Source organism: Chelonia mydas, chromosome 1 (genome assembly GCF_015237465.2).
Source record: "Chelonia mydas isolate rCheMyd1 chromosome 1, rCheMyd1.pri.v2, whole genome shotgun sequence".
Taxonomy (NCBI): Eukaryota; Metazoa; Chordata; order Testudines; family Cheloniidae; genus Chelonia; species Chelonia mydas.
The window spans coordinates 68,907,409-69,051,587 of NC_057849.1; positions in this window are offsets into that span (position 1 = coordinate 68,907,409).

A 144,179-nucleotide genomic window follows, 5' to 3' on the forward strand; every position below is an offset into this window, starting at 1 on the left:
GCAGGAGCTCATCAACAAGCTACTTTTCAACATCCCAGAGAACTTCAGCTTTCACAGACTTTCAGAGTGAACATAGCGTTGCTTCTGCTGTCACTTTGCTTAATTTTGCACTGCAACCAAACTCCACAAGGAAACTGGAGACATCCTGGTATGCTCTTTAATTGATACTATGGGGAACCATGGACACCACATCTTTAAGCCTTTTACCTTTACTAGAGATAGTCACATAGATGATTATAAAAGGAATCTGGCTTTGTTTGAGGCATACTTTATACCTCAGATAAATGTGGTTTATGAAAGGGCATGTCTTCATGAGAGAATTCAGCAAACCAGGGCATTTCATGAATCTTTTATCAGAACTTTACATACATGGGTGGAACACTGATGTTGGGACTTTAAAATATGAAAATATCAGACAGGACCTGCAGACAAATATCTTTCACAGCATCTTCAATTAAAAACAGACAATCCTAGAGCCCTCACTACCAGATGGGGGAGCAGGCAGATACCAGACACAGTGTTTGGTATAGAATTCTCTAAATACTTTTATTGATTACAATAGAAACCACACTCACTCTACATTCACACCCCAAACATACTGCACCAGAGTCCGAAGATTAGATTGAAGTCCTGATGGCCAGTCGAGGTTGGCTCCAATCATAAGGTGTGGGGAGTCAGCACTGCACACCTCTTCAAAATCAGGGCTCTGGATCGATGTCTGATTCCAAATTTCAGCTATGTCAGGCAACTATTTATAGACCAGTCCATCACATCATCAGGTCTTTGTCTCTGTTTGCTAGGCCTTTCACCCATAACTTCAAGAAAACAGTTCTGGGCAGGCTGCCATAATCCCAGACATTCCATTTCTCCCAATTTTCGTCCACGGCTGTAATGGATATATTGACATGTTAACACCACCAATGTTATTCCCTTTTCTGCTGATTCTGTATGTTTCCCATGGACACAACAAAGTTGTTTTACACAAACAGTCCTTGACTGCTCACAACCTTATATCTTCGCTTCAGTTGCCAACACGCAACTCATGTACTCATGTCAAGAACACTGCATCCATGCTAGGCCTCAATGGCCTATAACATATTGCACCGTATACTACTATATATCCCAACACCAGTACTGTTCAACATATTCATAAATGATCTGGAAAAAGGGGTAAACAGTGAGGTGGCAAAATCTGCAGATGATACAAAATTACTCAAGATAGTTAAGTCCAAAGCAGACTGCAAAGAGTTACAAAGGGATCTTACAAAACTGGGTGACTGGGCAACAAAATGGCAGATGAATGTTGATAAATGCAAAGTAACGCACATCGGAAAACATAATCCCAACCATACATATAAAATGGTTGGTGTCTAAATTAGCTGTCACTACTCAAGACAGAGATTTTGGAGGCATTGTGGATAGTTCTCTGAAAACATCTACTCAATGTGTAGCGACAGTCAAAAAAGCGAACAGAATGTTGGAAATCATTAGGAAAGGGAAAGATAGTAAGGTATGCCAACATCTTGAATACTCATGCAGATCTGGTTGCTCCATTTCAAAAAAGATATATTAGAATTGGAAAAAAAATACAGAAAAGAACAACGCAAATTATTAGCGGTCTGGAACAGCTTCCTTATGAAGAGAGATTAAAAGACTGGGGTTTTTCAGTTTGGAAAAGGACGACTAATGGGGGGAATATGATAGAGGTCTATAAAATAATGACTGGTGTGAAGAAAATAAATAAGGAAGTGTTATTTACTCCTTCTCATTACACAAGAACTAGGGTCACCAAATGAAATTAATAGGCAACAGGTTTAAAACAAACAAAAGGAAGCATACAACACACAGTCAACCTGTGGAACTCTTTGATAGAGGATGTTGTGAAGGCCAAGACTATAACAGGGTTCAAAACATAACTAGGTAAGTTCCTGGAGGATAGGTCCATCAATGGTTATTAGCTGGAAGGGCAGGGATGGTGTCCCTAGCCTCTGTTTGCCAGAAGCTGGGAATGGGTGACACGGGATGGATCACTTGATGATTAGCTGTTCTGTTCATTTCCTCTGATGCATTTGGCATTGGCTATCATTGGAAGACAGGTTACTGGGTTAGATGGACCATTAGTCTGACCTAGTATGGCCGTTGTTATATTCTTTCATAGCTATTCAAATATCAAAGCAGTATGAGCTAGTGAAACAGCCAAAACAAAACAACTTACCAAACTTGAAAAACAAGAGACTAGCTTAGAAACTGTAAACAGATGTAACACGAGTGCTAAAAGTAGTTATCATGAGATCCCAGAGACTAAGAGGGACAAATTCCAGGCTGACAACAAAACATTTCTTACTATATGGACAAGATGTGGGAAAATTCATAGCCCAAGTGATGTTTGTCCAGACAAGCATGAAAGAGGTATCAAATGCACAAAATATGGACATTTTGCAGCTGTTTGTTATACCAGAGCAATGAGCATCTTACAGTCAGACAGACAATCTAGAGCCATTGTTTTTGGGATCTATTGTATATGATGACACAGAGCCTACCTGGATAGTGAAACTGAATATTAATGGAAAGACTATAGAATTTAAAATTGACACAGGAGCAGACATGACAATATCAGAAGGAACTTCAACCTCTCTGATACCTGATATTACCTGACACACACTTGACTAACTCTGGAGGTATTCTGAACAATATGGGCTAGTTCCTCACAGAAATAACTTACAAAGTCAAGAGCTTTGTATTAAACGTGCATGTGATCAAAGGTTTGAAGGCCAATAACCTTCTCAGCCACAGTGTGGCAGCCATGATGGGCCTAGAGAGAAAGGTGGAAGAGTTCGGAGTATTTGATGACATTGGACTTTTGAAACGAGAGACAGTACAAATAACCTTAAGCGACAATGCTGAATCATATAGAGCAACACCTCTACCAGGCAGACCTTGGAAGAGACTAGCTACACATTTATCAGAATTCAAAGAACATAATCACCTGGTCATAGTGGACTGTTTTTCTAGGCATATAGAAATAAGGTACTCAAAAGACATAACCTGTTGCAGTGTTACAGAGAAACTGAAGGACACTTTTGCTTTTTTCAGTATCCAGAACAACTAATGATGGACAATAGACCACAATTCAGAGTAGTAGAATTTAAGTATTTCTAAATGAAATATGATTTGGATCATGTTACCAGCAGTTTACATTACCCACAATGAAATGGAGGGGGTGAGAGAGCTGTACAGACAACCAAGAAAATCCTACAGAGGAAGATCTATTCCTTGCTTTTCTGAGTTACAGATCAACATTGATAATAGCTATTGGATATAGTCCAGCAGAACTCCTGATGGGAAGACAACTCAGAACTACTGTTCCAACTTTGGAAAAGAACCTATCACCAGAGTGAAAAGACATGAAGTGAGTAGCCAAGTTAGATGAAGAGGCCAAGAGAGCTTATGAACACTTTGACAACAGACGTCACTCAGAGAACTGCCAGGCCTAGAACATGATGACTGTGTTTGTGTCAAACTGGATGGAGAAAAAAAATAGAGAATTGCTGCTGTCAAAGAAAAACAATTCATTGCCAGGTCATATGTGATCAAGAGTGACAGAAACCATTGACATCTGCAGTCTGTTCCTCTTGAAGAATAATCAACAGAGCAAACTCTACAGACACCAGATGGAGAACAAGAAGAAGACTGAAAGATTCCAGATGACAGCCAGTTGTTGCAACTAATGGATAGCTAGACGACGTTGTTATGCATTTGGATAGTGTAATTAGAAAAACCAGTCCTACTCAGAGACACTTAACAGATTGATCCATACTGAATTGTAAAGATATTGTGATAATGAAATTGTGTAAATGATAGGAATGTAAAACTTAAAAGGGGGAGATGTAATGGAAGAGGTGGACAAACTACGGCCTGCAGGCCACATCTGGCCCATGGGACTGTCCTGCCCGGCTCTTGAGCTCTCAGCTGGGGAGGTTAGCCCCCGGCACCGCTCCTGCTGTCCCCCCTCTTCTAAAGCCTCAGCTCGCCATGCCACCAGCGCTCTGGGCAGCAGGGCTGCGAGCTCCTGCCGGGCAGGGTGGCTCCGAGAGCCACCGGCCTGCCCCAGTGCTCTAGACTGCACGTCAGCGTGGCTGGCTCTGGCCGGGTGGCACGGCTGCCAGTCCTAGTTCTCTGAGCGGCATAGTAAGGGAGCGGGGAGCGGGGGGGTTGGACAGGGAGCAGGGGGCAGTTGGATAGGCGTGGAAGTCCCGGGGGGCCTGTCAGGGGGAGGGGGTTTAGATAGGGGTCAGAGCAGTCGGGGAAGTTGGATAGGGGGTGAGGTTCCGGGGGGGGGGGCAGTTGAGGCAGGGGATCCAATGAGGGGGTGGTCAGGAGCAGGGGGGGATTAGATGGGTCGGGGGTTCTGAGGGGGGCAGTCAGGGGGCAGGAATTGGGAGGGGCGGGGCCAGGCAGTTTGGGGAGGCACAGCCTTCCCTACCTGGCCCTCCATACAGTTTTGGAACCGCAGTGTGGCCCTCAGGCCAAAATGTTTGCCCACCACTGTGTAATGGAATGTAAAACTGTATTATAATGTGTAGCCATTAGGTAGCACCATGTGTAACAAATTATCTGAATTGGTAATAACATGAGCCAGCATTGGATTAGATATTTTAAGGAGAATACATCTCATGTATATCTCTGGGGTGGAAACTCTAACCAGTCCATATCTGGGACATGACAGAGCCTGCTCACTGAGGCTGTAATGGCAGATGAGAGATGGGAGGGGTTCACAACAGTCTGCACCTTGTTTTCTAATTGAGAATGGTGGATTTTGCCTCCCCATCTCATCCATGCACCATCCTCACAGACAGCAATAAAGCTCAGGCTTTATTATTCCTGGATCAGACTATATGCATGAAAATGATCACTATGGCCTCAGTATTTAAATGTTTGTAGATAATAAATTATCTTGCTCTGTGCTCTATATAAGAAGTCTTTGCTAATGGGAACAGAGACAATAAGCAGTTTGCATGAGATATGTCAGTAAAAGCTTGACTCAGAAATATTGTATGTCCCACTTATGCATGGGTATGGGGCACTCTAGTCATAAGGAACAGATTTGCACCTGTTTAATTATTTTACTTACACACACACACAGACACACACACACAATCTGTCTTTAAAATCAATTTTGAAATATGTCTGGACAATTTTTAATAATTTAATACATGGAAGGCATAAAACTGTATAGAAGCTATTTAGTCCTCTTTCCCCCACCCCCAACCTTCCTGGTTTAATTATAAGGTATTTCTTTTTCATTTTCTGTTTGATCATATTATCTTTAATAGTAATAATATTCTACACCTACTTCTTTTATGTTGTATGTAACATCTTCTGACAATTTCTGTAGTATACAGGGTTTTTTTTAAATTATTTTGTACCTGCACCTGATTTAAGAAAAATGAATTTTTAAAAATACATATTTTACCGAATCTCAGTTGGAATCTCTGGTTACATATTCAAAAACCCTAAATGCCAAGCAACCAGACCTGAGGGAATAACTTTATGAATTTCGCCTCTTTTTCTGCTTGCAAAATGTCCATGAGAAGATCATTGCTTCCTAGGGTGACCAAATGTCCCAATTTTATAGGGACAGTCCTGATTTTGGGTCTTTTTTCTTATATAGGCTCCTATTACCCACCACCCCATCCCAATTTTTTCACTTCTGCTGTCTGGTCACCCTATTGCTTCCTCAGATTAATTCATTATTAATTCATTATTCAGATTACTCAAGCTTGATTGAGAGATAGATAGATAGATAGATATAAAACAAACACAGCTCAAATTTTGATATATATAAAGATCAGAAACAATACTTATGTAACCAACACAGCTCAAATGTTGACCATTGAGCATCATATATTTACAGTGAACTGCTCCCAATCACCCTAGTAATATATTACTAGGGTGATTGGGAGCAGTTCACTGTAAATATATGATGCTCAATGGTCAAAATTTGAGCTGTGTTATTACTCGGGTGATTGGGAGCAGTTCACTGTAAATATATGATGCTCAATGGTCAACATTTGAGCTGTGTTATTACTATGGTGATTGGGAGCAGTTCACTGTAAATATATGATGCTCAGTGGTCAAAATTGGATCTGTGCTGGTTACATAAGTATTGTGTCTGATCTTTGATGAGCTGCTCAGCTTTGCAGGGCCTGAAGATCAAATCCTTAAATATACTTAGGCACATATCTGCCTGTTAAGTCACTAAGTCTACCATTTAGGTTGCACTGCCTTTTTCAAAACCATTCCTCAGTTGTCACTAAACCCTGTAAATGCCTAACACCTTGTATACACTGGTGATGGTGTGTAGGATACATGTAGGTACACACCAGAATATAAAACAGGCTGTGTCCACACTGTGGTGTATATCTACATGTGGCAGTGAAAGGCTCTTGGCTGGGGAGAGGCAACATAGCGTTCCTTCACTGCCTCTTCCCTACTGGAATCTTTCACTGTGGCAAGGAAAGGCTCCAGCAGTTTCCTGTGGCGAGGAAAGACTTCGGTAGTGGGGATGCAGCAGGGCACTACACTGCTAAAAAAACAGTGTACTCATGGGAGGTACTGCTTGGGCATTCAGAGAGCCATGTAGGGTACATATCCTTAGGATCTGGCATGTCTGTACTCCCCTAAGCAGTGCCTCACCATCTATGTTGCTATTTATACCCATGGTAGGGGCATGCAGTACATATAGTCTATGTACTGCCATAAATGTAGACACCAGCCGGCATTCACAAAGCCCTTCAAAGTGCTGATGCTGCCCCACAACTAATGAGCAGCTCTGAGCCCCAGCTCAAGGCAATGCTGAGGAACATCATTTCACCAGTTGGGCCTAGTTCCATAGGCATGCTCTGAGCACACCAAAGGCTGATACTTGTCAGACCCCACAGCAGGAAGGCGAGATTCAGACCACCAATAGATGGAGAGGGCAGCACAGCACCCACATATAAGACAGCTGAAGGAACAAGGAAATGTAGGGTGTGCATAAGAAGTATCAAGCATGAGCAGGACACAAAGGGCTTGTCTATATGGTGCAGCAACAAGCATCAGTGGGGTGGAAATTCTAATGCACACCAATATGTTGCTCACTAACTGGCCTGCATAGACCCTGTTGGCATGCACTTGGAAGTTCCCTTGTGCATATTAAAGTAGGACACTAGGGAACTTTGGTGCATCACAGCAGTGTCTGCATGAGCCAGTTAGTAAACAATATGTTGGTGGGCTTTAGAATTCACACCCTACTGGTGCACACTGCCACACCATGTAGACAGGCCCAGAGAGAGAGAGGGTTTCAGCTGCTAGGGTATGGGCTACCTAAGGAGCTGACCTAGCTTAGATGCCTAACTCCAGGAGAGGGTTCATGGCTGAGGACTTTGAGTGCAAGGAGCACCAGTTCAGCTACTCACACCTTAGCCTTTCTCCTTTCTCCCAGCCCTCTCATCTGAATTTCACTGCTGGCTAGCTTAAGTGGCTCCTTGCTCAGCTTGCCGGCTTCTGAAAATTCCTTCCTTAGACACCTAACTCTCCCATGCATTGTGTGCAGAGCCTGGGTGAATAACTTGGGGCTGACGATTCCACTGGGCAGCAGGCCACCTAAGGGTTAGGCATTGCAGTGCTGAACAGAGTAACACCTAAATTCCTTTAAGGAGCTGGGCCTGTGCACCTATCGCCCATTGGGAGGTAGACTAGTGACATTTTCAAAAGCACCTGGACACCTAACTCCTATTGATTTCAATGGCAACTAGATGCCTCAGTGCATTTGAAAATCCTATTATAGGCACATAAATATCTACAAATCTGAGAGAGATGAAGTGGGCAATTGGGGGCCAGATTGTTACACATAAAGGTTTGAAGTGGACAAGCCCGCTTCATTTCAAGTGGCAGTCTCCAACATGTATTACCCCTTCTGCTTCACAATCTGTCCTAACTTGTATTTAGCTCAGAAGCTCTGCTTCCTTCCCCAGACCAGAGGAAGAACTCTGTATTGGCCAGAAGTTTGCCCTTTCCGCCAACAGAAGTTGGTCCAATAAAAGATATTACCCTCACCTACCTTGTCTCGCTTTTATCCTGAGACCAACACAGCTAAAACACATTATAAATCTAGACCTAAGGGCTAGATCCACAAAGGGAATTGGGCACCTAACTGCTACTTTAGGCATGCACATCCAACATTCAGGCGCCACTGAGATCCTCAAAACTCCTGATCAGCTGCCATCTAATGGTCCTTTAGTTTTAGCTGGCAAAGTACTGTAGGTATATACATTTCCTCTGACAAGAATGTGCACACTCACTTAAGTGTGGATGTTGCTGAGCTGCTTGGTACCCTCCCTGATGCATACACTCTGGCAGGATTCTCAAAGTAGGCATTCCCTTGCTGGACCCAATGCAACAGGCATACTCAGAGCACTCTAGGAGATGGTTCATGGCTGTGAATCCCAAGGAGAGGGAGTCTACTAACTCTCTCCATAGAATGCAGAGGGAATCTGGATGCCTAACTCAGGACTTTGGGTTAAAAGTTAGGCACTGCAATGCCTAAATTCCTTTGTGGATCTGGCCCTAAGATATTTACCCATGGTCACACAGGAAGATGGTTGCAGAGTGTGGTATACTCGCCTCTTGAACACCCCCTTGATATCCAGGCATGATGCTGCCATTTTCTTTGGATCCTAGCCCGCACTGCAGGTTGTTAGCTGGCCTCTGTGGCTTGGCCCTTCAGCCAGGTCACACACTTCAAAAATTGCTCTGGGGCATAACAAACACAAAATAAAAATAGCCCCTTGTCCTTCAGGGTTAAATGTAAATAAACTAGTTCCTAACCCTTTTAGGCTAAATTCCCTCCAGGGAATTGAATTGTCAGGGTTCCTTCTGAACTCCTGCCACTGCTCGTGGCCAGCAGTGGGCCCTAGCCCAGACTGGTTCCTTTCATTGTAGCCTAGGGAGCATCCCTCCTCATTCCTCTAACTCCAACCAGGAACTGCCTTTTTGACAGCAGGCAACCTCTTTTATTTGGGCCTGCTGTGCCTTGGTTGGCAGTTGCTGGTCCCTACCCCTTCTGGCTATTGGAGAACCAGATCTCACTAGTTATCAAGATACAAAACTCTTTACACATCACTAAAATGCAGCCCATCAGCTTGTGCCAGTTCCTGAATTTGTTGTTCTGTAACTTTACTGTCCTTATCTTTGTTTTGGATACTAGCATTCCAGGTACTGGTCCATGATGGTACCTCCCTAGTTTCTACTAAGACTTAGAATGTAGGCATCTTGATTTTCTTTTCTTCTCAGAGAGCTGATTCCTGGGGTGTGGTACAGCAGCGCATTGGGGTCTCCAGTAAGGGTCCACAAAGACCTGCTACGCCCCATCACACAAAATAGGGAATTAAACTTACGTTTTTTTTCTCTTCCAGACTAATGTCCTAACTGCTAGACCATTCTTCTTCTCATAATCAGAATGTGGGGTGAAGAAGCCATTGAGGCTTTAAATCTCTCAGGTAGAGACAGTATTTTACTGTGGTGTAACAGATTAAGATTAGGGAAATTTAAAAATGTTTAATTTTTTCCTTACAGGACAACATAGCCAAACAGAGGTATTTCTAGAAAAACTAGGTCACTGTACAATACATGATATATTGCTCTTATTAGATTTACACAAAGTAATTTTGGGGTGCTAACCACAAAGGTTATGGGGAAATTCATGTCTGGTTGTTTATCTCTATATAGCAAGGCTGTAGACATGGGTTATGGGAAACCTGACACCATGTGTCATGCCACGTGAGAGATACTGATCTGTAATTTTCTCTCATCATCACGGTTATTAATGCAAAGCCTAACAGTGAAGTGTGTGAACATAAACTTGCCTCACTCCTTTGAATTTTTCTGTGCTAGTGCTCTGAGAAGGGTCTGGGAACCTTGCTGCATCAAGCAGTAAGTAAACAAAATTTATGAGGAAACTGCAGTGTTAATAAATTGTCTAGTCAGTTGCTTGACCATATTTTGGTTCATTATAAAGTATATTCAAGAGACCAAATAATCAATATCAGTCAAGTTTATTGCTAAAAGTCAATAATAATATAGTACAATAACAATATAGTACAATAATAAGACACCAATTCTGGGGAATCTGTCTTGTGCAGCATTGTAAAATTCACCTGAGACAGAAGGTATGCTCCCAAAGTTACACATTTCAGCTAGATGTATTTATAAGATGATTTTACACGTTACAAAACTCTTTACAGATCACTAAAATGCAGCCCATCAGCTTGTGCCAGTTCCTTAATTTGTTGTTTTGTAGCTTTACTGTCCTTATCTTTGTTTTGGATATCAGCATTCCAGGTATTGGTCCATGATGGTACCTCCCTAAGTTTCTACTAAGACTTAGAATGTAGGCATCTTGATATTGACAAGTTTCCTACCTGCTTATGTCAAATGCTGAATTCTACTATTGCAGAATGTTGTGGATTATAGCTTAGCATGAGTGAACAAAACTCTAAGAAAAACATAGACCAGTTCAGCTCTTATAATTTTCAGGCATTCATATAATATGGTATATACAAACCTAATGTATAAGTGTTGCTAATATCAGTTTGCTAGAACCTGCCCAAATCAATAGAAAGTCTCATATTTCTTAATACTTACATACCTTTGATAAAAGAAAAGGAGTACTTGTGGCACCTTAGCGACTAACAAATTTATTTGAGCATAAGCTTTCGTGAGCTACAGCTCACTTCATCGGATGCATTCAGTGGAAAATACAGTGGGGAGATTTATATACACAGAGAACATGAAACAATGGGTGTTACCATACATACTGTAACAAGAATAATCAGGTAAGGTGAGCTATTACCAACAGGAGAGTGGGGGGAGGAAATCTTTTGTAGTGATGTCTGGAGTAATTTTGCAAATTAATTAAGACTGCTGAATTGGAATTAATTTGCAAACTGGATACAATTACCTTAGGCTTGAATAAAGACTGGGAGTGGATGTGTCATTACACAAAGTAAAACTATTTCCCCATGTTTATACCCCCCCCCCCCCATACACACACACACTGTTCCTCACATGTTCTTGTCAAATGCTGGAAATGGCCCACCTTGATTATCACTACAAAAGATTCCTCCCTCTCCCCCGGCTCTCCTGCTGGTAATAGCTCACCTTACCTGATCACTCTTATTACAGGGTGTATGGTAACACCCATTGTTTCATGTTCTCTGTGTATATAAATCTCCCCACTGTATTTTCCACCGCATGCATCCAATGAAGTGAGCTGTAGCTCACGAAAGCTTATGCTCAAATAAATTTGTTAGTCTCTAAGGTGCCACAAGTACTCCTTTTCTTTTTGCGGATACAGACTAACATGGCTTCTACTCTACTTTTGATAGCAAACCTTTAGAATAATTCATTGCAAAAATTGTTTTCAAAACAATCATTGACATATACAAGAATGAAAAGATGATAAACATTTGAATATCACATACAAAGAATGTAAAATCATTTGGAAGCATATGACCAAATTCTCGTTATGAGGATGAAAAATACTCAGATCAGACAGGTTTGAGATCTTATAGGACATGTGACAAATTGCATAAAATATATTATAACTTTTCAGATAAATGCTGGAAAATGTATCAATTCTATTACTTGTATCCACTTTTGGTGATTTTATCAAGTTATACTAATTTTCTAGTCTAATGAGATCACAGGTCTCCATCATCTGTGCAATCCAGTTGTTTTTCTTCTCTGACTGTATCCCAGTATTACTCTGATGAACATTTTAAAAAGTTCTCTGCAACCCCTGTCATCCATCTCAGCAATGCAAAGCAACTGGAAAGCTGCTGTACTGAAGTAACTTGGGATTTCTTGATGAAAGGTAATTCTTGGGTTGCATAAAACCAGTGTGGAGGACTCTGCACCATTCATTTCTGCCACAGGCCACGGAAAACAATCTGCTGCCCCATGCAAAATATCAACATCGTGCCCCCCTCCTCAAAGTCCTAGTCCAACAGAAGTGGCCCAGTTGCCCCCATCATGTTGCGGGTGTCATTTGACCTATAAAGTTACTTTTTTCAGTATTATTTAGTATTGACAGTTAATTATGTAAAGCTAATCAGCAAATTAAAAATCGCAAAGAAATGTTTATTATTTGTTCCTTCCTAGCGAATCAGATACTATGGAAATGGGAGCCACACAGACAATTTCCTTCTTGTAAAGTCCGAGAGGACATTTGAATCTTACGTCATAGGGATTTCCTGTGTCTACAATCAAGAAGAGCTACAACTCTCCAGCAAAGATGAGAAAATATTGGGTTTTGGAAAAAAAGATAATACATTTCAATCTGTTCACTCTTATCAAGATATCGTAGGACTTGTCTATACTGCATGCTAACTTGATTTTGTGCACACTGAAAAGTCCTGTGTATACATGACACAAACCCTTAAAGCATAGTAGCTCCACAATTAAAGTGTAATCTATACTGAGCTTTGAAGTGTAGCAAATTCACTGCATACTGAGTTAGTGGAGACTGACGTTTATGTGCACATCACTCATTTGTACTTTTTGGCAGTTTTCCAATTGCTATCCCACACTGCTTTGTATATCACCAATCCTGATTTGTCTGTTTACCTTTATTGCTCTGCGGTCAACTTCAAGTTGTTAGTTAACAATTTCTAATGCCTTGTTCTTGGTGAATCCTTATACCCCTGTACAGCAATTGTGGGATTCTCACCTTAAACTATTCAGGCCCTCAGGAATGCCATTATGAGCACATTAACTACCACAATTATCCCAAAGTCATTGTCTAAGCTTGGTTATAATCAGATTATTTTTTAATATATCTATAGACACTGGGATCATGAGCCTCTTTCAGATAACAGGGAGTTTTGGAAAACAGATTGGGATAAATGTCAGTTGATCTGTATTATCATTATCCTTGTGCACCGGATATAAAATTAATTTAAAAGATCAGGTGGTAACATGTTTCCTAATCATAATACATTGAATGGACTGAAGTCTTATCTGGAAACAACTAGTCTGGCAATTTACTAATGTAATCCTATCTTATTGTAAAAAAAAACATATTTTGATTTTTGTCTTACTAGTACCAGAGATGGCCGGAATTTCAATTTTCCCTTCAGTTCAGCTGGCTGTTGTTATACTTCCTGATCTGTGGGTTTGTTAATTATTTGGGGAACAATTATTTTTTTTAAAAGTACCTTCTTTTCCTCTACAAATATGCACAAGATTTGATCTATTCACAGGCCTTGAAACATGTCTATATTTAAAGTATATACTGGATGATAGCCCCCACCTATCTTATCTCTAGGCACACATAATAACATGGTCATTCTGAAAGTTCATCCATCCATGCAAGGTACAACCGCTGTCACAGCAGGGAAATATTTCTTTAGAACAAGTAGCATAACAGGATGTTTTGTGGCAGGCTATATTTCCTACTCAGCTCTTACAATGGATCGCAGCAGAAGCCCTGTCACTCCAGATTTCCAGATTGGAAACCTTAACACCTTGGAGAAATCTTCCACATATTTCTTCTGAACCAACCCTGAAACATAATGAGCAATCAGTGGCTGCAAAGATGTACTGCTGGATGGATCAGCTACTTGTAGCTATTTCAAGTAGCCCATGTGAATAGTGCGGGGGAGGGGAGGGAAATGTCAACTTGATATGCTTCTTCCTGTTTAGTCTCAAAGATCTACGTTGCCAAGCAACCAGTGTATCTTCTGAAAAAAGTTTAGCATGACAAGAAACACAATAGGTATAGGATCCAAACTGCTACCAGAAATTATTTGAAAGTTTAATCACCTAGATTTTATGTGATTATAGTTGAAAAGATGAAGATACTTCTTCTAATTAGAGGATTACTACAGAACTTCCTCATAGGTGCCCTTCATGCAGAACCATCATGACTGTTAGAACTTGTTTGTAAAAAGGAATTTACTTGAAAAGATGATTAAATCATCAAAAGTTAAGAAGATATCTATACAGTTCAGGTAATCACACATAAGTTAGCCTTTTATCCAGAGTTTTCTGAATATCTTTGGTCTGGAAATAGTGGAAGAAAAGACATGTTCATGGTATTTTAGTACGTTAAATCAGAGTGCGTATCTAGAGGCATATGAAAATGAAAAGAAATAAATAAGAGTGCTGGTATAGAGTTAGATGTGGATGAGTCGCTAAAATGGCCATAAACAGCAGATTAAAGGCCAAATTATGTTTGGCCCTTATGAGTGGAATGTTGGAGGGGTAGGTGCAAGAAACATTCCCTACTCTTACGTGATCTGTGAAAGGGCCAGGCTGAATTGCAGTCCCTACATTCCGGGGGACTCTCCATCTCTTCTTCCCTAGAGGCATCTAGTGCCCCAAGGGGGTCAGGGAGGAGGGAAGGCAATGGTTTTCTCCAGCCTGCAGTGGCCTGGAAAGTGGGACCTGTACACTGGGGAAGAGGAGACTAAACTAGGCTGACAAAGCCTAGAATTAAAGTTAATGTTTGCACAGCACTTTAAGGTCCTCAGTGCTAATTAATGATTAAAAATAATTATAATGAGATCAAGTGCTGTATTTCAATCTTTGGGATAAATCTTAAGTAGTGTTATGCTCAGGAGGAGGACGCAGTGTGCTGCCCTCTGCACGCCAGACCAAGCCCATTAGTCAATGCAGAGGGAAGAAGGACCATGTCTTCACATTCTCCTGGATCTTTCGTGACCAGTTTGAATGGCTCACAGCCCTCAGAGAAGACAATGGCTGCAGGATTGCCAACTCTTGTGATTTTATCATGAGTGTGCTGATATTTGGTGTTTTGCACAGAGAGTGATGTGATTACATGATACTCTCAGCTTTCATTTCATAAACTCAAAGAAGTAAGTTTATAGCCCTCGTGGTTGTGGAGGAAAACCCAAAAATATTAATTGAAGGGCAGCTACCAGAAGGTACATAAGAGTAGACAAAATGCATTTCTTTTGTATCAATCTCATTGATTTGATAAGGCTGGGTATGTCTACACTGCAGCTAGGAGCTCTCAGCCCAGGCAAACTGACTTCCTCTAGCATGCTAAAAGTAGCTGCAGGGATTTTGTAGCTCTGACAGAGACTCGGGCTAGCCATGGAAGCTCAGATCCAGGTGAGCCTGAGCTCCCATCCAGGCAGCAAGGTCCACACTGCTACTTTTAGTATGATACCTTGACCCCCACTAGTGTGAGTCTGTATACCCAGGAATGGAGGCTTGCTCCCCACTGCAGTGTAGACATACCAATTGTGGCTGGGAATTTGAAAGCAGCTTAAAAGAGTTAGGCCAAACTCCCATTGACTTTCAATGGCATTTGGGTACCTAAATCTCTTAGGCTTCTTTGAAAATCTCTGCCAAGGTGAGTAAATTCATTATACTGCTACTGCACTATGTTGTTTTTTAAACAGCTTTTTGAAGCTTCCCTCCCCCACAGTAGTATCTGGGTGGATCTATACTGCCCCCCAACCACACAGAGTTTGGCAGGGAAGTGTTCTCCAACAGTTAACTAGGTGTTTGGTTTTTCTCTCCTCCCTTACAAGAGAATAGAGCTCCTGTCTTTGGTCCTTTTCCCCTAATGCCTCAGTAGAAGAATACTTCACACTTGAAGGTCTCTTTGTCCTCCAAAGATTTCTCAGGAGCAGTTGCTGTTGGCCACTTGGGGAACCCTTATAGCAGCAGTGCAGCCTGGGCTCCCAAGGAGCGCTCCTACGCATCACACTTCATGTGGAATTGCCTGTCGCAGCTTGATGTTACAATAGGATAAAAAAAACCCACATTGCAGTGGTGACTCAGACCCACATTATTTTAAAATACAAAATGTAGCTGACATGGTCCTGCTAAATAGCAAAAATTAACTAGTCCATCACCTATGTTGCATTCTACAAATATTTACTATGAGGGGTCAGAATTTTTTTTAAAAAAGAAAAAAGATACATTTCTGTGAGGAAGTCCCATTTTCTAAAGTGGCTACTGTTCCTCTGTGAATGCTGATGGAGCCAACAAAAAATAAAAATAGGTTGTTTTTTATCATTTATGTCAACAAAACGAGCCCGGCCATTTTTCAACCACAGTTTCTATATGTAATGCTGTTTGGATAATTAGAACTATAATTTTAATGATTAGATGCTACTTGGTAAAATTATTAGAGGCAGTCAGAACATTGTTGTCATACTATGTTCTTTCATCTAAACTTTTTTGGATTGAGAAAGAAAGAGGCTGGGAGGCCTGGTGGTAGGAGCGGGACCCTAGCATTCAGGAGACCCCGAGTTAAGTCCCTGCTCTGCCTGAATCAGAGTGATCCAAAATAAGTAATAAATAATAAAAACCTCTGCTCTAAATCAGGCAGAGCAGGGATTTGACCCTGGGTCCCCAGCATTTCAAGTCACTGACAACATACATACACTCTCTTATTTTACAAAAGTTTTTGGTATTGTTCCAATGAAGAGCAAAAATAAATTTCAAAATCTCAAAAGTTACCCCCAAACAGAATTATTGTCCTCCATTAACTCTAAAACTTATCGCAGTTTCCTGATAAACACAATTTGAAATAATAACTGAAACTTTATATCTCAGGGACAAGTCAAGGAAGCAGGGAGAGGATCCAGTTTCTGATTAGGCTTGATTCCAAGAGCAGTCATTTACACCTGTGCTACTGTTCATACGTGGAGCATTTGCACCCAGCTTTTCTTAGGTGTAAATGACTATACAAGTTGCAAGGCAGAGGTCCATTGTGTCTTTCTTTGCTATAGCCAGAAAAGGAACCCTCCGCTTCCAAAAATAAATGGAGTGGTTCTAAAACTAACCCTAAGGTCTTCAAACATGTTAAAGCACCAGGAACATATTAAAGGCTGGTATGTTCATAGTATCTTCTCCTTCCTCCCCTCATGTTAGATCTGATATTGTGGCTACAGCTTGTTTGTTAAGACTTCTTGTGACGGGGCGCATTGGTGTCCTAGCAAAGGAAGCCACGCTCCTGAGGCTCTGCTGGGCATGCTCCACCTGGAAGTCAGGTATAAAAGCCTGCAGAGCTGCTCAGTTGGGGTGGACCTCTGGAGGGGAAGGAGGCTTGTTGCTCTCTCCAGCAGAAGAGAGCTCGCACCCTGAGATGCAGAGGCCAGACATGCCCAGACGCTGCAGAGGGGAAGCCGAGGACGCCGTGGACTTGGCTGAATCTGAGAATATGGTAGGAAGTGAACCAGGGAGATCTTAAAGGGAACGGTGCTGAGACCATTCAGGCTGGCGTGTTTCGGGAGGATCCCTGCCGGACCACTGATGAGGAGAACTCGCCACTAACGGGGCCCTTGGTCGGTGGAGTGAGTGGGCCCGGGTCCCCCTACCTGGGCCACTCTCCTTTGAGAGGAGCTGGCCTCACACAGTGAGTTATATGGACTCTGGTGATTGGGTCGCACTGCCCTAGGGACGCATTGTATGGACTCCAGCCGCTAGGCTGCATTACCCCACTGGGGGAGGGGAATAAGATGGACTCTGGCCATTGGGCTGCACCACACTAGGGGTGCGTTGTATGGACCCTGGCCACTAGGCTGCGCTACCCCAATCGGCAAGGGGAAGTAGTTGGACTTAGGCCATTGGGCCACCCTGTGCAAACTACAGAAGGATTTAACACGGACTTGGGCGTAGAGAGGCTATACTACCTCCCGCCCTCCTAAGGGGCCGATGAGGTACTAGCACCGTCACACCTCTGTTCCGGACCTTATTCCACTCTGTATGTAGTACTGTACTCAGCAAGGCCATGGGAGTAATAGAAGTATGCTTTTGGGAAATACAAACAAAACAAGCATGATTTTGATGGTAGGGTGGATTGTGGGTTTTGCTTTCTTTTTTTAGGTTGCGAAATAGAATTAAAAAATGTTGGGACTGAATCAAACCTATTAGCATGGGTCTTCATTTATCACATCATTCCTTTACGCCTGAATGAGGAAATAATTCTGAGACACGGTTAACTGACCCTGAGGATAGTTATGGAAATATTGTAAGGGAGGTACTGAGGGACAAACAAGGGGAAGGTATCCCTTCTTCACTGTGTTTTATTAATTTGTTTGGACTGATTCTCTTCTCAGTTACACCATTTTCATGTGGGTTTAAGTCCATGGGCTTCAGTGAAGTTTCACCTGATTTACACCAATGTCACTGAGAAATAGATAAAACTGTATAGCTCATATGGGACATCTAGGCATGAGGTGAAATAATAGAGCTGAATGCAGTGTTTATGTCTGTTACTGTATCATCAGTCAAGGGCTTTGAGTCAACTCAGCTACTACTATTGTGAGGGGGAAAAAAACAGCCTTGATAATGTAGGGATTTGGAAAGGAAACAAAACTGCTGCATAAATCTCTCATTGTCCTGCGAAAGCCAAGAACTAAATTGCAGGAGGAGTGCAGAGTTCATCGTTGTCAGAGTTCACGAGCAATTACTTTGGGTGATGATGTTTCCTTTCTCCAGGAGATGTCACTGTAGACACTGGTGAATGTGTATTTCATGAGTTTACAGCATAAATACAATCAGAATGAAATGACAAAGATTTATTCATCCCAAAAATACCTTGGCCTATTTCAACAGGATTCTTGCCAAATGTACATGTCAGGAGCAAGGACTGGAGTTTTCAACACTGCTCCTCTGTAAACTACACTTGTTTGCACCAGTCCATTAAGGAGTCATCATTTATTTACATTCACAAGAGAGTGGATGCTCCAGAGGGGTTCAAACTCAGCTGAAGAGAGAGACTTTGGGAAACAACAATTCATACATAAGTTATTATAGCCTCAGGGAAACAGATAGTGCCAGCAGGTAACTACATATGCGATGTATATACCTATTTATACTACAAGTACATCAAAATAGGTAGGCAACAAAATATCTAGGAGAGCTCCACTTTACTATTGTTTCAAATATCCTTCAAATATATACCTGAGATTTTTGTCCCCTCACTCATTACCAGTGAGAGTTAATGGGTGCTGCTGCATGCTCAGTACTTTTGAAATATCAGGCCAGGGAGGAAAAAAGGGGGCAGGGGAAAGACTGAGGTCGTGAGGAGACTGGGGCCACTGCTTTTCCAGAAGGGGGCTGCTTTCCAGAAGGGGAGAGAGCTGCCAGGAAGGGGGAGCATGGCTGACAGTGGTTGTGCCCCCCACTGTCAGCAGACATGGATAGTCTATGGGAAGCAGTGAGTAGGAAATAAAACAAAATGGTGGGGGGCAGTCACTAGCATTGGGGAAACACAGGTGCATGGGGTAAGCACGGCAAATAGGGAAGCAAATGTCAAGTGGAGCGGTGCCTGGGCAGTGCAGGGAATAAGCAGAAAAAGGGGACACTGGGTTGGGAAAGCGAGCACTGAACAATGTAGGAGGGGAAGGCTGGGGAGGGCAGGTACTAGACACCAAGAGGAGGGGCCCTGGTTGGAGCAGGGAACAAATAGTGAAGCAGGAAGGCCAGGTCTGGCCTGTGAAGGTGAGTATCAAACCACAGGGTGAGTACCTGGGCATGGCAGGATGGAGATATCAGATAACAAAGGGGGAGGTCTGCCTGGTGGGGCAGGTATCAAACAGCAAAGGGAGGGGGATGTATGGGCAAGACAGGTAACAAAATAGCAAAGGGGGCCCTAGGAAGGGCAGGGGACAGGAGGCAGGCAAACAAGCAGCAAAGGGGACACTGGGGCAAGGGAGGCAGGTAGCAAATGGGAGGAGGGGGGGAGTAGCAAACTGAAAAAAAGAGGGCAGCCATGCAAGACTGGGGTGAGTTGCAAACCATGAAGAGGAGAGGGACTGGTAGGCAAGCAGGGGAGAGGGTGGAGGAGGAGGCCCACCAGCCCAATGCAAACTCAGCAGGGAGGAGGGGGTCGTCCAAGGAGGAGACATATACCCATGTGTGCTTGGAACAAGAGTCTCTGCTGAAACAGTAGTACCAGGGAAGGTGAGTGCCATGTCCCCCTCTCCCCAGCAGCAGCAACAGCAAAGCAAGGGGGGAGCATCAGCAGAAAGCCCAACCCGCAAAGTCACAGGTGTGCAGGCAACAAGCCACAGGGGCTGTAGAAAGAAAAGGATGGTTCATGGTCATGGCAGTTGAACACTGGCCTGAAGAACTGGATATTACCCTGCCTCTGCCAGAGTTCCTATTCAATACAAGTTAAGTCACTGAAACCCGATATTTCACAGATGGTCACACACGTGTGTTCCTCATTTTCTCGGTGCCAGACTTAAGACCCTTGAGATCTGATTTGAGGAAGTGCTGAGCATTCATAGCTGCAATCAAAGTCAATGGGAGCTATACATTGAACATATAAATATATAATGCTAGGCACACTGAAAGATCAGGCTCTAGACATCTGAAATTGGGCATCTAGTTAATGGATATTTTTGTCCTTAATCCGTCCCTCAGTTCCCCACATATAAAATGGGGATAATACCACCTTCTCACTTGCCACAGGTGGTGTAAAAATAAATTCATTAATCTCTGTGAAGCAGTTAGATACTGCAGAGATGAGTGTCACAGAAAAGTTCATAGATACCAAGGCCTGAAAGGACCACTGTGATCATCTAATCTGACCTCCTGTATAACACGGGCTATAGAACTTCCCCACAATAAAAATTCCAAGAGCATTAATCTCATAATTCTGGTTTTAGAGCAGGGTTTGAATAGTGTGTGCTAACTAAGCCATGGAGTTTTATATTGAACAATGAGGGGAAAAGAAAATATTGAATGACTGCTTGTCATGGATCCACAGGTTTGGTGCTGTGCCCCAGCTTTTACACTGTCTCTTGGAGGAACCCCTTCAGTGTGCCAGACCCCCAGGGGATCTCACCTGCCTTCAGGGTAGGCCACCAAGTCCAAGACTGAGCCTCTGGGCTTCATCGCTCCTGCTTCACATGGTGAGCTCTGCCCAACGATCCAGACTGAGACAGACTCCTGGTTGAAGACTTGTATGCTCTTCAGGGATTAATGCACCCCAGCAAGTATTTACAGAGACCTGAAGCAGCGTTTTCAAAGCAGAGTTGGACTTATTAGTCAACTAGACCACAGCACTGGAAGCCCTTAGGTCAGCAAAAATAAAGGAAGGTGAAAAAGTAATCCATCTGGCCAAGCCAGAGCAATCCACCAGCCAAACTGGAGTTAATTCCATTTCAGCCTCTGTCTCTCTAATTCCTTCCTCAATCTAAGGTGAGAGCAGCTAGAATGCTCCAGAAGCCCACTCTTAATCCCCTGATGGTCACTTCCCAGTCCTTTGTCTTCATGCAGGGTCATGCTGAGCTCACAACTCCACCTGCCAGAGCTTCCTGCTGTTAAGTGCCAATTGTTCAGTTGTTGGGGCTTCTGATGTACCTCTGAACCCTGCATGCATTGGATGAAGTGAGCTGCAGCTCACGAAAGCTTATGCTCAAATAAATGTGTTAGTCTCTAAGGTGCCACAAGTCCTCCTTTTCTTTTTTTCTCTGAACCCTCTGCTGATCACTTTCAACTGGTTCTTTAATGACCTTATTCACTGAGGCCCAGACAGCAAGCTGACACCCACACCTCAGGAGCAATCTTAACCCTTTCTCCTCCACTGGGTAGCAGTGCGAAGTACAGAAGGAAACTGAGGCACACTTAGGATTAATAAAAATATTACTGAAATTTCCCACTTTGTCACATGGCTAATTAAGTGATCACCATCCATCCTGTTCACTGAATGAGCCAGGGACCCAGTAAAAAATCACATGTGATCATGTAATTAGAGACTGGTTCATAATGACCGACTGTGTGACCTGCGGAAAGTCACTTCACTTCTTGTACACCTCAGTTCCCCCATCTGTAAAAAGGAAATAATGGTCTAAGTACTTGTGTAAATGGATTATTGTGATTAGAATGTATTCTGATTATTCTTCCACTGAAAAAGAATTATGGCACATTTTGTTGGAAAAAACCACAAGGATGTAAAGTTCAGTTGTTGGCAATTTGATGTGCTCACGTAGGATTTTGGCAAGAAAATTCCTTCTTGTTTACATGGTATACATAACCATCCAGGGTAGAAATGATGATTGCTGATACCAGCTACACCTTGCATGTGAACTTTAAACATAACAAGGAATGGAAACACCGGGGAGAGATTTCAGGTATTTCAGATAAGGTTTAACTTTTGGAAATATTGCTCATTTTCCAGTGAATAGGCATCTTTTTTGTTTGTTTGACTAGAGATCACTGATCAATGCTCTATAAATGATTCTTTCCACTACAATTGAAACAGTAGATTCCTGGATTCCAAGGCCAGAAAGGACCATTGTGATGATCTAGTCTGACCGCCTGTATAACATAGGCCATAGAACTTCCCCAAAAATAATTCCTGGAGCACATATTTTAGAAAAAAACACATCCAACTTGAATATAAAAATTGCCAGTGATGGAGAATCCACTATGACCTTAGTAAAATGTTCCAATGGTTAATTACTTTTATCATGAAGAATGAACCATATTTCCAGTCTGAATTTGTCTCGCTTCAATTCCAAAATATATTTGCAAGTCCATTGCCTTAACCACTCAGCCACCTCACTGGAGGTGTTTGCTAGGGAAGCAATGTGCCCAATGTGGGGCACAGACCCCCAGGTCCAAGATTAAGAGTTTCACGTTCTACTGCCTGAGTTACTTACACTCACTCATACTTTCTCTCTTTCTCTCTACATGGTAAATGGGACAATCTTGATAAAATACAAAGAAGAAATGCATCATAGGGGAAAGGAGCACCAAAACCAATATGCACAAATCCCCTCTGCAGATGAGCAATCCTTTACATACAAATATACACTGTTCAGGACATTGTGATTATCATCCCTTTTTCTGTTAAAAAAGATCAATAAACTGCAGCAAACAGCTTTCCATTTCTTTCTAATGTAGCAACACTTCGTTCGTATGGACTATGAGCTTTGTAATTATCTGAGATTCTGCCATTATTGTTTTCTAGTTAACAAAAAATCAATGCCAGTGTCCACCTGATTTTCAAGCTGCATCCTACATCCTTAATATCTCCAGTGATTGGCAGGGTCAGAGACAATGGCTACAGTTTTATTCCAGAAAAAAAATGAAACCTATCTGGAGGATTAGTGCTACATGTAGTAGTACTAACTGCACATAAAATACCACACACATTGTGAACAATACAAATGGCCTTCAAGTGCAATAGGCTAGCTTCATTAGATTAATGAGCCAATGACTCCCAACTCTGATGCCTCTTCTAATTATGCATGATGCACCATTTCCTTCAAAAAAAGACATCTAATTAATTAGGTACAAAATGTCATCTATAGGTCATTGACAGCAAGGAAGATCACCACTGCTTCAGTCAAATCCTCAGGCAAATGTATTACTCCTGTGGGATACCCACCAAATGTCATTATTGAATCAAAAAGAGCGTCTGCAGCAGAAAGATTACAGAAAGGAGAAAAAAAATCACAAATCTCTCCCCACTGCCCCAGCTCATACAGAGTTATCTGTCTGACCTTAAGTAGGTAAACACAGCTCTCCTGAGATGTCACAGATTAAAGATTTCCTTTTAGTTACATAAAATAAAAAAGATGTTGCAAAGCCCCAAGCATTCTGTAAAGCACATACACGGTGATGTTAAACATTCCTGCACTGAACCATCCTAAAAGAAATATAGTGCTCCTTTAGTAGAAAGCTCTCTGGTCTAGTGTACTCCATCTTAAAACTCCATGACGTTACAGGGCTCAAGTTACAGCTTCCAACTCCCTGCTAGAAAGTTCCCCATTCCAGCAGAATTTTAGGGCTCCATTAAAAGCCTCTGAAACGTGAGAATGTAGTGGTATGAGTCCAGCTAAAGGCCTCATCCAGCTTCTATGAACTTGAACGCTTTAATTTGGTATTTAGGGAGCTTTTTATGAATCCATCACTATGTATTTATACAACGCAAGGCTTGCACAAAAGTTGCTTAAAGTGAGCATACATTTTTATGATGTGCAAACTAAAAAAAATTTATATCAACTTCTCAGTCTACAAAACTCAGAAGAGTTCAAGGGGAAAGTATTCCATGCTACCAATTGCTAGCTCTAATTTACAAGGAGCTAAGAAAAAATCCTCAGTGTTTAACCAAAATGTGGTTTAGTCTCTTTTTATATATTTACAGATATGAATTAGCTCATAGAACCAGCATACCATATACCACTGGGTAAAGCTACTAGGGCTGTAGTACTTTCCCCAAAGCTATTTTTTTAGAGCTGGCTTAAAACCAGCATTTACATCCCACTTGAAAATCTGAGATTACAATATTTGGTTTTGTCCCAAATTGAGACAGTCAAAAATTGCAGAATTTATCACAAAATCAAATATTCACAAATATTTTGCTTCAAACATATTGAAATGTTTTATGTCAGCTTTATTGTTTCAGCTATTTCTATTGTATTCAATTACATAAAAGCTGAAACAACAAACTTGGTATGAAGTTTTGATAATTTCGCATTTAAAGTGTTAATGAAATTGATACATTTATAGCTGTCCTCCCAAGTTCTACTGCAGTGGGGAACTTTCACTGACCATAGTTGAAATTCATCCACACTGTTTTCTGTACAGAATCTTTTATTCACTGAATCCCTAATGTACGCAAGGAGTTTGGCACATAAAAGCAATGCCCTCAAATCAAAACTTGTTGGGCAACACCTCTGGCTTGTAGGAGATGTTGGGGTAGTTTTCTGATTTCTTTCCAAACCTTGAGAGAAAGCCAGTTGCTCTTTTAAGCAGGTGACACTGAGAGGCATCATGCTTCCCCCTCATAGAATCATAGAATTATAGAATATCAGGGTTAGAAGGGACCTCAGGAGGTCATCTAGTCCAACCCCCTCCTCAAAGCAGGACCAATCCCCAACTAAATCATCCCAGCCAGGGCTTTGTCAAATCTGACCTTAAAAACTTCTAAGGAAGGAGATTCCACCACCTCCCTAGGTAACACATTCCAGTGTTTCACCACCTTCCTAGTGAAAAAGTTTTTCCTAATATCCAACCTAAACCTCCCCCACTGCAACTTGAGACCATTACTCCTTGTTCTGTCATCAGCTACCACTGAGAACAGTCTAGATCCATCCTCTTTGGAACCCCCTTTCAAGTAGTTGAAAGCAGCTATCAACCCCCTCAGCCTCTCCTCATAAGTCGTGTGTTCCAGTCCACAGAGCCAGTTATTTCGTCATAGAAGGCAATTAGGTTAGTCAGGCATGACTTGCCCTTGGTGAATCCATGCTGACTCTTCCTGATCACTTTTCTCTCCTCTAGGTGCTTCAGAATTGATTCCTTGAGGACCTGCTCCATGATATTTCCAGGGACTGAGGTGAAGCTGACTGGCCTGTAGTTCCCCGGATCCTCCTTCTTCCCTTTTTTAAAGATGGGCTCTACATTAGCCTTTTTCCAGTCGTCCAGGACTTCCCCCGATTGCCATGAGTTTTCAGAGATAATGGCCAATGGCTCTGCAATCACATCCACCAACTCCTTTAGCACTCTCAGATGCAGCGCCTCCGGCCCCATGGACTTGTGCTCATTCGGCTTTTCTAAATAGTCCCAAACTACTTCTTTCTCCACAGAGGGCTGGTCACCTCCTCCCTATGCTGTGCTGCCCAGTGCAGTAGTCTGAGAGCTGACCTTGTTCGTGAAGACAGAGGCAAAAAAAGCATTGAGTACATTAGCTTTTTCCACATCCTCTGTCACTAGGTTGCCTCCCCTATTGAGTAAGGGGCCCACACTGTCCTTGACTTTCTTCTTGTTGCTAACATACCTGAAGAAACCCTTCTTGTTACTCCTAACATCTCTTGCTAGCTGCAACTCCAGGCATAATTTGGCCTTCCTAATTTCACTCCTGCATGCCCGAGCAATATTTTTATACTCTTTCCTGGTGATTTGTCCAATCTTCCACTTCTTGTAAGCTTCTTTTTTGTGTTTAAGATCAGCAAGGATTTCACTGTTAAGCCAAGCTGATCACCTGCCATATTTACTATTCTTTCTACACATCGGGATGATTTGTCCCTGTATCCTCAATAAGGATTCTTTAAAATACAGCCAGCTCTCCTAGACTCCTTTCCCCCTCATGGGAATTTCAAAAGTGCTGGTCACCATACTGATCTGCCTCTTCAACGGTGCCTGTGTCAGACATTAGACATCGGATTTTTGCATTATTAGGAAAGTGATGGCACAAATAGAGTTTTGGTCATATGACTAATTTTTAATCAAAAAATTAAAAGTTAAAGCCTCGATTCTCAGCTGTATTTGGACAGCTTTGCACTGTATCCCCACTGCACAGTGGCCCTAAAGCCAACCACAGGAGGGTCACAACAACGTGTTAGGATCTATAGGTGGTGTAGAGATTCTGTAGAAGTTCTTATGCCAACCGCCTTTCTGCAGCTGGTGCATGGGAAGTGGCCAGGGTATCGTAGTTCCCCAGCCATCCCTAAGCACCATAACAGACCCTTCTGTTCATTGGCAACCAGCAAAAATGAGAGAAACCCGGAGGCTACTCTAACATGCACAAGGGGACCAAATCAATGCCTAGGTGGCCTGGGATAGAGGAAGTACAAAGGGCACCTTTACACTCCTCCTGTGCTACACTAAGAACTGGGCCCTATATGAGAATTCATCAAGACAAATGAGAGTTTTTCAAACCTTCAGCTGAATACCTTGAGCATGAAATCACCAGAGAAAGAGAAGATGGTTCTTCAAGTGCCACTGCCAGAGAATGTGTCACAGTTGTCAGAGTAACAACCGTGTTAGTCCGTATTCGCAAAAAGAAAAGGAGTACTTGTGGCACCTTAGAGACTAACAAATTTATTTGAGCGTAAGCTTTCATAAGCTACTGCTCACTTCATCGGATGCATTCAGTGGAAAATACAGTGGGGAGATTTATATACATAGAGAACATGAAACACTGGGTGTTACCATACACACTGTAACCAGAGTGATCACTTAAGGTGAGCTATTGCCAGCAGGAGAGCGGGGGCGGGGGGGGGGGGGGGGACCTTTTGTAGTGATAATCAAGGTGGGCCATTTCCAGCAGTTGACAAGAACCTCTGAGGAACAGTTGGGGGGGTGGGGGGGGCAGGGATATACATGGGGAAATAGTTTTACTTTGTGTAATGAAAATAACACAGTTGTGTTATTCTTAGGACTGTTTAACTACTATGGTAAACTTCTGCTTAATCTAGTGACAGTATTGTCACCTTTCTATGAACTGTTACAAATGAAGAAAAAATGGAAATGGCCTAAAGAATGTGAGAGAGCATTTAAGTTTGCAAAAAAACTTTTGACAGCAGCTGAAATTCTTATGTACGTTGATGCCTCACTATCATTGTGATTAGCTTGCAATTTTTCACAATGTGGAGTGGGTGCAATTGCCTTTGATGGACAAACATTCACCACTCATAAGAAGAACTATACACAAATAGAGCAAATTAAGCATTATCTTCAGAATTCGGAAGTTACCTATCTGTATGGTAAACATTTGACTTTGCTGAGTGAAATGGGTATCTGGAAAACTTGTCAGACACACAGGACTTGTTTCATTCATGGTAAACCTAGCTAATGGCATTTTATGGAAATGATATATGGACCAGTTGCAGCCGCGACAAGTACTGGAGTCCAGGCAGAGGTGCTGGAACTAGTTTTATACTAGGGGTGCTGAGAGCTATCTTACCAAACTGTAAACCCTGTATAGAATGGAAATCACTTCAAACCAGGGAGTGCTCCAGAACCCCCCAACCCCGCACCTGTAGTTCCAGTGCCTATGAGTCCAGGGATATTCTAGTACGACTTTCTGTTCCTCCGACTGAACCTCCTTCCATTACAACTTCTAATTTTGATGACTTGGTGGAAGAACCTTTGTATCAGAGCCAGTTGATTCATTACCACAGACTGCTACCATGTTCAGGACATGGCCCCATCACCATCACTTTGTTATCCCAAGAGAGTGTGAAAACTAGTGATGTGCCTGAATTTATTAATAATTTAGTTAGTGAGTTGCTATTCAGGGCAGTATAATGCCTTGCAATTTAAGAGTTTGTGGTAGTCCACCCACAACTTTTTAGGTCACACAGTGGTTTTTGTTATTGTTGTAAACAATAATATATATTTAGGAATTTTTTTTAAACCAGAGTGGAGGAATGTAATGTAGTATCTCTTCAAATGTTTGAGTGCTCTGCAGTCTCCTGTCCCCAGTGAAAAACCTCACTTTGTTTTTTGTTTCAGTTTTGCTGCCAGAACAATAAAGTCTCCACAGCAGATAGCTCTGTTTCTATCAGCAATCTCTGTGCCTGTCTAGCTCCATTTCCACTGGAAATACACATATAACAGAAATGTTACTTCCTGCCTCCCTCCTCCTATTGTCTTCTCTGTCCCAATTCTATATACTCTAACCAATCCAAGTACAGATCTTCAGCATTTTCCTTCAACCCTGACCCCTACCACCCTCATTTCAGGGGGGAATGGCACTTTAAAAGGCAAGGAAGTGGGATATAGAGTAGTAAAAACTAGGGGTGGAGGATAGAGGGTACCTTGACCTGCTATCCCATGTTAAAACTACAAACTACTCTTTTCTCCACAAGGATTTCAACTCGTGTTCTATTCTCTGTGTGTTCTTATACCACACTCATCACTCTAGCATCTGCGTGCCTGTTAGCTAACGAGGTATGAACACACTTTTTTTTTTGTCTTAGTGAAGGTAAGACCATAGTCTTTTGAGGAAGCCCTGAAGATGAGACCTGTGCGGGGGGAAGGGGAAGAGGCATGTAAGAAGGCTTTCCACCATGCATTTTAGAGTTTCTATGTAGACCTTACCAATATTTTTCAACAAAAACATTTTTGGTGAAAGATGTCAACCAAAATGTTATGTGCATTTGTGCTATTTGTGTTGAATTCACCAAATTGTTTTGTCTGAGGGGAAAAAAAACAAATTTGAAAATGTCAAAATTTGTTATTTGTTTAGGAATGTCCTTCAATTTTATTAAATAAATAAATAAAAACCTTTAAAAAGCTCAAAATTTAAACAAAACATTTTGTTTTAGGTTGAGCTAAGTGTGTTCTTTGACCTAATCTTTAAAAAAAATCAATTTTTTGTTAATTTTTTTGTAAATACCATCTGATAAACATGACATCAAAGGCTTCTATGATGTGGTCAAAGTTGCATACAGACCTCCCCAATCTGCCTTGACAGTGCTAACAAGTACTGATGGTGAATGTCTCATCGTAGATTGCACTGCCATTCGCCAATGGTGTCATGAACATTTTAGTGAACTACTGAATTATCTACTGTTTCTGATGAGTCGCTCAATAATGTCCATAAATTGGCCACATCTAATGCCCTTGCTGATCCCTCCCTCCCCCATGAGCCAAGGTTTTGAAGGCTATTCAAGTCATGAAAAATAACAAATTTCCTTGTCCCAATGCCATTCCAGCTGAAGTTTTCAAACATGGGAGGAAATCTCATTTACAGGCTTTTTGAATTTTTCTTACATGTCTGTCTTCAAGAAATCATACTGCAACAACTAAAAGTTGCCATTACTATCTATAAGCATAAAGGTTCAAAGAGAAACTTTTATCATTTGTGCTCTGTAACTGGCAAGATTCTTTCATGCATCCCCCTGAACTGAATCCTGATCCAAATCACTGGCAACATTCTATCTGAGTCACAATACGGCTTTCATGCTCAGCACTGTAGACACTGATTTTATTCATTTGACAATTACGGGGAAAATATCATCCTAGCTAGCTAGAAAATATCACCTAAATTTTTATATCCTGTTTCTCAATCTAACCACAGCATTCAACACGATCAAATGCACTGCCTTCTGGAAACTTCTTGGTAAATTTGGATGTCCATAAAAAATGTCTTAATATTGTTCTGCAATTCCAGGAAGACATGGCTGGAAGAGTTAGTGTTGATGGTGATCTAAGAGACCCATTTCCAATCACAAATGGGGTAAACCAAGGATGTGTCCTCACTCCCAGATTTTTGGGTCTATTCTTTGATGGAAAGATAGAGAAACCCTTCAGAGCTCTTCAAATGGTGTCTTTATACACTTTTGCACCGGTAAGCTCTTCAATTTTTCCCTTCAAAACCAAGGTGATAGAAGCATTGATGCAGGAACTGCACTATGCTGATGATTGTGCCCAGATGGCACACTCAGAAGCAGCACTACAAGATCTTGCAAAGAAGCTTTGCTGCAGATGCTTGTAACCTTGGCCTCACTCTCAGCCAAACAATAACTGAGGTTATATACCAAACAGCTCCTCAGCAAGCTTACTAAGACTCATCAATAAGCTTGGAAGGTACCATACTCCGAGCCATCAAACAAGTTACTTATCATAGCGGCATCTTGAGCAACCAAGTGACAATCATCCACACCACAAAATGGATGTGCAAATTAAGAATTAAGCCAACACCACATATCTGGGAGCTACATGGAGTCTAGCTACAGACAAAAATCAAAGTCCACAATGCTGTTGTCCTCACCACATCACTCTATGGGTGTGAAACATGGACCTGTTATTAACAGCACATTAAAAAGCTTGACAGTTTCCATTTGTGACATGGATGATGATTGCTGGGCATCAAATGGCAGGACAGCGTTTCCAACACAGAAGTCCTGGTGAACGCTGGTTCATTTGGCATGGAGACTTATTTGATCTGTGCCCAAATGAGATGGACTGGCTATGTAATTCATGGCCTCATATGCCTGAGGCCTGTTTATGAAAGCAAGTCTTATATTCTGAATTAAGCTCCAGCCATCATTAGGAGGGGAGCTGTAATGCTTCAAAGACACACTGAAACACAATCTGTGCAAAAGGAACATTTCTGACTCTAGCCTTGAGTGACTGGCAATTGATCACATTGGATGATGCCATGCCATAAGGGTGGGTTTTCACATCTTTGAGAAGAATTGCATTGATCAGCCGTGCACTGTGGAAGCACAGTGCCAGGCATGAAAACAATATGCACCTCAACCAACAACTGGGCAAATGGCTATGTGGCTAATGCAGTTAACATTATTCTTCCCAAATTAGTCTATGGAGTCATGTACAGACCCATTAATACAAACTGTGATGGTCAATGTCATCCCCAAAATCGATGCATCTAGCATCATATATGAATAATGATAGTGTTAGGCAATGCCACTTTGAGAGGAGATGTAAAACTGACATTTGGTCATTAAACATTTCACGGCACATTTTACAAGAACAGGAGTGTTAATCCCACACTCCTTGTTAAATTCCAGTTTGGTTGATGACATTCTGCCTGAATTCCTCACGTATTTCCAGCTGAAATATTCATCACTTCTTGTCAATAGCTCTGTAAGTATGGTGGGTTTTGCTGTGCACTGTTACAGCTATTGTATTCCATAACAGAAATGGCTGCATTTTAATGGTAAGTGAAATGATTCCTGTGTATGTAGTTAAAGCACTGAGGGTTTCTTCTTGATAACAGATGTTAGGCAAATGCTAAATATTGTAAGGAGAATCTCAATATAGGGACATATGAATGGCCTTACTGATTAGACCAGTTCTCCATCTAGTCTAGTATCCTGCCATTGACAATGGCCTGGCCAGTACCAAACGCTTCATGGGAAGGTAGAAGAAACTCTGCACTAGACAGTTATGGGATAATCTGTCCCATAACTGTAAGAGAAAATTTCCTCCTACAGCCCAATAGTTGTCTTAAGACCTAAATCATGAGAATCTCTTTCAAAATTCTTGGATTTTTTTATTATATTATATTTCTGGATATTCTTCTTATTCATATAAATGTCTAATTCCTTTATTGAAATTACAATATTTTGCACATCTGCAGCACCATTCACCCAAGCAACTCCCAGTCCCTACCAGAGCTCAGAATAGAACCCAAGGATCATTCTCTAACCACTAGGCCTCCCTGCCTTCCCAAATGAGTTTTCATGGTACCCTAACACTCTGCACTTCTTTCATCTACATTCAGCAGCATGCAGCCCTGCACCCTTAGTACCTTGTGTGAACGAGTAACTAAAATTTGTGCTTTGAGCTTCAAATGATTTAGGGGAACTTGAGTTTCTGCTTCCCTCTCCCCCCCCCCTTGGCTTGTTTCATGTTTTTGGTATTACAAGCTGATTTTCTGCTGTTTTTCTTCTCCCCTCCCCTGTTCTCATTATCTCTCTCAATCTCCCACTCACTAAATGTAATTCTTGAAGAAATCCATTTGTCTCAGAGTGCACATACATTAGCGTACATTCCAGCAGCTCCATTAGCTCCAGCATTTAGCAAAAGCTTGTTTCTGCCTCCAGCTGGGAGTAGGTGGGACTTGAGGTGGAAAATAGTCCAATATCCACCACTTTATATAGCCTTACACTTCATTGCTGAACTAATAGGCACATTCAGACTATCAGAAGACAGCCTACCAGGTAGAAAAGCAGATGGCTGAGGAGTTTCACGGGCCTTGTTTGTCATGGTCCACAACTCTGACATAAAATTCAGTGTGCCTCTCTTTATAAAAAGGCAGATAGAAGCTGATAGTTGGCGATGTATGGGTTATAGTAAGCCACATCCTTTCTTAGGACCAATGTTTGTGGAGAGGGGCCACACCACAGTAATTGTCCCCTGGAGCAATCTGACTGACTCGTCTGGAGCTCAAGTGTAGGAACACTTCCAAGATGTTGCATATGCTGTCCATGCTCTGCCTCAGCTCAGCAATATTTAAGAGCGTCATGTGTACAGCCTGTGACTCTATATAGAGCACTTATAAAGCACATTACATGTTCAAAGCAATGTACAAACATTAACTAATCATTACAACATTCCTATTTGATGAGGAGCAACACCCTTCATCACATCCCTATGAGGAAGGTACATAAGCATTATCCACAGATGGGGAAAGTGAGGCAGACAGTTGACATGATTTCTCCTAGGTTATACAGTGAGTCACAGCTGGGATGAGAACTCAAGACGTCTATCTGTATATATCCAGTTTTTACTGTGGCCAACTCCAACCCATAGCTGGAACAAGGGTAAGAATCTGTTCTCTCTACCCTCCACAGTGCTAACACAGCCTGGTCCTATATCTTTGTTTCTCTATAATCTAAAGTAAAGGTCCTGATTCTAGACATGATCTGAGGTGCAGCTGATCTCTTTGACATTCCCTTTGAATGGACTATTTTTATAAGAGGCATTGATTGAGTCCAAGTGAGATCAGTGAATCAGCTGTAAAAACTGCACTTCATATTTTGTAATCTTTAAAATGAATGCACTGACAAATTTTGGGTTTAAAAGAAAGGAGTCAAAAATGATCTTGCATTTGTTTAGAATTGCACACAATGTGTAAGATAAAGCAATCAATACCTAATTACTAGTCTATCTCCAAGACCACATCTTTCTCTATTTTAATGTCTAAGCTTTTCACTGAGATAAACCACCTACTGTGTGACCTGATGCATTTGTTTTGACAGCACTGGTTAAGGGGTCCTGCTTCAAACATGACAATAAATATATGGCTCCCCTCCCCTTCTCCAAATAACTGAGCACCAGAAAAAGTTAGGTTGCAACTTCATTATTAAATACTAGAAATAAGTAAGAAGAATCATTTTTATACTGGAATGTGGATGTACATTCAAAAACAAGAGGCGTTATGAACCAGATTTTGCTCTCAGCTACACCATCATACATCTGGAGCTCAACTGAAGGGAATGGAGTTAATCCATGTTCTTAACAGTGTAAATGAGAGTAGAATATGGCCCTCTGTATTAAATATACATAAGTTATATATGTGTATATTTTATATGCATTTGAAAACAAATACATCGTGAGTGGTTATTGGCAGACCCTTTTATAAAATCAAGTTCCTGACTGGTACCTTTTAAACTCAAATAGCACTAAATGTTTCACTCTGTTGAAAATTATATGCCTTCTTAATGGGCCTGATCTTTCAATGTACTGAGCAATTTCAATCCAAAGCTTGGGATAGAAGTTGCAATTTGCTGGGGGCCTAGGTATACAGGGAGAAGGAACTTAAATAGAATATTCAGGCAGGAACGTTGACATGATGAGTGGAATGACCAAATTCTATACATCCAAAATCTGTCTTAGGCTTTTATCCTGTGCAGGCTCCGATCACCACAGTATCTAGATTGCACTTATACCCGATATACCAGATATTCAGTCTAATTTTGTATTATTATTTAACATTCATATTGCAGTAGTGTCTAGGAGACTCAGTCATATGCCAGGTCCCCATTGTGCTAGGCACCGTACAAATACATAATAAAAACCAGTCCCTGAACGGCTTCAAGTTTCGGGGGGATTGGAGGGGTTGGGGGGAAGGAAAGGGGTAGTGATAGGCTCTGTTGCATGTCATAGTTCTTTTTTTGGGGGGGGGTACTTTCTCTTGTTTATAACCTACTTTACCTGTATATACTGTGTGAATTAAAAGATAGGGACATAGTTCAGGTAATGTATTAAAAGAATAACTACAATGAAAATGAGAGTGCATTTGACTGAGTTTTTTTTTAAGAAAGTCCACATTTTGTTCTGTTATGTGATGACTTTTGTATCACAAGGATATTGCCACACTATTCAGCTTCCCTGGTCTGGCCTAGACTACAAAGTTAGAAACATAAGCTGCCTTGCGCTGACCTAGTTGTTCATATGTCTTTACTTAAATTTGTCTCTCACCAATGTAACTGCCTTATTACACCAACATAATAACACCAGATGCCCGAGTGGCATTGAGCCATGATTGATGTACAGAGGTCGACACAGGGCAAGTGTAGACACTGCATTTCCTATGTCGATCCTAACAGTCCTCCAGCAGTTGTAGCATGATTGACTCAGACTGCTCTAGTAAGAATTGTGAACTCCACTGCTCATCAAGCATGTAGATTGAAAGCCCCCATCCCCATTTAAAGCAGCCACAAATTTTTGAAATACCTTTTCCTGGTTATCCAGCTTGATGAGCACACCTCTATCTGTTCTCCTTTGTTGTGCTCAATGCCCAGCTGATCATGCCAAATACATTCCTTCAGATGTACTCTGGCCTGGAGTACACAGGAGATATTGGATCTGCTGGGCCTGTGGGAAGAAGAGGCACAGCTCCAAACCTACAATAGAAATATCAACATCTATGTGCAGGCTGCTTGGAGGTGCAGAAGGAAGTATATGACAGGGAGCAGCCTCAATTCATTGTTACAAGGAGGAGGGAGAAGAATTGTTCTTCTTAACCTCTGAGGATAGGACAAGAAAACAATGGACTTAAATTGTAGCAAGGGAGGTTTAGGTTGGACATTAGGAAAAAATCCTAACTGTCAGGGTGGTTAAGCACTAGAATAAATTGTCTAGGGAAGTTGTAGAATCTCGATCATTGGAGATTTTTAAGAGGTTAGACAAACACCTGTCAGGAATGGTCTAGCTAATACTTAGTCCTGCCATGAGTGCAGGAGACTGGACTAGATGACCTCTCAAAGTCCCTTCTACTCCTATGATTCTCTGATTCTATGAAAGACAAGGAACTGTGGCAGGCATACCAGCAGGTCAGGGAAGCCAACACTCAATCTGGTTCCAAACTGCATACTGGCTGCTTTTTCAAAGAGGTGCATGTCATATGTGGTAGAGACTCCACCACCACCCTACTCACCACCATGGATAACTGCAAGGAGCCGGAGTCACAGGACCCTGCTGTGAACAGTAAGGAGGAGGAGGTGCATAAGGAAGAGAAGAAGCAGTATAGTGACAGGCAACCGGGAAAGGGTCCAGCTGAGCCACAAGCCAGGAACTGTTTTTATCTCCACCGCAGTCCAGCCAGTATTTGTTGCCAAGCCTGGGCGAGCCCAAAACAGGGGAAGAAACCTTGGGTAAGTGTGTAAATAAATTACAATGATGGCACCCCCAACTAAGCAGGACACAGTGATTGACTTTTCATTAATTTACTTGTACTACAAAAGGTAGTGGTACAACAAAGAAAGAGTTGCTATCTGCTTTTCATTCCTGTCTACAATTAGGCAGAGGGGGGCATGCAGAGCAATTTGTTTACGTACAGAGAGATGTCCCTTGAATCCTCCTGGGAGATTTCAATGAAACGTCTATGCAATCTTCTCCCAAATGTTTCCAGAGATGGCAGCCTTATTTCTTCCTCTGTGGTAGGACACTTTCCCACACCATTCGACAATACATTTGATAGGCACCATTGCCTTAAACAGGTTAGTGGCATACAGGCCTGGGCAGCTTCAGGACACCTGCAGCTGCTGTGTTCTCTCTGCTTTGTTACCCTTGGGAGAACTTTTGGAAGCTAAAGGCCGTATTTCTGGATCTGTTTGCCAAGCTTGCCACAGCCATCCAATGCAGGGACACCAAACTAAGAGGTGCAGTAGAGAAGCAAGTGGTAATCATGCTGTGGAAACGTGCACTACCAGATTGCTACCAGGCAGTGAGAAATCATTCTGGAGTAGGAAAATTCACTGTGGGGGCTGTTGTCATGCAAGTGCACAGGGTCATTAATCATCTCCTGTCATGCAGGACAGTGACTCTCAGCATTGTGCAGGACGTAGTGGATGGCTTTGCAGCTGTGGGGTTCCTGAACTGCAGTGGAGCAGTAGATGTCACACACATCACTATTTTGTCCTCGGAGTGCCTTGCCATAGAGTACATAAACAGAAAGGGCTAATTTGCCATGATTGTGCAAGCTCTGGTGGATCACCAGGGATGCTTTACTGACATCATCATTAGCTGGTTTGGGAAGGTGCATGATGCATCTTTAACAACACAAGACTGTTCAGAAAGCTACAAGAAGGGACCTTCTTTCCTGACCAGTGGATTACTATAGGTGATACTGAAATGCCTGAACCTGGGTAACCAGCCTAGCCCTTACTCCCCTGGCTCATGAAGCCGTACAGTGGCCACCTTGACTCAACTACAGACTCAGCAAGGGCAGACTGACAGTTGAATGTTCTTTTGGTAGATTGGCAGGGCACTGGCATTGTTTACTCACCAGATTGGATCTCAGCGGAAAAAATCTCAGTGGTTATAGGTTCCTGTTGGGTCCTGAATAATATTTGTGAAGCAAATGAGGAAAACTTGCTGCAGAGAAAGAGGCAGAGCAGCTGTCTACTGAGTTTGAACAGTCAGACAAACAGGAGCTATCAAACAAGCTGAATGAGGAGCTATGGGGCTTAGGGAGACTTTGAAAGAGCAATTTAACAGCAAGCCACAGTAATGTTTTGAGGTGTATTGTGCTCAGCCTGGCGCTGCAGTTTGGGGTCCTCTGAGGAATTGTGTGGTGCTAGCTGCACATCTGTGCAAGTATCACTGACAGTGAAGCCAATAGTGTTCAGGTGCTTGCTGTACGTTATTGATGACTACCCTGTTTGTCACTAATCCTATGGTTGTGAGTGTACAAGACCATACTTTTGTTGCCAGCAGGCATTATACACCATATGTTCTAAACTAATAAAGATGAATAATTTTCAAAACAAAAGAGTTTTATTCACTTACAAAAACAGTTCCAAACAAAAACTATGAAGAACTTTAAAGTAAATACATTTTAACTTAAAAAAAATAGGAACCTTAATAAATATGCAAGAGGAAGGAACATGGATGTCCTAGTGTAGCTATACATACATCAGCCATGGCTGTCACAGGTCAGTGTATCCATACTTTTTTCTGGTGTGAAGTGCTAGGGGTAGGCATGTGGGCCCTGAGGCCTTGTGGAATGCTAAAGGGGTGTGTAGGGAGGTGCTTTGCCGCAGTTCTCAACATACTGCAATGGCAGTCAAGCCTGGGATTGTTGAACCTGGACGTCCACAGGAGTCTGCAGCATCTGAGTTTGCTGAGGGAGAAGCTCCATTATATCCTGGTCCTTTTCTTGGGCCTCTCTCCTGTTTGCACTTACAAAAGGTCTGCAGTTACTGCTTGTTATCCCAAACCTTCATTACTATGCAATCCCACAAATCAGTTCTTGTTTGTCAGGCTCAAAAGTGGTGATCCACTGTCTGCAGCTTCTTCATGAATGCCAGCAACAATTGGTTTTCCCTATGTTCCAGAGCAAATTGGCCACCTTGAAATCATCATATTCCCCACAGGTTTTCTTGCAGGTCTGCAAATACCAGAGGATCATGCATCCTTTGCTTGCAACACTCAGGACAATAGTGCAGAGCTGTGTAGGCTTCATGCTCTGTCAGAGAGGTAGACAGCAACAAGTCCCAAATGGGTTCATGGGAAATTGAAAATATGTGCAAAAATTATGGGATAGAGATGATATTATGGGATGGAGAATACTGAGTTATGGGAAGTTGACCGCTTGCTCCCAGTCACCCCATGCAACTCAATTCTGCCCCACCATGCATTGCCAAAACTATCCAAAAGACAATGCCCTGAATGGTGGCAGGAGGTACACTGGGGTACCTACCCAAGGTGCACTGCACTGTGCATTGACACAAGCACCTCTGGTGAATATGAGCAGTGCTGACATAAGCAGCCAAATATGCACATGCACAAATGATATATTATCTGCAGCAGCTGTATGCTACTGTAACTTGAGTTGGCAAAACTTTGTAATGTAGCCATGGCCTCTGAAATGTAATATGTTTGTTAGTAAATATTTTAGCAACAAGCTCAAAGTGACTTCACAATTTTATTGTCTCTTTCAAGTCACCTACAAAATTTTCATAATGAACTTGAATTTGTTTGGGTTCTTTTTTACCTTCTAGAACCTCTTTTGAAACCACACCTTTGTCTCTTCTTCTCACAACAGTCTCCTCTACTGAGCAGTATCATATCCCCAGAGCATTTAATAAACTGAAATCCCAGTGTGACGCTGTAAAAAAAGAAAGATGACAGTGTTTACACTAATGTATCACCACTGTTTCACAGTTGAGACAGAGCTTATACAAAGTATGCCTTGTTAGATATCATTGAAAAAGTTATCTGCTAAGAATTATTATCCTGTTTAGATGTGTGTACCATCTTTGTGTATGGAGATATGAAACTTTGATGTATGCTTGTTACTAAACACTGTGTTTGTGGGTAACACCCACAAGATAGATTTACATCAAGACTAGCCAGCCATGTGTTGACAGGCCATTAAGGAGAATCAACGCTTCCAATGGGTCTCTCTGGAGGACGCCTCAGACACCATATGGACAATGGAGGCCCAGTGACACAGCAGCACGTAGATCCCTGACTTCAGGTTTGAGACAGTAATTTCCCATACATATGGACTGGGGGTATACACTGGAGACTGTAACACCACATCCTTGCCTCTTTCCTGCTCCACATCTCTAGACTGTGATTTCTAACAAAGGGAGCTTTGAACAATGGATTGAGGGCCCCATTATTTGGGATGAACCAGAGAGGCAGATTTAACATCACTGCTATTATCCTGATCTACAGACTCTGAAATCAACGGTAATGTATATGTTTCACTTTAACATGCATCCGATGAAGTGAGCTGTAGCTCACGAAAGCTTATGCTCAAATAAATGTGTTAGTCTCTAAGGTACCACAAGTACTTCTTTTATTTTTGCAGATACAGACGAACACGGCTGCTACTCTTTAACCTCTTAATAACTCTTCTTTTTTATATTAATAAAACTTTAGTTTACTGAAGGATTGGCATAATGTCTGGGTGAGAGCCTGAAGTGTATTTTGACCTGGGGTGAGCGTCTGGCTCTTTGAAACTGGAAGAACCCAATATATGTGATTTCTGGTTTTAATAATCATTTTACGCAAAAGTCTGGTTTGTCCAGATGGTGCATGAGGGGCTAGTGGGCCTGAAGGGGACTGTCTCTGATTTCATAATGTAACCCTTCTGCCAGGTGGAGCTGGTAGCAACAAGGGCTGGGTTCAGTATCTAGGGTTCCTTTTCAACAATACAACATGAAACTGGCTCGAGCCCCCACCCAGTGACCTGGGACAATTACACACAACCCCCTGGGTGCTACTAAGAGGCAATAGTTCCCCCCTCACAAGAACAGGGTCTGAGTGTAGCAAAACCTTTTAATAAAAGGAGGAAAGTAACTCAGGATTAATTTGGGAAAACACGGCATCTAGGGTTCATAAACATAAACCATGAGCAAAAGACCCATCCCCAAGTAAGGCAGTGTCCTTTCCCCCTCAGGTTCTTAAGTCCAGCAACACAAAAGTCCTTTTAATATGCCCGTACCCTTCTCTGTTCCACAGAGTAGCCCCAGAGTAGCCAGTGCAGCCCCAGAGTGCAGAGGTTCATCCACAGAGTTCACCTCCCACACTGGCTGGAGGGGGGGAGGTCAGGAGGTACCTTTCACTCTCCGCTGCTTGGGCACTCACTCGTTGCCCCAATGGCCGATTGCTGTGCCTCTCTGTGGGCCTCTGCTCTGGCTCACTCCACCAGTTGCCCAGCTGGCCACTTGCCAAAATGTCTTTAGGGTCCCCCGACTTAACACAGCTCTCAGTGATTTCAGCTGTTAGTGTGGGAGCCTCACTGTTGGTGCACTCTGGGCAGTCTCTTGCAATAAAGATACCGTCCCAAAGTAGGTCTAATACTTAGATCTAGATATTAGTGATTTCAGCTCTGCAGCATGTAACAAGACTCTCAATTGAGTCTAAATTAGCTCTTTTATTATACTGTGGAGAGAGGAAGGGTCAAATTGTGTCTGTGATCCTTAAACAAGGCCCACACCACCAGATACAAATACTTGTCCTCACCTTCTCTCAACTCATTGGGCTTTGGATCCCATGTCTCCTGCCTAGCAACTGCAATTGAGTTGAGGGTGAGTCCTTCCATCAAGGTATGCCAGGTACATTTCTCCTTCCCTCGGTTCACACAACAAGGTGACTGGGGATCCAACTCCAGCCACAAATGATCATTTGGCCAAGCAATCCCATCATGCTGATTACCTAGGCAGGGTGGGTTTGTCCATGCAAATGAGATCAGCTCCTGAAGTCCTTTTCCACAGCTCACCACTAGGTGTCAGGGGAGAGCTCATTCAGACTCTGCTTACAATAATAACTAGTATAGTATTTTGGAAACTCACTTCTGTTACTGGCTTGGTGAAGTCATATGATAGAGCACACTACTAGTCTGGGGTATATTCCCTGTATTCTGGCAGTCTGACCTGAGATCAACGCTCTTACCTGTGTCCCAAACTAGGCAGTGTGACACCAGTGAAAGGGGAAAAAAATCAGCAAGATGAAGTCTCGGCATAATCTAAGGGGTTGTCCACACAAATAATTAGTTTTCAGCAGGCTGTGCTATGCTGCAGATCTATCCCACACGAAACTGCCTTACATCAACCGTCCATGTGAAACCTGCTGACATGTGTTAACAGTTTGTTAGTGCACTTTGATCTAATGTTCTTTGAAACAGGACTTGCTCAAAATGCTCTAATGAACTGTCAACACATGTCAGCATTGTCCACACAAACAATTAGTATGTGGCACACCAGGGAAGGGTAGATTTAAACCCCAGCTTGCCATGAACTAATTGTTCATGTAGACAAGCCCATTGTGTACATTTGTTTACCCAAACACCTGTCCTTGAATAGGGATGGGTAAACAACATGTAGGCCAATCCCTTCTTTCGGTATTCTCAGCACAACACCAACATTCCAAGGGAGCAACTCAGCCTCAAGAATTGAGTCTAATCACAGACCAACACAGAAAGCAAATTTTCCTGTAGTTCACCTGGCTCCCACTCCAGTCATCACTGCCTCCATGCAGAACCTTGCATAATTAAAAACTAACAACAACACAGCATGTTTTCTCAAGACTGAACATTTGTTCCTACACTAAGAACTTGGAAGAGTATGCTCACTCACAGCCCCAGTAACACCTGCCATATCAATACATTCTATATCATGAAATGGGAAGGAAACAGCCAGGTTGCATTTGGGGACAAATCTGCAAATTCAAGAGAGTCACTTGTGAATGTAAAACTGCACATGTAATTGCCTGCCTATCTCTGCATGATGGATTATGGGTGCAAGTCACTTATTGGCAGCCTAAGTAACCATCCTGGAATGTTCTAAGGTAGTTTCAAAATGTTGTCTTTCAAGTTCTCTACTTTTTTTTTTTTACTTACACCTATATGCAGTCTAAGTTTTGTGTACTGAAAGTCAATATTAAATATAATTTTTGGGTCATAACACTCAAACGAAAGTTATATTGGCATGTACTCTTGAAACTAATGCTATAACCATGCTTGGTCTAATGTCAGCAGCAAGGTATACAATATTTTATATTGGATGTTAATCTGTGTTTGACTCAGTATTTGTTTTAAGCTGGTATCTAGTTGAAAACCCTCCATTTCTGGAGGTAAGCCTTATTATAGCCCCACATGCTAGAGACCTCCTAGGGAGATACATATGTGAAGAATGTGGCAAAAGTAACATACCTTGTTTCTCTCCCTTCCTCTACTGCTTCCAAGTTTCAAAAGAAATCTGCTAAAAAGTAAATAAAGTCACATTATTTTTTCAGTCTCCCCAGCAGATCATAGAATCATAGAATCATAGAATATCAGGGTTGGAAGGGACCTCAGGAGGTCATCTAGTCCAACCCCCTGCTCAAAGCAGGACCAATCCCCAATTAAATCATCCCAGCCAGGGCTTTGTCAAGCCTGACCTTAAAAACTTCTAAGGAAGGAGATTCTACCACCTCCCTAGGTAACACATTCCAGTGTTTCACCACCCTCTTGGTGAAAAAGTTTTTCCTAATATCCAACCTAAACCTCCCCCACTGCAACTTGAGACCATTACTCCTTGTCCTGTCCTCTTCTACCACTGAGAATAGTCTAGAACCATCCTCTCTGGAACCACCTCTCAGGCAGTTGAAAGCAGCTATCAAATCCCCCCTCATTCTTCTCTTCTGCAGACTAAACAATCCCAGTTCCCTCAGCCTCTCCTCATAAGTCATGTGTTCCAGACCCCTAATCATTTTTGTTGCCCTTCGCTGGACTCTCTCCAATTTATCCACATCCTTCTTAGTGTAGTGTGGGGCCCAAAACTGGACACAGTACTCCAGATGAGGCCTCACCAGTGTCGAATAGAGGGGAACGATCACGTCCCTCGATCTGCTCGCTATGCCCCTACTTATACAGCCCAAAATGCCATTGGCCTTCTTGGCAACAAGGGCACACTGCTGACTCATATCCAGCTTCTCGTCCACTGTAACCCCTAGGTCCTTTTCCGCAGAACTGCTGCCTAGCCATTCGGTCCCTAGTCTGTAGCGGTGCATGGGATTCTTCCGTCCTAAGTGCAGGACCCTGCACTTATCCTTATTGAACCCCATCAGATTTCTTTTGGCCCAATCCTCCAATTTGTCTAGGTCCCTCTGTATCCTATCCCTGCCCTCCAGCGTATCTACCACTCCTCCTAGTTTAGTATCATCCACAAATTTGCTGAGGGTGCTATCCACATCATCCTCCAGATCATTTATGAAGATATTGAACAAAACCGGCCCCAGGACCGACCCCTGGAGCACTCCACTTGACACCGGCTGCCAACTAGACATGGAGCCATTGATCACTACCCATTGACCCCGACAATCTAGCCAACTTTCTACCCACCTTATAGTGCATTCATCCAGCCCATACTTCTTTAACTTGCTGACAAGAGTACTGTGGGAGACCGTGTCAAAAGCTTTGCTAAAGTCAAGAAACAATACATCCACTGCTTTCCCTTCATCCACAGAACCAGTAATCTCATCATAGAAGGCGATTAGATTAGTCAGGCATGACCTTCCCTTGGTGAATCCATGCTGACTGTTCCTGATCACTTTCCTCTCATGTAAGTGCTTCAGGATTGATTCCTTGAGGACCTGCTCCATGATTTTTCCATGGACTGAGGTGAGGCTGACTGGCCTGTAGTTCCCAGGATCCTCCTTCTTCCCTTTTTTAAAGATTGGAACTACATTAGCCTTTTTCCAGTCATCCGGGACTTCCCCCGTTCGCCACGAGTTTTCAAAGATAATGGCCAATGGCTCTGCAATCACAGCTGCCAATTCCTTTAGCACTCTCGGATGCAACTCGTCCGGCCCCATGGACTTGTGCACGTCCAGCTTTTCTAAATAGTCCCTAACCACCTCTTTCTCTACTGAGGGCTGGCCATCTACTCCCCATGCTGTGATGCCCACCGCAGTAGATCTCCCAGTTGTGTTCTTGTGCCAGCCCCCAGTCTAGGAAACCTTGCTGGTATGGCTCCACTCCTTGGAGTGCAGGGAATAGGGTCAAGATGCCATTGTGGAGGAATCCCCCTTTTGTTCTTCTAGGGGGAAACAACATATATTCATAGATGCCAAGGCCAGAAGGGACCATTGTGATCATCTTGTCTAACCTTCTGTATAACACACTCCATAGAACTTCCGCCAAGTAATTCCCAGAGCAGATCTTTCAGAAAACTATACATTTTTTTTATTTCACAACATCCCTGGCAATAAGTTCCATAGATTGACTGTGTGTTGTGTGAAAAAGTACTTCCTTTTGTTTATTTTAAACCTGCTGCCTATTAATTTCATTGGGTGACCACTGGTTCTTGTGTTATGTGAAGGAGTAAATAATACTTCCTTATTCACTTTCTTGGTCCATATTTGTAACCCAGCGTCATCCAAAATTGATCACATGGGCAACACAGCTCTGTCTTTTGGAACCTGACACAGAGTAGGTGTGTTAATGTAAATACAGTCTAGTCCTGAAGCCATTCACCCCCCCCAAACACACACGCACCTCATCACTAGCTGTCAAGGGAGAGCTCATTCAGACCTTGCTTACATATGTGTGTGAGAAATATGTTCTTTACTATAGTTTCAACAAATTTGTGTGGCACTAGCCTGTAATTGCCAGGATTGCCTCTGAATCCTTTCAAAAAAATTGTCATCACGTTAGCTATCCTCCAGTCATCTAGTACAGAAGCTGATTTACATGGTAGGTTGCATACTACAATTAGCAGTTCTGCAATTTCATGTTTGAGTTCCTTCAGAAGTCTTGGGTGAATACCATCTGGTCTTGGTGATTTAGTACTATTTAATTTATCAATATGTTCCAAAACCTCCTCTACAGACATCTCAATTTGGGACAGTTCCTCAGATTTGTCACCTAAAAAGAATGGCTGAGGTGTGGGAATCTCTCCCACATTCTCTGCCCTGGAGATCAATGCAAAGAACTAATTTAGCTTTTCCACAATGTCCTTCTCTTCCTTGTGTGCTGCTTTAGCATCTTGATCATCCAATAGCCCCACTGATTTTTTGGCAGACTTTCCGTCTCTTGACGTATTTAATTTTTTTTCTGTCACTGTATGGGTCTTTCACTAGTTGCTCTTCAATTTTTTTTTGGCGGGGGGGGACTGCTTAAATTATACCTTTATACTTGACTTGCCAGAGTTTATTCTCCTCATTAGGGTTTGACTTCCAATTGTTAAAGTATGGCTTTTTGTCTCTTTTGCTCTGTTGTTAAGCCATGTTGACTTTTTTTGTCCTCTTATTATTTTTTTCCAGATTGTATATTTAATTTGAGACTCTATTATGGTTTTCTTTTTAAAGTTTCCATACAGTTTGCAGGAATTTCACTCTCATGACTGTTCCTTTTAATTTTCATTAAACTAGCTTTCTCATGTTTGTGTAGATCCCCTTTCTAAATTTAAATGCTATTGTGGTGAGCTTCTTTAGTATTTTCACCCACAAGAATGTTAAATTTATTTATATTATGGTTGTTATTACTGAGCGGTTCAACTATATTCACCTCTTGGACCAGATCCTGTGTTCCACTTATGACTAAATCAAGAATTGCCTCACCCCTTGTGAACTGGCTGCTCCAGGAAGCAGTCATTAATGGTGTGTAGAAATTTTACCTCAGCATCCTGTCCTGAGGTGACATGTACCCAGTCAATCAGGGTTGACAATCAGTTGAAATCCCCCATTATTATTGAGTTTTCTATTATTATTGAGTTTTCTATTTTTATAGCCTCTAATAGGGATTGGCCACTAATAGTTGCGATCGGATGAACCTGCAGGCGCTGCAGATAAACAAACCGTCCTGGTCTGCCTGCAGCTTTCCCTGATGGGCCGTGTGCCAAAGGTTTCTGATCCCTGCTCTACAATTTCCATGAGCATTTCACAGTCACCATCACCATCCTGTTCAGGTGGTTGGTAGTATATTATTAAAGCATGATATATTCTATCTATTGAGATTCTATGGTACAGCTTGATTAATTTAATATTTTTATTATATTTGAGTATGCTTTCTTTCACTTATAGTGCCACTTCACCACCAGCATGACCTACTCTGTCATTCCTATATATTTTGTACCCTGGTTTTAGTGTGTCCCGTTGACTGTCATCATCCCACCAAGTTTCTGTGATGTCTGTTATATCAGTATTCTCATTTCATACCAGACACTCAAGTTCACCCATAGTTGGACTTCTAGCATTTGTATAGAAGCACTTATAAAATTTGTCACTTTTTAAGCAGTCTGTTTTCATTGAACGGGGCTCTTTTTCATTTGACTGTTTCTCTTCAGTCACTACCTGTACTTTGTCAACTTCTATTCTCTCCTCTTTAGTAGGATATAGAGAATACCTGTACGTAAATCCTCCCATATGGAACGTCTCTGTCCAACCTATGTGTCCCTCTGTACCCCCAGCCCTTAGTTTAAAAACTCTGTGACCTTTTTAATTTTACATGCCAGCAATCTGCTTCTGTTTTCGGCTTAGGAGAAGCCCATCCTTCCTGTATGGGCTCCTCCTTTCCCAAAAGGTTCCCTAGTTTCTAATAAGTCTAAAACCCTTCTCCATACATCATCATCTCATCCAACATTGAAGCCCTGCCATTCTGCGTGTTTAACTGGCCCTTCATGTGGAACTGCCCTGGATACCTACATGTACCCCAGCCATAAGAGACTCCCCAGCAGTGCCCATAAGTCTATGTAGAGGTCTCAAGAGCTCTGCAACCTTTGTATTTGGCTAGCAATTCACCATCTGATTCTCCTGATCATCATTTTGAAGCACTTGGAGGAGAGGAAGGTGATCAGAAACAGTCAACGTGGATTCACCAAGGTAAAGTCATGCCTGACCAACCTGATTGCCTTCTATGATGAGATAACTGGTTCTGTGGATATGGGGAAAGCAGTGGATGTGATATATCTTGACTTTAGCAAAGCTTTTGATACGGTCTCCCACAGTATTCTTGCCAGCTAGTTAAAGTATGGATTGGATGAATGGATTATAAGGGGGATAGAAAGCTGGCTAGATTGTCGGGCTCAACAGGTAGTGATCAATGGCTTAATATCTAGTTGGCAACTGGTATCAAGCAGAGTGCCCCGGGGTTGGTCCTGGGGCTCGTTTTGTACATCTGGATGATGGGATGGATTGCACCCTCAGCAAGTTCATAGATGACACTAAGCTGGGGGGAGAGGTAGATACACTGGAAGGTAGGGATAGGGTCCAGAGTGACCCAGACAAATTGGAGGATTGGGCCAAAAGAAATCTGATGAGGTTCAACAAGGACAAGTGCAGAGTCCTGCACTTAGGACTGAAGAATCCCATGCACCGCTACAGGCAAGGACCAACTGGGTAAGCAGCAGTTCTGCAGAAAAGGACCTGGGGATTACAATGGATGAGACGCTGAATATGAGTCAGCAGTGTACCCTTCTTGCCAGGAAGGCTAACGGCATATTGGACTGCATTAGTAGGAGCATTGCCAGCAGATCGATGGAAGTGATTATCCCCCTCTATTCGGCACTGGTGAGGCCACATCTGGAGTATTGCATCCAGTTTTGGGGCCTCCCCCCACTTCAGAAAGGATGTGGACAAATTGGAGAGAGTCCAGCGGAGGGCAACGAAAATGATCAGGGGCTGGGGCACATGAGTTAAGAGGAGAGACTGAGGAAACTGGGCTTGTTTAGTCTGCAGAAGAGAAGAGTGAGGGGGGATTTGATAGCAGCCTTCAACTACCTGAAGCAGGGTTCCAAAGAGGATGGAGCTTGGCTTTTCTCAGTGGTGACAGATGGCAGAACAAGAAGCAATGGTCTCAAGCTGCAGTGGGGGAGGTCTAGATTGTATATCAGGAAACACTATTTCACTAGGAGGGTGGTGAAGCACTGGAATGGGTTACCTAGGGAGGTGGTGGAATCTCCATCCTGAGAGATTTTTAAGGCCCAGCTTGACAAAGCCCTGGCTGGGATGATTTAGTTGGCATTGGTCCTGCCTTGAGCAGGGGGTTGGACTCGATGACCTCCTGAGGTCTCTTCCAACCCTAATCTTCTATGATTCTATGGTTCCTTAGAGCACTGTTTCCCAAACTTGGGACGCCGTTTATTCAGGGAAAGCTCCTGGCGGGCCCGGCTGGTTTGTTTACCTGCCGCTTCTGCAGGTTTGGCTGATCGCAGCTCCCATTGGCCACGGTTTGTTGTGTCTGGCCAATGGGAGCTGCGGGAAGCGGTGGCCAGTATGTCCCTCGGCCCGCACCACTTCCCGCAGCTCCCATTGGCCGGGCACAGTGAACCGCCGCCAGTGGGAGCCGCGATTGGCTGAACCTGTGGACGCGGCAGGTAAACAAACCGGCCGGACCTGCCAGGGGCTTTCCCTTCACAAGCGGCGTCCCAAGTTTGGGAAACACTGCCTTAGAGCCTCCAGTTCAGCCACTCTGGTCTCAAGAGCCTCTCTTCAGTCTTTAAGGGCCATGAGTTACTTGCACTGAATGTACACTTACACCACCTCTCCGTAAAGTAGATAATCATACATACTGCGTTCAGTGTAATAAACTGGATAGCCACCCATTCTACTGCTAGACTTCTGCCTGCAATCGTTTTACTCCTGCAGCTAGTTCGTTTATTTTTGGGGGGTGGGGATGAGAGGACATATATTGGCCTAAATTTACCGAATCTGAGGTATATCTGGCTCTCATGCTCCTTCTTTTTGAAAACTCTTTTTAGAAAACTGGCTTTCAGCACCCTCACTGTAAAAAGTGTTCCAGCGCCACTACAGCACCCCTCCCCCCCGCACTCCTAGTTACCATGCCTATGGTCACCTGTTCTCTTCATTATTTACCACTTCTACAATTTTTGTGTAATCTTTCAACCCCTCTCCAGCCTTCTCCCCCTTCTTCCTTGAATATATGATCTGCAGGAAGCTTTGTGGGGGAAATCTCAGCACTTTGTCCTCCTAGGACTCCTCCTTCCTATGGGAGAGGTTGATTACCTCCACTCCCTCTCCACATATATTTATTCGGTTAGGAACATCCGTCTACTTATTCCAATTTTCTGCCACAAAGAGACGTCACTTTGCTGCTCAACCAGCTTCTACCCTTCGCAAAGTAATTCAATAGATTATAAACAAGTCCTTTGCTCTTGTCGGGAATTGCAGCAGGTGCTTGCATGGATTAAGGGAGTGATCCATTTGTCAATACTCTTAGGCCTGGTCTACAGTATGCGGTTATTTCGGAATTTGCTGAGTTACTTCAAAATAAAACTGATTCCGTCCACACGACCAAACCAGTTTTTTCAATTTAAAAGTCTCTTTAATCTGATTTCTGTACTCCACCTCAGCAAGTGGAGTAGCGCTAAAATCGAGATTGCAGTTCCGGGTTACAGGTACTGTGGACGCAATTCGACGATATTGGCCTCCGGGAGCTATCCCAGAATGCTCCCTTGTAACCGCTCTGGACAACACTCTGAACTCCGATGCACTAGCCAGGTAGGCAGTAAAAGCCCCAGGAACTTTCGAATTTCCTGTTTGGTCACCATCAGCACAGGTGACCATCAGCACAGTCCACCATTACAGGCGACCATGCAGGGTCCAATGGGCGTTGGGGACTGCGGGAACTGTGAGATAGCTCCCCACAGTGCACCTCTCTAACATTTGATGCTAGCCTTGGTACTGTGGACGCACTCCGCCGAATTCACACGCTTTACTGGGGACACAGAAGACCGAATGTATAAAATAACTTCCAAAAATTCAAGTAGAATAATTTTGAAATAATTTCATACTGTAGACATACCCTTAGGCTTCATTCTATACTTTAATCTTTTCCCTTTTCCTGTAGCTGCTCTTGAGAACTGGGCTGCACCTAAAGCTATTTGAAAAGGGAAATATCCCCTTTAACACTCTCCATGTTCTTTTTTGGTCTTCTGTATGGGCTTGATCCTGTGAGGTATGGAGCACAGCACCCTAAACTCCCACTGAAGTCAGTCAGAGGTAAAGGCACTCAGCACCTTGTAAGAAATGTACAGCCTTTTGAACACACAAAATATCCAAGATTTAAGTGCTCTCTTACTCATCTTTAGAATATTTTTCTCAGCTGCACTTTCCCCTGACATTCAATGTATTTCATACTTTATTTACTTAATCATTTTTATCAGCAATTATTAAAACTCATTCTCTCTTGCATCTTATCAGATTTTTTTGGGGGGAGGGGTGTCTCCAGAGCTGAGTGTGTTAACAGATCAAACAGGAGGTTGCTCCTTTTATAAGATCGTACAATATCAGGGTTGGAAGGGAACTCAGGAGCTCATCTAGTCCAACCCCCTACTCAAAGCAGGACAAATCCCCAATTTTTACCCCAGATACCTAAATGGCCCCCCTCAAGGATTGAGCTGACAACGCTGGGTTTAACAGGCCAATGCTCAAACCACTGAGCTATCCCTTCCTCTTGATATGGATATCTACACAGTGTTTACCTCTTTATTCTAACACAATATTTTATCAGGTGGATTATGAAATCTTTTTATTTTTTGTTTGCTAGAAACAGTTTGCTTCAGAGAGCTTGTAAGGTAATTCAATAGTAATCTCCTGTCATCAACCTTAAAAAAAGGAAGCTGTTTCCATTGTTCATTTCCAAATGCTTATCTCTAAGTCTTTATATTATCAATTTTACAAAGATTTTGTCTGCAGAACATTGAGGTAAACATGCCAAGTTGTTTATGCCTGAAATAATTCTTTCTGATAACTAACTTGTAGAGATGGACAGTATCTAATCCTAAATCATTGGGGATTTTTCTGCAATCCTCATCTAGGATGAACAATTGAAGTCAATGGGAGTTTTAACTAAACTATGAACTGTAGGACAGGGTCCAATGTGCCTATATTGCAAAATGCAGGAACTGACATTAAACTTTGACACTATGATCAGGGAAAATATATGAACTGCAATGTATGTTACCTACTCTTGGAAGTCCCCTTAGTGCAGAATTTTAGCCACACTTACTGGTGATACATTATTTATTTGTATATTTATCTGGTATCTATTAAAATAGTAGCTGAACAACCATACATTTATTGAAGAGAGCACTATTTTATCCAGATATCTACTTTTTTTTTTTAAATGGAAATTTTGTCTGAGCCTTAACTGTGGCCAAACAGTGTACGGCACAATTGAGGAAGTAGACATAAAACCATCTTTACATGCCTCTGGTCCTGGGACCACTCTGTGCTTACCTGGTCTCCTGAAATAAGTAAATTAGAGAAGCCTGAGGGCTACTCCAGCTTGTACCTGCTGCCAGTGATTTCAAAGGACTGATATTTCAATGAGTTTTGCATCATCAGGGCTCGAGTAGGCTCTGTCCACCCATGCCCCATTTTCACAGGAACATTTTAGTTAAAAATACAGCATATGTCCTGTCAAGGTTCCTTCCCCATTCTGAAATCTAGGGTACAGATGTGGGGACCTGCATGAAAACCCCCTAAGCTTATTTTTACCAGCTTAGGTTAAAACTTCCCCAAGGTACAAACTATTTTCCTTTTTCCCTTGGACTTTATTGCTGCCACCACCAAGCGTCTAACAGATATATAACCGGGAAAGAGCCCGCTTGGAAATGTCTTTCCCCCAAAAATCCTCCCCAAACCCTACACCCCCTTTCCTGGGGAAAGCTTGATAAAAATCCTCACCAATTTGCATAGGTGGACACAGACACAAACCCTTGGATCTTAAGAACAATGAAAAAGCAATCAGGTTCTTAAAAGAAGAATTTTAATAGAAGAAAAAATAAAACAATCTCCTCTGTAAAATCAGGATGGTAAATACCTTACGGGGTAATCAGATTCAAAACATAGAGAATCCCTCTAGGCAAAACTTAAGTTACAAAAAGACACAAAAACAGGAATATCCATTTCATTCAGCACAGCTTATTTTCTCAGCCATTTAAACAAAACAGAATCTAACGCATTTTTAGCTAGACTACTTACTAAGTTCTAAGACTCCATTCCTTTTCTGTTCCCGGCAAAAGCATCACACAGACAGAGAGAACCTTTGTTTCTCCGCCCTCCCCCCTGTCCAGCTTTGAAAGTATCTTGTCTCCTCATTGGTCATTTTGGTCAGGTGCCAGCGAGGTTATCTTAACTTTTTAACCCTTTACAGGTGAAACAGTTTTTCCTCTGGCCAGGAGGGATTTTAAAGGTGTTTACCCTTCCCTTTATATTTATGACATGTCCTGAAGCCACTTTTTAAAATGAAGCAACTCTGTATTGTTTCAAAATCCCCAAGTGTGTATTATGAATTTAAAAGGCTGCCAATTCCAATTTAAAAATCAAAACTTTTCTCAAATGACTGAGGAGAGATTGGGGGAGGCGGGGGAGGAGGAGGAGACTGGAAGTCCTGACAGCTAGTTACTGTTTTTTAATACTCTTCTAATTATTATGCCCAATTAAATTATATAATTTGGAATTAGTGTTTTCTTTACCTTTTTTAAAAAAATTGTACTTGGATTTTTAAAAAATATAATTCTCCTGCTCATTTGCTGCTTATCACCCCAATTCAAGACAATATTCTTATACAAAGAAGCACTTAAGCACATAGTTAACTTGAAGCATATACCCAAGGGCTGTACTGAATTGTATATACTTCTGGTGTGATCCCAGACCGTGTATCACTTTCTGATATATTTGCTCATCTTTTGCAGGCTTTGCTAAAGGATTGTTTTGTCTATTCCTAACCAAGCTTCCTCTACTAATAATACTCCTGATGAATATTATTTCCCAATATTTTTCAGCTCCTTTCTCTTATCTTTTTAGATATGTTGTAGTTAAAAATGGTCAAGCTTTTTTCAACAAAATATTTTTATGTCAGAAAATGCTGATTCAAGGAAACCGAAACTTTTTTGTGGGAGAGTTGATTATGACACATTTTTCAACTTGAAAAAAAAATATTTGAAAAAGTTTAAAAATTGTCAAAACATTTTTTTGACATTTTCAAACAAAAAATAACTAACAATCTTTGTCCTCTTAATATTTTGTATTTAAGTTTTGTCTATTACTATTGGTCTGTCTCATCTATTTAGATCGTTAGACAAGGTAGGTGAGATAATATCTTTTATTGGACCGAGTTAAGATAAGATAATAACATATTGCCTCACCCACCTTGTCTCGCTAGTATCCTGGGACTGACACGGCTACAACTACACTCCATATTAAGATTGTTAGCTGTTTGGTGCAAGGGTAGTGTTCATCACCTAGCACAATGGAGCCCCAATTCTCATTAAGGCCTCTAGGTGCTGCGAGGATACAAAATGTAGTAACTGTTCTTTAGACCTGTAAAGGGGTTCACTCACTGCAGGATCACCTTCTTAAAGCCAAGCATGGCATGGCATCTGTCTTCCCATATGGGGCCCCTTGCTGACGGTCTCTCCATTGCTGTAGTGCTCTCTCTTCCCACAACTTGGCTCTTCAGCAAGGTCACACATTAGTCCACCCCTTTCAGGGTAACAGAGTCCAACTGAAGTAGAGTCCAATGACCTTACAGCAAGTCTTTTGTCTGTCTCTGGGTTCTGTGGTCCTTACACCCCTTACCTCAGGGAGTTTCACCCCACCTTCCTCAAGGGCGGGTAGGGGAACCCAAGATCTCCCTCTACTCTGGGTTCCAGCCAAGGGACCCTGTATCTAGCAGCCACAGTCTACTTCCTCAGACTTCCTGGACTGCTTTCTACCTTTTTCTGTCCCCCTGAAAGCATCTGCAGAATCTCTCCCCAGAGCACCTTTCCACTGTAAACTTTCTGCAGAATCTCTCCTTACAGCTTTTTTCTGCTATAAACTTTCCAGCTTTATCATCACCATGCAGCCCCTCCACAGCTGGGCTTCATTATCAATTGAGCCTGGATTTTAATCTCTCACAGGTGCTGCCAGATATGTTAATTGGCTTCCTCAACTCACATTAACCCCTTCAGAGGTGGAGTATACATCCCATGAGAGGACCCATAATGGTTGCATTCCTTTTAAGTATTCTCTGCACTGGTGATGTTTGTCGTTATCTAAACATGACTGTGTACCCTTTTTTCTCCCTTGTCTTACTTAGCTGCAGTTACAGAATCTCTGTTGTAGGTAGAAGCATCAGCAAACAGCTATACTGAAAAAAGAGAGTATAGTGCAAATCTGGTGATAAACTGATGGGGGCGTTGTAGGAGCAGTGGAGCCAGGTGCCCTAAGACTGAGCATGCCATTGCTGTGACTCTGTGCTAGCTGATTCATGGAGCAACATTAAAGGTTATGGCAGCCAGTAAATAACCTGTCAAACTCCTACTGCTTCTCCTACCTGATTCAAAGGATTCATCAATCTCTCCATTCACTTGTACTGCACATCTGGATTGCTTATTGATGATCTGGATCATGTTCATCAGTTTCTTGCTCATTTAATGCCTCTGTAATCACCTCAACCCTGTGTAAACCTTTTCAGAACCACTGAGTTGTAAAATATCTTCTTTTTGTTGTTCAGAGTTCTGCTCTGTGCTTTCTATCTGTTTGACAGTACTATATGCTATTACAATCCCTCCTCCTCTGCCCTTGCACCAGCACCTTTACTCTGAAGTAATAAATGTTTCCAACTAAAGAGACAAAACAATATAAACTCAAAATGAAGACATACAAACTTTTCCATCAACCTTTTTTTTTAATGTAAAGGAGACATTAGCAATAAGGTCTAGCTTTGTTGAACACTCCGGACTTTGTAACCTTTTTTATCTGGACCGTGTGAATAAATTGAACAACTGTCTTGTCAAACTTAAATGAAATAGAAGTATTGCAACTGTTAAGCCTCAGACTTCCATATACTTCAAAATGCAAGCCTTGCTAAAACAAAGCTTAAGCTTGTGGCTTGTGGTTAGGACGTGCTGCAACCAGATAACAATTTATGCTGACTCCTATGTACTTATCAACCCCAAATTAACCACATTCAAGATCTAATTGGCTACAGAAAATAAACAGGCCTAAATTATACTAACAACTAACAATTGGACATAAAAATTAAATATGCATCAATTATACAACTAGGGCAACCGCATGAACAATGTGGCCCACCATGATTGGTTGGTCTGTTCTAAAACGCAGCCGTCAGACCAGATAAAAAGAATGAAGGCACGGGACTGTGTGTGTGTGTTTTCGGTACCCACACACCCTGAACCGAAGGGACGTGTACTTCTCAACTGTCTGTATCTGGCCAGTGTGGAAAGCGGCCAACTGAAGGGTAATGTATTTTCGGACGAATGCAGGATAAATCTATGGAGTAAAGAAGTCTGGTCGCTCGAGCCGAATTGATCATAGTTGTATCGATACTGTAGCATAACATCAATAGTAGCTGGCTGATGAATAATAGCTTTGCATGTATTGTGCTTGTCTTTCAAGTAGCCCAAGCGGATGCATGTAGTGCTGTCATTCATTAGCTCCTTATACGTATAATTGTGTTGCCTTTGAAATAGTTTGTCACCAGAAATATAAAACTGGTGAATAAGAGCTTTACTTATGATTGTCTTCAGGGCTTTTATTATGACCTGCCAGGACCAGCATATGGAGAGTCACTGTTCAGAAACTCGCAAATGGTCCACAGTATTACATGTACTTGCGCTTGTCTTCAGTATAATCTGCCTTTTGTATTAATTCTTATTCAGCGCTGGTCTTTGGTTTTCCTTTTCCTGTTTTGTTTATGCTGTTATTATAGTTGAAAATCATTAAAAGCTTTCTTGAGGAATAATTAGTAGTTCTTACAGTAGTTCTTACTCTTTGTTTTGATACAGACACCACTTAACCGCATTACATCTGTGTTGGATGGTGGGAAGTAGCGAACACCCCGGGGTGAAATAAGGCCCCAAGGCGTGCCTCCTTCTACCTTTATCTCCGCAGATAGGGAAAGTGAGGCTGCTCATTTTTTCTTTCTGTCAACTTTTAACCAGAAAACTAGCAACATTTACTACATTCATCAATTTTGGGGGCTTGCTGACTCTGACACTAAAACTTCCCTCAAAGGCCCAACTTCTGGGGAAGTTTAGAGTATTCTCTCAGGCTTAATTTACTCCAACATTAAGCTTGTTAAAAAAAAAGTATATTTTTTTCTAGTTTTGATTGTGAAAGAGGAAGTCATAGCATGTGTGTAGTAGTGGAGAGCATACAATGGGGAATGTGGGAATTCTGTATGTTCATTATCACTGAATGGAGAGCTGAAGTAAATAAGCAAAGGTAAACAACAGCTAACACTGAAACTTACAGCAATTTAAGCCTTAACTAACGCCCATGAAGATCAACAGAAAGACAGATTGGCTTTGGGGAACATTGGGTCAGGCCTTTTATGAAGGTTATATATAGACTCGTGGCTAAAATCAGAGGGATACATTTTTTACATAATGTAAAGATGATTTAATCACACAGCTTCCAAAGCATTAATGAGAACTGAGGAGTTCAATCTTCATTTGTCACCTCTGAATATCTAGCCTCAGGCCACAAGATTACTCATGTCAGTAAAGTTATCTGTACTATATTTTTAAGTATTTTCAGAACTGGACTCTTACTTTATGAAAACTAAAACAAAGTCAGGCTTTTTAGAAGTCCAAACATAACTAAGGACCACAGAGGTTTTTATTTATTTTTTTTTACTTTTAAACATTTGTAAAAATTATATATATAATAATAAAAATAAAAAATATATATATATAAAGACATTGAGGATTTTGTTTTAGATTTACCTTTTTATATATGGTAAATATGGGGGAGACTAATGGATCAGCTACATCCCAGCTACATTCAAGACTACATCTCCATTACAAAACCATTATGGTTCTCTTGGACAATGCAGATCACAAATCCCTGAACTAATCATATGAAAGTTGGGGACAAAGCATTCTCAGTTGAGATCCTGCTGTGGAATGAAGGAGGAGATTAGATTAATCCAGAGTTGGATCACCTTTAGATGCCCTGCAAAACATTTCCATTCGAAAAAGCTTCCCCACCCTAAAAAGAATGGCATTCTCCTTTTTCTCCCCCACAGAAGATCCCACCTCAAGCAGAGCTTTTTATAAACCAGAAAGACAGACGAGCCAGAAATACCATCTTAAATACGGCAGTGATGGGTCCTGGTACAAACCCCTCAGATATATAGCTAGACTGGCTAAGCGGGGTGATCTTGATCCCTTATAATGCTTCTTTTCCTTTATGTATCCTGTGTGAGATTAGCTTTCTTAGGGCTGGTATACGCTACACCAGTGATTCCGAAACTTGTTCCTCCGCTTGTGCAGGGAAAGCCCCTGGCAGGCCTGGCCGGTTTGTTTACCTGCTGCGTCTGCAGGTTTGGCCGATTGCAGCTCCGAGTGGCCGTGGTTCACTGCTCCAGGCCAATGGGGGCTGCGGGAAGCTGTGCAGGCTGAGGGATGTGCTGGCGACCGCTTCCCACAGCCCCCATTGGCCTGGAGCAGCGAACCGCAGCCATTGGGAGCCGCAATCGGCCGAACCTGCGGACGCGGCAGGTAAACAAACCGGCCCAGCCCGCCAGGGGCTTTCCCTGCACAAGCGGCGGAACAAGTTTCGGAACCACTGACTTAGACAGTAGGGTAGACATGAGGCAGTTTATGTCGACCTAATTATGTCAGTGTCTACACTACAACATTCCTTCTGCCAATGTGAGTGCTTTACTACACCGACATAATAACTTCACCTCCACAAGAGGTGTAAGGCTTATGTCGGTGTAGTTAGGGTGATGCAGTGTCTGTGTAGGGTAGATGGACCCTGCTCCCAGGTGTGAGCTGGGGTGAGAAGCCCCGGGCGGCTTCCCCTGCTTCCAGCAGGGAACGAGGGGTGGGGGGGGCCCCAGGCAGATTCCCTCCACTCCTACGGGGGACCAGGGAGCAGAGGTGGGACAGCCCGCTGTGAGCCTGAGGGACAGCCAGGCTCCTAGTAGGGAGCTGCCAGCAGAGCTGAGAAACCATGCTCTCAGCTCCTCACATTGCCCCTCTTCGATCAGTGAAAACTCTCCTGGTCAGGACGCACACCACCAACCCAAGGAAGGTAGAGTGGATATGCACCACTGGAGAAATTACTGCTGTGGCTGTAAATTAACCTCATACAGATTGACTTAGGTTTGTAGTGCAGACATATTAGTAAAGTCGTTGGAGGAAGGGAAATTAAACAAATGGACTGTCTTCTTTTGTGGTTCTGGTCTTCCTGGTTAGCATTAAAGACGCAATTGTAGCTATTTTAACATGTGATTTTTTTTTTAATTTAAAGAAATCCCCCCCCACAGATCTCCATGTTCTAGACACAGATATTTACTATAAATTAATTTAAAAAATAAGGATGTAGCTGCTCAATAACCTACTGAACCTCACATGAATAGTGAATACTGAACCTCAGATGAATAGTGAATACTGCATCTATGTCTTTATTATTAAATTTCAACTCAGAATAAAAATCTATAAAAATTCAGTCTTTAGTATATGCTGATAAAAAATACAAGCCTTCAGCATATATTTATTGTGGCTATTCCTTTTTCATCCAAAATCTTACCAAAATATAAGGATCATCTTCATGTGGCTGGGAATTATACATATTTATTCACTAGAATTAAATCAAAATTGCATTTTTGGTTGTCTTTAATTTGAAGAATACATTTTCAGAAATGAATCTTGATATTACCATACAGATGGAACTGAAGAGTATGTCAATATTGATTGACGAAGCTGATATATTGCTTGTTGCTTTATTTTAGATTAGTTCTAAATTTTCTGGTGGAGAATATAAAAATGTAAAACAGTATTTCAATGTTCCATTCCATTTAAACTGTGAAGAAAGTAATAATTTAGAGAAAACTAATAAAAGACTCTGCTGTTAAAATGTGATTGACATATGGTTAAAATATGTTTTGCTTGTAAAGACAGTCAGGTACCAATAAAACAGTGTTGACCCAGTTGCTACCTTCAGGCTTCTTTGGCTCACATATAATTGATTTTAAAGCAACAGCTGAAAGAGAAAAAGAATACTGTGTTATGTCTATATGGATTTCCACTGATAAGTTGCCATTGTTTTCATTAGAAATACATGTGAAATTATGGGAAAATGTAACCTAGAGCAAGTCTAACTAATTGTTTTATTTGTTTAGCATTTTGTAAAATGAAAGGCAAACTTTGGAGCTCCATTGTAAAGATAAAATTCTCTCTTTATTTTTTGGTACATGGAAATATACATGCCTATATAACATAGAATGAGAGTTAAAATGAGTGATTCTGTACATGAATGTGAATCAACCTTAAAAAAGGTATGTGTTGTTAAAGGAAACAGAAATTTTAAATACTCTTTGTTTTAGGGTCTCAATGAGGCAAAATTTAATTTATATGAGTAGTCATAGAATCATAGAATAATAGAATATCAGGGTTGGAAGGGACCTCAGGAGGTCATCTAGTCCAACCCCCTGCTCAAAGCAGGACCAATCCCCAACTAAATCATCCCAGCCAGGGCTTTGTCAAGCCAGACCTTAAAAACTTCTAAGGACGGAGATTCCACCACGTCCCTAGGTAATGCATTTCAGTGTTTCACCACCTTCCTAGTGAAAAAGTTTTTCCTAATATCCAACCTAAACCTCCCCCACTGCAACCTGAGACCATTACTCCTCATTCTGTCATCTGCTACTACTGAGAACAGTCTAGATCCATCCTCTTTGGAACCCCCTTTCAGGTAGTTGAAAGCAGCTATCAAATCCCCCCTCATTCTTCTCTTCCGCAGACTAAACAATCCCAGTTCCCTCAGCCTCTCCTCATAAGTCATGGGTTCCAGTCCCCTAATCGTTTTTGTTGCCTTCTGCCGGACGCTTTCCAATTTTTCCACATCCTTCTTGTAGTGTGGGGCCCAAAACTGGACACAGTACTCCAGATGAGGCCTCACCAATGTCGAATAGAGGAGAGCGATCACGTCCCTCGACCTGCTGGCAATGCCCCTACTTATACAGTCCAAAATGCCATTGGCCTTCTTGGCAACAAGGGCACACTGGTGACTCATATCCAGCTTCTCATCCACTGTAACCCCTAGGTCCCTTCCTGCAGAATTGCTCCCTAGCCATTCGGTCCCTAGTCTGTAGTGGTGCATGGGATTGTTCCGTCCTCAGTGCAGGACTCTGCACTTGTCCTTGTTGAACCTCATCAGATTTCTTTTGGCCCAATCCTCCAATTTGTCTAGGGCCCTCTGTATCCTATCCCTACCCTCCAGCGTATCTACCTCTCCTCCCAGTTTAGTGTCATCTGCAGACTTGCTGAGGGTGCAGTCCACACCATCCTCCAGATCATTAATGAAGATATTGAACAAAACCAGCCCCAGGACCGACCCTTGATACCGGCTGCCAACTAGACATGGAGCCATTGATCACTACTCATGGAGCCCGACAATCTAGCCAGCTTTCTATCCACCTTATCGTCCATTCATCCAGCCCATAACTCTTTAACTTGCGGGCAAAAATACTGTGGGAGACCGTGTCAAAAGCTTTGCTAAAGTCAAGGAACAATACGTCCACTGCTTTCCCCTCATCCACAGAGCCAGTTGTCTCGTCATAGAAGGCAGTTAGATTAGTCAGGCATGACTTGCCTTTGGTGAATCCATGCTGACTGTTCCTGATCACTTTTCTCTCCTCTAAGTGCTTCAGAATTGATTCCTTGAGGACCTGCTCCATGATTTTTCCATGGACTGAGGTGAGGCTGACTGGCCTGTAGTTCCCCAGATCCTCCTTCTTCCCTTTTTTAAAGATGGGCACTACATTAGCCTTTTTCCAGTTGTTGGGGACCTCCCCCGATTGCCATGAGTTTTCAAAGATAATGGCCAATGGCTCTGCAATCGCACCTGCCAACTCCTTTAGCACTCTCGGATGCAGTGCATCCGGCCCCATGAACTTGTGCTTGTCCAGCTTTTCTAAATAGTCCTGAACCACTTCTTTCTTCACAGAGGGCTGGGCACCTCCTCCCTATGCTGTGCTGCCCAGTGCAGCAGTCTGGGAGCTGACCTTGTTCGTGAAGACAGAGGCAAAAAAAGCATTGAGTACATTAGCTTTTTCCACATCCTCTGTCACTAGGTTGCCTCCCTCATTGAGTAAGGGGCCCACACAGTCCTTGACTTTCTTCTTGTTGCTAACATACCTGAAGAAACCCTTCTTGTTACTCTTAACATCTCTTGCTAGCTGCAACTCCGGGGGTGATTTGGCCTTCCTGATTTCACTCCTGCATGCCCGAGCAATATTTTTATACTCTTTTCTGGTCATTTGTCCAATCCACTTCTTGTAAGCTTCTTTTTTGTGTTTAAGATCAGCAAGGATTTCACTGTTAAGCCAAGCTGGTCGCCTGCCATATTTACTATTCTTTCTACACATCGGTATGTTTTGTCCCTGTATCCTCAATAAGGATTCTTTAAAATACAGCCAGTTCTCCTGGACTCCTTTCCCCCTCATGTTATTCTCCCAGGGGATCCTGCCCATCAGATCCCTGAGGTTGTCAAAGTCTGTTTTTCTGAAGTCCAGGGTCCATATTCTGCTGTTCTCCTTTCTTACCTATGTCAGGATCCTGAACTCGACCATCTCATGGTCCTTATCAAATGAGTAGTCCCATTGATTTTAATGTGTTTAATTGTGTGTTTAAGAACTGTTCATGAGTTAGAGTAGGCAGGATCAAGCCCGAGAAGAGTAAATATTTATTTATTTTGATTTGTACTATAGCTACCACAATATAGCACAGGTCTCAGGCTATGGACATCCTTGATAATCAATTTTTAGAAATATAAACTTAAATAGAATGGCATATTTTGTTTCTCCTATGCTAGGAGAAATCCTGGCCCCCTGAAATCAATGGCCAAACTACCATTGGCTTCAATTTGGCCAGGATTTCACCCCTTATGTCTAGTGAATGTTCGATATTTATCTTCCTGCCTTGTTGCTCTGATAGCAACCTGCATTGAACTTCGCTCAGTTTTAACCCAACAATGGGCACTCTTTTCCCTGGTACTATTATAAAATTGCGTATTTTCCAATTTGTAATTTATCCACACCTCTAGTTCCTATACTCCCTTAGAGGGCATAAACTCACCTTCTCAGACAGGTACTAGGTAAGGACCTGCAGAGACTCAGTAGCTGCACCATGGCACTGAATACGGGCAGCCCTGCTAGAGAAGCATGGGCGAAGGTGTCCAAAGGTTGGCCAGCTCCTTGGTGTCCCTATTTCAGCTAGCTGGAAAGGGGACCCCAGACAGAATCCTCTGCACTGTACTCCCCATCATGTGTTCCTCTGTAATGAGTGCATAATACAAACAATGGCACATTCTTAGTTGTTCTTCTTATCTCCTTATTATGTCACCACAACCATTCCCAGTGGCTATTGTTAACTCCAGGGGAAAAGTTAAGGTGCAAGGGTGGCATTGATATTTACTTTATATTTCCAGGTATTCAGAAGTATAATTTTGTATTACCTTGGGTCTTGTATTACTTTGTATTTCTTGGGTTTCTGAGGTTTGAGTGTAGTTGAACTCAATGCTCTGGAAGGACATGAAGCACTGCCGGGCAACCTTAACTCTGTGCAAATGAAATTTTGGGGCAGTTAATTTACAAGTGGGCACATTCTTGATTTACTTTCTTATTTCTCATTATCTTAATAAGACCCTGTTACTCCTGTTCAATCCACACTTGGCAGGAGAGTTAATCTATGTAAAATATGCATAGAATGAAACAAACCAAACCTTTAACAAATGTAAGCTTTTTTGTTTGCTTGTTTGGGAATGGTTCAGAAATGATTCACAATTTCTGTTAACGTATTCTATGGGCCAGCACAAGACCTGGGAGAAGGGGTACAAAAGTAGCTTTAAGCCACCATTGCAATCTAGAACCAATCTGTAGCAGGCTAGTTCCCAGCACAAGTCAGAATGGGCCTTAGGGTGTAGAGGGAGAACAGCAAAGGCATAATTCTTTCAGAAAGTGGCATCTGTTTCCATCTGTGCATAGCCATGTCCTTTCCTGGCCACTCAACAGCTGTACTAGCACTGCATGGTCCTTGGGCTCAGGGGTTTACTATTAGGACTATATTATGCCTGGCCACTATGGATGACTTCTTGCATACTTCCTTGCCTTCTGTGCCCATGCTGGCCTGGGAACAACCTTGATTAAAACATAATCACGTAGTTTGACTTCTTCTCATTCTTCCCCACTTTGCTTTCCACAGTTGTTGTAATACTAGAAAGGTTTGCAGGATCACCATTTAAGGAATCACAAGCCTCTTGCTTCTTTTTTACTTCCTGTTGCCACTGGGGCTGCTGCACACTGGTAACTCCTAGAAATACAGAACATTACAGAGATGTGATTGATGACAAAAGCTACATTGGTTGATGGATTTTGATCCCCAGCAGAAATCTGGCATCAATCATATGCCTGAAATTTTCAGTGTTGCTAGATGATTTAGTATCTGATGTCCCATGTTCTACAACTTCCATTTGGAGTGGAACAATTTCACTCTCATTTTAGGAGAGTAGCAATAATTTCCACTCTGTGTCAGATACCATAAAGTCAGCAAGCCACCACAACTAGGATACACTACCATAAATGCCATTTTACAACAATTAAGAAGAGAAAGAAACACATTAATTGTCCTGCTGCCTGTCCAGTGGTAGTTTTTGCTATTCACTGCAAAGTTCTGTATGTTCTCATTGATGTATTTTTGTTTAATACTCTCTCTCTCTCTCTCTCTCTCTCTCTCTCAAGATAGAATATATTAAAGAGGAATATGTAACTGTCTTGTGGTTAGAGAGCATGGCTCCTTTAAAACCTTGGCAGAGGAATTGCTGATGGTTCCAGTGAGACGAAGTGCTGGTTGTTTGAGAGGGGGATGGAGAGAGGGAGACTGACAGGGTGAGTGTGTCATTAGCTCTAGACAAGAAGGCTACAGCAAGAAGACCTTCACATGGTGAAGCAGCCGAGAACTAGCACAAAGCCTGGGAGGGACAGAACGGCTGAACGGGGACACCCCAGGACAGTAGCCAGGAGGAGCACTGTGACAGGGAGGAATCACCTGAGAAGGACAAACCAGAGCTGGACCCAGTGTCACTGTTGATCAGAGCTGTATGGGGCCATGAAGAGTGGTATTTGTGATTTTGCATTGGGAATAGGTAGGGTGGCTGTAGCTAGCTAAGTGGGGAGATTGTTGCTCTGTGTGGGTTTGCAGAGAGCGGCAGAAGAGGTCATTGGAGAGGTTTGTTGGAGAAGGTTAACTGGCACCAAAGATGACCAGAAGCACCCAAGACTCACCACTGGACTGGAACCTAGCTCAGGATTCCTGAACTCTGGATCCAGGCACAGGGTCCTTGTGTTGGATGTAACTCTGTTTTACCATTCCCCTTATCTTTTCCCCTGTTGTTTTTCTCCATTCATCCCTCTGTAAATAAATGAGGAAGGCTGCTCCGGAGGGAGGGGAAAGATAGTCCTGTGGTTCATGTATTAGCCTGGACTATAAATGACCTTGGTTATAAATGACCTACATTCAATTCCTTCTCTACTATAGACATGCTAAATGGGGATAATAGCACTTCCTCACAGAGGTGTTTGGAAGGATATAAAAAACATAAAGATTGTGAGGCATTCAGATACTATAGTAGCGGAAACTCTATAAGTACATATGATAGGTAGTGATGAATGAATGATTTGTCAGTGCATTGGTGTCTAAAAACCAGAATGAAAGTTATTGCTGAGCTACTAAAATGACAGTGGAATTATCCACCTCCAAACAGAAGTTGTAAAAGATGGGGCACAGGACAGTAAATCAGCTGGCAATACTGACAATTTCAGCATATGATTGATGCTAGATATATCCAAATGTTTATATATGTTCTGTTTTACAATCAAACTAATACATTGTGCAATATACCGGTTGCCAAGTAGTGTAGGTATTGTAATGGTACCTTAAATTAGCCAATAACTACATTTTGTCATACTATACCTGTATTTCAAGATACATTACTGAAAGGAAGTGAAGAGGGGCTAAATAGAAAACAAAGAAAATAGAAAGCACATACAAGTCTATCTTCTCTTATAGCCCCCATCATCCATTTTATTGCCCCACATTATTGAGTTTACCCTCAGTACACCCCTGTGAGACAATGGTCTATTTTGGGGAGAAGAAAACTGAGACATAGAGGTGAAATGACTTGGAAGAAGAGGCAGGAACTGAATTGAGCACTCCTGAGTCTCAGTTCAGTGACTTAACCATACAGCCATCCTTCTTCTTGCACAATGATGAGTCCACACAAGTAAACTACCCACTGACAATATTCAAGTACATCCAAATAAATATGACATGGTGAAAATTACAAAATGATTAATATTTAGTTTCCATCAGTAAAAGTTAGTTATACTCTGGATCCTGCATTCAATGCAGAATATTGAAAAAGCTTATGTATTAAACTCCTGCATTACACATAATTAATAAATGGGTTCCAGACTAAATGAAAGTTTGTTTGTTTCTTTTTTCTGTATAGGTAGCCTTTTTCCCATCAGAAGAACAGTTTGCAAATACAACTAGTCAATTTTTTTCAGAATGGTGAGGAAAAGTTTTTGTAAACATTTTTAAAAAAGATTTTCACTTTATTTTATTTATTTATTTATTTATTTACTTATTGTGGTCTTCAACCAGTTTGTAGACAAGTCAACGTTATCTGAAAAAATTAAACAAAAAAATCAAAAAATGTTTCGCCTTCCTCTGTAGCATGGGGCACGGGTCACTTGCTGGAGGATTCTCTGCTCCTTGAAGTCTTTAAACCACGATTTGAGGACTTCAATACCTCAGGTGAGGTATAGGTGAGGTTTTTCTCAGGAGTGGGTGGGTGAGATTCTGTGGCCTGCGTTGTGCAGGAGGTCAGACTAGATGCTCATAATGGTCCCTTCTGACCTTAGTATCTATGAATCTATTTGCTTATTCTTTATTCAGTCAAAGAGTATTTTGGGGAGTCTTAACAGTCTAGTGGTCTTAAGCTACAATAGCAAAAGTCTTGGAAAGCATGGGGGAAAGGATATAGGTGGGATTTTCAATAAAGCTCAGCTTTGGCCCATAGTTAAGTCATTGGTAAAACTTCCATTGAATTCAGTGGCATAAGAGTGCTTTTGAAAATCCCAGTTGTAATATTGCTGGGCAAACCACAGAAGACTCTGAGGTTTGGAAAACATCAAACAATTTGAATCTGAATATGCTCACACCCAATCCACTATGGTCTGGGAACTGGATTGAAAAATTTATGAGAATGAGCTATCGCAAGATACACTTTCAGGTACCAGTTGGGTTGGAATAACTTCAAGATTAGCCTCTCTGACAGTGTTTCTGATTCCAGAAATCAACAGTGGGGAGAGCATAGAAGTGGAGAGGCATGAAAGTCAAAGGGAGAAGGATTGGACCCTCGGTGATTATTTGAATAGTGTACCAGATTAAAATGGTCAGCAAATTAAACATTCCTTTCTGCATGATCAGTGGGATTAGGACTGGATTCAGAAGGCTTATTTTATGGTCCAGGACATTTTTTAAACGAATTCGTGGTTGATTTGCAACAAGCACTTAATGGTAGTGCAGAGTGAGGAACACCTACAGGGCTGGTCCAATAAATTGTCCATTACCAATCTATGTGCTATGAAGAAGCAGCTTACAGCCCCATTGAGAAATTCTACTTGTTTTATTCCTGAATTTTTCAACAACTATAGCTAGATGATATTTCTAACTGGTTGGTGTTCATGGATTGTAATTTATTATCTTGGGGCTTTAGAGTTTGAAGGAACTTTTTTTTTGAGCTGGTGGAAACTGTCTTTTTCTCTTTCAAAGACATTCTATGTCTTGTACTCATACTGTGAAAAGAATCACTTACTCTTAATAGTCATTCTTTTGAGTGGTCTGCAATGGAAAGTTCTCACTGACTTCAATAGCAGCAAGTTTGGACACACTTTGGACATATCTACACTGCATCAGGGAGTAAGACCCCCCAGTCCAGGCCCGCAGACTCATGCTAGTGGGGCTCATGCTAGTACTCTAAATATAGCTGTGTAGACATTGTGGCTTGGGCTGGAGCTTGGGCTCTGAAGACTGAGGGTGGGGACAGGGGGTTTGAGAGCCTAGGCTCCAGCCCAACTGCAACTTCAAAGCAAGGTCTACACACCTATTTTTAGAGCACTTGCTGGGAGACTTAGTCCAGATTCAGTGTGCACATGCCCAATGACTGTTTCAGTGGTCTGTAAGGTAGATTGTCAGCAAGTGATCAATACAATTCACCAGCCTTCTTGTATCACCTCATAGCCTTTCTTTAAAAGTAGGAAGCTATTTGTCCTTCTAGGTTTTTTTGATAATTGCTCTCATCTCCTTAGTATCACTACATTTACCACATCTTCTGCATAGCTGTCAAATGCCCTCCAAATTATTTTTGTAGCATACGCATTTTTACTTTATGTATAGTGTAATGCAGAAAAAAAATCCACATAAAGAGCAGCGATGATATAAGGAAATGATTTTTCTTCAAGAGCTGTCCAGCAAAACTCTGCACGCCTATGCACAAACACACAGACTTCACACTACGCACATATGACATACTTCCCTCGGCTCAAACATACAGACACTTCACCCTTTTCCCATTCACATCTACATGCAAACAGAAAACAATGTGATTTTGAAGCCTATTGAGCATGGCATTTCCTCAGGGTAGCATCATTATAAGAAACACCTGTTCTAAATAATTTGATGCTGTTTATCCACTGGGGAATTTCTCAGGCTGTTCAATTGCCCTTAAAATGTGTTATTTCATAGCTGAGATGGCATGGTCTTACAACAGGCTTCAAATTATGTCGTGTAGGGACTTTGGCAATTCAAACCTCTTGAAAGAGGATTTTGTTTCTACCTTTTGCAGAGTATGGGTGTTTCTTTGCTTATTTTGTCCGGGGAAGCAGCTAGTTCTCTGGAATGGAATATGCAGGTTGAAGCTCTTGGATCAGCAACAGTGGTGCAGTTTTGCTATAGCACTTGTTGAGAGGGGTGGGTGGAGGTTGATAATAAATAAGGCTATGATTTAATCATATAGGTAGGCCCATATACGTAGGCCCAAGACTAGTTGCTTGTCTCTGTGTACCACCACAACCTATTATTTTATCATTTTCCCTTTGTTTATGTCTCAGTGTACACTCTTCCAAAATTGGAATTGTTCTTCCACTATAGGTTTTCACAGATAATTTTGACTTGCCAAATTTTATGTGCTTCTTACATCTCTCTATTTCAGTTTCTGTTATTACATTTACTTGTTCCCCAGTGTCTATCTTGTATGTCAGACACTTACCATTTGTGCTCATTTTACTTAGCTAATCTTTTGAGTCTTCAGCCTCCTCAGTTACTGTGCTTAAGAACAACTCTTCCTCTTCAGCTGAGGATTCCATTTTTGCACTTGATATGTGTATTTGCTTGAATTCTCTGCACATTTTTGCATAATGGTTGGGCTTATTATAGTTTCTACATATTTGACTGAATGCGGAGCCTTTCCTATACTCATGCTGGTTGCTATATCACTGGCATTGGTTCCTGATTTCCATTTTTCTGGTCCTGGCCAACTTAATTTCTATGAACTTTTTCTGTGGTGGTTTAGCTGTGGTATTCAGAGGCAACACTCTGTGCCTTTCTCTAGGACTTTAATTTGTATTTCTGTTTGTTCTGCTGATTGGCATATAAATATTACTCTTTCTAGCATCAAATCCATCTCACTTAGTAACCATTCACATAGTTATTTATTGTTACATTCTGGGACAATCTGGTCTTTAATGATAAAGTATTTTAATATTTTATAATTGCAGGACTGGCTTTTTAGTTTTAAGTCTGTGACTAACTCCTCTGTTGTTTCCTGTTCATGCTGTATTCTGTGTTCTCCCATGGCCACACTGGGTCCGACCAATGGTCCATCTCGTCCCCTATTATGTCTTCCAACAGTGGCCGGTGCCAGATGCTTCAGAGGGAATGAACAGAACAGGGCAATTATCAAGTAATCTCCCTTGTCATCCAATCCCAGCTTCTGGCAGTTAGAGATTTAGGGACATTTAAAGCACGGGGTTGCATCCCTGACTATCTTGGCTAATAGCCATTGATGGACCAAATTTCCATGAATTTACTAATTCTTTTTTGAACCCAGTTATATTTTTGGCCTTCACAACCTCCTTTGGCAATGATTTCCAGAGGTTGACAATCTGTTGTATAAAAAAGTACTTCCTTTTGTTTGTATTATGTGAAGGGGTCAATAACAATTCCTTATTCACTTTCTCCACACCATTCACGCATTTATAGATCTCTATCATATCCCCCCTTAGTCATCTGTCAATATGGAACAGTTTCTCAGATTAGTCATCTAAAAGGAATGGCTCAGGCATGGGAGCATCCCTCAATTCCTCTGCAGTGAAGACCAATTAAAAAAAAAATCATTTAGCTTCTCTGCAACTGCCTTGTTTTCCTTGAGAGTTCCTTTAGCACTTAAATCATCCAGTGGCCCTGCTGGTTGTTTGGCAGGCTTCCTGCTTCTGAGGTACTTTAAAAATTGCTGTTGTTCTTCAAAAAAAAAATTCCTAGTTGCCCTTCAAATTCTTTTATGCCCTGCCTAATTATACTTTTACATTTGAGTTGTTAGAGTTTATGTTCCTTTCTATTTTCCTCAGAGGGATTTAACTTCCAATTTTTAAAAGATGTCTTTTTGTCTCTAACCACCTCTTTTATTTAATTGTTAGACATGATGGCATTTATTTGGTTCTCTTACTGTTTCTTTTTGGGGATGGGGATGTTATACATACAATCTGAGCCTTTGTTATAGTGTTTTGAAAATGTTTCCATGCAGCTTACCGGCATTTCACTCTTCCGACTGTTCTTTTTGTGTCCATTTAACCAGCCTCTTCATTTTTGTGTAGTTCCCCTTTTTGAAGTTAAATGATACTGTGGTGGGTGTTTCCCCCTCGACAAGGATGTTACATTTAATTATATTATGGTTGCTATTACTGAACCTTTCAGCTGTATTCACCTTTTGGACCAGAGCCTGTGTTCCGCTTAGGACTAAATCAAAAATTGCGTCTCCCATTGTGGGTGCCAGAACTAGCTGTTCCAAGAAGCAGTCACTAATGATATCTAGAAATTTTATTTCTGGATCCCATTCTGAGGTGACATGTTCCTGGTCACTATTGGGATAACTGAAATACCCCATTGTTATTGGGTTTTATGTTTTTGTAGCCTCTCTAATCTCTGGAAGCGTGATGACAGTGATTCTAAAAAGGTGTTTGATAATATATACCTAGTGCTATACTCTTATTATTCAAGCATGGAATTTCTGTTCACAGGATTGGATTGAAAATGCATGGTACTGTTTGCTTCATTTCAGATTGTTACTATATTTGGCACTATGATTTCTTTCACATATAGTACCACTCCCCCACCAGCATAACCTCTATCAGTCCTATGTATTTTGTTCCATGGTATAACTATGTTGATTATCATCATTTCACCAAGTTTCAGTGATGCCTACTGTACCAATACGCTCATTTAATACCAGGCATTGAAATTCACCCATCTTAGTGTTTAGACTTCTAGTATTTCTATACAAGAACGTATAAAATTTGTCAATATTTAGTTAGCTCCTCCCAGCACTGTATATATGTCTATCTAGATGTCTCAAGAGATCTGTAATCTTTGCACTCGGCAAGCAATGTACCATGAGGTTCTCCAGCCATCACAAACCCAGGTATTTATATTTCTAATAACTGTGTACCTCTCTCAGAGTAGCAGCCGTGTTAGTCTGTATTCGCAAAAAGAAAAGGAGTACTTGTGGCACCTTAGAGACGAACAAATTTATTTGAGCATAAGCTTTCGTGAGCTACAGCTCACTTCATCAGATGCATTCAGTGGAAAATACAGTGAGGAGATTTATATACACAGAGAACATGAAAAAATGGGTGTTATCATACACATTGTAGGGATAGTGATCACTTAAGATGAGCTATTACCAGCAGGAGAGCGGGGGGAAGAAAACCTTTTGTAGTGATAATCAAGGTGGGCCATTGCCAGCAGTTAACAGGAATGTCTGAGGAGCAGTGGGGGGGTGTGGGGGGGAATAAACACGGGGAAATAGTTTTACTTTGTGTAATGACACATCCACTCCCAGTCTCTATTCAAGCCTAAATTAATTGTATCCAGTTTGCAAATTAATTCCAATTCATCAGTCTCTCGTTGGAGTCTGATTTTTGAAATGGACACAAATCAGATGTCAAGAATTATAACATTCATAAACCAGTCGGAAAAACTTCAATCTCTCTGGTCACTCGATTACAGACCTAAAGGTCGCAATATTACAACAAAAAGACTTCAAAAACAGACTCCAACGAGAGACTGCTGAATTGGTATTAATTTGCAAACTGGATACAATTAACTTAGGCTTGAATAGAGACTGGGAGTGGATGGGTCATTACGCAAAGTAAAACTATTTCCCCATGTTTATTTCCCCCCGCACCCTCCACTGCTCCTCAGACATTCCTGTTAACTGCTGGCAATGACCCACCTTGATTATCACTACAAAAGGTTTTCTTCCCCCCGTCCCCCACTCTCCTGCTGGTAATAGCTCATTTTAAGTGATCACTCTCCTTACAATGTGTATGATAACACCCATTTTTTCATGTTCTGTGTGTATATAAATCTCCTCACTGTATTTTCCACTGAATGCATCCGATGAAGTGAGCTGTAGCTCACGAAAGCTTATGCTCAAATAAATTGATTAGTCTCTAAGGTGCCACTAGTACTCCTTTTCTTTTTGTGTACCTCTCTGTCTCTCTGAGCATCTCCAGTTCAGCCACTCTGGTTTCAAAAGATTGTACTCTGGCTCTGAAGGCCATGAGCTGCTTCCCCTGAATGCACACATATGCTACCTCCCCATAAGGCAGATAATCAAACATGCTGCATTCAGTGTAATAAACTGGATAGCCCCCATTCTGCTTCTGGACTTCTGCCTACATTATTTTTACTCTTGCTGGGTTTTTTTTTCTGTTTGTTTTTTGTGGGTTTTTTTCTTGGGGGTGGCATGGTGGATGTTTATTGGCCTAAGTTTAGAGAATGTTTATTAGGTATGTTTGGCTCTGAAAACACCTGTTTGCTGCTCTTGTTTGCTAGCTCCTCAGGTCATTTGCGAGCTGGCATTTTAAACCCCTATTCTCCCTGAGTTAGCCCTGCCTCCTTTTCAAGGTATCCTAGAGGAGTGACAGATGAAAAGGTGGCAGGCTGGAGCTTCATTAGGAGCTAGCAGGACAATTGACTCAGCACACAGCCCCCGAAACAGACCACTCTATAAACCTCAATCAACAGGCACACAACAAACATAGAGACAACATACTCACCCCCAGGGTCATGTAGTCACTCCTCTGTTATCTGGAAAACTCCCTCTTAAAACTGCCATTTACTGATCCTGTTCACTCATCCTGAACATATACCAGAAAATGATCCTCAAACATTTTCATTATTTCTGCAAAGATTTCTTCTCTTTCCCCATCACCATCTGCATGGAATGCATCGTACACATCTAGGGCTTTTATGCCTGCCACTGTTAAGAGCAGAGCAATCTTTTGCTCATCCTCCAGTTTATTTGCCCCAACGGCTTTCATGTACAGCTTAAATTTCAGTCTGAACTTTTTCAAGCATATTCAGCATTTCTCCTGATTTTCAGTTTTGGTGGGTAAGTTACAGGCAGTTGCTCAGGTTCTGTAGCAGCTATTCCATTGTTACTTCTCTCACTGGGTCTTCCAGCACGCTGTGCCTGCCACTCCTGGTACCATGTAGTATCTTACTGATGATCAAACTGGTGTCGGGTAAACCCTCTATTATGAACTATGTATAGCACTGAGGTAACAAAACTAGCTACTGTTTTGTGTAGCTGTAGCCTGTGACTGCCCTGTCCTGAGCTTCTCTATTTTGGCCCCCAGCAAGAAGGGAAACCAAAGATTGCACAAAGAGTGTACAGGAAATGTAGCATCTCTACACTCCCTGGAGGACTTACTCTATAGCAAAGACCACTGCCAACCATACTGAACAATATTGTCTCATTGTTTTCTTCTATTTCCCTGTCTGTCTGAATCCATTTGTTTTCTCTTGTTTCATACTTAAATTGTAATTTCTTTGGGGGTAGGAACCATTTTGTTGTTGTTTGTATAGCTCCTACCACAATGAGGTCCTAGTCCATGACTAGGGCCCCTAGGTGCTACAGTAATACAAAATAACAATATTTATAATAGTAATTGTAGCAAGGAAGAGTGGAGTCCCTCAGATGTTGCCAGGTATGGACCACAACACACCCCCTGGTGTGCAGAACGAGGAAAACCATGCCCACCCTGCCGGAAGAGGAAGGGCAGGACAGGAAGAGGAAGTACAAAAGGCAAGACCTACAACTCACTTGGGCTGGAGTCACCAAGGGAGACAGACACATCCTACCAGCTGCTGGAACCTGCAGAGGAATCCCGCTGTGCTGAGGACTGGCCAGATCTCCCCAGGCCACCAGCTGATCGAGATGCCGAGGAAATGCTGGACCTGCCACCTGAGGACTGGCCAGAGGTGCAGCTAATTCCCCCCTTTGAGCTCACCTTTATAGGTATATGACAGCAAGGAGGCATGGCTTCCCTCAGAGATTGACAGGGAGGGATGGCTACACAGCCTACATAATGTTCTCATTTGGTCTATAGAAAGCATTCTTCTTGAAGTCTGTACAAGTTCTGTGAATAGGTCATGTCTAAAAATATGCCCCTAAAATGATCAGTAAATGTAAAAGTTAATGCAGAACACTGAAATTTAAGCAGCTACTAAAGAACATTAAAACAAGACCCATTATCTTGAGTGCTCTGTAGCTCTAAATAAAATACTCTATGACATCTAGCTTTAGTTAAAAAAAATAAAACTAGTGTAAACACTTATGTCAGTTTTTCAGAACTGATTGATTGAAAATACAGATAGTGATCTGTTTAATAGAAATTTGCAAGATAGTAAAGTTCTCAAAACAAAATTTTCTCTGAATCCAACAGTTGATGGTCTTATCCTGTGCCAACTACTCATTTCATGATTATTTTTTACTTGCCTCCTCTTTTCTTTTCTAGCTTATGTTTTTCAATATGTTTTCTGAAAGTCTCTTTTGAGCGGATAGTTCTCCTAACTGTGTTTATAAGTCCAAAGAATTTAAGAGTCATTCCCTCCCCTCCTCCACCCTGTCATGTTCTGTTTTGTTTTGGCTTGGCTTGTCAAATGAAAGGTTTTCTGCCAGTAACCTAATGTCACATAAATGTCCTCCTGTTAACAGAGTAGACACTTAAAGGGACTCTAGGTATGAGAGATGTTAGATGATGTCAAGAGTATACCTATACAAGGAGAACTCCAAGCAACAGGAATTGTGCTCTGGGTATTAGATCCTCCTTCTTTGGCTTGGGGTCCAAGGAACTAGTAGAGGAAAAAATTCCTTGCTAGATTCCATCTAGAGTCAATCTCACTGAATTTGTCATTCAGTCTGTATCAGAGTTGAGATCAACAGTGGAAGTATCATAGAGACATAGAGCAAATGTCTCCAGTCTGCTCTTATCTGGGAGGGTCTAAGGCTTTTATCATTTAACAAACTTTGTGCTGGTGCAATATTCTGCCCATGAGAAGCTCATTGCAGGTTGGGCTCTAAGACTGTATTGAAAAATGAGACAAGTTAATTATTCCCAGGCCTACACTCAGTGCCAGGATGGAAAGCAGCGGAAGTTAACATTCCCACCCTACCAACCACTCAGGTCACTCCCCACCCTGCGATCCTCCCATGCACCTAATTAGATACAAGGAGAGGAGCTGAGCAGTAGGAGCTGCTGCTATGGAGTTATTGAAGGGTTGGGCTCACAGAGAACAGATGGTCTATGGCACAGATTCTCAAACTGTGGTCTGTGGACCACCAGTGGTCTGCAAGCTCCATTCAGGAGGTCCACGGATAGTTCCCTCTAAGGTGCATGCCTGGGTATCTGCACACAAGAGAATGAAAGGCCACCCACCTAATTAGTGGAGCTGCATAGCTGGGACCCTGAAGAAGACACACATGTAAGGTGAGCTGGTGGTCTTGGAGGGAATAGCAGTAGGTGGGGGGGGAAGTGGGGTGAGAAGAAGGGGTGGAAGGAATTTGGGACATGCATAGCTGCGGTAGCCAGAGAAAGAGATGACTTTCCCCAGCTCCAGGGCTGCTAGGGAGAGACCCCCCTCCCTCCCAGCCTCAGCTCTGTGGCTGCTGTGGCGGGGGAGAGACCCCCTTCCTTTCAAGCCCCAGCCTGGGGGCTGCCACAGTGGGGGAGAGAGGGAGAGACCCCTGCTCCTTCTCAGCCCTAGCTCGGGGGCTGCCGTGGTGGGGTAGAGAGGGAGAGACCCCCCCCTCCTTCCCAGCCCCAGCTTGGGGGCTGCCATGGCAGGGGAGAGAGGGCACATCCATCGCATTAGAAAGGTTAAAATATGAGTTGTTTGCTTTTATTTGTAGAACAAAAAAACTTTAATTATTTTTTTAATATAGCGCTTTTATCCAAAGCACCTTACAATAGTTAGCTAATGGTACAAACAACCTTTGGAAAGATCATTAAGTGGTCTGCTGAGACCCTCTGCAATTTTCAAGTGGTCCGCAAAAAAAAAAGTTTGAGAACCACTGGTCTATGGGGTTAAGAGGGATGAAATGGACAAGTTGTACTGGGGACAAGGATAGATGCAGGTTGGGATTGGGGTTGGGAAGAAAGAATTAATATGGTGGGGGAAAGGTTAGATGTACTATACACTCATTGATGGTGTTTATACTTTTTATGCGTGTATTTGCCATAAGCTTTTTGCTAAGCCCATGTAGGCAATTCTGATGAAAACCAAATTCTCATCATGTGCTAAACTGGCCCTTTGATTCATGAGGTTTTCTGAACTTTGCCCATTGGAGGCTCAGGAACAGCAAGATTAACGCTCAGTAGGAAATAAATGGTGAATGAAAAGGCTCCAGAAAGATCTTTAAAATGTCTCTTCTTTAATGTGGTGATTGCCTTGCTTATGCTGATGAATTAACATGTTAACACTAAATCGTTTCCATCAATAGATCTGTGAAGCTGCTATTTTCATGAGAACTTTGAAATCTAATCTAGGAAGAAGTGTTGGTATTGCCAAGATGTGACTGTTGGTCGTTTGGGAGGGGCAACACTGAGATTGCAAAGAATGGGGCAGAAGAGCCTGAAAACTGGTGATTATTCTAATAATTAGATGCATCAAGCCAGCAACAAAGCAGCTTCTATAATATCTTACTGGTTATTTAGAACCCCAAAACACAGCCCCCTTAAAGCAATCCAGCCTTGGGCTCCCACCCAGACAGCCAAATTAAATATGATGAGGGTTACTGAAAATCTTGTTCATCATTTATAAAGTTCTACCAATCCCAAGGGAGTGGATACATTATCCCACAGGTCAATGAACATTTCAGATCTTATCCAAATACATGCTTACAGCCAATTCTTATTAACTAAACAAAGATTTATTAAAAAAAGAAAAGAAAGAGTATTGTGGTTAAAAGATCATTATACATACAGGTATGAATAAAGTTCTTAGGTTAGTTTCATAGTAGAGAGGGTGAGCTGCTCAGTTGTGAAAAGTTTTTTCCAGAATCAGTTAATGAGGTTACAGTCCAAATATAGAATTTGTTCAAATTCTTCCATGAGAATTATCAGGATAATCCAGACTGGATTTGGAGACTTCAGTCTTGCGACTCAAGCTTCCCCTGATCAAGCTTAAGCAGATCTGAGATGACAGGATCAGGTCCTAGAGTTCTTTTATAGATCTCTGGCAAGCTACTATAGCCTCTTGACAGCATGATAATACAACAGGAATTCCTTGAATGAAGAATAGGTAATTCAAATCAGTTGCTTTGAAGTAAAAATCCCCATTTCCTATGTATACACAGGTAAACTAGTAGTATTAAGTAACATAAGGCAATTATCCTTTCAAACTCTCAAGGCATTCCATTATGCCATGGACAATTTAAACTGACGACAATGTAAGTAATATTATTTCCTGCAATATCTTACATTTTTTATCTTAAGGTTAACTGAATCATCCCCAAGCATAATATAATGTAATTAACACCTGAAAGGGAATTACCATCCACAAACTAATCGGTTACATGGTTAACATCTAACAGGATACAAGTAAACACATACAAATACAATTAATATTTACCTCTAATTAGAGTTGCCAATTTTGGTTGGACGTATTCCTGGAGTTTTCATCACATGATAGATTAAAGATCATTAGAGATTATTCTTTAATTCCTGGAGACTCCAGGGGAATACTGGAGTGTTGGCATCCCTACCTCTAATTCTGTAACAAAACAGGTTTGCATTTCAAAGCTCTTGTCTATCTAACATGGCTTTGCTAGCTATTTATAAGGAATGGCCCTAATTACCATTTATATACTTTTCTAACATGTCTTTAAAGGTCAAATTTGTGTCATTTAGCTTGCTAGTTGCTTAACCCTTTCTGGCTCAGTGTCATGCAAGGAAACAGGTTTTCCCACAGCAAAAGGATTAAAAAAAAAAAGAAAACTTGGAAAATCTACTTTTCATTTTTGTGGGAAAATGAAGGCAAGAAAGGAAATGTATGTATATTGCTTTGTAAAACTATAGAATTATCATGATTTTTTGGCCTACATCATTTCCGCAATTTGCTTTTTCTTCCCCCACCCCAGCTCCCCAGTTCTGCTTTAAGGCCTCAATCCAGCAAAATATTGAAATGCGTGCTTAATTTTAAACAGTAGAGTCATAGTCCTTTTGACTTAATTGGGACTACAATTCATATGCTCAAAGCAACCAGATGATTTGCTGAATTAGAGAATTAACCAGTAGTAAATAAAACAAGGAGTACTTGTGGCACCTTAGAGACTAACAAATTTATTTGGGCATAAGCTTTCATGGGCTAAAACCCACTTCATCAGATGCATGCAGTGGAAAATACAGTAGGAAGATACATATGCACAGAGAACGTGAAAAAATGGGTGTTGCCATATACACTGTAACGAGACTAATCAATTAAGGTGGGCTATTATCAGCAGGAGAAAAAAACCTTTTGTAGTGATAATCAGGATGGCCCATTTCAAACAGTTGACAAGAAGGTGTGAGTAACAGTAGGGGGGAAAATTAGCATGGGGAAATAGTTTTTACTTTGGGTAATGACCCATCCACTCCCAGTCTTTATTCAAGCCTAATTTAATGGTGTCCAGTTTGCAAATCAATTCCAATTCTGCAGTTTCTCATTGGAGTCTGTTTTTGAAGTTTTTTTGTTGGAGAATTGCAACTTTTAGGTCTGAAATTGAGTGACCAGGAAGGTTGAAGTGTTCTCCGACCCAGAAGTCACCTACTTCGGGACAGGCCCAAAAAAGAAAGTAACATAACACCACTAGCCGTCACCTTCAGCCCCCAACTTAAACCTCTCCAGCACATCATCAAGGATCTACATCCTATCCTGAAGGATGATCCATCACTCTCACAGGTCTTGGAAGACAGGCCAGTCCTCGCTTACAGACAGCCCCCAACCTGAAGCAAATACTCTCCAACAACCACACACCATACAACAAAAACACTAACCCAGTAACCTATACTTGCAACAAAGCCCGTTGCCAACTCTGTCCACATATCTATTCAAGGGATACCATCATAGGACCTAATCACATCAGCCACAACATAAGAGGCTTGTTCACCTGCACATCTACCAATGTGATATTTGCCATCATGTGCCAACAATGCCCCTCTGCCATGTATGTTGGCCAAATCATCTACGCAAAAGAATAAATGGACACACATCAGATGTCAAGAATTATAACGTTCAAAAACCAGTTGGAGAACACTTCAATTTCTTTGGTCACTCGATTACAGACCTAAAAGTGGCAATTCTTCAACAAAAAAACTTCAAAAAAGACTCCAGTGGAAAACTGCAGAATTGGAATTAATTTGCAAACTGGACACCATTAAATTAGGCTTGAATAAAGACTGGGAGTGGATGGGTCATTACACAAAGTAAAAACTATTTCCCTATGCTATTTTCCCCCTACAGTTACTCACACCTTCTTGTCAACTGTTTGAAATGGGCCATCCTGATTATCACTACAAAAGGTTTTTCTTTTTCCTGCTGATAGTAGGCCACCTTAATTAATTGGTATTGTTACAGTTGGTATGGCAACACCCATTTTTTCATGTTCTCTGTGCATATATATCTTCCTACTGTATTTTCCACTGCATGCATCTGATAAAGTGGGTTTTAACCCACGAAAGCTTATGCCCAAATAAATTTGTTAGTCTCTGAGGTGCCACAAGTACTCCTCGTTTTTTTTTTTGCTGATACAGACTAACACTCTGAAACCAGTAGTAAATGAAATTCCTAAAGAAAAGTTATTTGTGATTCAGTTAGCTGCCAAGCTGGTTAGAAGCAGAAAGGAAGAAGATACTTTCCTCCATGTCATCTTCAAAGGCTTGTGAGTGTGCTTGTACTTAGGTTGTAAGGTTTTTGTGGCAGGGACTGCCTTTTTCTTCTGTGTTTGATTAGTACATAGCACATGAAGTCCTAGTCCATGACTAGGGTTCCTAGAAACTACACTAATAGAAATAAATCAATGAACAATAACAACAGCCACTAAGTGGTAATCAGGAGCCAGCCTATTTCTAGGAAAAAGATAAAATTAAACACTGACTGCAGATACAGCTATAACTTTCCAAGGCTACAACTAAAATTAAATACAATGGTGACCAGGATTTAATTTTCCAGCTGCCTTCTTTAGGTCCAATCCTGTAAGATCCCGAATACCTTTTGCAAGTTGTTAGGCATCTCCAATCCCATTGAAATTAGTGGCAGTGGAGGGCACTCTGCACGTCACAGTAGGGGCCTCAGGATTTTGCTGTATCCAACCTTAAATCAGGTTGTGATGGAGCTTAGTAACACAGGAACTGTCACATTATGTCAGACCATTGTTTCTCCTAGTTCAGCATTCCTGCCTACAACAGTGGTCTAAATATCCATGGAAATGACCAGTCCTTTTTTGAATCCTGCTACGTTCCTGGCCTCACTGATATCTTGAAGCCATGAGTTTCAGAGTCTAATTGTGTGTTGCATGAAAAATAATTCCTTTTACATGTTTTAACATTGCTGCCGTTCAGAAAGATTTAAAGACAGATGTGTAAAGTAAAAGAATGGAAGAAACTCCTTTTAATTTATTCAACATTTACCTAGATATTGGAATGTAACTTTTATCATTTTCATCATAGAATGCCAAAAAAACCCACAACCAGTTAGGTATATTGTAGACAGAGATGCACGTATCATTAAATTTAACACACACATGAATGGATTTTCTCATCTAGGCTGTAAGAATGATCAATTTATAGATTACAAGAAAGGGAACAATTTGCAAAATACAAACTGCAAAGCATTTTCAGCTCTCATTGATCATAGAATCATAGAACTGGAAGGGACTTCAAGAGGTCATCTAGTCCAGTCCCCTGCACTCATGACAGGACTAAGTATTATCTAGTCCAGTGGTTCCCAAACTTGTTCCGTTGCTTGTGCAAGGAAAGCCCGTGGCAGGCTGGGCCGGTTTGTTTACCTGCCACATCTGCAGGTTCGGCCAGTCGCGGCTCCCAGTGGCTGTGGTTCACTGCTTCAGGCCAATGGGAGCTGCTGGAAGCAGCGCGGATTGAGGGATGTACTGGCAGCAGTGAACCACGGCCACTGGGAGCCGCGGTTGGCCGAACCTGCGGACATGGCAGGTAAACAAACCGGCCCAGCCCGCCAGAGGCTTTCCCTGCACGAGTGGTGGAACAAGTTTGGGAACCACTGATCTAGGCCATCCCTGACAGGTGTTTGTCTAACCTGCTCTTAAAAATCGCCAATAATGGAGATTCCACAACCTCCCTAGGCAATTTATTCGAGTGCTTAACCACTCTGACAGTTAGGAAGTTTTTCCTAATGTCCAAACTAATCCTCCCTTGCTGCAAATTTAAGCCCATTGCTTCTTGTCCTATTTTCAGAGGTTAAGACGAATAATTCTTCTCCCTCCTCCTTGTAACAACCTTTTATGTATTTGAAAACTGTTATGTTGCATCTCAGACTTCTCTTCTCCAGACTAAACAAACCCATTTTTTTCAGTCTTCCCACATAGGTCATGTTTTCCAGACCTTTAATCATTTTTGTTGCTCTTCTCTGGACTTCCTCCAATTTGTCCACATCTTTTGTTAAATGTGGCGCCCAGAACTAGACACAATACTCCAGCTGAGTCCTAATCAGCATGGAGTAGAGCAGAATAATTACTTCTTGTGTCTTACAATACTCCTTCTAATACATCCCAGAATGATGTTTGGGTTTTTTTTGCAACAGTGTTACACTGTTGACTCATATTTAGCTTGTGATCCACTATGACCCACAGGTCCCTTTCCACAGTACTCTTTTCTAGGCAGTCATTTCACATTTTGTATGTGTGCAACTAATTGTTCTTTCTGTGACGGGGCAAGGCCAGATGGCTATAGAAGAGTAGTGGGAGATAGATATATCAGCTCCAGGCTAAACAAATCCCTGGTACCAGGATAAGTGAAATGGCAGCTGCTCCAGGTCAATTAAGACACCTGGGGCCAATTAAGAACTTTCCAGAAGGTAAGGAGAATGCTAGGTTGATTGAGACACCTGAAGCCAATCAGGGGCTGGCTGAAACTAGTTAAAAGCCTCCCAGCCAGTCAGGTGGGTGTGGATGTCAGGAGCTGTGGGGAAAAGTTGTGCTGTTGGAGAGACTGAGTAGTACACACCATATCAGGCACAAGGAAGGAGGCCCTGAGGTAAGGGTGAAGTGGAGATTGAGGAAATGAGGGCTGCTGTGGGGGAAGTTGCCCAGGGAATTGTACATGTCATGTTTCTAAGAGATCAGCTACCATAGCTAATACTATTAGGGTCCCTGGGCTGGAGCCTGGAATAGAGGGTGGGCCTGGGCTCTCCCCCACCCTTTGCCCCCTGATTAATCACTGAGACTGGGAGACAACAGAGACTGTGTAAGGAAGGATAACTTCTCCATACCTCCCTTGCTGGCTTATGATGAAAATGGCTCAGTAGACTGCGACCCTTGTCTCTAGAGAGAGAAGGGTTATGTGGAGGGTCACAGTGAGCCTCTGAGGCTAGTGAAATCCTCCAGGAAATGTGGGATCCATGGAGGCAAGGACAGAACTTTGTCACACTTCCTATGTGGAGTACTTTGCCTTTGTCCTTATTGAATTTAATCCTATTTACTTCAGACCATTTCTCCAATTTGTCCAGATCATTTTGAATTTTAATCCTATCTTCCAAAACTCTTGCAACCTCTCCCAACTTGGTATCATCCTCAAACTTTATAAGTGTACTCTCTATGCCATTATCTAAATCGTTGATGAAGATATTGAACAGAACTGATCCCTTCCAGCATGACTGTGAACCACTAATAATTACTCTCTGGAAACAATTTTTAACCAGTTATGCACCCACCTTATAGTAGCTCCATCTAGGTTGTATTTCCTTAGTTTGTTTATGAGAAGGTCATGCGAGACAGTATCAAATGCCTTACTAAAATCAAGATATAGCACATCGACCACTTCCCCCCTATCCAAAAGGCTTGTTACCTGAAGAAAGCTATAAGGTTTGACATGACTTGTTCTTGACAAATCTATGCTGACTGTTACTTATCACCTCATTATCTTCTAGGCATTTGCAAATTGATTTCTTAATTATTTGCTCCATTATCTTTCTGGGTACAGAAGTTAAGCTACTGGTCTGTAATTCTCCAGGTTGTCCTTACTTCCCTTTTTATAGATGGGCATTATATTTCCCCTTTTCCAGTCTTCTGGAATGCCTCTCAACTTCCATGACTTTTCAAAGATAATTGCTAATGGCTCAGATATCTCCTTAGTCAGGTCCTTGAGTATTATAGGATGCATTTCATCAGGCCCTGAAGACATTTAACTTGTCTAAGTAATTTTTGACTTGTTCTTTTCCTATTTTAGACTCTGATCCTACCTAATTTTCACTGGCATTCACCATGTTAGACGTCCAATCACCACCAATCTTCTTGGTGAAAAGCAAAACAAATAAGTCATTAAGCGTCTCTGCCATTTCCACATTTTCTGTTATTGTCTTTCCCCTCTCATTGAGTAATGGGCCTACTCTGTCCTGGATCTTCCTCTTGCTTCTAATGTATTTGTAGAATGTTTTCTTGTTACCCTTTATGTCTCTAGCTAGTTTGATCTCATTTTGTGCCTTGGCCTTTCTAATTTTGTCCCTACATGCTTGGGTAAATTTTTTATATTCATCCTTTGTAATTTGACTGAGTTTCCACTTTTTGTAGGACTCTTTTTTTGAGTTTTAGATCATTGAAGATCTCCTGGTTAAGCCAGCATGGTCTCTTGCCATACTTCTTATCTTTCTTATGCAGTGGGATAGTTTGCTCTTGTGCTCTTAATAATGTCTCTTTGAAAAATTGCTAACAGTCTTCAATTGTTTTTCCCCTTAGACTTGCTTCCCATGGGATTGTACCTACCATCTCCCTGAGTTTGCTAAAGTCCGCCTTCCCTGAAATCCATTGTCTTTATTGTGCTGTTCTCCCTCCTACCATTTCTTAGAATCATGAACTCTACCACTTCATGATCACCTTCACCCAAGTTGCCTTCCACTTTCAAATTCTCAAACAGTTCCTCCCTATCTGTCAAAATGAAATCTAGAACAGTCTTCCCCATAGTATTCTCCACCTTCTGAAATAAAAAAAAAATGTCTCCAATACATTCCGAGAACTTGTTGAAATGTGTAATTTAGGGTTCTCAGAACATGAAAGATGCATATGGATGAGACTTGGAAAAAAAACTTCCCTTGTTAACATATTAGAGTTCTTCAATGTGCATAATTTCCTAAGCACTAAATAAGTATTATCAAGCTCTTCTGATAACTTTCTAATTAGTGACTAGAAGGTGCTGGACTGTTTCTTTTTTATTTATTTGTATCTTTGTTCAGGATTTGTCTTTACATTTTTTCTGTGTTTCTTCTTTCATAAAACAGCACAATAATATTGATGGTCAGAGATTTTTCGGTGCTTTTCAAAAAGTTTTATGAGAGTGAGATTTGTTTCTCTCTTCATTTTACAAATGGAGAAGCTGAGACACTGCAGTGTTCAAATATCTGGCACAAGGCCATACAATGAGTTATTGAAACAGCCAGTATATAATCAGGAACACCATGGAATCTAAATCCCTATCCATTGATCTACTTGCCCTCCTGTAAAAATTTACAACTTTATACTGTCAAAAATTGTAATTGTAAATTTCCATGAAAGCATTTAAACTAGCAAATACCTAAATTTTCGTCAGACTTGTTTTGTTTTTTATGGTTAAATTGCTTTAAAAACATTTACCACATGCTTCATGAAATGTACTACTGTACATGGTTTATTTCCTGTAACCTGATTATAGGTAACCTTTCTAGAGAATGCATAAAAGATGAACAGGTGAAGGAGTACAGACGCACAGACAACTGAAAACTACTATTTAATTTGAATTATTGCTGTGAATGAAGCTTTGTTGTGACAGGTAACTATTATGTATGAAACAGTGATATATTACTTTAAGTTCTCCTGATAGTCTTTATGTATATTTCTTTTACCCAGGACAGTTGCAATTTAATAGTGCATTAAAAGACCATGTGCTGTGCCATTTGTCATGTATTATGTTTATATAATCTATGCTACAAATTCCTGTTGATCCCTAATTAATCTAGCAACCACCTCATTAACTTTTTAAAAACCTCCTTCTAATTTAAGGTTAATTACTTATCAGTTGTGCCATCACTGATACACTAACCCCATCTGTGTGCATCTTTCTCAATTTAAGAAAGACACACCTATAAGGGGAAAAAAAGCTAATTAATAACGATAGTTGCTCTGAGACGCAGGTGGGGATATTTGGCACTTGCTTCATCTATTTATAATAATCAAAAAATAAATTAAAATGTTGCAAGAGAATATAAATCTTATCTATACGTGATTATATCTAGAGCTGGTTGAACATTTCTCAAGGGAATTTTTTTTCTGTCAAAAAATGCAGTTTTGTTACCATCAAAGCTTCCTACAGGAACATAGAATCATAGAATTTAAGGGCAGAAGGGACCATTATGATCATCTAGTCCGACCTCCTGCACAATGCAGGACACAGAATCTCACCCACCCACTCCTGTAACAAACCCCTAACTTATGTCTGAGCTATTGAAGTCCTCAAATCATGGTTTAAAGACTTCAAGGTGCAGAGAATCCTCCAGCAAGTGACCCGTGCCCCATGCTACAGAGGAAGGCGAAAACCCCCAGGGCCTCTTAACCCTTCTCTGTACCTGTTCCAATTTGAATTCAGCCTTCTTAAACATGGGAGACCAGAACTGCACACAATATTTCAGATGAGGTCTCATCAGTGCCTTGTATAACAGTACTAACACCTCCTTATCTCTACTGGAAATACCTCGCCTGATGCATCCCAAGACCGCATTAGCTTTTTTCACAGCCATATCACATTAGCGGCTCATAGTCATGCTGTGATCATATCTGGTTTGGCAAAATTTCGTTTCAGGAAAAAATAAAGATCGACAATCCCCCAAACAATTTTGATAAGGTAAAAACATGCTGTTTTAACATTTGTTTCACAATGACATTTTTTTAAATAAACTTTTATTTTATATTATAAAAATAATCAACCTTTTAATTGACCTGCTTTTTTTCTTTTTTTGGGGGGGGGGCGGGGATTTCAAAATTATTTGTATTGCTTTGATGCAGAATGAAACAAGTTTCTAAATTGCAGAATTTCCATCTTTAATTATCTCCCTCATGTTTTGTATGTCACTTGTCTTCCTGGGCCTTGCTCCAGTGACTGGATCCATGTGGATGGAACCCTGTGCCCATGTGAATCCAGTCACAGGATGGGGGCCTCAGTCTGCAAATTCTACAATCCGAGACACAATGTTTCCTGCAGCCACTCACGGAGTGATGCATCTTAAAAAGCACCCCTTGCTCATAGCTGTGCCGAAAGAAACCATCTAGCCCTTTTTAAATAACTTTTAAATAAGAATATGAAATTAAATAAAATCCACCAACTCAAATCGCAATCAAAGAAAACCCAAAATGGTCACCAAATGCATAGGGTCAAATTCAACAGAACTGGTGCAAGAGTTGTAACTACACCTTTCTTTCAAATCCTTCCCATTTTTCTAGTTAGCTTATAACTGATTTTCTCAAAACGGCTCTGTGTTGCAGTGCTGTGATCCCACCCCATGCTCTGGTTCTATCGCTTCTTTTTCTGTGCCTAATCTGCACTTACAGGGGCAGAGTCAAGCTGGTGAAAAGTGTCATTGCTCCACTTCAGTCTCTGGATGGGGCTAGGACAAACTGCCCCAAACTGACTCCCAAGATACAGCACATCCAGCACTGCACAAATGCATAAAACAAAAGACTACCAAGATAAACAATATGAAAGATGAAGAGAAAAGTAAAATAACATTCCAGGAATCCAATTTAGAAACACATACAAAAAGTTCTTAGTTTTGCTATTAGAAAGTTTGGTTATGTAGGAGAAACATGTACAAGAGACTTCTAAAACTCAAATATGAACTGTGATCTCACTGCCAGCTTTCTCCTGGTGCCAGCTTGTCTGAGTTCCAGGTCACACAAATTCCACTTTTGTTTATTGATCATCTTGGGTTTCACATGAGGCAAATATTTATCCCATTTATCCCTTGATCTAGTGTCACCACTCAGGAATACTTCCTTGGTGATTACTACTTCTTTCAGAAAATAACCTTAGGAAATAGAGAGCATTCAGTTACATATGTTTTCCACCAATCCAAGATACTAGAATATAAAAAGGGCACATTGCACAACCTACAAATTCTATAGAATGAAAATAAGTACTTACTGATAGATAATGTGAAAAGGTCTCTCTTTCTAACCTTTATTCTACTATCATGGCCTGTTAAGAGTCATCACTCTTGCTAGCTTTCATTTTCTCAAATATTAAAGCTATTGTCCTTTCAAGTATAACCCCAGGTACTTTTCAAGGACAAGTTATTACCTATTTGGACCTGACCCTACGTAGAAATCCATTTTGTTTCATGATAGATAAAGGTGTTCTATTATAAGACAATACAGAAAGTTTAAGCATTATATAATTTTATCAAATTCTAGATATTAATATAAAGTAAATTGCATTGTATTACCACAGATTCTTATCTAGGAGAAAATGGAGTACACTGATCACTGGAGAATAGTGTAGAGCAGTAGTTCTTAAAGCCGGTCTGCCGCTTGTTCAGGGAAAGCCCCTGGCACGCCAGACCGGTTTGTTTACCTGCCGCGTCCGCAGGTTCGGCTGATTTTGGCTCCCACAGGCCGCGGTTCGCTGCTCCAGGCCAACAGGGGCTGCGGGAAGGGCGGCCAACATGTCCCTTAGTCTGCGCTGCTTCCTGCAGCCCCCATTGGCCTGGAGCGGCGAACCACTGCCAGTGGGAGCCGTGATTGGCCAAACCTGCGAATGTGCAGGTAAACAAACCAGTCTAGCATGCCAGGGGCTTTCCCTGAACAAGCGGCGGACTGCCTTTGAGAACCACTGGTGTACAGAAAAGACTAAACAAAAGGAGTTTAGTCAGTTTTCTCTATTGAGATGCCTTTTGGTAAATAAAGGAAATTTGGCTATGTTTATAAAATAGCTCCTAAAGATGCTTGCCACTTAGACTTTCTAAAAACATTAACTAAGGAAATTCTCTCTCTCTCTCACACACACACACACACACACACACACACACACACACACACACACACACACACACACACACAGAGAGGCTGGAATTAGGGTTGTAAATGTTAACTCCTTAAGGGAAAATCTTTGTGAAAAAATTTTAGGTTTACAAAAAGAATACAAGCACTAGCATGGAAATTCAAAGTTAATTTTATATTACTACTATTAATAATCAATAATCCAGATATGCACAATTCTATCATATCTTGTCTTATACTATGCTTATTAGCATAGTACCTGAGCATTTCTCTCATTTAAACAACCTTAACTCATTCCTATATCACCATATATATATAACAATCAAAAACTACGGGGGAAGCCTGGTCCCATTGACTTCAGTAGGGCTAGGGTTCTACCCCTAGATGAATATCCTATCCTCAAAAAATACACATCTTATTTCTCCCCAAACTGAATAATGATCTAAATGAAGTGTTTTATTTTTTGTTGCTAGACTCAGAAAATGTTATTATGGCATTGACTACAAAGTGAGCCTGTCTTTAAGTAGCTACAGCAATTATTCTGTCTTCTTTAAGACTTTTCTCAGTTGTGGGTGAAATATAAACTTTTACATCTTTCACCCCAAAATGAATACACTCTGAACTATCATAAAAGAAATTATCCAAATGTAGATGGCATTTGATATATAAAATGTTCACCACACCTAAAAATTTTGACTGATTATCAGATGTGAGGAACACCCAAAGTTCAATAAAGCCAGTGTTTTATTGAAGTAAATTATTTAAGGCAGGGTGAAAGATTGTTTAAGAGAAAAAACAGATTCTTGGACTTCTAGGTCATTGGTGATTGGGGGAGCGTAAAGTTTTAGTGATGTGATCAGTGCATTTCCATCATTTCTTTCTTTTTTGAGTAAACTTGTCTCTGAATTTGTTGGTGCTGTATCATGTGTGATTTTTGAGAACTACATTTTTTTTCTTTCTTACTCTTTAAATAATTGATATTCATTATCTTACCTTGAACTCAAGAAAAAGTTATTTTAAAAACAGAAGAACAGAAGAATGGCCATATTGGGTCACTCCAATAGTCCATCTCAGCCAGTATCCTATCTTCTAACAATGGCAAATACCAGATGCTTCAGAGGGAATGAACAGAAAAGGGCAATTAGTAAGTGATCCATCCCCTGTTTTCATCTTCAAGGATCTGCTAGTCAGAAGTTTAAGGACACCCAGAGAATGACAATCCAAGAAGTTTTGGAAAGTGTACGGGACAATTTCCTGGTGCAAGTGCTGGAGAAACCAACTAGGGGCAGAGCTCTTCTTGACCAGCTGCTCACAAACCAGGAAGAATTAGTAGGGAAAGCAAAAGTGGATGGGAACCTGGGAGGCAGTGACCATGAGATGGTCGAGTTCAGGATCCTGACACAGGGAAGAAAGGAGAGCAGCAGAATACGGACCCTAAACTTCAGAAAAGCAGACTTTGACTCCCTCAGGGAACTGATGGACAGGATCCCCTGGGAGAATAACATGAGGGGGAAAGGAGTCCAGGAGAGCTGGCTGTATTTTAAAGAATCCTTTTTGAGGTTACAGGGACAAACCATCCCGATGTGTAGAAAGAATAGTAAATATGGCAGGCGACCAGCTTGGCTTAACAGTGAAATCCTTGCCGATCTTAAACACAAAAAAGAATCTTACAAGTGGAAGATTGGACAAATGACCAGGGAGGAGTATAAAAATATTGCTCAGGCATGCAGGAGTGAAATGAGAAAGGCCAAATCCCACTTGCAGTTGCAGCCAGCAAGAGATGTTAAGAGTAACAAGAAGGGTTTCTTCAGGTATGTTAGCAACTAGAAGAAAGTCAAGGAAAGTGTGGGCCCCTTACTGAATGAGGGAGGCAACCTAGTGACAGACGATGTGGAAAAAGCTAATGTACTCAATGCTTTTTTTGCCTCTGTCTTCACGAAAAAGGTCAGCTCCCAGACTACTACACTGGGCAGCACAGCATGGGGAGGAGGTGTCCAGCCCTTTGTGAAGAAAGAAGTGGTTCGGGACTATTTAGAAAAGCTGGACGAGCACAAATCCATGAGCCCGGATGTGCTACATCTGAGAGTGCTAAAGAAGTTGGCGAATGTGCTTGCAGAGCCATTGGCCATTATCTTTCAAAACTCATGGCGATCGGAGGAAGGCCCAGACAACTGGAGAAAGGCTAATGTAGTGCTCATCTTTAAAAAAGGGAAGGAGGAGGATCCGGGGAACTACAGGCCAGTCAGCCTCACCTCAGTCCCTGGAAAAATCATAGAGCATGTCCTCAAGGAATCAATTCTGAAGCACTTAGAGGAGAGGAAAGTGATCAGGAACAGTCAGCATGGATTCACCAAGGGCAAGTCATGCCTGACTAATCTAATTGCCTTCTATGACGAGATAACTGGCTCTGTGGATGAGGGGGAAGCAGTGGATGTATTGTTCCTTGACTTTAGCAAAGCTTCTGATACAGTCTCCCAAAGTATTCTTGCCTGCAAGTTAAAGAGTTATGGGCTGGATGAATGGATGATAAGGTGGATAGAAAGCTGGCTAGATTGTCGGGCTCCATGAGTAGTGATCAATGGCTCCATGTCTAGTTGGCAGCCAGTATCAAGAGGAGTGCCCCAACTGTCAGTCCTGGGGCCGGTTTTGTTTAATATCTTCATTAATGATCTGGAGGATGGCATGGACTGCACCCTCAGCAAGTTTGCAGATGACACTAAACTGGGAGGAGTGGTAGATACGCTGGAGGGTAGGGATAGGATACAGAGGGCCCTAGACAAATTAGAGGATTGGGCCAATAGAAATCTGATGAGGTTCAACAAGGACAAGTGCAGAGTCCTGCACTGAGGACGGAACAATCCCATGCACCACTACAGACTAGGGACCGAATGGCTAGGGAGCAATTCTGCAGGAAGGGACCTAGGGGTTACAGTGGACGAGAAGCTGGATATGAGTCACCAGTGTGCCCTTGTTGCCAAGAAGACTAACGGCATTTTGGGATGTATAAGTAGGAGCATTGCCAGCAGATCGAGGGACGTGATCGTTCTCCTCTATTCGACGTTGGTGAGACCTCATCTGGAGTACTGTGTCCAGTTTTGGGCCCCACACTACAAGAAGGATGTAGAGAAATTGGAAAGCATCCAGCAGAAGGCAACAAAAGTGATTAGGGGACTGGAACACATGACTTACGAGGAGAGGCTGAGGGAACTGGGGTTGTTTAGTCTGCAGAAGAGAAGAATGAGGGGGGATTTGATAGCTGCTTTCAACTACCTGAAAGAGGTTCTGAAGAGGATGGATCTAGACTGTTCTCAGTGGTAGCAGATGACAGAACAAGGAGTAATGGTCTCAGGTTGCAGTGGGGGAGGTTTAGGTTGGATATTAGGAAAAACTTTTTCACTAGGAGGGTGGCGAAGCACTGGAATGCGTTACCTAAGGAGGTGGTGGAATCTTTCTTTTTGAGGTTTTTAAGGTCAGGCTCGACCTGGCTGGGATGATTTAGTTGGGGATTGGTCCTGCTTTGAGCAGGGGGTTGGACTAGATGACCTCCTGAGGTCCCTTCTAACCCTGATATTCTATGATTCTATGAGGTTGCATCCCTGATCACCTTGGTTAACTGCTATTGATGGACCTATCCTCCATGAAATTAGCTAATTATTTTTTAACCAAGTTATACTTTTGGCCTTCACAACATCCCCTGGCAATGTATTCCACAGACTGATTGTGTGTTGTGTGAAAAAGTACTTTGTTATGTTTGGTTTTAATCTACTGCCCATTAATTTCACTGGGTTCTTGTGTTACATGACACTTCCTTATTCACTTTCTCCACACCATTCATGATTTTATAAGCCTCTATCATATCCCCCCTTAGTCATCTCTATTCCAAACTGTAAAGTCCCAGTCTTTTTAATCTATCCTCACATGGAGCTTTTCCATACCCCTAATAATTTTTGTTACCCTGCTCTGTATCTTTTCTAATTGCCAGAGTTTATCCTCCTTTCTATTTTACTTAGTAGGATTTGACTTCCAATTTTAATTTTTTTTTTGTCTCTAACCTTTTACTCTACTGTTTAGGCAAGGTGGCTATTTTTGTTGTCCTTTTACTGTTTTTTTTTTTTTTAATTTGAGGTGTACATTAAATTTGAACTTCTGTTATGGTGCCACTCTTCTAACTGCTCCTTTGCATTTAACTAGCTTCCTTATTTTTTTGCAGTTCCCCTTTTTGAAGTTAAATGCAACTGTGAGTTTCTTTAGTACCCCCCCCCAAGGATGTTAAATTTAATTACAGTATTTTTGCTACTACCAAGCAGTTCAGCTATACTCACCTCATGGACTAGATCCTGTGCTCCACTTAGGACTAAATCAAGAATTGCCTCTCCCCTTGTGGGTTCCAGGACTAGCTGTTCCAAGATGCAGTTGTAACACCAACAGACCCCGGTCTTCAGCAGGTGGGATCAAACCAGGAAATTCTGGAGCTTAGTGCATGAGCCTCTACAGCATGAGCTAAAAGCCAACTGGCTGTTAGCTAAGGCTGTAGAGCAGACTCATTTTATCTCTCTCTGTAAGTGGTTTCAGTGCCACTAGATGGGACAGAACACCACACTCAGGAGGTGTGTGGGTTCCACAGTCATTAATGGTATCTAGAAATTTTATCTCTGCATTTTGTTATGAGGTGACATGTACCCAATTAATATGGGATAGTTGAAATCCTCCATTATTGTTGAGGTTTCTATTTCTGTAGCCTCTCTACTCTTCCTGAGCATTTCACAGTCATCATCCCCAGACTGCTCAGGTGGTCAGCAGTATACTCCTACTGATATACTCTCTATTATTTAAGCATGAAATTTCTATCCATAGAAATCTGAGGGTCCTGTTTGATTCATTTAAGATTGTTACTATATTTGACTCTTTGCTTTCTTTCACATATAGTGCAACTCCCCCACCAGCACGACCTACTCTGTCATTCCCATATATATTGTTTGATATTACCATGTCCCATTGCTGATAATAGTTCCACCAAGTTTCAGTGATGCCTATTATATCAACATCCTTATTTAATACCAGGCACTGTAGTTCACTCATCTTAGTATTTAGACCATTGCCTCTTTAAGGTACACTCTTAACTCGGGCATCCCTCAGGGCTCAGTCATGGCCCCGATACTTTTTAATCTATACACCGCAGATATACCAGTGACAGAGTCAAGTAAATTCATCTATGAGGATGACATTGCCCTAGCTGTTCAGCATGAAAGCAATCATACCATCAGCCGAGATGTTAACACAATGGCTGATTATTTCCAATGCTGGCAACTTAGGCCTAACTCAAAAAAACCCATGGTAATCACTTACCATCTGAACAATAAAATGGCTAATACCAAACTTGATGTGCCGTTCTGCAGTCAGAGCATCAGCCACAAGGCTAATCCACAGTATCTTGGCTTTACACTTGACCAGATTTTGACCTTTCAACAGCACCTTGAGAAAACCCGCAATAAGGATTAAGTCTGGTGCCATGCTTATGAGAAAATTGGCCGGAACATCATGAGGTTCTAGTCCATGGACCTTACGAACCAGAACAATTGCCTTGGTATATTCTGCAGCTGAATATTGTATGCCAGTGTGGTCTCACAGCAGTCACACTAAACTCCTTGACACAACTCAGTAATGCTGTGTGCATAGTGTCAGGGATGCTCAAATTGACTCCAGTAGACTGGTTCCCAGTCCTATCACACATCCAGCCTCCACAAATTAGAAGAGCTGCTCAGACATCTCGCTTTCTTAACCATGTCAATGAAAAGGCAAGGATCCCACTGCACGGTGACGTGCAGAACCCACCAAAGACAAGATTAAAATCCTACTCAAAACAAACAGCTCATCACTGACCCTGATGAGGAACCACTGGGTTTTGATTTATGTCAGAAAGACTGGTGCAGATTGAATCGCATCAGGACATCTCATGGGAGATATGGACAAGTCCTCTTTAAGTGGAAAATGAGACAAACAACTGTATGTGACTGTGGTCACCAGGTTAAAACAATGGAGCATATCATATTTGAGTGTCCCCTTCATTCTTTTGCCGGCAGCCTGAAGGACATTCACCAGCTCACTGCTGCAGCAGTGTTCTGGCTATCAAACTTAGATATAAATTTTTAGTCTTTGCTACCTACCCGAGCCATATGGAAGAAGAAGAAGTATTTAGACTTCTAACATTTGTATACAAGCACTTATAAAATTTGTCAATATATTTAGTTGTCTGCCTTCATATGATGAATTAAATGTGACTCTTTTTTATGTGACTGTTTCTCTTCATTTCCTGCCTGAACTTTTCTATCCTCCCATCTTTACTAGGATATAGAGAGTCCTGTTAATAGATCTTCCCTAAAGGATCAGAGGGTTAGCCGTATCCACAAAAGCAATGAGGAGTCCAGTGGCACCTTAAAGACTAACTGATTTATTTGGGCATAAGTTTTCGTGGCCCAAATAAATCTGTTAGTCTTTAGTGCCACTGGACTCCTCATTATTCTTCCCTAAAGGATGTCTCTGTCCAAACCATGTGTTCCTCTGCACCTGTCACCTTTCCCTCAATGCTTAGTTTAAAAACACTTCTATGACTTTTTAATTTTACATGCCAGCAATCTGCAGACTCTATACAGTGTGTGTGTGTGTGTATATACACACTCACACATTTCTTTATTATACACATTTCACATATTATAAAGCTATACCTTCAAAAGTTGAAGTTGATAAGAATTTGGCATCATGAATCCATTCTGCTATTTAGGTTCCACTGCACACTAATTAGGCATTCTACTATAATTTTATTAGAAGAAACAAGTATTTCATTTTCTTTTTCTGCATCTAGCAATTCAAAAAACAATTCTCAGTCAGTTTTGAACTATTTCCTCCTCTTATGGATCAAGAATGAGCCATCTATTAGGTTGTCTATGCAATCAGCAATTTAAGACAGACCATAAATCTATATCACAGGGTTTGGGCAGATGAGAAGGCCCATAGAAAAGTGGTGAGTCATGTAATTGAAAATACAACTTTTAACAGTAAAAGAGTATGCACATGCGCTGACATTCTGGAGATAATTCATTTCCTATATGAGCGACAAAGAACTGAAATGTCAATAGCCCAATAGAATAAATAGCTAATAGAATTACCTTCCAGTTGTACCCCATGATTTATTTTCATATGAAACACCATTTTAGAACAATGGCAGATGTGTGAAGAGAATCCCCAAACAGTAACATCTAGCTAGTATGTTCAGTGTAGAATACCCATACCCACTGCATTGCAAATAGGGAGAAAAAATTCATAAATTCAATTTGATATAATCAAGCTGGTACTATTCTATGTAAGGCCCATCTGTAGCAGCTGTCTGGTGGCATAGGCAAGAAAATGAAGAAGGCAGCAACCAGTGGAGGAAAATAGATCAGCCTAGCCTCAGTGCAACCAACTCAATATCTGTAAATTTGTACAATTTATTTTAGTGTTTCTATGATTAGCAATTTTGTCTTGTTTGCTGGTAAGCTAATAAAAAAGGAAAAGAATAGGGAGGGATCCAAACCCATACTCCAAACATCCCTACATTTTGAGGAAGTTGGAGTAAGAATTTAGATCAAAATGTTGCGGCTCAGACCTATTTTTAAAACAAATTGACTGTGAAACATTTTCAAGTATTATACAATTATGATCTTAATGTGATAAAATACCAGATGTGGCTTTCAGTTAGTTATAATAACGTAAATTCATGATGACTCTATTCATTTCAATCAGGCCAGATGATGATACTCCTATTCACATCTGAGCAATATTTTACTCTTTGAGTAGTCTCAATGATGTTAATGGGATTACTTGCGGAGCAGGGTACCACTTGTGAGCAAAACTATCACAATCTGGTCCCCAGAGATATCCCAGATTAACATCTCTGTAACTGAGAGGAGACTTTATTCCTAAATCTCTCAATTCTGTAATTACCCTTGATTTGCTGGAAAACATTTTATTTTCTACTGAATCGTATGATTTTATGTAGAACATTTGTATTTAGTTTTGGCACATGCATATGTAACGCCGACAGACCCTGGTCATCGCCAGGTAGGACTGAACCTAGGAACCTCTGATAGTATATGAGACTCTGCTGCATGAGCTAAAAGCCATATGGCCCTTAGATAAGACTGTAGCAGACTCATCAATCTCTAAGTGGTCTTGGTGCCACTAGACAGGACAGAACACCACCACCACCAGAAGGTGTGTGGGTTACATATGTACAGTATGTTCATCATTAAAATGGTTGCATTTTCTATGCTTACATGCACATATTTCAGATAGCATGAACTTCAATGGTTGAATGCACAGATGACCTGTTCTCGATCTGTTTCCCAACACACCCTATTATTAGGGTTGCCAACCCTCTCAGATTGGCCGGGAGTCTACCAGAAATGGCTGCGATCTCCCGGTGGCTATTGAAAGCAATCTGATAGATTTCAATAGGTTGCAAAATGTCTGGTTGGCAGTGAAATGGGGCTAAGGCAGGCCCCCTTACTACCCTGGCTCCACATGGCTCCTGGAAGCGACTGGCACATCCGGCTCCTAGGTGCAGGGAACTGCGGCCAATGGGAGTTGCGGGGGCAGTGCCTGCAGGCAGGGGCCGCACGCAAAGCTGCCTGGCAACTCCTGAGCCTAGGAGTCAGACATGATGGTTGATTCCAGGAGCTACCTGGGGTAAGCACAGCCTGGTGAGAGCCCACACTCCTCACCCCATCCTGCACCCGAGCCCCCTTCCCCAGCCTGGAGCACCCGCCTGTACCCAAACTTTCTCCTGAAGCCCACACCCTGAATTCCCTCCTGCATCCCAACCCCCGCCCCAGCCCTAAGCCACCTCCTGCTCTCCAAACCCCTCATCCCTGGCCTCCCCCCAGAGCCCGCACCCCTAGCCAGAGTCCTTACCCTCTCCTACATCCCAACCCTCTTCCCCAGCCCAGAGCCTCCTCCCACACCCTAAACCCCTCATTTATGGCCCCACCCCGGAGCCTGCACACCCAGCTCCAACTTCAACCTCTCCCACAACGCAACCGCCTACCCCAGCCCACTGAAATTGAGAGAGGGTAGGGGAGAGCGAGCTACGGAGGGAGGGTGGATGGAGTGAGTGGGGCGTGGCCTGGAGAAGGGGCAGGGCAGGGGTGTGGCCTCCATGGAAGAGGTGGGGCAGGAGGCAGGGCAAGGGTGTTTGGGTTTGTGCAATTAGAAAGTTGGCAACCCTACCTATTATAAGGCCCTATTTTCTGAACTTATAACTTTTGCCAAACTTCAACTGTTCAGGCTGAAATTTTCCTTGCCTGGTGTGTACCTCAGACTGAATTCTGTTGAAAAACTCTAGCAAGGTATAAGCCTCTGAAAAATCTCAGATTGTACAATAGCAATAGAAACCTTCTAGGCAGCTAAATTCTCCAGAGATTCCATCTTCACTGAACACGTTTCATTCCAGGACTGTGAGGTGAGCAGGACGTTTCCTGCCATTGTTACTCCTGGGTGCTGCAGACTGCTGTGGCATCAGACACAGGAACTGAGGGGAGGGAGACTGTCTCCTGTACTCTCAATAGTCCCCTGCTGGTGCCCAGGCCATGTGGAGGAAGACAGTCTGATTGGAATGCAGAGGGGACAAAAAGAAGACCTGAGGCAGGGGTTGGTGGTGGAGAGAGTAAATTGTGATAAGGAGCCTGCAGGGGCTATATTATGTACAAAGGGGCTGAATTAAGGTTGCAAAGGCAAGAATCCTTTATAATAGAAAGTGTTAGGCAACCTAATAAATGTAGGGATTACTAGCGTCTTCCTTATCATAATAGTATATAAAACAATTAAAAATGTTCCCTTTATAGCAATCTATTGTAACATTCGTCTCTAATTTATTTTCTATATGTCCCCAATTCAGCAGAGTTTCTAATGTCACTCCTTGTAAAAATGCAGTAAGGTAACTCAATACAACCACAGTAAAGTAAGCAATACAACCACAGTAAAGCAAACCACTGATCTAAACATTGGCTCACTGAGCAGTACAAAACTACTGTAATACATTCTCTCTAGATGTTTCCCCTCAGGATCAACTACTCTTCAAGAAAAAAGAAAAGGAGGACTTGTGGCACCTTAGAGACTAACAAATTTATTTGAGCATAAGCTTTCGTGAGCTACAGCTCACTTCATCAGAGTTACACTGTGTTTTCTGACACTGAGTTCTAGAAACTCCTTGCCAATTACTGTAAATGCTTTTGTTGACCTACTTGGCAAACCACTAGAGATCAAACCACAGTTATAGCAAACAGGCAATACAAAAAGGGTTATGCTTCTCTTAGCCTGTCTCTCAAGTTTCAAGTTCTCTGGTAGCTAAATTAATGTTTACTTGGTTGCTTCAGGTTTATCTGAAGCAAATCCCTTTGTTCCACTGTTTGACAGTCCTCAATCATACTTGGCTATTCTGTCTTTCTTTTGCTTCTCAAAAGTGACGATCAACAAACACTTTGCAAGGACATCACCTTTCAGATCAGATTAAAGGCAGACACTCTCAAGTGCCACAGAGGAGTTTGCAGTTCCACTTTGCTGGCTTGTTGCTTAGTTTGTGTTGTTAAATACAAAATAGAAAGGAGCTGTTAAAGTGATAGGGTTACAGCAGGTTCATAACATTTTATCCAACTGACCAAAAATTAACTCCTGACTCATCTGGAATACACACACATGCAGATTTCTATTTTGTATGTGTAACTGCTTGTTTGTTTCTGATCATGCAACTGAAAACCTTTACTTTGAAAAGCTGGCCCTAAAAGTATTCAGTAGTTTCTCGTGCTGCAAGAGTCAGAACATCCAGAAGATTTAGCTGCAGCGCCTCATAACTGGCTCATGAGTTATTACTGCTGGTGAACATACTCCTCAAATCTCCTCTGAACAAATTCTATTCTCATTTTTATTTGGGAATTGTCTATTGTGACTATACGACCCTCCATTAGGGTTCAGCAGATATTGCCCAGGACCTAGTCCCAGCAAAACTACTCATTTGGTTTTGTTACCCTGGATAAGTCACTACGTTTCTATATGCCTTTGTCTCCCAATAATGATGCTTCACTTTAAGGTCATAGAATCATAGAATATCAGGGTTGGAAGGGACCCCAGAAGGTCATCTAGTCCAACCCCCTGCTCGAAGCAGGACCAATTCCCAGTTAAATCATCCCAGCCAGGGCTTTGTCAAGCCTGACCTTAAAAACCTCTAAGGAAGGAGATTCTACCACCTCCCTAGGTAACGCATTCCAGTGTTCTTCTGAGGAAGTTTCAGAAAGCTAATGTTGTGCCAATTTTTTAAAAAGCTAAATGGGACAACCCACTATAAGCCTGTCAGTCTGACCCTGATCCCAGGTAAGATAATGGAGTGGCTGATATAGGACTCAATAAACAAAGAATTAAAGGAGAGTAATGTAAGTCATGCACATCAACCTGGATTTATGGAAAATAGATCCTATCAGATTAACTTGATACCTGTTATTGGTGAGTTTACAAGTTGGTTGATAAAGGTAATAGTGTTGACCTAATATACAAGACTTTTGTAAGGCCTTTGACTTGGTGGCACGTGATATTTTGATTACAAAACTAGAACAACAGAAAATTAACATGGCACACATTAAATGCATTAAAAAGTGGCTAACTAGTAGGTCTCAAAATGTAACTGTAAATGAGGAATCATCATCAAGTGGGTATGTTTCCAGTGGGGTTCTTGGCCCTACACTATTTAACATTTTTATCAATTATCTTTAAGAAAATATAAAATCATCACTGATAAAGTTTGAAGATGACACAGAATTATGTGAGTGGTAAATAATGAAGAGGACACATCACTGAGTCAGAGCGATCTGGATTGCTTGGTAAACTGGGAACAAGCTAACAATATGCACTTTAATATGGCTAAATGTAAATATTATGAACAAACATAGGTCATACTTACAGGATGGGAGACTGTATTCTGGGAAGTAGTGACTCCCCAAAAGATTTGAGGGTTGTGATGGATAATCACCTGAACATGAGCTCTCAGTATGATGCTATGGCCAAAAGAGCTAATGCAATCCTTGGCTGCATAAACAGGGGAATCTCGGGTAGGGGTTAAGAAGTTATTTTACCTTTGTATTTCCTGTGACAGTTGCTGGAATACTGTGTCCAGTTCAGGTGCACACAATTCAAGAAGGAGGTTGATAAATTAGAGAGGGTTTAGACAAGAGCCATGATAATGATTACATGATTAAAAAACGTGCCTTATAGTGATAGACTCAAGGACGTCTATCTATTTAGTTTAACAAAGAGAAGATTAAGATGTGACTTGATTACAATCTATATGTATCTACATGGGGAACAAATATTTAATAATGGGCTTTTCAATCTGTCAGTGAAAGGTATAACACAATCCAACGGCTGGAAGTTGAATCTAGACAAATTCAGAATGGAAATAAGGTACAAATTTATAATGGCCAGAGTAATTAACCATTGGAACAATTTAACAAGGATTGTGGTGCATCACTGACAATTTTTAAACCAAGATTGTTGCCTGATCTATGCACTGCGCATAATTATATTGATTACTTAAGAATTCCCAGTTAACACTCTGAAGTTTGATAAGTTCTTGTCCCAAGATCAGCACAATATTATTAGAATTACTGGGTAGTCAGGAACCCTGATCTGAATGGTTGCAACACTCACACTTAGGAGAAACCTTTAGTATTTGTAATAGTTTTATTAATACAGTTAGTAGTCATGAACACTCCCACCCCACAAGATAGATAGAGATAATAAAGGATGTGCAATTGAGCAGCCATATACTTACACCATCCCCTGAAGAACAACTTGAAATGTTTGTCATTACCTTCCTCACCATCATCTACTTACTCATCACCGGTGGTTGTCATTCTGTCATCGCCCAAGAGCTACTTCTCTCCCCATCCTAAACACACAGGCTGGCATACAACCTTAATAATATGTTACACTGCTGATGCTATGCCTAATGCATATTCAGGAGAGGTTTCTTCCCTTTTCCTTGTTCGTATTTCCTTACCCTAATAATGTTGGGGTGCCCTTCTCCCAGAAGTTACTCGCCCTTTTACCTCAGAAAACACATCAATTAGTTATCTTGGTACTCTTATGGTTATACATCTGTGAATGTTCCTAACTTCAAATATCTGAAGCTGGTATAAACTAGAATATTGTGGTTACCTGTTAGCAGTTTAGCCATTATAACATTCTTTTATGGACTTGGGTTACTCCTGGTTAACTGTGTACACTAAGGCCATGTCTACACTTACAAGCTTACAGCGGCCCAATGTGCCGCTGTAAGAGCACTCACGTAGCTGCATTATGCTGACAGCAGAAAGCTCTCCCATCGACATAATAAAATTAGCTCAATGAGTAGCAGTAGCCATGACAGCAGGAGAGCGTCTCCCACCGACATAACTTTGTGCACACAAGCTCTCATGTTGGCAAAACTTACGTTGCTCAGGGACATGTTTTTAGGGCTGCATAAATAGTTAGGAAATATATGGAAACACCCCTGAGCGACAAAAGTTTTGCTGACATAAGTGCTAGTGTAGACACGGCTTTTGGGCCTTATGCCTTGTTTAGCTAAGCTATTGTTCTGCAGGCATGAGTCCTGTAGGCTCATTTCTTTACTGCCTTAACTTATGCCTATGCCTTACCTAGCACATACCTATACTGATAGGCTACAAGATTGGATGTTTTTCTAAACGATATGCTTAGGAATTATTGTGGGGAAATTCTATGGCCTGTGTTATAAAGGAGGTCAGACTAGATGATCACAATGGTGCCTTCTGGCCTTGGAATCTATGAATCTTTAATCTATGAATAACTGAGGTTTGCCCGGACAAATATATAAATTATGTCTCCATTTTTAGTGTTTTAAAATTGCTGTATTATCAAAGGTTTTATTGTGGATTAAATATATAATTTGTTTTCTTTTAATATAGGTCTGCGGCTATGTGTGTGTATACAGTCAAAAAATATAGCATCTAGTACTTAGGATATAGAAACGTTCTGTATGTCCTTGAATCTTCAAGCCTTTTCCTTTGGGATCTCGCTGCTACATCAGTACGCTAACCACTAATGTTCTGGCAATTCTGTCTAGTAAATGTGGTGAGCCTAGTCTTGAATTTTTTTCTGACTCTAAGAAGTTATTTCCTTTTACTTGTCAGCGAGAGTTCTGTGTAACAAACTACAAAGCAAAGAGAAAATATCCTTTTAGTGTATTCTTTCCACAAAGTAAGCTATGGTTATTTTATCTTCTAAACTTTGGAGTAAATATTCAGTTGTAATTTTTCACAGGTAGGTAATTAATTACCACAGATTAAATACGGTAGTGGGAAATGAATGCAAAATTATAGATGTGCAACATTTGGAATGCAAAATTCTGCAGGGACTACTTTTGAATATTACATAGATGTTTTCAAATCAGGCACATCCAAATGATTCCAATTTATAAAATTCTCTTAAACTTAACAGCTGCATCATTTTTTAAATGAGTCTCCCTAGGCTCATCAGTCTGAAAAAAAAAATCAGATGACCATTCTTTATCTTGAACAGAAACCTGGCAGCTCCCATTTTAACTAGGCAAGTGACGTAGGGAGAGAGAAAATGGGTATGATTATGAATAGGCTACTAATCCAAAGTAACTTTGCATAATAGCAAAGCCTCTTTTTGTTTGTCTTGGCTTTAATTAAATTTCCATATATTTCTTGACTATTTATACAGTCCTGAATTTTCAAAATTTACAAGGGAATTGAGTCACAATTTTTGGCTGTCCAACCTGACAGACGTTAAAGGGGATTGGCACTGAGGATCCTGTTTCTGAAAATTAGGCCTCATTAAAATCTCTCAAATTTCCCACCCAAATATGACTCACTTAGGCACTTTTGAAAATTAAGACTGCAAAGTCTTGCTCTGCATCACGACTCTACAATGTAGGACTATAGACACCATATTATGTAGTACTATAATATCCACACAAACCACATTACTGATTTCACCTCAAGATGATTTCTCTTTCTTGTGTGGAGCAGGACCAAGCACCCAGGTTACAGAGATAATCTCATGCTCTGCATTGGAAGTTCTTCATCTGGCACCCAGCTGTAACTGTTGTCCCCTGACATAGAGACATTTGTGTGGTCACACGAGTAAGGAATGCTGCGGTGAGCTGTGGATAAGGAAGTCCAGTATGGGGATCAGTTGAAGAAGTTTGATTTCTCCAGTGCGACAGGTATGATTAGACAAGGTGAAACATTTCTCCGAAGTAGACCTATGTTGCAAAATTTGTTCTCTCTCCTAATGGTGTTGTTTGGAGTTCCATTTTAGGAACACAGGGCTTTGGCAGGCAGACAGCCTACATTTCAATTCATGTATATAGCTGGTCAATAAATAGATATAAATGATTGTGATTCCTTCCCTTCACCTTTAGAAAAAAAATTAAACTTACAAAATGTGTTCACCAGCTCCATTCATGTAGCTTAAGGCAAGAGCAAGGCTCATAAAAGGGAAAAAGTATGTCCTATCCCTGCAAATGTGCACAAGAAATGTCAGTGTAAGGGGCCTCCTCTTTGTTCCCCTCATGGAAGAGCCACAGACAATCACCGTCCTTGTGTTTACCAGCATTCATTTAAAGTTAAACCATATAATAAAAGCATCTCTTAGAACCTTATCAAAACCCTTTGAGGTTAATGGAAGTCTTTCCATTGACTTGAGTGGGTTTTGAGGCATCCCTTGTAGATTTCAAATAGAAATCTGAAAGAATCTCAGAAGCAGAAGGATGTGGAAAAAATATTCACTGCATAATAATTTATACAGGTCTATAGCACCTTATAGCCAAGGATCTCAAAGTGCTGTACAATATATGTAATTTTGCATTACACCACTACCGAGAGATAGAGTAGCTCCATTTTAACAAATGAAGAAACTGAGGTAGAAAAAGATTAAGTTCTATATTTTCAAAATTTACAAATTTTAGTGCTTCAGTTTCTGGATGCACACGAAGAAATTGTGGATGTTCTTCACCTCTGGAAATTAGGCTCTAGATGTCTCAAACTGATGATCAGTTTTGAAAATGTACTGATCATTGTTGAAATTAATAAAGGAAGCCTGGCAACAAAACTCAGTTCTCCTGACTCCCAACCCTTTACCTTAAGCAAAAGACTACCAATCCTACCCTATAGAATACAAATCAGAAACAGCCCATTTGTAGCAAGATGACACAAATGTTGTATTCCCTAACAATGCCATGTGCTTCTTGTGAAAGAAACAATTAATATTCTGGAAAAATGATTTAAAAGAATCAAACCTCAGTTTGCATTGCAAATACAGTAGCTGAGTAGCTGAAATCCAAAGGTCTTTCTTTGAATGTTCACATTATTGTTTGTCATCTTGTCTTTTGAAAGCATGATTAAGCTTTTATTTGTTTGTTAATATTGTAATCCCTCCTCCCCTCCCGAAAAAAATACTTGTAAATCTATTTTTCTTGAGCAACTACCTGATTAGATGGATAATGTCTTCTTCTTCTTTTCCTTTATGCTGCTTTTCCCGGTGAAGATCGCAGCGGCAGCATGGAGAGTAGGGAGGACTAAACCTCCTTTTCCTCCACAACAGGTTCCAGCTCCTCCTGGGGGATTCCCCAGTGTTCCCAGGCCAGCTGGGAACCTCCAGCATGTCCTGGGTCTGTTCAGGGACTCCGCCCAGTGGAACACGCCCATTATAGTTCCAATAGAAACCTCCCGGGGGCATCCTCATCAGTTTCCCAAACCACTTCAAATGGCTCCCCTCAATCCGAAGGAGTAACAGCTCTTCTCCAACGCCCTCCCCTCACAACCGAGCTCCTCATCCTATCTCAAAAAGTAAGCCCAGCCATTCTGTGGAGAAACCTCATATCCACCGTTTGTACCTGTAATCTCATCTTTTCAGTCATTACACAAAATTCATGACCATAGGTGAGGATGGGGACAATATTAGAGCAAATAAGTAACTTATTTATGTGTTTAAGGTTTATTTTGTATAATGCTGTTGATAAACCTTCACTTCTACTGAGGATGTCTCAGACACCTACAGAGAAACTCCAAAGCAAAGCATCATATATATAAAAAATTACAAACCAGCCTTACCTTACGGGTAAAGCTAAATGTGGTCTGCTACAAAGTATGTTCTACTAAAATGAAAAAGGAAAAAAATATCATTGAAACTTTTCAATCAATTCAATCTTTTCAATCTACAGGAAACTGAACAAGGTATTTGATGTTTTTTCTGCACTTTCCATCTAACTGGGATAGTTAATGGTACAGAGTGCTGATGCTGCAGCAGATTCGTAAGATTCTTCTTCAATTTCTGACAACGTTCAAACAGATTTCACTGATCAAATGCCAAGATAATATAAACAGTGTCATAAATATTGAAAATAACATTATAGTTAAAGTGTATGCAGTGCCCACTGTGACTAAATGCTTGTGTGACACTCTGTACCTCAAAGCAACACCAAAGAACCCCCATATTCATCACTGCCATATAATTATGATATGTTTGTACAAAGTATGCCTTGTGATGTAACATTTTAAAAGTCTTGACCTGTTGAACATTAATATCCTGTTGGATTGTACATGTTATCATTGTATGTGAAGTTATGAAGTTTTTCTATGTGTGTGTTACTGAAATATGTTGTGAGATGAGGAACACCCACAACCAGCCTTACATATACAACAATGGAGTAGCCAAATGTGCTGATGGCCCAATTAAGGAAATCCACTTTCCCAACAGCCATCCCAGAAGACTTCTCAGGGAGAGCACATAGACAATGGGGGTGCCCCCCCCCCACACACGTTACAAGCATAGATCTTTCCAGTGAGGGAGATTCCACAACCTCCCTAGGCAATTTAGTCCAGTGTTTAACCACCATGACAGTTAGGAAGTTTTTCCTAATGTCCAACCTAAACCGCTCTTGCTGCAATTTAAGCCCATTGCTTCTTGTCCTATCCTCAGAGGTTAAGAAGAACAATTCTTCTCCCTCTTCCTTGTAATAATCTTTTATGTACTTGAAAACTGTTATGATGTCCCCTCTCAGTCGTCTCTTTTCTGACTAAACAAACCCAATTCTTTCAATCTTCCCTCATAGGTCATGTTTTCTAGATCTTTTTTTGTTTTTGTTGCTCTTCTCTGGACAATAGTCTCCAAATTGTCCACAGCTTTCCTGAAAAGTGGCTCCCAGAACTGGATACCATACTCCAGGTGAGGCCTAATCATCCCGGAGTAGATCGGAAGAATTTCTTCTTGTGTCTTGCTTACAACACTCCTGCTTATACATCCCAGAATGATGTTTGCTTTATTTGCAACAGTGTTACACTGTTGACTCATATTTAGCTTGTGGTCCACTCTGACCTCCAGATCCCTTTCCACAGTATTGTCCGCAAACTTTATGAGTGTACTCTCTATGCCATTATCTAAATCATTGGTGTAGAGACATCATAACTCAGCATCACTCCCCCCACAACTCAACCCCTTGGCCTCACTCCCCTCTGGAAGGACAAAGACTTTGAATTGGGAAGGGGGTCCCAGACTGGAGAAAAGTTCCAGCCTGTGTATTGAAGATCTGTGACCTCTTTGTACTATCTATCAGGGTGAGACACCGCTTGATTCAAATCCCCTTTAGTTTTTAGAACTCAGATTGCATATTTACTTTTATTCACAGGTAGCAAACTTTAATCCCTATGTTTACTACTTATAATCACTTAAAATCTACCTTTTTGTACTTAATAAACTTGTTTTATTTTTTACCTAAAACAGTGCGTTTTGGTTGAAGTGCTTGGGAAATCTCAGCTCAGTTTACAAAGACTAGTGTACGTCCCTTTCCCACTGAGGGAGAGGGGGACCAGGTAATGAATAGGGTTCTACCAATTTTATGGCCCTGAAAAACTTGTCACAGATTGTGAAATAAGCCCTTCCCTGTGAAATCTGATCTCCCCCGTACTATTGGGAGTGCCCCAGCTAGGGGCTCCTAGCTGTGAGTCCTGACCAGTCTGGGGAGGGACAGGACTTGTCCTTCCCCTGCACTGCTGCTCTCTGGGGAGATCAGACCCACCTCTGGGTACCTTTTGAGTTGGGACCCCCGCAGTTACAACACCATGAAATTTCAGTCGCAAAATGTGAAAATGTGAAATTGCCCAATTTTAAAAACCATCTGGCCATGAAATTGATTAAAATGGAACTTGGATTTGGTAGGGTCCTAGTAATGAACTTACACTAGTCAGGCTTCTGACCAGGACAAGACAGTACAATCCTGGGGTTCAAGGCCAGGGAGCTGAGGGGAATTGGCTGGAGCCTTTCTAGAGTTGGTTCATGAGTAGCTGGGAGAAGCACTCTTGTAACTCAGTTGGGCGTGTCCTGCCTTAGGAGGTCTAAGTGCAGTACCTGCTAGATGTTTGTAGTTTGCCAACACCACCAGTGTGAGTGGGATACCCCAGGTTGGTGGGACAGTGAGCTCAGCGGTCCGACAGTTCAGGTTGCACTCCAGGAACCCCGTCACTGCTCGCTATGTTCCATTTACACATTGTGGTCCTGATCATGCAAACCTGGGTGAATGTGCATAACTGCTGCATAGCTGCAATATTTATATTATATATGGAGTTCCTCAAATATTCTACTGTTCTAAGCTTTTTCTGTAGACATCAAAGAGAATAGTTAAGCTAACAGCAACTCCAAGAAAACTGTACAGTTTACATAGCTTTCTTTGATTGTCTTCAACAACCAGAAAAGAAGAGTCATAGAAAACAGAGCCAAACCCACATTTTCAAAAATATGTGTCTAAAGTTAGGCTTTGAGTCACTATTTCTTTTCCTGATCCTTTTGACAGAGCAGTGTGTCAGAGATGCAGCCTTTGGTATCAGGTTTCTCCTGTTGCCCTTTCCCTCTTTGTCTCCATTGGGGCTCCCTCTGTTACTCTTTTCAGGTCACTTTGATTTGTCCTGCTAGGTCCTCATTCACATTTATGAAGATGTAGTCTCTGAGAGGGTTATACCAGTCTTCTAGGAGCTGTTCACTATGTGTGTCTCATCTGTGGACTATTTTGAATAAACAGATGGTATATCCTGTTTTTTTTTAATTTTTTTCTGTATCTTTTTGATAACTGAAGGAGATCTCTTGAAAACGTGTACACAGAATAGTTCTCTTTGAGCCCACATTTTGCATTTCTTTCTAAACAAGCATCCACTTGTGAGGATCCCCGTGTTCAGAAGAGGGGAATCTGAATGAAATAACATAAAGCAAAGCTCTGTTTCACCGGGGCTTGTAAGAATTCAGCAAGGGTTAACAATTTGCAGCTATGTTGAAGTGTGAAATACCAGTGCAAGGCCCTGCAGGCTTTACAGCAGTAATTGTAATATATAGCATCTAAAGGTCAGTGTATGTTTCATGAAAGCCCATTGATGACAGCTGTCATTACAACTTCACTACAAAGAAAATTGGAGTTATGAAGGCACTCATGGGGAATAGCAGGCACTTCAGCACCAATGGTTTACTGCTGGTGCTATTTTTACATGTCAGTTCTGCTTACAAACAGACCAGTAAGCAAGATAAATGACAAGAATGTCTGAACTTGACTGACAGCTCCTGTTTCACTTCAGCTTAAAATTTGGCAATTTAATTATTCAGGCTTTGGTGGTCACTCATTACAAAATGGGGGACAAAATAAGTTTTCTCCAAGATCCATTTATAGCAGGAAGCTGGTTAATTACCTCAATGGCAACTTCTAAAATGTTGCCATATGTGAAAAGAAAATAGAATTAGAAAGAAATGCTTTGCAGCCTAATGTTTTTCTCCTGATGGCATTTCACTTGTGTTTCAGATAGTTTGTGGAACCTAACGCTAGGTAAAAATCCATTCCTGGTTTTGTCGGATTATCATTATTATTATTATTATTTCATTATCATTATATTATTAATGATGATGATAATTATTTGTAGTATGGAAGCACTTAGAAACCTCAATCAGGGATTAGGTGTCCATTGTGCTAGGTACTGTAAACACATATAACCAAAACACAACCTCTGTTCCAAAGAAATTTCACTATAAATATAAGACGAGAGACAATAGGTGGGTACTACAAACAGACTGGGAAAGCATAAGGTACCAATGAAACTATTGTGATTAGTATAATAAGTGGACATATCAACTCTTATTCAAATGTTTTCAGTTTTAGAGCCTGATTACATAATATTTTACTTTGTTGCAGCAAACTCCATGACTGTTTTTCACTCTTCAGCTGCTCAGAGGCTCAATAGTGTCAACATAAAAAAGCTAATGCCCTGACTTGAAGAGATTACAATCTGAGAGGCCTATTTATAGTCGCCATGCATATGACTGTGGTAGGAAAGAAGATGGAGGGAACACTTTTGCTCACACTGTACCATATAGGAGAAAGCCATTATCTGGCTGCTTGTACTCTGGACTATGTCATTAACACCCTGTGTTGGGGCTGGTACAGAACCACAAAGAACACTGAGGTTTTCTGCTTCAGTGCTCCCTGGTCACACAGGGATTAATCTGCAACAGAGATTAAGAATCTCTGCACACTCCCCTCTATTCTGCTAACTCTTCACTCCTCTCTGACCATAGTCTTTTCAGTGAGCTGCTCCTGGGGGGAGTAATTTGGTAGCTACCTCTGTGCACTCAGGGGCTACAATTCTGGGGAACATTTATGTAGGGTTGCACAATGTGGGAAGCCTCTTACTCCCTTCCCCTCTTCCTTGCATGGCAACCCAGGGCCAGCCATGACTTAGTCCTGGCCCCAGCTGCCATTCCTTTGAACAGCCCAAAGGGGGACTATCTGGGCAGCATGGGGCACAAGAACTGAGAACAGGAGTGAATGGTTAGTTTAAACTATTTCATCCACATGTTGTGAGCAAAACTATTTTTGAATCTCAGGGCAGGCATCTCAAATATCAACAGTTTATTTCAATCTCAGATCACATTTAATGTGACTAATGATTCCTTCTAACAAAAAGTAGATATTGGGTTCAGATTTTCATCTTTGACAGTGAGAGCTGTTTTCAAATAACTGAGTGCTCTATTCAGTAGATATGCTGATGGCAGCAGAGCTGACTGCTAGGGGTCCATGGACATTTATAGTTGACTGCCTTCCTCAAAACTTAACATGAATACATTTCCTTTTCACAGGGGGATGCTGTTTCTAGTCCTCTCTTCTACTCCAAAACCATAGGTTTTAGAGATTTGGGTCCCCTCCATGACTATGTGGAGAATGGCTGACCTGGATATATGAGCAGTGCACTAAATAAGGCTCCCTGGAACATGAACACAATGAGTGCTCAGATATCCACATCACTGAGGGGAGCATGACTCTTCAAGTGATTATTAAGGATAGTTTTGGAACTTTTGATCACAAATTAATAAGTTTCCCAGCTTAAACCACCAAAGGTATTGGCCATGAATACAGATAATGTTATAAAAAGCCACATTTCAACTTTAAAAAAAACATAGATACTAGAGATGCATGTGGACAAAAAACCCTTATATGAATATATTTGAACTCTGAAGAAATTCAGATTTGGATCCAGGTCAAAACCTTGTGACTGACCCACATCTCTGTAATGGATCTAATCTCAGCCCCCTTAAACTTGGGGAAGTAAAGATAAATATCTGAATCTAAATTTTTGCAGCTTTGGTTCTCTCTAGTGTTAGTGAAATAAATTAGCAATGTTTAGTTGAAAGAAAATTTGCTGGAGTTTTAAGAAGTGGATTTGGGTTCATTTGGATTGTGTATTACTATACAAAGTTAGTTTTAGAGCCAGTGTTTATTGAAATAAAGATCTGAGATGGGAACCTACACTATGGGTTTGTAGTAACTGCAGATTCTTGAATCCTTGTGTTTGAGACAGAAAATGTGTGACAAAAGTTCTTTAGATTAATTGAGAGAAAAACCAGAACTGTAAATATGTATAGGAAGCAAAAGAAAAAAGGGGAAAAAACAATATTGTTTGAGTTTTTTAAGAGTGTAAGACAGCCACCACATATAGCAACCCAACACACAAATCTTGTGATGGAAGAACCTCCAAAGGTTTGTCTGAACTTATTTAGGACCCCACTAAGTCAAGGGTCCTTTGGTTACTATACAATCATGCCTCACCCACAAGAATCTACAACAGGTCCTCTCTGAACCACCCCTTATGAACTGGTGTTATCCTTGGATGGAATGAAACCAGTGTCCTTCTGGCATCTTTATTAATTCCCACCTCTGATGTCTTCAGGAGTCTGCCAGACAAGGCCACTGCCTCCTTCAAATTCTAGAGGTTCACAGGACTGTTGCCCCTACCCTGCATCTGGGAGTTGTACAGGACCATTAGAGGCTGATGCACTCAGTCTACAGAACAAAAAAATGAATATACAGTAGCAATTGTAAAAACATACCCAACTAATGTGCCTCAGTTCTATATTTTATATGCTGTATTCTTTGTTCTTGCTTGAGTAAATTGATGTTTTAAACACCTTATCTAATAGCCTTTGAAATTCTGACTCTGCTAAGTGAAAGTGTAATGGTTTTGTTAGAAAGCAACACTCAAAACGGCCACATTTGCTGGTACCCTTCAGATACTCTAGCAATGCAAAGCAACTATAAGGTAGGCTTAGTTGGCTGGTTAAACCAGATTTATGTCTGCTTTGCTTCAGTAGAGTGGTACAAAGGAGCCAAACCTTATTGGTGAATCTATCAAAGCTCTGAAATACTGTATGAAAATATATCAACTCTGTGACGTTGCACTCCATACGTTTTATGGAAATATGTTTATAAGTGTGAATATGATGTAACTGGAATATGCTTCATGCAAAAGATCTCTTCTAAGGTATCATTACTAAGCTTATAATCTATTGAGTGTGTTCATCCTATTTGTATGAATGTATCATTCTTGTATCTAAAAAGTAGAAATATGAAGTATTACTGTAGGCTCCTATTGTAATTATGCAAAGTGTGGGCCATTAATGGTGGCTTAGGATCTTGATGGTTCCCATTATCTAGGACAATTGGTTGTGAATGGCTCTGTTTACTCTCAAACCTTCCTGGGTACATGCAGGCCAACCCTGAAAGAATGGAGACTGAGGTCTTACAGTGACATTTGATCGTGTCACCTGGTACTGGAATTCATCTTAAACCTGGTGCTTTTTCATTTAGAAGGAGGTGTGGGGACAGAGAGAGACAAAAGATCCCCACCTTGTGCCAAAGCCATAAAAGGGGGTGGAACAGAACAAAGGGGGTTGGCAGTAATAAGAAGACCCCTAGTTTCCACTTAAGATGTCTGCTAACAAGGACTGTACCAGGGGAAAGGACTGGGCCCAGACTAGGAAGGAGTCTAGTCTGTGAAAGAAGCATATTGGAACAGCTCTGAGAGTGAGATTTACCTGTATTCAGTTTCTAAATGTATTAGGCTTAGACTTGCATGTTTTGTTTTATTTTGCGTGGTAACTTACTTTGTTCTGTCTGTTATTACTTGAAACTACTTAAATTCTACTCTTTTTTATTTAATAAAATCACTTTTGTTTATTAATTAACCCAGAGTAAGTAATTAATACCTGGGGGAGCAAACAGCTGTGCATATCTCTTTATCAGTGTTATTGAGGGCAGACAATTTATGAGCTTACCCTGTATAAGCTTTATACATAGTAAAATGGATTTATTTGGGGTTTGGATCCCATTGGGAACTGGGTGTCTGGTGCTGGAGATAAGTGACTTGCTGAGAAGCTTTTGGTTAAAGTCTACAGCTTTGCGGGCATGGACCAGGCCTGGGTCTGTGTTGTAGCAGACTAGCATGTCTGGCTCAACCAGGCAGGGTTCTGGAGTCTCAAGCTGACAGTGGAAAACTGGCTCAGAGGTAATTCCAGCACGTCAGGTGACCGTCCCAAGGGACTCTCTGTGACCAAACCCATCACAACCACAATTGCTTTCTTGCACACCATTATTTTAGCGACTGACTCATTGCCAGTTGTGTCTTCATTGTGTCTTATGAGACATAATGAAACATAATCTTAATATACAGGAAGCTCTTCATGTGGGACACTGACTTTTCAAATTGCCTAAAAAAACTTAAAACTCTGATCTTATTTTTCCCTTTGGCACGATAATGCATTTTAAGATTTTTTTTTAAAATCAGTGAACTGTAGTTTTTCATTTTGTTATTAAAGCAGCTGTGAATGAAACATCTAGCTTTACTGTGTTGCCTTTGGGAATTCTGACTAAAACATGTTTCCACAAAGGTGAGATTAATGTGTTGAGCTTTCTAAATGATTATGAAAAATATCAAACCAGTTATTTAGTTACAAGGACAAGAGAAAAACACAGACGTATATGTCTTCCTTAAAAAAATGTTTTAGGACTTTGACACATTATTTCTTGTATGGGAGAGGTGCTGAACAAACCTTTAGCTAATATTTATTTTACTTCTAATTATGGAAAACATGTGTGTATTTATGTTTAAAATACTGGTCGTCAGTCAATTCAGCTCCTCCACAACCATATTTTTTTGCAAATTGACAGTTCCTGAAGTGAATCAAGCAAACCCGATGACATAAAAAATGGCAAGATTTTTCATTCTTGTTAAAGTTTCAAGATTTAAAGGTCCAGGCACACACACTACACATTTGCATGTTTGCATGTATGATTGTACATGCAGCTATGACAAGAGTTGGTCCCAAAAACAAATGTGAAAAAAATTGAAGTTCGAACTATTTCACAACTTTCCACATAAACCCATTTCTAGGGTTTCCTAAATATTTCACATTTCAAAAAATATGTTTATCAAAAACGTTATCAAATTAGTTATAATGATTTCTAAAAGTTTTCTTTTACTGAAAACGGAGGTTTCAGTAAACAGAAAACTTTGATAACCATCTTGATAACTATTTCAATAGTATTTTTGATAAAAAAATCTACAAATATTTCAATTTAAAATGTTGGTAAAAATCAATACTTTTACATGAAAAAGGTTCTGTTTTCTAAAAGGCCATTTTTGAAAAAAATATATTTTGTGATAAAGATTTCTATCACCTCCAGTCATGTTGTTTCTCTGATGGTTGTACAATTGTGCATGCAATCATGTGGGAACATTTTGTTTTCAGATTTAGGGCTTCATTTCTCAATCAATTTTTCCTAAGGGTGAAATTTGCAAATGGGCTTTACCTTGGCTGTATAAATGCACCTGAAATTTGGTAGTCACGTTGCAAATGCAAATTATATATATATGGAAGTAATAGAATGCAGATGTCTGTCTGACTGATTTACTACAGTAATCAGTGTGACGTTTCACTACATGTTCTTTATGAAAACATGCTTATGATATGAATATGATATAACTGAGATATACTTTATGCAAGATGGCTCATGTGAGATATCATTAGAAAGGTTATGATTTACTGAATGTGATTATCCAGTTTGTATGCCTGTATCATTTCTGTATCTGAAGTTAGTAATATTAACTATGTATCTGTATTTCAGATGTGTCACTTTTGGGTGTCACCCCCAACCAGTGCTTCAGGTACAACAATGGAAAAGCCAGACAGGGCTAATGTGCCATTAACGGAGACAATGGACTGTGAAAGAGCTTAGTCTTCCTGTGGACTCAGGAGACAGCTTACAAGCAAGGGCTGCCACAGCCATGCAGAGACATGGGTCTGAGTCACCTGGACTGGATAGCCCTCCTCCCCTTTTGGAATGCCAGTGGTTTTCCACTGGAAGACAAAGGGTTCCCGCCTTACACTAGAGTTATATCAGGCAGGGGAGTATCATCATCGAGGTTCTCTTCTGCCTCTCAACAAGAGACACTGAAAAAACACCTAGAAGGAAGAACTGAACCGAGGGGAGAAGGGTTGAGCCCAAGCTGGAAGGGCGTCTAGTTTGTGAGTAATAATACCCGAGGTCTCAAGAGGGAGACCAGTGCAGCTGCCTTTCAAGGCTTTCTGTTATCAGCCTGCAACAATCTCTAGGGTGAGAAATACTATTTGTAACCAATTTCTTTAGTGAATCTAGCTTAGTTTGTATGTTTGGTTTCATTTGCTTAGTAATCTGCTTTGTTATATCTGTTATCTCTTATATTCACTTAAAATACATCTTTGGTAGTTAATAAACTTATTTCTTGTTTATAATAAAACCCAATTTATGCAATTTCTAACTGGGGGTGGGGCAAGAAGTGTGCACATCTCTTTTCACATTGAGAAAGAGGGTGGATTTTTATGAACTTGTGCTATGCAGATTTTTCTATACAGCACAAGACAGTATTATTTGGGTTTATCTCCCAAAAAGGGGTGTACGTGTGAGTGCTGGGGGAGTCCTCTCACACAGAGCTGACCTCAGCATGTGTCTGCAGAGGGGTGTGGCCCTACCTTTGTCTGTGTGCTGCAGGAGGCAGGAGAGCCTAATTCAGCAAATCAGGGAGAGGGAACCCAGGCTGATTGAGCAGGGGAGGCTCAGTGAAATCCCAGTAAATCAGATAGCATCCCAGAAGGTACTTAGATATTCAAGTGATCACACTTGTAAAATTCTGGGCACAAATTACTGGGAGTTCAAAATGCATGTGTGCCTTTACAAGCTGCTTTTGAAAATTTGGGCTTAAAAGTCTCAACTGAGAGCATCCTTGAAGTTTGACATTTAAAACACAGCAATTGAAAACAAATGGCATTTTTAAAAAAGTATTTCGTTTAAATAGTAATGTAAAAGTGACAGTTCATTGTTACAAAAATTAGAGTAATAGAAATCTCTCTCTGTATATATATATATACACAAATAGTAAGTGAAACTGAATTTGCACTACTGTAGCTCCTTTGGGTAATGTTCGTCACTAATTTGGCTCCTGAACCACTGAGGTCTGAGTACCACTGCTTCAAAGTAACCATTTAGAGCTAATTGTTTAAAACTTAATAGAATAGGGAAGGAACAAATGTTGAAAATGTGTGCCTGTTTTGCTGGTAATGCTTAATTGTTTCTGATGAGAAACAAATGAAAGAGTCCCATTCAATTACCTCACGTAATGGCAGACAGCTAAACAGTGACAAGTTTTTAAAGTGCTTATATGCAAAGGCTAGAAGTCTAAATAATGAAATGGATGAACTAGAGCACCTTGTATTAAATGAGAATATTGATATAATAGGCATCATAGAAACTTGGTGGAGTGAGGATAATCAGTGGGACACCATAATACCAGGGTACAAAATATATCGGAAGAACTGAACAGGTCGTGCTTGTGGGGGAGTGGCATTATATGTGAAAGAAAGCATAGAATCATATGAAGTAAAAATATTAAATGAACCAAACTGTACCATAACATTTCTATGGATAGTTATTCCATGCTCTAATAATAAGAATATAGCAATAGGGATATATTACCGACCACCTGACCATGATGATAACAGTGACTGTGAAATGCTCAGGAAGATTAGAGAGGACATAAAAAATAAAAAACTCAATAATAATGGGAGATTTCAATGATCCCTATATTAACTGGGTACATGTCACTTCAGGACAGGATGCAGAAATAAACTTATTTGACACCTTCAATGACTGCTTTTTGGATTAGCTAGTCCTGGAACCCACAAGAGAAGAGACAATTTTTGATTTAGGCCTAAGTGGAGCACAGGATCCGGTCTAAGAGCTGAAGATAGCTGGACTGCTTGGTAATAGTGACCATAATATAATTAAATTTAACATCCCTATTAACATCCCGTGTGGTGGGGAAAACATCACAGTGGCCCAATACTGTTTCATTTAATTTCAGAAAGGGGGATTGCACAAAAATGAGGATATTAGTTAAACAGAAATTAAAAGGTACAGTACCAAAAGCGTACTTCCTGCAAGCTGCATGGAAACTTTTTAAAGACACCATAATAGAGGCTCAACTTAAATGTATGCCCCAAATTAAAAGACACAATAAGAGAATCAAAAAAGTGCCACCATGGCTAAACAACAAAGTAAAAAAAACAGTGAGAGGCAAAAAGGCATCATTTAAAAAGTGGAAGTTAAATACTAGTGAGGAAAATAGAAAGGAGTATAAACTCTGGCAAATGAATTGTAAAAACATAATTCATCATAATAATCATCACTCCCATACCTGCATTGGTCATTGGGGCACCATCATTGATGAGCAATCAACCAATTGTCTCCACCCTTGACAATTGTTCTAGGGTGACCAGATGTCCCGATTTTATAGGGACAGTCCTGATTTGGGGGTCTTTTTCTTATATAGGCTCCTATTACCCCCCACCGCCGGCCCGATTTTTCACATTTGATGTCTGGTCACCCTAGATTATGCATCAGTGTTGAGTCTCCACGAAGTCCATTCCTGTCCACTCTTTTATGTTGTCAATCCATCTCTTCTTCTGTCTACCTCTTCTTCTCTTCTCCTGTACTGTCCCTTGGAGGATGATCTTGGATAGGCAGGATGATCTTCTCACATGGCCGTACCATTTCAGCTTGCACTTCTTCACAGTAGTCAGGAGGTCTTCATATGACCCAGCGCATTGGGTGATGATGTTGTGGACCTCTTCATTGGTGACATGGTCGAAGTAGGAGATTCCCAGGATTTTACGGAAGCATCTCATCTCTGCTACCTATATTTTTCATTCAAGTTCTGCTGTAAGGGTCCATGTCTCGCACACATATAGAAAAATGGAGATGACCAATACATGCAGCAGTTTCAGTTTGGATTCCAGGGAGATGTTCTTATTCCTCCAATTTGGCTTTAGCTTTGCCACTGCTGCTGTTGCTTGCGCAGTTCTTGCCTGAATTTCTGCCTTGGATCCTTCATCAGTGATGATTGCCTCCATATACTTGAACTGTTGCACTGTCTCCAGCTCTTGTCCACTGACAGTGATATGTGAGCTGATCCCATCACATTTGTTTGTCATCAGCTTGGTTTTCTCTGCACTGATTTCCATGCCATATTTTATGGAGGTTCCATCCAATCATTTCACAAGGTTGGCAAGTTCATCTTCACTGCCTGCCAGGCCATCAATGTCATCAGCGAACCAAAGATTTGAGATTGTTCACCCCCCAATGCACCACTCTTGGAGTCTGGCAAGACTGCCTTCTTTCGCCCACAATGTCCAACATCTATTTGGAGCACATAATGACTAATGCCCTAGAAGATCACATATGCACAGTCAGCACTGGGGGGGGGAGTGAACAAAAATATAAGTAGGAAGGCCAAAAAAGAATTTGAAAATAGATAGCCAAGGAATCAAAAAGTAATAGCCAGTTTTTTTAAAGTACATCAGAAGCAGGAAGCCTGCTAAACAGTGGGGCCATTGGATGATCAAGATGCTGAAGAAGCACTCAAGGATGATAAGGCCATTGCGGAGAAACTAAATTAATTCTTTGCATCGGTCTTCATGGCTGAAGATGTGAGGGAGATTCTCAAACCTGAGCCATTCTTTTCAGGTGACAAATCTGAGGAACTGTCCCAGATTTAGGTGTCTTTTTAGAAGAGGTTTTGGAAGAAATTGGTAAACTAAGCAATAATAAGCCATTAGGACCAGATGTTATTCACCCAAGAGTTCTGAAAGAATTCACATTTGAAATTGCAGAACTACTAACTGTAGTTTGTAACCTATCATTTAAATAAGCTTCTCTACCAAATGAATGGAGGATAGCTAATACGATGCCAATTTTTTAAAAAGGGCTCCAGAGGTGATGTGACGTTATTAACATGAACTGTGACCATATAGATCATTGTTGCAACCAAGGTCCTATAGTTGCACCAAATCTTGTACAAAGGAGGTCAAGTAAGGTGTCTATGAAAAGGTTGTGATTTGCTGGTTATAATTATGCTGTCTCTTTGTTTGTATCATTTTTGTATTTGAAGTTATGAATTTTGGCTATGTACTTAGATATCAATGTGGTTAATTCTAAGTAGCACCAGTGACTCATTTGGCCTGATTACTGAGAAGGGACTCTTCAGATTAACTGCTCAATCAAGAAACACTTAACTGACAATGGACCTTGGGAGAATCCAAACACTTAACTGACAATGGACCTTGGGAGACTCCAATACACATATGAGGAATCTTCCTGGGAATGTTCAAGGTAGCATGTGAGCAATGGCTGCTCTACCTGTAAAGAATGGAGTCATACATGGACATCTGACTTGTCCATGTGACTCCAAACTCCATCTTGCTGCTGTGATTTTTCCAAAGTAAGAACAAAGGGGTTCTTCCACATGGCAGAGGGTTTAAAAGGCCCTGGAATGACCTCCATTTTGTCTTCCATCCTGCTTCTTTCCTCTGGAGGAACTTTGCTACAAACTGAAGCTCTGAACAAAGGACTGAATGACCCATCCAAGCTGTGGATGTACTCCAGAGATTTGATTTAAACCTGCAGTTTATTCCATGGCTGCTACAAGCCTGAACCAAGAACTGTCATTACTGTATGTAATTAATTCCATTTAGCCAATTTTAGCTCTCATCTTTATTTCTTTTTTTATGAATAAACCTTTATATTTTAGATTCTAAAGGATTGGCAACAGCGTGATTTGTGGGTAAGATCTGACTTATATATTGACCTGGGTCTGGGGCTTGGCCCTTTGGGATCGGGAGAACTTTTTTTCTTTTACTGGGGTATAGGTTTTCATAACCATTCATCCCCATAAGTAGTGGCACTGGTAGTGATAGTGGGAAACTGGAGTGTCTGAGGGAATTGCTTGATGACTCCTGGTTAGCCAATGGGGTGAAACCAAAGTCCTCTCTGTCTGGTTTGGTGTGCCTTAGAAGTAAAGGACTCCCAGTCTTTGGCTGTATGCCCTGATCTAAGCAATTTGACCTCAATTGATACTCTCAGTAGTGTCCCGCCAAAGGCCGCTTTGTGACCTCAGGAGATCCCGGCAATTACAGGCCAGTAAGCCTGACTTCAGAACCAGGCAAACTGGTTGAAATTATAGTAAAGAAAAAAACTGTCAGTCACATAGATGAACATAATTTGGTGGGGAAGAATCAACATGGTTTTTGTAAAGGGAAATCATGCCTCACCAATCTACTAGAATTCTTTGAAGGGGTCAACAAGCATGTGGACAAGGGGGATCCGATAGATTTAGTGTACTTAGATTTTCAGAAAGCCTTTGACAAGGCCCCTCACCAAAAGCTCTTAAGCAAAATAAGCAGTCATGGGGAAGGTTCTCTCATGGATTGGTAACTGGTTAAAAGATAGGAAACAAAGGGTAGGAATAAATGGTCAGTTTTTAGAATGGAGAGAGGTATATAGTGGTGTCCCCAAAGGGTCTGTTCTGGGACCAGTCCTATTCAACATATTCAAAAATGATCTGGAAAAAGGGGTAAACAGTGAGGTGGCAAAATTTGCAGATGATACAAAACTATTCAAGATAGTTAAGCCCAGGCAGACACGAAGAGCTACAAGAGGATCTCTCAAAACTGGGTGACTGGGCAACAAAATGGCAGATGAAATTCAATGTTGATCAATGCAAAGTAATGCACATTGGAAAACATAATCCCAACAATACATATACAATGATGGGGTCTAAATTAGCTGTTACAACTCAAGAAAGAGATCTTGGAATCATTGTGGATAGTTCTATAAAAAAACATCCCCACTCAACATTCAGCAGCAGTCAAAAAAGCAAATAGAATGTTGGAAATCATGAAGAAAGGGATAGATAATAAGACAGGAACTATTATATTGACTCTGTATAAATTCCTGGTATGCCCACATCTTGAACTCAAAAAAGATATGTTGGACTTGGAAAAGGTTCAGAAAAGGGCAACAAAAATTATTAGGGGTATGGAACAGCTTCCTTATGAGAAGCAATTAATAAGACTGGGACTTTTAAGATTGGAAGAGAGATGACTAAGGGGGTATATGATACAGGTCTATAAAATCATGACTAATGTGGAGAAAGTAAATAAGGAAGTGTTATTTACTCCTTCTTATAACACAAGAACTAGGGGTCACCAAATGAAACTAATAGGCAGCAGGTTTAAAACAAACAAAAGGAAGTATTTTTTTCACACAACACACAGTCAACCTTTGGAACTCTTTGCCAGAGGATGTTGTGAACTCCAAAACTATAGCAGGGTTCAAAAAAGAACTAGATAGGTTCATGAAGGATAGGTCCATCAATGGCTATTGACGGGAAAGGTGTCCCTCTTATCTGTTTGCCAGAAGCTCGGAATGGGTGACAGGGGAGGGATCATGTGATGATTACCTGTTCTGTTCATTCCCTCTGAGGCACCTGGCATTGTCCACTGTTGGAAGACAGGATACCGGGCTAGATGTATCTTTGGTCTGCCCCAGTATAGCCGTTCTTGTGTTCTTATGTTCTTACGTTATGTGCTGTAAAGAGCCGCAGGAGGCACATTAAAGCATGATACTCAGAATGAGGCTCGGGGGCCACAAGTGGCTTTTAAAGAGAATAGGGGACTATATTACAGTTCAGATAATGGATATATGGTTACCTAGAATAGTATGACCTGGAGTGCTGGATATTGGACAATAGACAAGCTGGATAATTGAAGTTAGAGGGGGGTGTCTTGCTGACCTGATGTAATTCAATCTACATTTTTCTCTGACTGACCTTGGGTGACCAGATGTCCCAGTTTTATAGTGACAGTTCCAATATTTGGGGGATTGTCTTATATAGGCGCCTATCACCCCTCAACCCCCCGTCCGATTTTTCACACTTGCTGTCTGATCACCCTACAGTGGCCACATTCAACGAGTGAGGGAGCAGACTCTGAGATAAGTTAGATCACAGCCTCCTTTTTTACTCCTTATCAGTGGACTAAACTGGGCAGCAAAAGGTCATTCCTGTTGGACAGTAAACCGTGATGAAGGATCGCCCTTAAAAACAAAGATTGAATTAAAATAAATAAATAAATAAAACCCATCCACAAGAAGAACAAGAAGAAAAATTAGAATGATTGTATAAGATAGATAGAATGATTGTGTAGTACCAGTAAAAGGGAGGATATGGGTGTATGCATACTTAAATCATTATATATATATAAATCATTCCTCAAAAAAATTAGGCGGAAAAGTGAAGTGATGGGAAGCTTTAGCAGGGGCTGGGAAGGGAAGGGAATGAGACTCTGTCTGAGGTCCAAGAAGTACTTTTTTGTGGGAAACCAGTGGTTCATGCAAGAAGTAACTAGTTTTTTTTAGGATTATAGTTGTGCTCTCTGAGGGCAATATCTTTCAGGAAGAATGACAGAAAAGAAAGGATGGCATGATTAGAGTCTTAAAGCTAATAGGACCTTGTACACTGGCTTTAAGAAATAAAGGAGGGCTTGCCACCTGGTAAACAGGATTCAATTTCAATCTTGAAATGATTGTGCAGAAATAGGAAACCTAATTGTAACAGAAAATCTCCTCACAATATTTGCATATTACATCCTATGGTGGGATTTTAGTGATACATGGAATGAGAGCAAGATGATAAAACATTGATTTTTTAAAAATTCCAGGTTGTAATTCTTTACTGGCCTTAGAAGCAATACAAGTATTGACAGTGGAATTCTATATTAATGTTGCATGCAGTGTTGATGGGTGGGGGTGGGGAAACACTTAATAGGGCCAACTTCAGACTTGGTAGCAAACTCTCCCTTGGGTGCCTCTGACTCTTTTTTTAACCATCTGGTTCAATGATTTATGATCTGAAAAACTTCTTTCTTTCCACAATTTAAGGAGATTTATGTGAACATTTGGGTGGGACTGATGATGATCTGGGACAGTGATTTTGTGGGTACAATCACATACCACAAAACGTCATAGTTGGTGCTGGCCTAAGACAGTCCTCTATATTTCTCAAACAAATATTGCCGGCGGACTCATTTGTGTACATAAACTCAGTGCACGCAAAATGGATACACAATTGCCTTAACTGCAGATGTTGATTTTGTCTGTACAAAATCAGAATTTGCTTCTTAAAATGTAGGCCAAAATGTCCCAGTTTCACGCTGCAGAATACAGGACACTGTAGGATTGTATTTGAATTGAAGATTCCTGGTTATTCCTGTGGCTGTTTTAAAATTTGTGTTAGATTTTCCAGTTAATCAGTCATGGAGAAAACAGTTACTGTAAGGGACTTTGCCTTCCCAATATGCCTGTAATACAAATGGCTAATAATTTAAACATGCATTAATTAAAAAAATAAAAATAAAATAAAATAGATTTTTACAGTAATTACTACAATACATGAGTCAATATAATATTTTCCATTTCAAAAGGGACCATAATTATTTTTCTCTATGTTATGTTTCCTTGATGTTATCAGATATTACTTTTGTAATCTCTTTGGGCCTGGCACTGTTGTTGGGTTTTTTTTTTGTTGTTGTTGTTCTGTGTCTGTACAGCACCTAGCACAACGGGGTCCTTATCCATGACTAGACCTCATAGTCACTATCAAAATACAAATAATAATTGTTGCCATTTATTACAGTCTTTTATTTATATACAGTCTTCTTTTTCAAAGGAGAATGCAGACCTACTGTATGTCTTGCTTTCACAGCTGGTCCTGACAACTTCCTTTTCAATATTCAAAAAATATTGCTGATGCATTTGTTTTTTAGCTAGTGAAGATACCTCATCTAAACATTCAATACAAAGAAGTCAGATATTTAAATACTGGAGGGTTTTTTCTCTCCCTTGTTGAATTTTAAATTATGTGAGTTTCTCCATTACCACTATATCCCAAAGTCTGTTATATTAACTACTAACAGAAAGAAATGTCTTTTTTTATTTCCTAGCTAAAATGAAGCATGCTGCTACTAGTGAATGTGTTATTAATGATTTATCTTCCTGCAAGGTCAAATAATTAATTAATAGATCTGAACAAATCCCTGGGAATCCAGTCATTCATTTAATTACATCCATGATCCTGGCCCAGCAGTCTTATTCCTCTGGGTTATCCTGCTAGATATAAAATAAGCTTCCTGTTGTCTTACCTCTTATCCTGCAGTTCACTGGTCATTTCATAATTTTGTTCAGAGCTTTGCTGGAGTAAAGTAACATTGATATAATATCTTAAAGATCATACTAGATGCCAGTCCTTAGTGGATATACTCTATTGATATGTTTTTTCTCCCATCACCATAACAAGCATTGCATTCTCCTTGGTATCTTGGTTTATCCCTTCTTTACATACTTGTGAAAATGTGACCTTATTGCTTACAAGTTACAACTGGCATGCAACTAGAGAAACACAGTAGTGAATTAAGACCATAGGATAAAATCCTTGGGTCCATTAAAGTCAATGGCCATTGACTTCAGTGAAGTCAGGATTTCATCCATACTGTTTAATTTGTAAATACTGTAAGAGGGCAAGCCTTGATATAAACAATTGACCTTACTTTCTTGGGAGCTTATTATTGTATCTCCAGGGTACGCAGTCCTAATGTGTGTATGTTGTAGTCTTCCCGGATTGCTAAATTCCACAGCTTTTACTGAAGATTGTACTTATATATTGTCATTTATGGAAGTTCATGGTGAAAGCAAACTGCTCAGTTTGTTTGATGATTATCCCAGAGTAGCCTAAAAGCTGCTCAGACTCACTCTTTGGTACCAGCCTGGCAAACAGCAGCCTCAGGAACGTGGGACCAGAAAAGTGTCTTAAAGCCATCTTTATACCCCACCACCTCCCAGTTTGGCCTGGGCATTTCTAGGCCATAGCTAAATCTCTCTCTCTCTCTCTCTCTCTCTTTTTAAAATGGGATATCTTCTTGCATTTCTGAGAGCACTTTGTCAGATATTATAATTGGTACTGTCTGGAACAGAAAGGCAAAGGTGGAAAGAGTATTCATGTTAATAGTGGCTAAGTTACCTGTCCATTATATATGTCATTCAAATGTTGTATATCTATTTCTATTAGTGAAGTGAAAATGAGATCATATAGTTGTTCTATATTATCTGATGATTGGACTCAGAAATATCTAATTGAATCTTTAGGTCAAGTGAGCCCATATTTAATAGGTAGCACTTGTCTTTCTGATGCTATACGTTTGATGTGTAGGATCTTGATTTTCTTTTGATTAACATTTTACATTGATACTTCCTCACAGCTTTTGAATTAATTGGTTGTTTCCCCAAGAGATGCCTAGGAATTGGATAAAAAAGGAATTACATCATCAGTATATAATGCAATTCTGTGTTGGATGGCCAGTATTTTTATGCCTTCAACACTATTACTGTGCTGAATTTTTTGAATGTTTGGTTCTATGGTTAAGGCAAAAAGTAATGGCAAAAAGGGGGACCCTTGCCTATTTCTTCTAGACAAAGTAAAAACTTCTGAGTTATATCCATTACCCCTTACTGCAAATACAATGTCTTTATCTAAGAAAGTTTTTGCCCGTTATACTGTCCCAAGACTTACATCTAATAGCTCCACTATACCCAATCAAAGGAGCTTTCCACATCTCATACCAATAAATAAATATTTCAGCTTGTTATTTATATCTTAAAAATCTCTAAACTCCCTCAAACCTGCAAATTATACATGTAGTCAGCCTATATATTCATACTTTCCTGCCACTGTTAATCTCGTCATCTCTCTATCCTCTCCTCTCTGCTTGGTTGTTACACATATTGTATCTTGCCTTAACATAGGTGATAAGCTTTTGTGCATTCTGTTCCAGGAAGGTACTTAAGCATGTGCTTAAAGTTAGGCATCTGTGTAAGTAACTTTCAAAATTGGGGCCTAAGAAAGAAGTCTAATCATCCAGTGTAGAAGATCCAACCAACCTCTAAGGCAGTGGTTCTCAAACTTTTTTTTTTTCACAGACCACTTGAAAATTGCTGAAGATCTCGGCAGACCACTTAATGATCTTTCCAAATGTTGTTTGTACTGTTAGCTAACTATTGTAAAGCACTTTGGATAAAAGCGCTATATAAAAAACCCTTAATAATAATTAAAGTTTTTTTGTTCTACAAATAAAAGCACAGAACTCATATTTTAATATCATTAGTCTTACTTTTCTAATGTGATGGATGTGCCCTCTCTCCCCCGCTGCGGCAGCCCCCGAGCTGGGGCTGGGAAGGAGGGCTGTCTCTCCCTGCAGCCCTGGAGCTGGGGAAAGTCGCTTCTTTCTCTGGCTGCTGCAGCTCTGCATGTCCCAAATTCCCCCCACCCCCTCTTCTTACCCCACTGCCCCCTCCCACCTACTCCTTATTCTGCCCCACCACCAGGCCACCTCCTTACCTTACATGTGCATCTTCTCCAGGGTCCAGGCACCTAATTAGTGGAGCCACATCTGCACGGCTACACTAATTAGGTGGGTGGCCCTTCATTCTCTTGTGTGCGGCTACCCAGGCGCGCACCTTAGAGGAAACTATGCATAGACCACCTAAATGGAGCTTGCGGACAACAGTTTGAGAACCTCTGCTCTAAGATACTTTCAAGAAACTATGAGTAAGAACTAGGTTAAGTTCCCAGGTCAAGAGGTGAGCCACAGTTTTTACATCCCTGTCTATATGCTTTATATACTTGTAAGCCATTTAATTTTAAAATACTTCCAGTTTAAAAAGAATGTACTGTACTAAGGACTTTTTAAAAATCACATGCATTTGGATTATTTCTAATTTATCTGACGATGTGAATTATTTTTTTATCTTACATCTTTCACACCATAAGCATAAGACAAAAATTAGAAACAGTTCAAATTTAAAAGCAATTAGAAAGAATGTAAATCAGTAACAAACATATGTATAATACTTTATAAACAATAATTGTAAGGATGTGTGTCTTGGTGCACTAGGTGAGTGCTATGCTCTCTGAAAGTGGTTTACAGTGTGAAAAATGCATTTTACAATAGCTTTTGCACAGTGGTGATGTCGCACCCACTTACTTGAAGTAGTAATAACAAACACCAAATACATAGGTTCCATGGTGTCCATCATCAGCACCCCCACTGTAGAAATTGTTCCAGTACCCCTGCTTTAGCATATCTTTTTTCAAATGAATATGCATATGCTTTACAGTGATTTTAGTAGTGATGGGACAGAGTAATATTAAATGGGTCTGTAACTGTTGGACTTCCAAACAAATCGCCTTTGCAGATGGCAATACATTCAGCAAATTGTGCTTCTGGAGATTAAATTAATAAGGTATTTTAAATATAAGCACTTTCTGAATGCACTAGGCTTGGTCATTTAACATGCATGAAGTCAGGCACTGTAGATTAAGGGCCTGATCCAGCAGCCCTAACTCAGGAGAGTAGTATAAGTCAATGGAACAACTTGAATGAAGATGAGATGCAGGCCTTAAAAGATACTAGCAAAATCGAGTTCCACTTTAATATCCTGTGTTTCTTTTCCTGACACTGACTTTATGGGAAATTCTATTCTGTCAAATTGAGGCCACTGGGGTTGTGTCTTACTATGAACTGCAGGACTGGGCTCTTATTGATGGGAGGGAGACAAGGGGCCATATTCTTAGGTGATGTAAATTGGCATAGTTTCATTTACTTCAATGACTCCCAGATGAGGATCTACATGACTCTTAACAGCTTTGTACACCTTCTTACTATATACAGTCAATTTTGCTAAAATGACCACAAAAGGTGAATAGTTGTAACTTGTATGACTCAACAGGTTTTCTGGTTTCTTAACGGTTTTACTAAATTGAACCTCTTTCATTTACCTGGCCAAACATTTATTGTGATATAAACCCTCAAATAATCTGATACAAAAATGTCAAACTTCTAAAATTTGAATTAAGATGTTGCTACCCATTCTTTATGCAAATCCAAGCTACACAGAGCGTAAGAGAAGAGAGATTAAGGTATTTACCTTTCTTGTCCTATGGACCTTCTGTCTCACACAGCTAATTAGCTGGTTTACTATCCATGTTAGTGTTATTATTCCTCAGAAAGGTAATTGGGCATTTATCAAGCTAATGACATTAGTTGAGACCTGCACTTGAGTTCTGATCCTAGATTAAACCTAACACATTCTTGTGATATCAAAGATGGTTCCATCGCTCCTCTTCCTACATTACTTTTATAAATATCCCTGCCATCTATCTGCACCATTCATTTGTTGGAAGTTTGGTGGCCAACGGAACTAATCACGTTAGTTCAATGTAAAATGTAGTGCAGATGTTCTTATTAAAACCTGATTCTTCATGAAAAAAAATGATGTATGAAAATGCAGCAAATCCACAAGATGTATGTCTAGCTCCCATCAAGGTAAAAATGGCATTGGTTATTTTTGTTTCTGTTTATATGACTATGTTAAATACAAACAAGTTAAAGGAAGTAAAAAAGTTTTCCCCTTAAGTGCTTACCCCAGCTAAGATTTGTTTAACCCGAGGAAAGGAATTCACAGTTATAATACCTATAATAACTGTTTCCAATTATTTCCAGTTTGTTCACACAGGATATGCGATCACAGAAACATATTTGTGGATATTTTACTGTCCAGTGCAGCTGTTGGACTTTTAAAGGGGATTGTGACTTTAACAAATTGTTCATGATATAGTGAAAACCCTACAAGGAGCTGTGACTGGCTTAGCCAGAATTCCCTCTGTGGCAGTAAGGGGAGCACATACTGAAATAGTGGCTTCATTACTTTTTAAAAAGGAGTAGCATGCACTCCCTGCACCTCTCTACCAGAAAGCTCCATTGGCAGATGATGAGAGCTAGGACAGGGTGGTGGTCCCACAGCCAGCACTATTTCTGGACCTCTTTAGTGATGGTAAAGGGCCTCTGATCTCCACCTGCATAATGGCTGTCCCTCAGACCTTCCACTCATCCCTTACTGCCCTCTCTCTCCCATGGTGTGCCAGCAAGATAGTGGCCCTTAGAATATGGTACAACAAAAATAAAGGCCAAAGTTTTAAAAAGTAAGTAATGATTTTGGTCACATTTGAGTGCCCAACTTTGGACATTTGTAAAGGGTTGAGAGCCTACCCTTTGAAAATCCATCTGAAAATCTTGTGCTGAGGCCACACAATTGCTGATCAATTGAGCACGACGTCTTTATTCCCCTTTAGGTGTTGAATAAGAGGAGAAACAGTAATGGAGTCCATTCTCACTACTTCAAAGAGACAAGTCCATGAAAACCGCATGCATCTAACACATTTAAGTTGGGTTTTTTGATGGTAGGTCATCTGATACAAAGGTGATGACTTTATATGTCAAAGAAGAAATAAAACAAATAAAGCTTTATTCTTTCTCAGGAATGTGTTCTTAGAATCTTGGGTATTTATCCCAAAGCTTGTTGGGTCACATTTTCTGTCTTGCACCCCCTTCTTTGTCACTTAGACGAAAACTTTTTCATTGAATGAATTGCTACCTATTTGCATGCATTGCTCCCTGTTTCTCCCTTTTGATTTCAGATGCTCCTGGAATATTTGTTTTGTTACTCTACTTCAAAACATCAATGACCTGATAGCAAACTCTGCTCTGGTGGTATCTGAGCTTTATATAACCACATGCTACACTGTAGATTTTCAAAGAAATTAGTCTGAGTCCTGAGAAACTGAACAAAGGGATTGTTACTGTTAAGACTTCTTTTCCTAAGTCTTTATAGCACTTTACCTAAGACTAATAAGAGGATAGAAAATCTCCTTTAATCATTTCTTCGCCATGCACAGTTAGGATAATGACGTTGAATCAAAATCGCATTAATTTCTGAGGGTGAGAGTCACTTCAGCTGCATAATTCCCAGAAATTTGCAGTGGGAGTTTCTCAACACCACGTCCATGGTAGTTAGATTTGAGCAACTGTAGCCTGGCCTTTGACCTTCCCTTGCTGCCCCTTTCCAAACAGCATCTTCCATAGCTGTTCACAGACTGTCCTGCATGTGTGCTCCACTAAAATTTCTCCCCCATAGCCCTGCTGAGGCGGTGAGGAGAGGTCCTTGCATGAGCAACCTGCACTATGATAAGCATCTGTCACTCATATTACAAACAAGTGCCCTGATATTATTTATATCACATCCTATATCCTACCAGCACAGACAGTGTTAACATGTCATATAATACTTCTGCAGACACACACATATACACAACATGGAACATAAATGGTTCAGATATAGTTTCCAAGCAAAGGCAGAATTTTCGTTGCTCTGGTTATCTTGCAAAGGGTTTTGCTCTGAACAACATTGCATTGGCACTCTTTACTGTGTATTGGAGTGTTATTTTATAACTGAGAAATTCACTTGGAGAGGCAATATTCTTTTGGTACTACTTATCTCCTGGGAGCTGGCAGTATTGAAGAACAAATAAGATAACCAAATACTGTAATAACAAAAAGCTAATACAATATGTACAGCACAATAAGCTTAGTCATAATTAACACTATGATGACAGAATTAGGAGCAAGAGGACCTTTGAGATAATGAGGACTAAATGCACTAAGACCTTCTTGCTTAAAACAACAATCAGGACAACAAAATCCACAAAGAATTCCCTAGGGAATGTCAATAATTTATATTATACATCTACCTGGCCACTAGGTGCCACTGTTTACCAACAATTAGCATGGAATAATACAAATTCTATAACAGCAGAAAGCTTGTGTCTTTAAAAAGGTTAACTCAGGAGCAGTTTGAAAGCTCCAGTGAAATATCTTCATTAAGATATTTAACAGTAGTGGCCCTCAGATAAGAGTTTACAGCTGCAGCCATACATGCAATAGCATAAATGACAATGAAATTTTCACTGTCAGTCATCCATGCTTGTGGATGCACCACGATGATTTAAGACATAGGACAAAGATGTAAGCCGGCATGCACCATGAAGGCTACAGCAAACATTTCCTATGGTGTGAGGTTCTTTTGTTGTTCTTCAGGTCCATTATTAGCACTCTTCCAGATGTCTGTGTCTATTTGCACCTGTCATGATAGGGCTCTTCTGAGAGTATGCAGAGCTGGAGCAACAAAAACCTCCCTCCAGCCTCAGCACCCTGTACAAGGCACTGTCACATTACAGTCACTGCACTTGGAGCTGTACAGGACTTCTGTCTCCAAAGGAGTAGGGATAGGAGGGAGCATGTGGGTTCATGTGTTGATCCTTTTTCTCCTCTTCCCTTGCTCCTATTGCTCCCCTGAAGGGCTCTAGGATGAGGCATGACTTCCCAGTGTGCAGGGGAGTTCCAGAAGGAAGTGGCGTAGCTCCAGACTGCTGAAATGGTCAGTAATCTCTCTGGGCCCAAGGTGTTTGAAAGAGATCCTCTTTTTTTTTCCGTTCCCCTACTGCCTGTTCATCACAGAGCATGGCTCCTGCCATGCCCCAGGCTTCCTTTCTGGGAAGCTAAACTGCTACAAGGTACAGTTCTCAATACCAAGTTACCAATACCACATGTGCTGCCAACATAGGTATGAGGATATAACACATCACTTACCCTATCTATTATTTTTCAGATGATCCCCATCACCTTGCTGTCTGAGATGTATCTCAACTCACTTAAATGGAGTCGCATGAATGGTGAATTGTGCACATTATGTGTCATGGCATGTCTAACATGGGCAAGACCCCATATATTACACAGTAGGGTATCCTGGATTCTGCAGAACTTGCTGTGGTTGAGGGGAAATTCTACAACTTAATTACATTGAAAAATGGAAGCCTGCAATGAATTGTGAAAATGAATACTGCTATCAGGGCAGTAACCTCTGTCTTTGTTTCCTTTTAGATTTGAAAAGATGTTTGTATTGACTCCAAATAACTGCTTTGTAGGGGTAGTCTAGCCTACTAACATTAAATGTATTTTCAGGAAATGCTCCTAGCACATGTTCACTTTGTCTTTCATAGTTTATGTCAAATGCTTAGCCTTCTTTGAAAATTATATTGGGTGCTTTTGAATATGAAAATGTCTGAAAAATCATTTAAAATGAATCTAAAGGCTACATTTTTGTACGTTAATTACTATTATTATTGCATGAAGTCAAGCTTGTGCTAGACAGGTGGGTATTTTGAATTTACCAAACTGACAATAAATTTACAACAGAGCCAGTGACCCATCTAAGGAAGGCATTTAGAATCCAACACTTTCTTGAGTTTGTATTGAATTATAGACATTTTAAACACACTGTGTCATTTTAGGATTTAGTGTGCTTGAAGCCCTCAATCCACTTATCACAGCAGATATCCTCACCCAACAGTATTGCTAAGTGTTATGTTTTCACTTCTTTGCGAAAAAAAATATCTTCCAAATCCCTGCTGTGTTAAACGTAAAATTGCTCTGAGATGGTTCTTCTATACTGCCTTTAACTAAGGGATAAATTAGGAGCAAAATATTCAGCCTATCTGGGTAGCCACTTATGCTATCAAACTAGCTATTAGTCATTACCTGCTTTGTAACCCCCAAAAAATTTCTTTGCCCAAACCAATTACAGAGCAAAATAGTACTCAGAATAATGACTCTCTAATCTGTATTCAGTATTCCTGAATAGCAACTCCTTCCCCATGGAAACACATGAAATACCCCCCCCACACACACACACACTTTTAGCAAAGAAACAGTCACTTTATAAAATGACTTTTTCTACCCTACTAATCAGGTCTCAAAATACAGAAAGCCCAAACTCAATGGCACTACTCATGTGACTGTATGCTACATAGCTTGAGTAAGGGCTGCAGAAATACCAGTTAGCACCAAACAGCACCTCTTTGATGACTCTCTGGAAGTACTAAGTCAAACCTGCTATACCAGACTGGAGATGCAGACCTCTTGTTTATATTGATCGTGAGGTGAGGACACCTTGAATCTTCCTGGCAAAATGAGATAACATGCTTATTCGCCATGGGATTGGGTGGGCAAGCTGAACTGACAGCAGCCTGTGAAGGTAGAAAAACAGGTATCATAGTAGAGGTTAGCTGGTGATGGAGGATGGGAAAATTTTGCAAAAATCATTACAGGAATAAAGAGATTAACATGATTCTAGCCCTGACACTGATTTTCTCTGCTCTTGGGCAAATCACTTAAGGCATAATTTGAGCATAATGCTCAAATAAATTGGTTAGTCTCTAAGGTGCTACAAGTCCTCCTTTTCTTTTTGCAAATACAGACTAACACGGCTGCTACTCTGAAACCTGTTCATATTCATACTATCTGTCTCACAAAAGGCATACAATAAAGAGCATTAATCACCTACCCTTGCGTACCTCTCCTTCTCTCTGCGTATCTCCTTTGGGTCTACTTCCAACCTCCTGAGCAACTTCAGGCACCTTTATTTATTTTGAGGTTGGGAGGAAAGGGAAAAAACTTGCCAGTGAAAAATTTTCCTATTTTCTCCCCTAGTTTGGAATTTCCACCCGCAGATGAATAAACAATATTAACATTATATTCTTCAGAGGTTCACAATGGACGATACCCAGTTCTGGACCCATGACTGGGTTTGAAATCTCATGATATATCAAGGCTAGAAATAGGAACTTTATTCTATGAAACAGCCAGAAATCCAAGGAGGAGTGAAGTTCTGGAACAGCCTTCCAAGGAAACAGTGGCAGCGAAAGTCATATCTGGCTTCAAGACTAAGCTTGATAAGTTTATGGAGGAGATGATACGATGGGATAGCCTAATTTTGACAATTAATTGATCTTTGACTATTAGTAGTAGATATGCCCAATGGCCTGTGATGGGATGTTAGATAGGGTGGGAATTCTTTCCTGGGTGTCTGGCTGGTGAGTCTTGCCCACATGCTCAGGGTTTAGCTGATCACCATATTTGGGGCGGGGAAGGAATTTTCCTCCAGGGCAGATTGGCAGAGGCCCTGGGGGTTTCTCGCCTTCCTCTGCAGTGTGGGGCACGGGTCACTTGCTGGAGGATTCTCCGCACCTTGAAGTCTTTAAACTACGATTTGAGGACTTCAGTAGCTCAGACATAAGTTAGGGGTTTGTTACAGGAGTGGGTGGGTGAGATTCCGTGGCCTGCGTTGTGCAGGAGGTCAGACTAGATGATCATAATGGTCCCTTCTGACCTTAAAATCTATGATCTATAATAGAATAAGGCATTTGATTCCAGTTTATGAAATACAAACATTACAATAATAGTCTTTGCTGAAAAGCTATTTAGATGCATGTATTCATGTCACAAATAGAGAAGTATAAATAACAGGCCCAACAAAATTATTAAAAACACTCAACCTATTTCTCCACTCTCTATATTGGCTTTACACTGAAGTAAGTGCACTCATTTCAGTGGAATTGCAAGGGTGTAAAACTGGTGGCACACAATGGAGGATCATATTCTAAAACTTTTCTAGGATTGTGTTTTTGTAAAGTTTTTGATAGTCAGACAAGGTGGGTGAGGTAATATATTTTATTGGACCAAGTTCTGTAAGTGGAAGGGACAGGCTTTCAACCTTTACAGAGCTCTTCTTCAGGCCAGTGAAATTCTAAAGCTTGTCTCTTCCACCAACAAATGTTGGTCCAATAACATATATTCATAGAATCATAGAATATCACAGTTGGAAGGGACTTCAGGAGGTCATCTAATCCAACCTCCTGCTGAAAGCAGGACCAATCCCCAACTAAATCATCCCAGCCAGGGCGTTGTCAAGCCTGACCTTAAAAACCTCTAAGGAAGGTTCCAGTGTTTCACCACCCTCCCAGTGAAAATGTTTTTCCTAATATCCAACCTAAACCTACCCCACTGCAACTTCAGACCATTACCCCTTGTTCTGTCATCTGCTACCACTGAGAACAGTCTAGATCCATATTCTTTGGAACCCCCCTTCAGGTAGTTGAAAGCAGCTATCAAATCCCACCTCATTCTTCTCTTCTGCAGACTAAATAAGCCCTCTTCCCTCAGCTACTCCTCATAAGTCATGTGCTCCAGCCCCCTAGTAATTTTTGTTGTGCTCCGCTGGACTGTTTCCAATTTTTCTACATCCTTCTTGTAGCATGGGGCCCAAAACTGGACACAGAACTCCAGATGAGACCTCACCAATGCTGAATAGAGGGGAATGATCATGTCCCTTGATCTGCTGGCGATGCCCCTACTTATACAGTCCAAAATGCCGTTAGCCTTCTTGGCAACAAGGGCACACTGTTGACTCATATCCAGCTTCTCATCCACTGTAACCCCTAGTCCTTTTCTGCAGAACTGCTGCCTAGCCACTTGGTCCCTAGTCTGTAGCAGTGCATGGGATTCTTCTGTCCTAAGTGCAGGACTCTGCACTTGTCCTTGTTGAACCTCATCAGATTTCTTTTGGCCCAATCCTCTAATTTGTCTAGGTCCCTCTGTATCCTATCCCTACCCTCCAGCATATCTACCACTCCTCCCAATTTAGTGTCATCTGCAAACTTGCTGAGGGTGCAGTCCACACCATCCTCCATATCATTAATGAAGGTATTGAACAAAACCGGCCCCAGAACCGACCCTTGGGGCACTCCTCTTGATACTGGCTGTCAACTAGACATGGAGCCATTGCTCACTACCCATTGAGCCTGATGATCTAGCCAGCTTTCTATCCACCTTATAGTCCTTTAATCCAGCCCATACTTCTTTAATTTGCTGGCAAGAATACTGTGGGAGACCGTATCAAAAGCTTTGTTAAAGTCAAGGAATAAAACATCCATAGCTTTCCCCTCATCCACAGAGGCAGTTATCTCATCATAGAAGTCAATTAGATTAGTCAGGCATGACTTGCCCTTGGTGAATCCATGCTGACTGTTCCTGATCACTTTCCTCGCCTCTAAGTGCTTCAGAATTGATTCCTTGAGGACCTGCTCCATGATTTTTCCAGGGACTGAGGTGAGGCTGACTGGCCTGTAGTTCCCCAGATCCTCCTTCTTCCCTTTTTTAAAGATGGGCACTACATTAGCCTTTCACCAGTTGTCCAGGACCTCCCCCAGTCGCCATGAGTTTTCAAAGATAATGGCCAATGGCTCTGCATTCACATCTGCCAACTCCTTTAGCACCTCGGATGCAGTGCATCCGTCCCCGTGTACTTGTGCTCGTCCAGCTTTTCTAAATAGTCCTGAATCACTTTTTTCTCCACAGAGGGCTGGGCACCTCCTCCCCATACTGAGCTGCCCAGTGCAGTAGTCTCGGAGCTGACTTTGTTCGTGAAGACAGAGGCAAAAAAAGCATTGAGTACATTAGCTTTTTCCTGTCACTAGATTGCCTCCCCTATTGAGTAAGGGGCCCACACTTTCCTTGACCTTCTTCTTGTTGTTAACATACCTTTAAAAACCCTTCTTGTTACTCTTAACATCCCTTGCTAGTTGCAACTCCAATTGTGATTTGGCCTTCCTGATTTCACTCCTGCATGCCTGAGCAATATTTTTATACTCCTCCCTGGTCATTTGTCCAATCTTCCACTTCTTGTAAGCTTCTTTTTTGTGTTTAAGATCCGCTAGGATTTCACCGTTAAGCCAAGCTGGTCGCCTGCCATATTTACTATTCTTTCTTCACATTGGGATGGTTTGTTCCTGAAATCTCAATAAGGATTCTTTAAAATACAGCCAGCTCTCCTGGACTCCTTTCCCCCTAGTGTTATTCTCCCAGTTCCCTGAGGGAATCAAAGTCTGCTTTTCTGAAATCTAGCGTCTGTATTCTGCTGCTCTCCTTTCTTCCTTTTGTCACTATTACCTCACTCACCTTCTCCCTCTCTCATATCTTGAGACCAACGCGGCTACAACAGTGGAAAATATTTTGCATACACAGTGTGACTGGTTTGGGCCCTTTGGGGTGTCACCGGTTGTGCTGAGATGCCACTGAGGCAGCCTGTTCTGCCAGCCTGCATCCCCTTTCCCTGGCTTTGCTGGCTTAGGCTCACAAGCCTCTTCCAGCCAAGCACACAGGCAGGGCCACACCCAGCTGCACAGAGAGACAGAGATCCTCTCTGGAAAGATTCAGCCTTAGGGCTTTCCCCCAACACTCTGGTGCCCACTCCCGTTAAGGGGTATAAACCCAAAGGTTTTATGAAATTTGCCCTCTCCCTCAATGTGGAGGAAGATATGCACAACTTCTTCCCCGCCACCCCGTTAGAAATGCCATAAACTGGGTTATATTGTAATCAAGAAATAACTGCAAAAGTTGAATTTTAAGTGAATATAAGAGAAAACAGAACAAAACAGATTACTGAACAAATAAAATAAAGTATGCAAGCTAAGCTCAATATACTTAAGAAACAGGTTACAAAATGTAATTTCTTACCCTAAAAGTTATTTTAGGCAAGTTGCAAAGTTTCTGTGGTTCAGCATTCCAGTTATATTCCTTTTCAGACTGCACCCTTGTCTCAGTCTGGACTCCTCCCCCTGCCCCCCCACCCCCTTCCTTTCAGGTGACTTTAGCAGTCTTTCTTCTTGGGCAGACAGGCAATGGAGAGGAGGAGTCATGTTTGCCTTCCTCCCCACACTTAAATCAGATTTACATAAGGCGGGAATCCTTTGTTTCCCAAACTTGACTGCCCCCCAAATCCCTTCCAGTGGAAAGTTACAAGAAGTCCCAGGTAATGTTTAGTATCAGGTGACAAGACCACCACCTGACCTAGTAGTGTCACAGTTACATCACCAGATGCCTCCCAGGAGGGAGAGAGAGAAGTATCTTCCTGGTTTTGTTTTTCCTTCCTGATGGCTCATCAAATTTGATGGCCTGTCATCTGGTGGGTGTCTTTCCAATACATAGCTCCCATGTTACATAGTCCATATGTCTAACTTAGATACAGAAACAATTCATGCATACAAATTGGATAATCACATTCAGTAAATCATAACCTTTCCAATGATACCTTACAAGACCCATCTTGCATAAAGTATATCTCAGTTATGTCATATTCATATCATAAGCATATTTCCATAAAGAATATGGAGTGAAACATCACACATAGAAATCCTCATAGGACACTGTGATATAGAAGTCACCCATTTGGAATGATTTGAATATCTTATTCAAGGTCATGTCCCTGGTGAGGAATGCACCCAAACTACACATATGTTGATAAAACTTTTATTTAGAGCAGTGTGGTTCCCTGGATAGGTATTTGGACTGGGAGTCAAAAGACCTGCTTCTACTCATGGCTCTGCCATTGATTTGCTGCATGACCTTGAGCAAGTTATCTCATCTTTTTTGCTTCTGTTTCCTCTTCCACGCTTGTCTAGTTAAGTTGTAAGCTTTTCAGTGCAGGGACTGTCTCTTACTATTTGTATGTATAGTACCTAACACACGGAGGCCCTGATGTTGATGGGATGGTTGAAGCATCTATGTACTCCTGAAATACAAATAATATAATAGTAATAGTATACCTTGTCACACTTTTATCATACTACTCTCTTTCTATATGTATAATATGATAATTTCTTCCTTTATGCTTACTTTATTTCTGAAAGCTCATCTCTTCCTTTATTAAAATGAAATACATAAATTATCACTGGGCGAAAATGTGAGCACTACAACCTTTATGTGAGTGGGTCTTTGTCCAGCTGTCAGGAAGAAAAGGGGTGTTACCCCTTTAAGAGCTACCTTACAGCAGGTGGGGAGAAGGGGGAAAGTTTTCAGGGATGATCAGGAAGCAATCAGGGTCAGACCAGAACAAAGACAGTGCATTGCCCTTTCTTCTGACTGGATAAGTGGGGAGGTATTGACACCCAACAAAGCCATGGAGAGGCCCTGTTTACCAGGATCCGGCTGGCAGCACCCATGAACTTAGCAAAAGGATCAGGTTTCCTTTTGACCCATTGTGGGCATTATGCTAATTGCCCTCTTCCTTGGAGGCCTGGGAAGGAATTTCCCCCTTACTATCAGATTGGCCAAAGCAAGGGTTTTTACCTGGTCTGGAACACGGTGGAAGTTGTAGGGGGGTAGGTAATAATGTTGCAATTTTATAAATGAAGTTTGTGGTGGATGTCCAGTTCAGATACTTGACTGGAGGTGACATGGTTATAGGATAAAATGGATTAGGAAAAGATTTGAAGGAAAGCATCCCTTAAGAGCACTGACTACAGGGAGTCTGGGGCTCCTCTGTCTCATCAGCAAGGACTGACCTTCCTCCTTTCCCTGTCTCTCTTTCATGGAGCTGAAAAAGGGGACTGGGATTTCTATGACTGAAACCATTGGGAGCCAACCCCCTCTTTCCTACACTGTACAGTTTGTTGCTGGATACTCCCAGATATGATAGATGAATAAAGCTGTGTGAATAAACCACATCCATGGCCTCCTGTCTTTCTTCCAGCATGCATGGATAAGGAGCTTCTAGTACCAGGGACATACAAAGTCACAGTGACATTTATAAATATATTTTACCTTTCAAAAAATAATATCTTACAGGGGGCCCCTATGGCGACTGACATGTTGCTGTGTGCTGCATTATCAGATTTATGTCATTCTGATGAGATAGTCCACTTGGAGAAGCCACTGAGCAAGGAATGACAATAGTTTAAAGGAAGCAGCTATTTAAAGTTATTGGTGTAAGGATAATTAGAGACTGGCAGGTATCCAGTGTCATTAAGGGAAGGTTGCCATAGGGCAGATGCAAGAACTGACTGTTTCCCTTAATGCTAAAAAATGTATATCTGTCTTCTTTCAAACTGTTCTTATTTTAGCTCACATCTGCCCCATATGCCTTGAGAATGAGCTATTGGGCCTGAGAAGTGCTACTGGGCTTGGTTTTTCTTTAAAGCACACACCATGTAGTGTATATGTCAGATGCGGGCAAAATGTCTCTTTCACATTCTCATTAACAGCGTTTTCATCCTTAGTCTATGCATTTGACAGATAAATGCTCCATTTTTGCTGCTTACCTAAAGGAAACACAATGATATTTAATGGGAAAAAAGCCACAGGAGATAGTGTTTGTAGGCAACCCATTTAATGTAATGTTTTAATATTTAAATTAAAAAAACACACTTCTCAATGTAATCCCTGTGGCATCTCACCCTTAAAATCCCAGTCATCTGCCGAGCCTGCTTCAGTGTGAAGGCTTTTACTTTTTCTTTCTGGGTGCACTAGTAACCAAAAGTGGAAGTGGGTTGGAATTTGATTATTGTATAGTTCCTTTGCCATTTTCAGAAGACAGGCAGGGCTGATCAGGCATATTTTTACAAGCTGTGTGAAAGTCAGCTCAGGGATGCTGGCTTCTTTATTCTTCCTCCTCCTTCTCTCTCACCTTACCCAGGGGCTCTTCCATGATCCATGAAGCTCCCCTGTTCTCATCCCTTTCATCTTCTTCCTGTTTTAAGGAAAAACTCATGTTATTGCTTCTGCTTTCAGACCCAGAACTTTGGCCTTTGAGAGAAGTACCATGGGCAAAGGGGTGTCACACTGTTCACCCACCCCAGGCAATAATGTAGGACTATACTTCATATACTGTATTCATGGCCAGTGCATTTTAATTTGTCAAGGGTTTTACATTCACCACTGAAAAGGTATCATTCTTATCTATTTTACACTGTGGAGTGAAGTGACTACTTCCAAAATATTCATTTTGATTTTATAGAGGTTCTTATTCTGCGCCCATCACCCTAGTATCTGAGGGCCTTCCAGGAGTGCGATAAGCAACAACAATCCTTGCCAGGTGCAATTCTTCCCATCTTTCCCCAGGGGAAAAACTCCATCTGAACTTTTGGTAATGTTTTGTTTTCTGTTTGTTGATGTCTGTGGTGCTATAAGTCTCTTATTTAAAACAGGCTGAAGAAGTGAGTCTTGTACTTAGAAGAGAAAGTGCTGAGGTGTGTGGTAGTTTTTAGATCCTTCATGAATTCATTCCACAGACTTGGGCCATCTTCTAAGAAATCTCTGCCTCCTGCATGAGCAATCTTTGCTGTTAGAGTAGATAGTTCTTCTGTGCCTGAAGAGCAGAGTTATTGATGCAATTTTATCTCAGAGCTGTAGGGATATCAGTAAGTTACTGAAATTTGAAACCATGATATGTTACTAGTTCTCCTGGTGGATGCATGGAAATGCTGAATAAGAGTGAATTGATCTTTGTGAAAATCTGCAAGTGATATTCTTTCTGATGGAGGTACAATTTCCCCACCATCACCCTTTGGTTACATCCTGCCAGGAAGGACTCAGACCCATTTCAGTACATTCTCTGAGACCCCTACCATTTCCTTCAGATGGGGTAGCTGTTTCACATGGATGCCGAGAGGTCCAGGAGGATGAGAACAGATGTCTGCCTTCCATCCATTACCAGCAGAGATCATACATCAGTGACAGGTTTCAGAGTAGCAGCCATGTTAATCTGTACCCGCAAAAAGAACAGGTAAGTATAGCAGTCAGTAGGTTTCTGGTGTAGGGTGGTGTTTATGGGACCATCACTTATTAGCACAGTAGTGTCCAGGAAATGAACTGCTTGTGTGGATTGGTCTAGGCTGAGGTTGATGGTGGGATGGAAATTGTTGAAATCATGGTGGAATTCCTCAAGGGCTTCTTTTCCATGAGTCCAGATGATGAAGATGTCATCAATGTAGCGCAAGTAGAGTAGGGGCATTAGTGTTATACCAATAAAATAAAAACCAGCAGGATCTTATTAAAGGGATAAGACAAAATGTCACATTTATTGTGAATACAAAAAGAATCATAGTAGGCAGTCAGTTATAGCTATAACATTTCATTCAGTTTCACATTCATTCACACATTCGTTCATACACACAAAGGTTCTGCAGTTGCTGTATAGTTACCAGTCTTGAACGTAGCTTGAGTTCGTGGCTTGGGTTCATAGCTTGTGGCGGCTAACTGGCCAGGAAAGCCGGACACAAGGAAGAGCTGGGTCTCTGTTGGGCATGCACCGATGCCCTTCCATGCTGGCAGCAGAATGTTACCTTTCAAAGTCTTCCATCTCAACCAACCTTTTTGTAGGCTTTAGTTTGAATCCAGAGTCTATAGGTCTTGCTGTGTCACGCTGCCTCTGGGTTTGGTGTGATTGATCACCCGTCAGTTGCAGACATGACTTTCAGCCTAGGACCTGGCTTTGATGTTTCTTCAATTGTACTTTTGTTCTTTTCTTTTGAGCGTGGAGTTCTTTTACTTTGTCAGGGCTGTTGTCTGCATCTTCAGCCACTGGGTGTTTACACTTTATTTCATCAGGATAGACTGGGGCTGGAGGGTGATTCTATCATCCATACGTACCTCATTCACACATCTAAACCAAACTAACAAGATTACAGCAGGGTTTTACAAAAATGAAGGTTGCAGCAAGCTTTTACAAAATGAAGTGAGCATTTTAAAATGGAGCTTGAGTTACAATATGGACAAGTGTAAGGAATGGCAAACAGTGAACAGAAGTTACAATATAGACAAGTATAATGAATGACAAACAGTGAGCAGAAGTTACTATTTTGAAACAGTGTACGTTTCAGCGATTTCAGCCATTGGATTGAAGGTGAAACTCAATTAGCCAGTTATTGGGGTAACCGGTTTTATGAATGAATGCAGTTTCATTCATAAAACTTTGTTTATGAAGTTATATTAATAAAGTGAACAATTAAAAACAATTTAATTGATCAGTTCTACATTAGGGGATGAGAGCTAAGGAAGCGTTGTTCTAAGTCAGCCATACAAATGTTGGCATACTGTGGAGCCATGCGGGTACCCATAGCAGTGCCACTGACTTGAAGGTATACATTGTCCCCAAATGTGAAATAGTTGTGGGTGATGACAAAGTCAAAGGTCAGCCACCAGGTTTGCCGTGACATTATCAGAGATACTGTTCCTGATGGCTTGTAGTCCATCTTTGTGTGGAATGTTGGTGTAGAGGGCTTCTACATCCATAGTGGCCAGGATGGTGTTTTCAGGAAGATTGTAGTTTCCTCAGGAAGTCAGTGGTGTCTAGAAGATAGCTGAGAGTGCTGGTAGTGTAGGGACTGAGGAGAGAGTCCACATAGCCAGACAATCCTGCTGTTAGGGTGCCAATGCCTGAGATGATGGGGCGTCCAGGATTTCCAAGTTTATGGATCTTGGGTAGCAAATAGAATACCTCTGGTCGGGATTCTAGGCATGTGTCTGCATAAATCTGTTCCTCTGCTTTTCAGGAAGTTTCTTGAGCAGATGATGTGGTTTCTTTTGGTAATCCTCAGTGGGATCAGAGGATAATGGTCTGTAGAATGTGGAGTTAGTGAGCTGCCTAGCAGTCTCTTGTTCATATTCCAATTTATTATGAATAAGTTCCAATCCCTTAGACAGAGACAAACACCTACAAGATCTCTATCAAGCATTCTTAAAACTACAATACCCACCTGCTGAAGTGAAAAAACAGATTTAAAGAGCCAGAAGAGTACCCAGAAGTCACCTACTAGAGGACAGGCCCAACAAAGAAAATAACAGAAGTCCACTAGCTGTCACCTTCATCCTCCAACTAAAACCTCTCCAGCCCATCATCAAAGATTTACAACCTATCCTGAAAAATGATCCCTCACTCTCACAGATCTTGGGAGACAGACCAGTCCTCGCATACAGACAGCCCTCCAACCTGAAGCAAATACTCTCCAGCAACCACACACCACACAGCAAAAACACTAAGCCAGGATCCTATCCTTGCAACAAAGCCTGATGCCAACTCTGTCCACATATTTATTCAAGTGACACTATCATAGGACCTAATCACATTAGCCACACCATCAGGGGCTCGTTCACCTGTACATCTACCAATATGGTATATGCCATTATGTGCCAGCAATGCCCCTCTGCCGTGTAGAGTGGCCAAACTGGACAGTCTCTACGCAAAAGAATAAATGGACACAAATCTGACATCAGGAATCATAACATTCAAAAAGCGGTAGGAGAACACTTCAGCCTCTCTGGCCACTCAGTAAAAGATTTAAGGGTAGCAATTTTGCAACAGAAAAGCTTCAGAAACAGACTCCAATGAGAAACTGCTGAGTTTGAATTAATATGCAAACTAGATACCATTAACTTGGGTTTGAATAGAGACTGGGAGTGGCTGGGTCATTACACATATTGAATCTATTTCCCTATGTTAAGTATCCTCACACCTTCTTGTCAACAGTCTAAATGGACCATCTTGATGATCACTACAAAAGTTTTTTTCTCCTGCTGATAATAGCTCATCTTAATTAATTAGCCTCTTACAGTTTGTATGTATCTATCTATCTTCTTACTATATGTTCCATTCTATGCATCCGATGAAG